Raw genomic sequence first — 137,374 nt, 5'->3', positions numbered from 1 at the left:
GTCTAGGGAGAGCCACACAAGAGGTGGACAGTTCTAAGGGAGCTCAGGGTCTCGTCTGCCAAAGCCTCCAAGGAGGGGCCCAGTGCGCCCGTGCTGGGTTTTCAGGGCTCTTTTTGCTCTCTGCACCTTTGGAGCCCAGCCCTGGAGTTGGCTCCCCCCAGCCTCTCAATTTGGTGCTTTGGGGCAGATTCCAGGTAGAGAAACAGCAACCTGTCCTACCACAGGGTGACAGGGAAAATAGGGAAGGAAGACCTCCATCATCCCATGCCTCTTCCAGTTCAGCTCCCAGGGCTGGCAGAAAGCAGCCTTGGCCAGGGCTGCGCTTCTCCTCTTCCTCCCCTTCCCCCACTCCCAGCGGTGCTTTCCCTTCCATCTCTGCCGCCAGTTCTCAGAGTCCTCTCCTGGCTGGCTTGCTCTTCCATGGCTGCAGGAGTATCTCTCCTTGTCCAGGACGGACCCTCTGCACGCCCCCCCCCCCCATTAAAGGCAGCAGGGCCATGGCCTGTGGGGCAGGCTTCCACAGAAAGAAATGAAGATCACGTGATGATGAGCATGGTGCTCCTTGGGGTGCAAAGGACTGTATGTGTTTTAGAGGCACCTTCCGTTTAGGGGGAAGGAGCCTGGGTCATGGTTGATGGGAGCAACTGTTTGGGGCTCTTCAGGAATTTGTTTCTCGGGTCTTCTAGTCTGCCACCATGACCCCACCCTGATCTTAACAACCACCATGTTCACAGGGGACTTCACACAGCTTTCATTGTGTGAAGCAAGGGTCTACGGCTTTCACCCTCCTCCTGGCATCCCACCTAAGCTTCTGACTCCAGCACCACCAGGCTGCTAGTTCCCTGTTGGCCCAGAATGCCTTTCCTCCCACTGTCAGCCTCTGTGCACTGTATTCCTTCTTCCCCCATAGCTCAGGGGTCTTAAGGGATTCTCCACCCCCACCTGTGTTGACTGTTCCATTCTCAGCATTTCTCTGCAGAGACTATAAACGGGGCTTCTATGAATGCCAAGGGCAGGGAGGATTCAGAGCGGCACCTTTGCAGCGTGCTGCCCACTTAGAGGTACCACTGCTGAGTTCTGTGATCCTCAGCAAGTGATTTAACCTGTCTGCAGCTCCGTTTCCTCATCTGTCAAATGGGAATGATGATAATAGTACCTGCCTCAAAAGGTGGTGAGGAGGGCAAAAGGGATGGATAATCAGGTCAGATGTGCCTGGTGCTTAGTATGAGCCTAATACAGGTCGACTTTGGCCATGTCCAGCTTCGTTGTGTTGTGTTCATTTGGTTGCTCACGTGGGTTGCACACTCAACCTTCTCTATCTTGGGATCAGAGACCTTATCTCTTCGTGTAGCCCTAGCATCCAACGCAGAGCTTCAGCTCACTAGATGCTTACAGAGCTGAGGTGGGAGAGGCTGGATGAAGGTGTGGGGCTGGAGTGGGGCTCAGCCTTCAACTTACCACCAAGATGTTGCCCCCAATACCTCCAGCAGCTCTGGCCCCATGGGGAGCCCGAGTCTTTGCTTCTTCCAGATCTTGGCTTCCTCAGAAAGCTTTCTGCTTTCCTCAGCATGGCTTCAGGCACTCCCAGGGGCTATCTGGGGAGGACTTCGGCTGTTCCCCCTGGCCCCACACCTTCTGTTAGAGCTTGATCTGAACTATCCCCCCTGTGCCCTAGGACAGGAAGGGCTTGGCCACTGGCTGCTCTGCCTTGGTCAGGCACTGGGCAGTTTGGTGCACTTGATGGGCTTTATTTTTTTCAACCAAATCATAATTACGGGTACAGTTCAGATCCTCATTATCTAAATCCCGGAGAGCTGTTCTGGTGTTCCTGTGAGCCTTCACTCCCTCTTCCCCATCCCCATCATATCCATCATACACCTTTCTCTTGCTGCATTGACGATCTCAAGAAACGCACCTTGGCACACATCAAAATTACAGTGTAGGGCACCAAGGATCATGGGAGGACCCAGCTCCAAAAGAGTGTACAGTACAGTTGCTAATAATTTAAAAAGATGGCAAAATGCAGGTCACATTTCAATAAAAATTTCCAATACGGTGTGATAGGACAGACCTTCCACCCCAACCTTATTCAAACTTCTAATCTGTCTCCATTTCTGATCCAGATCCCATCTGGCAGGACCAGCTTCACAGGTGTTGGACCTATGGAGTCGGACAGTGTCCAGCACTTAGAAGGGTTCCCTATGCTTGGTTTAAGGCTCTGCTGTTGCCATCTTGGAATTCTTAATACTTTTTGAACAAAAGACCTATATTTTCATTTTGCACTGGGCTCTGCAAAGTATGTAGGCAATCTTGTGACTATCAGTGATATTCCCAATATCCTTCATCCTATCCCAGGGTCTCAACCACCCTACCACTCTTCTTACTCTTCTCAAGCTTTGCCAGTCCCGATTTCCTCACTCCTCAATGCACCAATTACTCCATCTTCCTCCACATGGCCTCTCCCTAACCCCATTCCTATGCCTCATCGTTTGTCTGAGACAAGTACCATCTTCCAGCCTCATTCGCTCCTGGTACCTCACTCTCTGCCTAACCCTCATTCACCCCAGAGTTGAACCCTTCTATGGCTGTGTTGTTCTCCAAGCCTCACCCCATCCCTGAGCCTAAACAGTAATCTTACCCCATAAGAGCCTCATTTCATCTCTGCATGCTAATTGACCAATTGATAAACTATTATGGCCTGGGTGATGCCCCCCGCCCCATTCATGTGTCCACATTTGTAGATAGGGTCTTTACAGCAGTAATTAAGGTAAAATAAGGTCATTAGTATGGGCCCTATTCCAATCTGACCGGTGTCCTTATAACAAGAGGAGATTAGGACACAGACACACAGAGCGCAGACCATATGAGGACACAGGGAAAAGACAGCCATCTATAGGTCAAGGAGTGAGGCTTCTTAATAAACCAACCTGGATGACACCTTGATCTCAGACTTCTGGCCTCAAAAACTGGGAGAAAATAAATGTCTGTTGTTTAAGTCCCCCAATTTGTGGTGCTTTGTTATGGCAGCCCAAACACAGTAAGACATCAAGTATTTACTCAGTTCTACTATGTGCCAGGCACTTTTCTAGGACCCAGGATTGCAGAAGCCAACAAAATAAACAAAAACTCTTATCCTCGTGGAGATTACACAAAGAAACAAAGAAGTTGTAGATACAGGATGTTGGGTGATGATTGGTGCTATGGAGAAAAATGAAGCAGAAAAGGTCTCGGGGCATGGAGTGTTAGCATACAGTGGTCATGGAAGACCCTACTGAGAAGATGGTATTTGAGCCAAGATGCAAAGGAGATGAGGGGCCATACTGTTCCAGGTGGAGGGATCCACACGTGCAAAAGCCCTGGAATGAGGGGCATGCCTAGCATATCCTTGAGTCAGTCAGGAGGCTGGTGTGCCGACATGGAGAGCGTTAGAGAGGAAGGTAATGGAGGATGAGGCCAGAGAAGCCATAATAGGAGTGGCGTGAGATCATGCAGGGTTTCTCAGGCCATTCTAAGGACTTTGACTATTAGAGTGATGTGGAAAGACACTGAAGGGTCTGAGTTATGGCGTAACATGATCTGATTTCTATTTTCATATATATGAGCAATGTGACTGCTTTATGAGAACGCATTGAAGAGCGGCAAGGGTGGAAGCAGGGAGATTATTTAGGAATTATTGAAATAATTATCCAGGTGAGAGACAATGGTGGCTTACACTAGACGATGCAGTGGAGGTGGTGAGAGGTAGGCAGATTCTGAGTCAACTTTGATGGTGGAGTCATTAAAGTTTGATGACAGATAGGTATTGGGCTATGATAGAAAGACAGGGGTCAAGAACAGCTCTCAGGATTTTAGTCAGAGGATCGGAAAGGATGGAGGTACATTAGCTGAATTGAGGAAGATAGCAATGGAGGATGGAGTAGGTTGGATGAGGAATCTGGAATTCAGGGCAATATCAGGGCTGGAGAACAAGTAGCACCTAATCAGTATTAAAAGTCATGAGACTGGATGGGATCAACTAGGGAGAGAGTATAGAAAAAGAAAAGCAACCCAAGAACCAAGCCCTGGGAAGTCCAACATATAAAGGTTGGGTAAATGAGAAGGAACTAGCAAATGAAACTAGGAAACAGTGATCAGTGGGGATGGGGGTGGGGCAGAAGAATGTGGAGCCAACTGAAGAAAGTGTATCAAGAAGGAGGAAGTGGGGTGGCTGGTTAGCTCAGTTGGTCAGAGCACGGTGCTCTTAACAACAAGGTTGCCGGTTCGATCCCCACATGGGCCACTGTGAGCTGCGCCCTCCGCAACTAGACTGAAACAACTACTTGACTTGGAGCTGATGGGTCCTGGAAAAACACACTTAAAATAAATAAAAGTTAAAGAAAAAAAGAAGGAGGGAGTGATCAATTCTTCAAATCCTATTGACTGGTCAAATAAGAGGAGGACAAATAACTGACCATTGTTTTTACCAACGGGGAGGTCACTGGTGACTTTCAAGAGCGATTTCCAGGGAGACTTGGGAGCACAAAGGCAAATCAGAGTGTTTTCAATCAAGAGTGGAAAAAAAGAAATTTGAAACAGTGAGTACTAACTGAAAATGTCTTTGAAGAGTTCTGCTGCTGTAAAAGAGAGCAGAGAAAGGGGAGAGTGGTGGTTGTGAGGCTACAAAGGGACAAAATGAAAGGTTTTTTTTGTTTTTTTTTAATGGGAGAAATGAAAGCATGGTGACTTGTTTGTGTGCCAATGAGCCAGTAAAGAGGGAAAAACTCCTGATGCAAGAGAGAGGTGCACAGATGCAGGTAGTTGGGAGATGTGATGGTACAGCTTGGACAAGTTCTCTTCTGATAGCTTTTATTTTGTCAGAGAAATAGGAAGCAAGGTCGCCAGCTGGGAGTGAGGATGGAACAGAGGTGTTGGCAGTTTGAGGAGAGAAGGGCTTGAAATAGTCTTCTGGGAAATGGTGAGGCTGAATGCTCCACGGAAATGTAGCATGATTGTTGGTCTGCACTAAGGGCCCACTTTAGATTTAATGGCCATTAATTTAAAGTGAAATTACTCAGCATGTCTGCATGGTTTTCTCCAGCCACGATCAATCTTATGGGTGTAGACCCAGAGTAAGTGAAAAGTTGGATTTTTATCAGGTTAAGCTTTACTAGATGAAGACAAAGAAATGACAGAGAAACACAGGAGTTTCTTGTGGATTTAAGGGAGAAATTATGGTGATTGATTATAAATTTTAGGCTGGGTAAATAGGGAAGGATAGAGTCCGGGTTTGGTGAAGGATAGTGAAATAAACAGTGGGATTGTTGGTTGAAGGGTCCCAGTGGTGGCCAAAGGATGGTTGGAGTTATAGTACTGAAAGGAAAAAGCTGGCTTTCAGAGGGAGGGATATAATGGAGATCATGGAGGGGGTGGTGATAATAGGTCACAGCAAGGTCATAGGATGTGACCGCAAGAGTAAGCAGCTACAGTAGGGAGGAGTGAGAGAGTGCATTGGTGGAGAGTAGGTCAAAGGATTGAAAGACCAGGGAGTTGAATTATCTATGTGGATATTTGAATCACCAAGAATGTACATGTTTAACCAACTCTTATACAAGACCCCTTGAAGCCTTATCTTCTCCCCAACCCCTCACTCCATTCCTTGGATTCATCATGAACCTGAAGGGCACCCCATTCCTGAGCTTCACATCTTCCCATAGCCTCATACCTTCCTCAGCCTCACTTGTTCTGTAGGCCACCCCACCACTGAGCCTGTGTCCTAGCAAGAGTGACACCCCATGTCCCAATCTGCCAGGGATTTCCTAAGTCTTGCCCCTCAGCATGTAATTAAGTACCTACAATGTGCTAAGCACTGTGCCTGATGTTGGTGACATAAAGGTGAATCAAACAGACCAAGTCTCTGCCCTGCTTCTCATCTGGTTAGAGAGAGACAATAAACTAGCAAACACAGAGAATATCTAAGAAAGCAGTTGGCAGAGGTGCGATGGAGGAAACCAAAGCTGGGAAGGGGGGCAGGGAGTGCCAGGTCAGTGACTCTTACCTCATCCTGACTCTAACCCCAGCCTAGTGCCTCCCAGTCCGTGGGACTGTCACCCCAGAGCAGCTCATGGTGACAATATGGAGCTTTAATCACTCCCCCAGAGTGTTCCCACTGCAACCACAGCGCTGATCTTCACCTCCTTCGTGGGCTTCACCCCATACCAGCCCCCAGTGACATTGCTGATTCTCATCTATTTCTCTGCCCTCAACGGATCTTCATCTTCTCACTCAGTTTTACACTGTCTAGAGGCTTACTTCCTTGAAGAAGCTCCCCCACCCTGACCCTTACTTCCAGAAAGCATGCCTCCTGACTTGGTCCCTGAGCCTCACCCCCTCCTTCACCCGGACCCCACCTGGTCCTAGGTGTGTCCCTGAGCCCCACCACAATCCCCCCCGTAATGCTGCTCAGCCTCCTCCCTCACTCCGTCCTAGCTCCTACTCTTGCTCCTGTTCTCCACCACTTCAGTCGCCCTCAGCACCTCTGCCCCTCACTTCAGCTTGCATCTTCTCACCACCCCATCCCTGATGACACACCACCTCCCTACGTTTCCTCCATCTCCTTCTGTAACACCATTCCTGGCTAGGGGCACAAGCTCTGGAATCAGACTGCCCAGGTTCAAAGTCACCCTTTCTACTTGCTCGCTGTGCGCCTTGGGCAAGTGACTCTACCTCTCTAGGCCTCAGTTTTCTCATATGTAGAATGGGAATAATAAGAGATCTCACTTTCAAAAGTCATTGTGAGGACTTTATTGAGATAATGCAAGTGAAGTGTTTAGCGAAGCACCTAGTTCCGTGGGGTCTCAATCAATGCTAGCTACAAAAATATACTAGTCTTGAGCAAATGGTCTGGCACAGCAGGTGCTTCTGGGTTGATTTCTTTCATCCCAAAGGTGAAACTCAGCCTGAAAATCTGCATATCATCACGAGAGAGTTTCTACCCTCACCCTCCACCCCCACCTGGTGCCGTGGGACGCTCTCAGAAAGCTCTGATGTTCTTTAGACAAACTCCGGTAGGGGAGGTTGGACAAATAGTGAGGTAACAGAACGAGGGGTAGCAGAGCAGCTTCTACCTCCCCAGCGGGTGTTGGACTACCTCTCAGCAATCAGCTCCAGGGCTGAGAATCCTTCCCATGTAGCCCAGGGTTTCCCTTGGGGAGTCAAGGTCTGAGGGGCCAGAATCTTGGGAACTTGAAGACAGCTGAGGAACTGCCCAAGATTGGAGGCTGAGCCTTCCCTAAAGAGGAATTCAAAGTCCCCTCAGTGGTTGCAATGTCCCTGGCACCTCTGCCGTGGCAGTGGAATTTCCTCCCTTTCCCTGGGCAATCATAGTCCCTTTGGCCATCTGCCCTGACTAGGAGTAAAGGAACTTCCAGAGTAGTGTTTCTCAAAGACTGTGCTGCACAGGAATCAATTGAGTTGCCTTTTAACCATGGCAGTTCTCATGTCTTGGACGGCATCTCATACAGAAACAGTCGGTCTGAGGGGGAGCTGACCCAATATCCAGCATGCCCATCACTTGATGATGTGGATGCAGCGCCCCAGGTGGGCCAAATATTCAGAAAACACTGCTCTAATCTTGACTTTCTGCACAGGAAGTCTCTCTCTCTCTCTCTCTCTCTCTCTCTCTCTCTCTCTCTCTCTCTCTCCAGCAGAGAGCTCCCAGAAGATGGACTATAAGAGGAAGTAGCCTGACCTCACATTTAAGAGTTCAAGTGAACAAGCACACGAGGTCTTTAGAAACGCCAGGAGTCAGCAAAAGCAACTCAGGGCCCGGGACAGGGCTCCTGAGAGGTCTGAGTAGGGTTACCTGGGCCAGGCTCAGTCTGGGGCTGGGTGGCCATTATATAGCCCATCACAACCACGCATTCCTTTCGTTCCAGCATACACACACACACACACACACACACACACACACACACACGACTTCAGGAAAAGATGCTTAAGCAACCAGCTCCCAACGACCTCAGGCCCTGTACATTTCATTCCTTACTGCCACCTCCTGGACACTGTGGGCACTGTAGCTACCACCAGGACCACTACAATCCCACTCCCTGCCCCCCAACCCCTACCAGCAACAGTGAGGACATTCCTTTCCTATGCCAGGCCCCTCTGAATGCCATTAGCACATAAGTTGCACCAACCATGCTTGAGGGCTCCGGACTTACATTCAAATACATTCCTGGCTCCTGACTCTTCTGATTACGGGTGGGGCTCCAGAATCACACCGGCTTTCAGAAGGCATTGAGCCTCAGGGAGCCAATGCTTTGACTGGAATGTTCACCAAGCATTAGAGGTAACACCACCAGCCACTGTGGCCTCCTTGCTATTCCGGGAGCACCTGAAGCATGTTCCCACGTCAGGATGCGTTGTACTTGCTGTTCACTTTGCCTGGAATTCCCTGTTCAAAGCGTGTAACAAATGTTTATTAAGCAGCCACTGTGCCCAGGTATGTTTTAGAGGCTGAGGGCACAACAGTGAACCAAGTCACCTCAAGGCCTGGCCTTCATGGACATGACAGTGAGGGAAGACAGACAACACAGTAATAAATAAGCACAATATGGATCATAGTCCATCAAATCGAAGATGACATCAATTGCATGACCCAGCAACTAAGCCGTGCTTCCAATTAAGCCATGAAACAATGCTTGCTTAGCACATGCAATTTTTATTTTTTACTTATTGAAAGAGCTCTTTTAGACTTCATAAGACATTGTTTTTTTTATCACAGTTCTCTCCGGTGCTTGCATAAAAAGGAAAATATAAACCAAATAAATTTGTTGAAGTAAACTTGCCTACATTCCGAGGCCAACTCACCTGAATCACTTTTTGACTCAGACTTGTTGCTGGCCTGTTTTTCAACCCAGCATCATCCTCTGTGCCGTCAGGACTGTTGGGGAGGCTGCCTGCAGGCCCTAAAGCAGGCTTTGCGATTCCCAGATGCTGACCCACTTTGCACTCCTGCTTGGGGAATGTACCTAATTTAGCAGATCACATTTTATTCACCACCTGGGCACCACCTCCCCACCCTGTGCCCATAGCCATTGGTTCCTAGAGTAGAGTTTAAAGGAGGGATTTCCTATTGTCTCAAGATTTATTCTCCAACACCGACACTCACCCTGCAGGTTTTGATATTGGTCCTTTTGATGTTTGTATGTGTGTTGTGATTGGTGTCCAGCTGGCAGTGTTGTAAAATGAGAGTCATCCTTATTTCAGAGACTGAAATATGAATCAAATGCGAAAGTAAAAATGTATTATACTTCTTAGCATGTCAGATGGCGATAAGGCCTCCGAAAAAAAAGAAAAACAGAAAGGGGGGATGGTAAGTTCTGGGGGGGGGGTAAGGGATTGGGAACCACTCATTGAGGGGTAGTATTTGAGCAGCATTTAAAGCAGGTAATGGAGATAGCTGTGCAGACAAATGGGAGAAGAGTATTTTAGAAAACAGGAACACGTGCAAAGGCCCTGAGGCAAGAGTGTGTTTTGCATATTTGAGGTACAAGGAGTGCAAGGGAAGGTCTCTGCCATGGCACTCTAGCGACTTTGCATGTCTTCAAATAGGCCACGTACACAAGGCTCAACCACAGGTTGACTCGTCTTGATGGAATGGCCCATGATCCTCCCGGGAGCACCGGAAGATGGGCAATCTTGTGAGGAGCTGTCGTAAGAGCCTTTCTCATGTGCCTTTCCATCTCATGCAAGACTGCCACGCGGTAGCTTCTCATCTACTTCCCTGGTTCCAGTGTGGGATGGAGCTCTCCACCATGCCCTCTCCCCACCTAAGGGTGCAGCTGCATGCTATACAACTGTTTTGCTGCTGTCTGTCACCTGACCCTTGTGGAATGAGGGACATGAGGAGGTGACAGGAGCTCAGTGTGGAAGAGTGGTAAAAGAGGAGCTCAGATGAGGCCACTTCTCCCTGTCAGTGTTACTTCCCAGATGCTGCTGCCTTTCCTTTACAGTATCTACCACTCCGCTGTTTTTCTGGTTCATTTCCGGTTTCCTCGCCAGATTGTCAGCTCCTCTCTGTAGCCTCAGCTCCTTCCTGCCTTTCCAATCTCTTTTCCCACCACATAGCCCAGGAATTGTATCTATTTGTTTGAGTTCTAATCCTAAAAATAACATCCTATCATTGTGGCAATTTTAGAAATAACCACGCACAATCCCACCAGTCAGACAAAGCCATGATTAAAATTTGAATATATAGTCTTCCTGTGTTTCACTACACAAATCCAATTTTCTATCATTTAGTTCATAAACGTAAAGGTTTTTGATTTCCTTTGTTTCTATCTGATTATAAAAACCATAACATTCACATTATAAAAATATTAAGGCAAAATATGCATACATAAAATAGAAAGTTAAAAATCACCCATAATCTCACCACCTGGTGAGAATCACTTTGGTATTTGAGATTGATCCCACCATATGTTTTCTTCCGTGTACATATTTTTCTCACAAACAGGAACTGTGAACTGTTTTTTTTCTCCTAACAAGATCTGGCAATGTCATGGGTGTCTCTGCTTGTCAAGGCAATAAAGGGTGTATCTGAACCAACTCTCTCATATTTCCTACTCTTGTTCTCATTTCTTTCTTTCCCTTTATAAGCAACGCTGTTATGACCCTGCTTTGACACATATCTTTGGTACTTGACTATGTTTTCCCTTTGCTTTCATGTTTGCAAAGGCCTTCTCCACCTCTGACATTTTTAAAAAATGTACTATTTCTACCATGCATTTTTATGTTTTCATTAGTTAACATGTACATATTTTTTAAGTTACGTGAGGGACGTTAGTTAGTTTCAGGTGTACAAAACAACATAGTGATTAGACATTCACATCCCTCACAAAGTGATAACTCCTATAAGTCTATTACCCACCTGACACTGTACATGGGTATTACAATATTATTGACTACATTCCCTTTGCTGTACTTTACATCCCCATGACTATTTTTAAATTGTAATTGATAGTCAATATTATTTTATATTAATTTCAGGTGTACAGCATAGTGGTTAGACATTTATATAGTTTATGAAATGATCCCCCCGATAAGTCTAGCACCATTATTTCTCCACCAGTGTTGGAGAGAAGGGGTGGCTTAGGTGACTTGATCCTGTCACGTGGGGTGTCATGCAGGGTCTCTGGTCCCGCTCCCCACATAAGAACGCAGGATATGGTGAGGCCAAAAAGGAACACCCACAGAGACATAGATAAGGGAGTCATACCACTATATTCTCACTGGTGGCTGGGTTGGACACACAGGAAGCAGGAGCCACACGATCTGCAACCTGCCGTCCACTTCTCTGCCAACCAACCTCACTTGCCAACTGTAATCCGCCATGCTAACTACAATCCCTGCTTGCCGGCCACCATCCGCTGCTAGCGTAGCCATGGCAGTTATATTAGTGGCCAATGGCTCACTGGTTACAGCTGATGGCCAACTAGCCACAGCTGATGGCCATCCAATCCCAGTTGATGGCCATTTACTACCTGAGCATGAGGCCGAGAGCCTGGAAACTGCATTCCTGGCTCTGTCCCCACAATCCCCTGTAATATCCATTACCGACCCATCCCCCGGCATTTCTTTGATGTGAACAATTAATACTTCCTCAGCCTTCAAGAATCCCCTCCCCTCCGTGCTGACCAGAGAACCACCCTGAAGATTCATCTTGAAAGGAACTCTGGAGCCCCAGCTATGCCACATTGATGGAAGCGCCAGTCCTACCACGTCTTTCTTACATAGCGGTTGCTCTGTTTCCAGTCTAGTCCATCTCTTCCTATGCCAGTCATACCATTAGGACCAGTGCAGGTTTAACACACCTATTAATATATAGTGGATCCAGCACCCTCAAACCCCTTGCCCCAAAATATTTCTACTTCTTTCCCTCCAAAATTTTATCATTGCTTATTTATGCTTCTATTTAAACTCTAAAATAGTTTCATAAAGCTACAAAAGAAAAGGAACACTATCGCCTTCTTGTTTGTAATTGCATTACATTTATGGAATAAATCTGGGGAAATTGGTATCTTTACAATATAAATTGTTTCAATCAACCTTTTGAAATTCCTGTTTATTTTCCTAAATCTTGTGTGATGTTTCTCAGTAAGGTTTTCTAGTTTTCTTCTTATATGTTCTGCATATTCGAATGTGCTATGTATAGTTTATATATATATAATATATAACATATTATATATGTTAGCATATATAATATTATGCAGTATAAACTATTATACGTTATGTAGTATATAACGTTATATTATACATAACATATATTACATGATTTTATATATATATATATATACATACATATATATAGTGCCAAAAAATGTATACACATTCTAAGAAAAAAAAACTATTAAATTTTTAATACTCAATATATACCAAAAACAAAAGATGAATACAAGTCACGTTTGACTTCTGCAATTATAAGAGGTGCTCAAAGTGGTTACCATCAGCGTCCAGACACTTCTGATTACAGCGAACTACTGCTTGAGCAACGCTGACCAAAGTGTCCTCTTGTATACATTTTTTGGCACCCCTGGTGTGTGTGTGTGTGTGTGTATGTTTGTTGCAATTAACCAAAGTTTCGGTGAACTTCACAGTGCGTAGGAGGTAGCTAACACAGACAGAGTAGTCTCATTATGTTGTTTTAGAATTCTATTCAGTTTTTAGCCTAATTCAGCTCAATAAATAACCACTGACTGCTTCTGCTTCTTTTTTTAAAAATGCTTCTTGTAAATCAGGGATGATGTGGATTAAAGACAGAGTCTACCCAGCCTCTGCCTTTGAGGATCTTTTGGTCAGCACGTCCTCATGTGAGAATATGCATGTACTTCTTCAAAGCAGAATTATGGGTCCCTAGCAGTAAAATTCCTGGTTAAAGAACATGTACCTTTAAAGCAGGGGTGTCCAAACTGTGGCCTGTGGGCCAACTGCGGCCCGCAATCCATTGTTAATTGGCCTGCAGCAAATTCCAAAACTATATTTAGTTTGCTTAAATAAACCAGGTGAGGCAATACGCACTTCACCTCGAGTGAGTGGCCCGGCTGTTTGTGTATTTTACCGCATATGGCCCTTGGTGAAAAACGTTGAAAAAAGTTTTCCTGCTTTAAAGGGTCTGACCCTGAAGAGCTGAGTGGTTATACAACAAAGTTGTAACAAATTCCAGTGTGCAGTCAGTATTTTTTTCACCTCACGCTTGTAAGCAAGCAATATTGTAATTCAATTTTCTTTGTAAAATTTATAAAGTATTTCATTGTTTTAGTTTATGCTTTTCTCATGCTTAATTGTTCACATGTTTACTCACCATTTTCCTTTTCTGTGAATTAGCTGTGTGTTTTCATTTTTTTTTTTTTGCTGCAATCTTAGTGCTTTTCTTATTGATTCACATATGCTCTTTGCACATTAGGTACACTGATAAATAGCACATACTTACTTTCTTGTTTGTCTTTTATTGTTGCTTGTCTTCTTGGCATACAGAAGTTTATTGTTTTAATGTAGATCAATCTATTATTTTTTTCTTCCTTTGTGATTTTTTCCATTTCTTTTAAACATAGAAAGCCCCATCCATCCAGGATCGGAAAGATATTTCATAGATCCTCTTGTTAGTTTTCTTATAGCTTTATAGTTGGAGCAAAGAATAAATCCAGAGGCCCAGAAAGGGTGGAAGCTCACAGAGTGAGATGAGGTTTACAACACTTTCGTAGCTCCCAGGCCTTTCCTGTGGCTGTTTCCTCACCCCCGCCCCTTCTCTGACTGGCGAAATCCATTTGGAGCTGAGATCCAGTAGAAGCCTGCGCTGACACACCCCCTCTAGCGAGAAATGGTCTCTCTGTCATTTTTACCTTCACTCAACAAGCCACTACATGCTTCCATTAGAACATCTCCATTTCTTTCATTTTTCTTTCAATATACATCTAATGATTGTCCACCCTGTTTCCTGGACTCTGGAGAGAGTGGGGAATCAGAGGTAGGAGCAGAAGCCAAATAGTTATTTATTCAATATATTTAAGTCCATTTATACTCATGTATTCAACAAAAAGTACAAAATGAGATGATTTGTGTTGTTATGAGGGTATATGACAAGGGAGGGGATTTTAGTTAAAATTATGTAGTAAAACTAGACCAAGAAACAAGAGGCATATCTATTGGAAATGATATGTTGCAAAAATGTATCAGTGTTTGCAAATTCTGTGATTGCCTGCTTAGAAAGGTAAAGATCATTAACTAAAAAACGTTTTTAGCAAGGCAGATAACTATAAGACAATTTACAAAAACATCAACACCTTTCTTATAAATCAGCAATAACCTGCTGGAAAATATAATGGGAAAAATATCCCACTCACAACTGCACTATGCCACTAGGGAAGTGACATTTAAACTGAGACCTAAAGGCACACAGTTATGTAAAGCTGGCGTGAGGGGGTAGGGATAAGCATTTCAGGCAGAAGGAATAGTAAGTGCAAAACCCCAAGACATAAAAGTGATTGATGTGCTAGGGCCATAAAGGAGGCCAGTGTGGCTGGGGCATGACTAACAAGAGGAGATGAGCTCAGAGAAAGGGCAGGGGCCAATCACTGCAGGGCCTTAGAGCACTTTGAAAAGGGTTCACAGTCTTTCTAAGTGCAATGACGTGCATTTGAGGATTTTAAGCAAGCAAGTGATGTGCTCAGTTTTATATTCTCTAAAGATCACCCTGAATGCTGCATAGGGAATGAACTGTAAGGAGCAAGAATGGAAGTAAGGGGACTAGTTAAAAAGTTATAGCAGTAAGACATGTGAGAGGTGATGGCTTTGGGGATGAAAAGCCGTAGATGGCTTCTAGATAGATTTTGGAGTTAGAGCCAATAAGATGTGGATATGGAGAGTTCAGGGAAAGGAAGTAATTAAGGATGATAGCAAGTGCATTCGTTTGCAAGAGTAACACAAACTGGGTGACTGTCTTAGCTTGAGCTGCCATGACAGACTGGGCAGCTTAACCAGACATTTATGTTCTCACAGTTCTGGAGGCTAAAAGTCCAAGACCAAGATGCTGCCAAATTCAGTTATTGGTGAGGGCTCTCTTCCTGGCTTGCAGACGGCTGCCTTTTCGCTGTGTCCTCACATGGCCTTTCCTCTGTGTGCTCACAGTGAGAGAAGAATCTCTGGTGTTTCTTCCTCTTCTTATAAGGACACCAGTCCTATTGGATTAGGTCCCCACCCTTCTGACTTCACTGAACTTTAATTACTTCCCTAAAGGCCCTATCTCCAAATGCAGTCACATTGGGGGTTAGGGTTTCAATATATAAATAGGGGGGCACAATTAAGTCCGCAACGGTGGCTTATATAAAAGAAGTTTATTTTCTCACAGTTCTAGAAGTTAGATGTCCAAGATCAAATGTTAGCAGGGTTGTTCCTTCTGAGGGCTCTGACAGAGAATCTTTGTTCGGCCTCTCCCCCAGCTTCTGGTGGTTCACTGAAAATCTTAGGCATTCCTTAAAATATAGAAGCATTCCTGCCCATCAATTTCTGCTCCATGTTCACATGGCATTATCTCCGGGTGTGTGCCTGTGTCCAAATTTTACCTTTCATAAGGATACCAGTCTTATTCAACTGGGACCCCACTCCGATATGAACTCATTTTAACTAATCACATGTACAATGTTTCCTTATTTTCAAATAAGGTCACATTCTGAAGTATTTAGGGGTTAAGGCTTTAAAATATTAATGTTTGGGGGACACAATTCGACCCGTAACACCAGATTCTGGCTTAGAGAACTAGGTGAATGACGGTTTCATCTATTGAAGAGGGGAGACTATGGGACAAGCAAGCTTGTGGGGGTATCAGGTTTATGTTGGGCATATTAGGCTTGAAATACCAATTAAGTATCTGAGTTGGGGGTATAAAGTGAGCAGTTGCATATATGAGTCTGGTTCAGTAAAGAAATGTGTGTGTGTGTGTGTGTGTGTGTGTGTGTGTGTGTGAGAGAGAGAGAGAGAGAGAGAGAGAGAGAGAGAGATTTAAAGCTATGGGACTGGATGTATGTGATCACAGAGGGTGTGAAAGGAGGTAGAAAGCAATCCAAGATCCAAGTTCTGGGCCCTGCAATGTTTAGAAGTCAAGGGGAAGAACCAGCAAAGGAGAATGAGAAGGAGCATCCAGTGAAGTGGGAGATGGCAGAAACAGAAGTGAGGTGTCATAGAATCTTAACAGAGAGAAAGGGTTGTCCAGTGAATCAACACTGCTGAAAGCCAGAGTAACACTAGAGCAGAGAAGTCAAGAGTGAACTTGACAACATGGAGTTCATAGGTGACCCTGAAAAGAGGTATTTTAGTAGAGTGGTAGGAGCTGAGACTGGATTCGAGTGTGTTGATGACTGCCCTTGGAAGAGAGAGGGAGTAAAGACAGTACCTGCCGACAATTGCTTTGAAAAGGAGCAGAAAAATGTGGCAATTGCTGGGGGAAGATGTGGGAGTCAAGGGCTGATTGTTTTTAAAGACGGGAAATACTACAGCATGTTTGCATGGTGATGGAACTAGTCAAATAGAGAAGGGAAATTCAGTGATGCTGAAGAGAGAGGTATGTGGGAAGGGATGGGATCCAAGATGCAGAGAAAGTATGAGTCTTAATAGTTTAGTGGTTACCAGAGGGTAAGGGGGGTGGGGGGTGGGAGATGAGGGTAAGGGGATCAAATATATGGTGATGGAAGGAGGACTGACTCTGGGTGGTGAACACACAATGGGATTTATAGATGATGTAATACAGAATTGTACACCTGAAATCTATATAATTTTACTAACCATTGTCACCCCAATAAAAAAAAAGAAAGTATGAGTCTTAGGAGAAGAGATCGTTCCACTATTTTAGCTTGAGCAAAGAAAGAAAGGTTGAGTACAGAGGAAGGCAGATTAATAGGCTTGGTGATAAGATTATGAGGGAATTTCCATTCAATATCTTCTAATTTCTAAATTGAATATGGACAAGGCAAGCAGGAGCAAAGTGGGAAGGCATGGGCACTTTGAAGAGAGAGCAAATTACTGTTCTAAGAATCTGACTGGAAAAACACAAAACATGAAGTCCTTCTGAGCAGTGAGGTGTGCCTGGGTGGGGTTGGAGACGCTAATTCTATAGGGGTGCAAAGTCTGTCAGCTTGTGTGATTCCTTCTAGCAACACTGAGACACTTAAGTGCAGACACAAAAAGCACAAATAGTTGGGTTCATCCAAAGCTGGGGATTCGCCGGTCGATTGTGACAGAGGGAAAGAGGGGACAGAGAGTGATTGTATGATGGATCATGACTCTGAGGGCACTTGGACAGTAGAGAAGGGACATATACCAGGGAGCTGACTACGGGCTGGACTGAGATCTTGAGAATAGAATTCTGTCTGGCATAGGGTCTGGCCCAGATTAGGTGCTCAGGAAATATTAACTAGATTGGTCACAAGGGAGGCCACCGGAGAGCTGCAGTACTGCAATCACACGCCAGGGGGCAAGAGACGACAAGAAATGAGTCCGACCAAGCCCCACCTGAAGTTTGGGGGTCATGTACCCAGAGCACCGGTAGCCCTTCTGCCGGACCTAAGCTGCCCTATGGCCTGGAGGTGAATGATGCTGTCTACTCAAGCTGGAGCCTACTGTGGGTACCACCACGTGGCTGGTGGTGGGGTAGGTGGGGCAGGAACAAAAGAAACCATGAGCCCTGAGACAGGTTAGGGAACCTCCTTCATTCTACTGGTCCTGTGTTCCTGGCCCATGTCTGAGCTCTGGGCAACGCCCCAGCCCTGAGCAACCACAGGAACAGATTCTGAGTGTTCTTGGGCAACCTTAAGTATGGGAAGCTGGTACCAAGAGCCCAACTTATGGGCTGGCCCTGAGGACTGAACCATCAACCTTGGCTGGTACCATGGTAACCTCACAGGCTGTCCCAACCTAGAGCTAAGTGCCAGAGCCTGGAAAGGCATTTGGCTTAAGTAGATGCCTAGAAAGTCTCTGGTGGAGAGGAGAGAGCCCATTGTTCAACAGATCTTCCCTGATGCCTCCTGTATGCCCAGCCCATGCTGGGAACACAAGACAATGAAGACTATACAGTTATCTGTTCACTCATTTATTCCCTCAGTTATTCGCACTTCCCCTCCCCCCTACTATGTGTCCATGGAAGAAACAGACAATTATGCCCAAGAGGTTAGACTGGGGAAAGGGGGGAGTCAAGGCCAATCCAACGTCTATTAGCTTGGGTTACTGAAATGATGAAAGTACCTGTCCCTGAGAGGGGAGCTGCTTTCAGGAGATACTGAAGAGCCTGGTTTGGGCTGTGTTGATGTTGATATGTCTGGAGGACACCCCTGGGAAGTGTCCGGTATGCAATGGGATCTAAGGGTCGGGAAGCCAGTGGAGAGTGCAGGGATGGGGTACTGAGGTTTGGAAGTCGTGGATCACTTACCAGGTGGGGGCTGGGAGCTGAAGAGGGAGAAAGTGAAGCAGTCAGAGGAGGTGAGTCTGAAGGGCGGCTTCCGGGGGACTACTATGCTGAGCATGCACGTCAGAGCAGAACAGACCAGGGCAGGAGAGGAATGGGAGGTGAATGCAACAAGGAGGCGGGTGGTCTCTGTAGTATGTCGATCTCCTCAGGGACCAGACACCCCCTCTGTGTCTCCATTAAAGCTGTGGGGGTGGGGGTGGGGCAGGCAAAGGGGCCAGACTGGCAGGGTACAGACTGACATTTATTCGCTCATTTCTTCATTTGTTCCTTCATCTAGAGCAGACCTCTTATCTTTGCCTCTCTGTTCCAGAGAATCAGAAGAGACACGGAGAGGTCAAGTGATTTGCCCAAGGTTTCAGCCCAAGTAGGTAGCGGGTAGAAATCGAGAATAGAAGTTCAATGTCTTGCCCTCCTTGGCACCACATCACGTATGGTAACCGGTGGGCATTGTCTGCAAGCCGGTGAGGGGAAAAGGATAAAGGAGCAGCACTAAACTGGGTGGCCTCACCTCCTGCCCAGGTCCCCTGCTGTCCACAGAAACCCCTCTTGGCAAGCAGCCAACTTTCCTAGCAAGACGCGTGCTCCAAGATTCTGGGCGGAAATCTGTCCGTGAGCCGAGCTCTTACCCAGAGACCCGAGCCCAGTTCTCGGCTGAAGTCACGCCCATTGCACTGAACTTTCAGCCCCTCTCTCCCCTACCTTCTCCACCGGCTGAGGGTAGAGCTCTAAACAAATTACATAAACACTTGTGTGTGTGATTCTAAGGACTGCAATTTGTCTGTCCTGTCTGTTGACCTTTGCCTCCATGCCTTTGACATGTTTTGATTCTGCAGGGTTGTGGGTTTTGTTTCATCAACAATGTGACCATGTGGTTAATTACCCTTTGACCTTCAGGGTCAGGGCCTGCATCTGGGCAGGAAACATCCATGGTTCCCAGAGTTTGAGGACTCTTGGCATTTAGTTGTCATTGCCAATTCCCTGCCCTCGTTCCCAGTCTCCCTGCAGTGTTCCCACCTTTGGGATTTGCAGATGTTCAGTGGAGCTACCACCAGGGCCCCTGCCCGCTCACACGGGGTGCTTTGAGCTCCCTGACTTATACCCTCCTGCTCTCTTATCCACCAAGCGCCCTCCTACCCACAGTCCCATAGGAAAGTGGCAGTGCGGGGGCCAGGCCTGTACCCCCACTGCAGGGCACTTCAGCAGGCTGTGCACACCCTCATCTCTGAGTCCCTTCCTGAGGAAGAAGCCTGAAGAGGGGCCGAGTTACTGGCTAATGTCGAGAAGCTTAAGAACACATATACCTGAGCTAAATAGAGGGTGAGTGGAGGAGCAAGGCTTTCCTGGGGTCCAGGGCTGGGGGTATGGGCTACTTTTTGGCCCCAGGGCCTGCCTGGCCCATCCAAGCTGCTGGGAAGTTACCCAGTAAGACTCGAGGGCCTTGACTTCCCTCAGGATGATCCTGTCTGAAGCAGCTATTTTTCTTTTTTAATTTATTGGGGTGACAATTGTTAGTAAAGTTACATAGATTTCAGGTGTATAATTCTGTATTACGTCATCTATAAATCCCATTGTGTGTTCACCACCCAGAGTCAGTTCTCCTTCCATCACCATATGTTTGACCCCGTTTACCCTCATCTCCCACCCCCTCCCCCCTTACCCTCTGGTAACCACTAAACTATTGTCTGTGTCTATGAGTTTTTGTTTCTCATTTGTTTGTCTTGTTCTTTTGTTGTTTTTGGTTTATATACCACATATCAGTGAAATCATATGGTTCTCTGCTTTTTCTGTCTGACTTATTTCACTTAGCATCATACTCTCAAGATCCATCCATGTTATCACAAATGATCCTATATCATCTTTTCTTACCACTGAATAGTATTCCATTGTGTACATATACCACAACTTCTTTATCCATTCATCTATCGAAGGACATTTTGGTTCTTTCCATGTCTTGGCCACCGTAAACAAAGCTGCAATGAACATTGGAGCACACGTGTCTTTATGGATAAATGTCTTCAGATTTTTTGGGTAGATACCCAAGAGAGGGATTGCTGGGTCATATGTTAATTCTCTTCGTAATTTTTTGAGGAACCTCCAGACCGCCTTCCATAATGGCTGCACCAGTCTGCATTCCCACCAACAGTATATGAGAGTTCCTTTTTCTCCACAGCCTCTCCAACACTTGTTACTATTTGTCTTGTTGATGATAGCCGTTCTGACTGGGGTGAGGTGATATCTCATTGTGGTTTTGATTTGCATTTCTCTGATGATTAGTGATGTTGAGCATTTTTTCATATGTCTATTTGCCATTTGTATGTCCTCTTTGGAGAAGTGTCTCTTCAGGTCCTCTGCCCATTTTTCAATTGGGTTGTTTGTTTTTTCGTTGTTGAGTTGCATGAGTTCCTTGTATATTTTGGATATTAGCCCCTTATTGGAGGTACTGTGCAAAAATCTTCTCCCATTCAGTTGGTGGCCTCTTTATTTTGTCGATGGTTTCTTTTGCTGTGCAGAAGCTTTTAAGTTTCATATAGTCCCATTTGTTTATTTCAGCTTTTACTTCCATTGCCTTTGGAGTCAAATTCAGAAAATGCTCTTTGAACCCAAGGTCCATAAGTTTAGTACCTATGTTTTTTTCTATGCAGTTTATTTTGTCAGGTCCTATGCTTAAGTCTTTGATCCATTTTGAATTAATTTTGGTATATGGTGACAAATAGCAGTCCAGTTTCATTCTTTTGCACGTGGTTATCCAATTCTCCCAGCACCATTTATTGAAGAGGCTGTCTTTCCTCCATTGTATGTTTTTAGCTTCTTTGTCAAAAATTATCTGTCCATATTTATGTGGTTTTATTTCTGGGTTCTCAATTCTATTCTATTGGTCTATGTGTCTGTTTTTCTGCCAATACCATGCTGTTTTGATTATTGTAGAAGCAGTTATTTTTCTTTGTGAAAACTTTTCCAGGTGACTTCTAAGGACTTCAGTCACAAAAATGTTCACAGAACATCTGTAGAGGGAAAGCTCTGTCTACAAGGCATTGTGGTATGGGGGCCTCCAAGACCTTCCCCAGGCTTTGCCCTCGAAAATGGTGATGCCACAAGTACGGTAGGAGCTGAACAGACACATGGGTGCTCTGAGTAGGGCACGGAGAGGCGGTGTGGTGGAGAGAGGCATGGAGAAGGGGGAGCCTCCCCACGAGGCTTTGCATCATAGGCAAGGGTTGGAACTGCAGATAGAAGGACATTCCGGGTATACAGAAGTGACAAATCCAAGAGGGCAGAAAGGCCAGGGCTTGTGTCAAACCCAAAAGTCCAGTGAGGGAGAGGGCAGAGTGGATGAAAGGAAGAGGGACATGCAGCCGTGGAGGAAGGGGGAGGTCAGAGCAAGCCAGGCTAAGAACTTGGATTTTATCTGATAACCAATGGAGAACCATTCAACATCATGTTGCTTGCCCGTGAAAACAGAAACGCATCCCAATTATTTAATATCCCCTGTGGAACATTTCATTGGGTCTTAGCTATAAACCAGAGAGTTTCTTTTTTTTTTTTTTTTAATTTTATTTTATTAAATTTATTGGGGTGACCAGAGAGTTTCCATTGAGGTTGCTGAAGTCCATTTTGAGAGGTGGTGATGGCATCTGCTGTGGTCTCTCCTGAGGCTTGGGGACCGAATCCATCCTCTCACCTTAGTTAGAGAAGCTGCAGTCTTGAGCTCCCGAGCCCACCTTATCCCCTTCACCTTTTCTCCCTCAACCTCTCCTTCCCAGTGATTACGGCAGGGGTGAACAACATTCACACCCCAGAACATTGCAGGTCTACCTTCACTTTCAGCGTCTCCAAAATCTTTGGAACAGTTAAGATACCGCAGAGGGCATTAGCTGTGCTGTCTGCTGCGAATGGAATCGAGGAGGGACATGGGCGGGGGCTGGCAATTTTAACAACACTCCTCTTTCTTTATTATCACAGGCATCTGGGAAGAGTAACATTTATAAAATGTTGATGCCATAGAAAACACATGAATATTCAGCTGTTAAGCCTATGCATGGAATATTCTATTACATCCAAACTGAGAATTGCTCAGTGAGGAGACTGTGCTGCCTATGGGGGAATAAGCTGATGGGAGGTCACGGTGGCTGTGTCTGGAAGCTCTGCCAGCTGGCAGCCAGGACACCTCTGTTGTGTTCTTCCAACTTCCTCCGCCCACCAACCCAAAGAGAAATGCAACTCCATGCTTTTCCAGACATGCTAGAGGGGTAAACAAATCCACACCAAGCCACCATCGTCTTGCGGGGTAATGGTAAGGGGATGATGGTCTGGGCAAGGGGCACATTGCTGACAGCATTGCTGGGGGCTGCCCGCTTTGAATCTTGGGGCTGCTGGTGGCTGTGCCAAGGAAAAAAGGCCCGGACCTGCGGCTTCTGGATCTACTGTGTCTGGGCCCGTTCTTGCTGCAGGAACCCTCTGTCTACAAGACCTCCAGCCCCTGTGCCTATACCTCCCGCTCAAGGGGGAAGCTGCTGTGGGCCAGGCAGCTGGGTGAGGGGGAAGGCCACAGCTATCCCAGCAGAGGCACACAGCAAGGTCCAGAAACTCTGGCAACAGGCAGCCCTTGTGTCCCAAGCCACATGCCCCACCACTGAGTAGTGTGTGGGCCACTATGCCCAAGGACTGGGGTGGAACATGGCTACCTCTCAGGGGCTGCCCAGGAAGGAGAGCCAGGTGCCAAGGCTGGGGCACTGGGCGTGGTGTCCCGGGAGCAAGGCCAGCTCTGCCTTTGGATTCTCCCTCCCAACCTCTTCCCTGAGATCAGCTCATCTCCCTCTGTTGTATTTCCCACCCCTGAGAAGAGCCCCAAAGTAAAGAAGAGATGGCTTGCGTGTGGGGCCAGGAGGAGGGTGATGGACAGAAAACACTTATCCTGAGTAGTTCCAGGTGCGGCGTGCATTTGAAGAGCTCCCTGGTGAAACGTGCTATGGGCTGCAGTGTCCCCAGAGCCTCCTGGCAATTTTGCACAGACCACAGGGCCAGCCATAGCTATTTCCAGGTTGACCTGTGGACTTCAAATTTTGTCTTGTGCCCAGTCTTCTCAGAGCAGGGACTGGGGCCGGAACTGCCTGAGAGGCTGCAGAGAACGCGCTCACCGTGGTTTGACTTCAGTAATATACAAAGCAAACTCATAACTGGATGATCCTGTGTGTGAGCACTGCTTCTGGCCTTTGGCCCCCGTATTCCCAAATGCCCCCCATGCTAAGATGGGGTGTCCTTGCAGTTACCCCTGAGGGGATCCCTGGGAAGAAGCAGGCCTGGACAGCTGGCCCCCCTGACCCTGTGGCAACCTGGCTCTAGGGCTGAGCTGGCTGCTGAGCGGCGCATTGAGGCAGCGCCTGAGGTGACCACAGACTTCCCAGTGCAGGATCCTTGTTTGAAACCCAGGCGGTGCTGAAGCCAGCATCACTTGGACCAGATCAGACAAATTTCGGCCCAGGCTCACCCTGAATTCAAACAATAATCACAATGGAATGGCTCCAGCCTAGTCCGCTTTTATAGCACCTTTGCCAAAAGCTTTTTCGGTGCTACCAATCCAGTTAGCCTTATCTCTGAGAGCTAAGTAGAAAAGGCATTGTGTCCTCCTCCCTCCTTTATTTCCAATGGAGAAAAAGAAGCCCAGAGACCTTAAATGACCTGCCCAAAACAGAACGGGGCCTCCCTGACCATCTCTCCCTTGCCATGTAAAGAGAGAAACAGGGCAGGCTCAAATCCTTTTCCTGCTCCAACATCAGGTCCAGCTATAGGAACTACTGATGCCATCCAGTAAGCCTCTGAGCTGAGCTGCCCCCACGGTCGGAATAGCCAGAAGGAGTCTGCATGCCTTAATGCCCTGTCTCCAAGCAGCCTTTGACCCCTGAGCCTGGGCCAGGGGTCATGCCAATGGAGCAGTGCCTCTCACTCCTCTGCAATCTCTCACCACTTTCACACATATGCAGTCCTTCCTATACTGTCTGGCAGGAGGGGGTACAGTGGCCCCATGACCTCCCAAGAGGAGGTGGCAAACACCTTCCAGCTTGGTCTCTCAAGAGAGGCTGCTGCTAGTGCAGGAGGCAACAAATTCCCTGCCCACACCCCAGAAGCCAGTCACTTCTAACTCTGCCTATCGAAAATCAGAGGGTATCAGGAATGCCCCTGATCTCTGCTCCCATCTCTGCTGGGCAGCCCCAGAGACCGGGTTGTTGGCCACATCCTACATCTGCTGAACTCAATGGGAGATGCACCTTTGAGTGCCAAGTAGTGACTCAGAAAAGTGGAGGGGCCTTCGGCTGCTCCTTCAATGGCTATGAAGAGATATGCCCGAAAGCAAACAGCCCTGTGTCTTGGTCAGCTCCAGCTGCCATAAAAAAATACCATAGATGGGGGGGGCTTCAGCAACAGACCTCTATTTCTCACAGCTCTGCAGGCTGGAAGTTGGAGATCAAGGTGCCAGCAAGGTAGGTTTAATTCTGAGACCTCTTCTTTCAGCTTGTAGGTGGCCACCATCTTGCAGTGTGCTACCATGACCTCTTCTTTGTGCACACAAGGTGAGAGAGGGAGCAAGTTCTGTGTGTCTCTTCTAATAAGGGCACGAATCCCATCATGAGAATCCCATCCTCACGACCTCATCTAAACCTAGCACCTCCCAAAGGCCCCACCTCCAGATTCCATCACACTGTGGGTAGTGCTTCGACGGACATATCAATTTGGGGGGAACACATTCAGTCCATGGCACCCTGCTAGAGAGCAGGCTGGCTGAGGAATGTCAAGCTCCTCTGGTGGGTGTGAGAACTCATGTAACCCCTTTCTTTTCACTTGCTACTGGAGACTGGAAGTTTCCTTTGCCTTCTCCCAGCAATGGTTCATTACCTAAAGACTGACATTAAAAGTACACAATGACTTCTGGTAAAGTTATCCTAGCGCTCCCCACCCCCCGTGTGGAGAGCTGGGAAGATGCTCTCCTTGGTGCTTGACCAGAGAGCACATCGTTTAATCACTTTCCCTTCAGGGAGTACACCTGCCCCCCAGAAGGCCATGGCAGGAGAGAAGGAACCTGCGTGCAAAGTGGATGGGCACCTCGTTCTTTAGCATCCATGCTCACCTCTGAGGGGAGGTACGAGGCATGAGCACCGTCTACAGACTGGCTAGCGCCTAGGCCCACTGTTGTGGGCCTGGTGGGTCTGTGGCTGCCCTCTCTGCCGATGACTGAGCTTCAGCTACACCAAGGGCCTGGGCACACAGCCACCTGGGAAGGCAGGAGCCCATGGCCTCTGTAAGTGTGGCAGGGAGCTGAGGTGGGAATGAGAGGCTGAGGGGAGCAGATCACGCGCAAGGGGCACAACACCAGGAAACGAAGCCTTCACTCAGGACCCTGGCACCAGTCAGCTGGGTCAGTGCCATTTCTAGATTGCAAAAGTCAGTCATAAGTTTACAATTTTTATTTAACAGTAAAACTGGTACCTTGTAGTACCTCTATTGACCTTATTTAAGTTTCTCAGAGTTGGAATGTTGTTTCTTATGGGTTTCCCCTACAAGACTATGGGGGGGAACGCAGGGCCTAATGGTCAAGGCCAAGACCTAGGAATTCTTAAGACAGGCAGCTTCTCACTAGATTACAAACCATGCTGGAAATATTTCTTGGCAGAAAAAGGGTATCTGAACTCGAGCAGACTCTGCAGCCTGCCTGCCCATGGTAGAACAGGTGTGTATGACACTAGGCAGTGGATATGGTGACAGTGGTCTTCTGCCGTGGCTTGGCTGCTGTCACATGTTAGCACACTAGGGATCACAGGCTGCCTGTGCAGCACAATTTCTGAGAAACAGGTTGCACTCAAGTAACAATTACAAACAAGAACTTCACAAGAAAGAAAAATAAGTAAGGGCCCCTAACCCTTATACCAGGGGACGCTCTGAACCTTGGTCCCCTGGCCATACAGGCTTCATTGGCCTGTTTCCACCTCTTCTCTCAAGGCTTGGTGTGAATGAACTGCTCGTGCAGGTCAGGCTGCTCGCCAGACAAGGAATAGCTGACATTTTCTGATGAATATTCAGCGGGGTCCTGGACAGCTTGTGCACCTGATGGTTCCTCGGCTCCTGGCTCCGGAACTAGCACCTGCTAGGAAAAGGGGGAACAAGGTGGAGTCCTTCGCTAGAGTTCCTGGGCCTGTTTTACAACAGTGGGAGGACCCCTTAGTTCAAGTCAGCAAGGTATTGAAAAGCTCCTGTTTGGAACCCAAGTCTGCAAGGTGCTTGTAGAAGGTGGAGCTGGGGGAAGTGGGTTCCTCCCCACTTCTCTCTCCCAACAGCATCTTGGCTTAAAGACCAGCAGAAGCAGGCCTGGGCTCCCCCAAACTTGTCTGAATACTTAAAGCTACTAGTTTCCATGTCAGGCCCTCTCCAGCCCAGCTTGTCTGCCAGGCATGGCTAGCCAAGGCCCTGGAAGGTCCGTCCCCACCCCTACCCTTGGACCTTGCCATTACTCTGCTGGGATTAAGGGACTTGAATGCTGTACCTGATTGGCGGCTACCTGGCCTACTTGAACCATGTGACAGGAGAGGTAACAACTCACTCTGGGCTGTGGAGGGGAAGGAGGGGCAAACATAAAGGCGGGGTTACAAAGAAAGTGCTGTGGGAGTCTTTTCTGTTGGAGAAAGGGGGACCCCTTTGGGTTGGATTTTGAAGGTGATGCAAGATTTCAACAAGTGGAACTCAAAAGGGTAGAGAAAGAGACAGAGGAAACAGAAGGAGCAGGGCTGGGCTATGGGCAGAGAGATGGAGGTGTCTGGGGACCTGGGGAGAGGCAGGGCCAAGAGAGCAGTGGAGATGAGCGAGGGCAGGATGTTGGGAGCTCCTGAAGCCTAGTAGATAGGGAAGCTCTCACACCATCCTGCCCATGGCTGATCCACTGTGTCCTCCCATCTGCACACCCTTCCAGCGTTCTCCCTTCTCCACTTCCCTGGCATATGTGCTCAGCTTTGTCTCAGCTCTGCCTCTCTGAGCCCATCCAGAGGGTAAGTGCCTTGAGAGCAAGCATGAGGAAGGGTCTCACCAGAGTCTGGTGTGGAAACCCAACCACAGGGTCCACTGACCATCTGATCTCTTTGAGTGGGCAGTCCGTTTAACGGATCAACTTTCTAGAGGGCTGGTGGCCCGGTTGGTCAAGATGTGCATGTGAAATAAATCACATCCTTAGCCATTTCAAATATCCAAACTCCTTCATTTTGCCTTAGCTTAGTGTTTTTTCCTTGCTGTTGTTTTTTTATTTTTATTTTTTAAAGAGGTTAGGCTCTATTAAGATTTCTAAAGCTAGAAGCAAAACACCCTTTGTAACTGGTGTTTGTCAAATTGAGAATCTGTGGTCCCCAAGGGGCTTCTGGGGCTGTACCTGGGAGCAAAGCCTGCTATGTAACTGCCATCTGGACCAGCTCCCACCACTTCCCTGGAAATATGGCCACTGCAGATGGTCCCCGAGGTGGGGTATGTCTTGCCAAATACAGGGCACCCCATGGATGTATACCAAGCATACTCAACAGAAGGACCCTTGGCTTGTTTTCAGTATGAGGGAACATACCCACACTAGGCCCTGGATTATCTAGCAGAACTAAAGATCCACAAGTTCATAAGGGGTCTGGGCTGGAGCAACGGGCTCAGCATATAGCATGACTCACTTTTCCCAAGTGATATATTTTTTAGAAGTTTCTAAGTCAGGTTGCATTTAATAGCCATGAGGATTGCTCACTCTTTCATGGAAGGCTAAAGAGAATGTTTTTACTCAGCAGTGAGTGCTACCACCATGTGAGTAACTGCCGTCAATTTTTTTGAGCTTTGAAGTCTGGATTTCATACACAGAGCATATACTTATGGTGTGCACCTTACGGGGAAGGGTCCCAGCCTCTGTGAATAACCCCTGAGCTGGGCTGGAGGGCAGAGGAGAAGGGGCTGCTATACCTGTGGCCAGGTGGCTTCGTCCTGCTCACTGCATGTGCGATTACTCACTTTAAGATAGAGGCAATTCGGTGAAGTCGATGACTGTTCCCAGATTTGGATATAATCCCGCGGGGTCTCCAGCTTGACTCCATTTGACTCAGAAGCAATAGGAGGGGGAGACAAGCTGGCAGAAGTTGTCTCCGCGTTTGGGTCATTTGCTAGTGGCAGTGGATTCATGGAGAACCCCTGCTGGTCCTCAGGACAAAAACTGGAAGAGAAGATACATGTTACAGTGCCATGGATCTAGAAACAACGGCCCAGGAAACATTGTCTGGCTCATCAGTAGGTGCTTAAGGCACATTTGTTTTTGGTGGTTAAGTCAGGATTTACTTTTTTAAACTCTCACTTTGGCCTGAATAAGACTTGATTTGCCAAAGTAAAGCGGATATAAAAATTGAGGTAAATTACAGTCATTTGTTTCAAGTGGTTTTATTCATGTTACTTGGACTGTCCTGGTTGTGCCACGATGGTGATCTGTATGGTCTGTGCAAGTCACTTCACCTACCCCAGCCAGTAACTTGCCATTTGTCACTAAAGAAGTTAGCAGCTAACAGGGGCTGCAAGGTCGATCTTCTTACTCCAAGTCCAGTGTTCTCTCTACAACCCTAAGCCTGGGGGTTGCTCATGCGATAAATTGAGACTTCTGAGCCGCATTGCAGACTCTGTACCTTCGCTTTCAACAATGTCCTCAGGTTGTTGATTAGGCCACAGGGAAACATGGCACTGACACACCTCTGATCTTACAGGAAGGCCCAGATGGAAATTCAGGGAGCTTTGTCAGGCCTGCTCAGAGAGCTGGCCTTCATTCAAAAATATTTATCAGGAAAAAATATATATATATTTATCAGGCACCAACTATGTGCTACGCAGCCCCTTCATTGCTGAGCAGAACCTTCTCTTTCTGGCATTTGGGACCAAAGACTTTATCACTGAGCCAAAACTGTGTTCATGTCCTGGGCTATGGGCAGAAAGCTGCCTCACAGGACTTAGCCCTTCTGTGTTCTTGGCTCTTTAGGCATCCAGTGGCAACCTAGCAACTGTTTCACGCCCACTTCCTTCATATAGATCAGTAAAGCCAGGCAGACCGTTTACCTGGTCTACTGTGATCATCAGATCCCAGCGAAGTGGCAGAAGGAAACTGAGAGGCCGGGAGTTACTTGGCTGTGGGCACTTAAGACTTCTCGTAGATACCCTGTGCCATGAGACTGAGCTTGGATGGATGAAGCCAAGCGGATTTGAGATGTGCATGTGAATTCCCTAGACGGGAGGCTTCCTTATCTAGTCCTCCTGTGTCATGGAGACTCCTCGGTCCCATCAATGTATGCTTGGCCATGCACTGTGCATGCAGAGGTGGGGGGGCCTGTGACCATAGAGCAAGATGCATGGTAGCATGCTGCTTTTGATGAGGGCACTTTGAGTGCCCTGTGGGCAAGTCGCCCATCGTTCTCAGGCATGGTGTCCAGCCACAAGGGGATAGCAGTGACCTTAGCCCTTATCACCATTCCATGCACTTCTTACCTTTCATCTTTCTGGTCATCAAGGTTTTCATCTTTACAGCAGACAGAGGGCTTGTTCTCAACGAGTAATTCGAGAGGAACGAGAGGCTGGGTCTGCGTGAAAGTAACAGAGTCATTATAGAGGGGCCCAGAGAAGCCAGCTTGGTTTGGCAAGTGTATTTGCAGTGCCTGGTTTTCCCCCAATGATGCTACACTGCAGATGCTGCTGCATCAAAAGGAAAGAGATCCAAGTACATCAGTGTTGACAAGAGCCTGCCGGAAATTGATTGAACACTCCCCATTCTCGCAAAGCAGAAGGCAGCAGTAGTCCTGCCTCTCTGGGCACAGGTGTCTGGGTGACTGTCTCCTTGTTTGGCGGAGGACTAACTACAGTCATGCTCCTGCCTGTGAGAAGCTGCAATCCAGCACGTGTGTACATGTATGTGTGCATATGTGACCACGTCTAGTTAGCCAAGATGTTTTTTATCTCCTCAGGCAAATGAATTGCATCCAACTGAGTAGTCATTCCCCCCTCAGCAGAACCAGACAAGCCCAGATTTTCATGAACATGAAATCTCCTTTCAATGACACAGTGAAAACAGACTTTCCATACCTGGGTGGAGACACTGCAAGCCTTCCCAAGCTCCTCAGGAAATTTCAAAGGTGTACATGAACATGAACTATGGAAATATCTGGTCACAGTAAGATCCGGGAGGAGCGCCTTCATTGTCATCTCCTCAGTGCGTTGTTTCTTGAACAGTGGCTCCGAAGGCCGGGACTCAAGATTGTCAGGATGGCTGACTGGGGCTACCAGCATCTGTAAAGACAAAGTATCGCAAAGGTCTTATTCCAGGGCCACACCTTTTCTTAGGGCACAAGACATGCTGCATGGAGGGAGACTGCCTACAGGCAAGCCCACGGGAAGCTCTGGCTATATATATATAAGCCTCACCTGCCACTGCCAGAGCCCTGCTGGGCCCTTCTCAGCTCCTGCAGCCTAGGGAAAAGGGGCAAAGCCTTCAGTCCCTGCTGAAGATTTCTCCAGAGGTCCTTGCTGCCCTGGGGCAGCAGTTGTCACTACTATCAGGCTCAATTGACTTAACTCCTTGAAGAGTGTCCCTTTCTCCCACTTACATGGAACTGGTCTCTAACCTGTAACTTGGAATCCTGCAGCTTCTTAAGCTGCTCCTTCATCATGTTCATGTTCTCTTGCTGGATTCTGAGACCAGCCTGCAGCATTTGAGTCTTCTTTTCCAGTTGCTTCTTAAACTTCTTTGTAAGTTGTAGCTCACGTTCCTTGATGTATGATCTAAATGGCAATGGTAGCTGTGGGGAGGAATCACTTATAGTTCATATATAGGGTTACCAGGTTCCCCAAACCCTACCATATTGTTTTATTTCTAAGTTTTGAAAGACTGAGAATGAGAACAATGCCACGCCAATCCTGATTCTACTCATTACTAGAAAGTTTAAAGAAATGTTTCGAGAATCCAGGAACTCTAGATCAGAAGTGAATCATGGGGATCATTCAGTCTGATTTTTTCCCCTCAACACAAAGCTGTAGAATTGGCCCAGAGACATGAAGCAATCTGCCCAAAGTCCTTAGTGGAAGAGTCAGAGTGTAGTGGGTCAGGTCACAAAGGAGGCATGTGGGAAACACCCATCAGATGCCCCTTAGCAACGCAGTAAGAAAAAGAATGCTCAACTGGCACTTCCTTGTTCCAGGTACTCTTTTAAGCACTGTACAGAAATTCACAGATCTGACCTTCACAACCCCCTGCAAAATAGCTACTTTATAGACATACAGTTACAGTACTTAGAGCAATACTCTCCTCTTAGCCCTGGGAATCTAATTTTAACTTGAGTTAACAGCCTCAGATCTGGGAATAAACAAATGGACAGGTTTATAAAAGTAGAGAGGGTGTTCGGTGACAAAGCAATGCTTCAGGTTGGCTGGCATAGAGGGAATGAGGCAAACCTCAGGTAGAAGGGAAAGTGGAAAAAGCTTTGTGCACACCATACAAGTGTAGGAGGCCAAGGAACTTGGATTTTATTCATCAGCCATCTTGTGCTGCTTCCAAAAGGAGCGTTTTAAAACACAGATCTGACTAGAGAAGTGGCATGCTCAGATCTATGTTGTAGAACAAGCCTTCTGAACTGACCAGAGAGAGCAAGCTCGGAGTTAGAGAGAAGCCAATTAGAGGGCTGTGTGGGTCATTTCTAGAGAGACATAAGAGGGGCCTGAAACAGACCAGAGGCAGGACACATAGAAAGGAAGGGACACATTTAAGAGAAATTAACAAAGTGGATAGCACTTCTCAACTGATTGGCTGAGGGGAGAGAAAAGAGGTGGGATTCTTGGAAAACAACTGTCAGAGCTATAAGTAGGACCTGGAAACAACTGTTGTTTGCTGTGATCGATGCTAGACACTGGTGTACGAACAAGATTAGCGAGCCACAGTCCCAATCCACAATCTCAATATTAATGATGAGAAAAAAGTACCATATAAATGCAACTGCTGGAGAACAAATATAAGGCAGTCTATTATATCACACAGGGGTCCTTCAAACCTTATGACTAATGGAAGCACATTGCTGAGTAATCAAAGAGAGAGAGAAAAACCATACAAGTTGCTTTTCCTCATGTGGAGTAAAATAAAATTATATATATATTTATAATTAATCATTAATCCATTGACAATTGTCCTCTTTCACTATAGTGTGTGTGTGTGTGTGTGTGTGTGTGTGTGTGTGTGTGTCTTCATATAAGAAAGCAGGCATTCATTCGACTAAACAAAATCTCTACATTCAGGACTGGAATAGACAAACCTTATAGGTCATCACATCTACCCGCTCTTTTCCAGGCAGGAATTTTTTTTCTCTGCTGTCCCTGGTAGATGAGCGACCAAGCTTTTGCTCAAACCATTCCATTAAAGGGGAGGGGCGCATCCCCTGGGGAGGCAACCTAACTCATCCCAGAAGGGTTTCCTTGAAGGGAGCAGAAAGCAGCCTGCCCTGAGCTGTTCTCTCTCTGCCCTAGTTTGATCCATTGGAAACACATCTTCCACTTCAGGAGCAGGACAGCCCTACGGCTATGTGGATCAAGCTGTCCTGTCCCTCTCCAGTCTCCTTTCTCCAGTGCCTTCCATTACTGACCATATGACTTTTTCTAGTGCCTCTCCATCCTGGTCTCCATCTTTTAGATGCACTCTAGTCTATCAATCCATGGCACACTCAAATAAGCCTAATAGGCTACCACACGCAGAGACACACCACACACACTCATTGCTGGTTATTATGACTATTTTAAACAAAAATTATATTTAAACTTCAGTTATAAATTAGTTCAAAAGAGAAACCTGTTACAGTAAAAGGGGAACCACAACTAGACTGAAAACAACTTGACTTAGAGCTGAACTGTGCCCTCCACAACTAGATTGGAAAAAAAAAAAAAAATGATGACTTGACTTGGTGTTGATGAGTCCTGGAAAAACACACTGTTCCACAATATTCCCCAATAAAAAAAAATTAGAGAAAAGTCACCTTCCCTTGAGATAGTCAGGATCCTGTTACATGTGATAGGGAACATGGCTCTTAAAATCCTGCCTTTTCTTAGTGTTAAGCTCCCTATTCAGCTCAAACTTTCTCTCAAACACAGTGTCTTTGCATATTTCACATTAAGAGGAGAATGGGGATTTGGTCTTAGAGAACCTCCAACCTCCCTGTTTGCTAGGACCCCTTATAATCTCAGCTGCATCTAAAAATCCAGTACAACAGTGATGCACTTAAAAAAAAAAAGCATGCTTTCTTCAAAGTGAGACTCGGCATAAGAGTGGAAACTTGGAGCTTTGCAGGGTTAGTGGTCCAGACAAATATGTGGGGTAAGACTCCAGAGGTACCTCAGCACTGCTGTCAGCAGGCATAGTGGAGGATGAGGGGGTCTCCTGCAGGGCCTCTTCCACCTGGTCCTCCTCTTCCTCTTCATCGTTTTCTTCCACTTCGTCCTCTTCCACCTCATCCACCTCTTCCATCTGGTCCTCCTCGTCCTCCTCTTCCTCTTCATATTCTATCACTTGGATCACCTCTTCCACCTCGACCTCCTCTTTCACTTTAACCACCCCATCTGCATCATCCATCTCAAAACGAAATTCAAAACTCTGAGAAGATGATGAGCCTAAGGAGAGAAGCACACTGAAATTCATGACCGAAAAAGCAAAAGTACCAATGCTATCAAAGAGATTCTATAGGTTTCTATTTGATTATTTCCTTTTATAAGCCATAAAAACAAGAGAGTCCAGTTTTATTCCATGTTAAGGACTAGACATGCCAGGTACCAAGAGTAATTCAGAAATTACTTAAAAATCTGTTCATATCTGAAAATGAAGAAAGAGGAGGCAGTGTCTGACTTTACCTCTTATGCTCACTCAAGCATAAGCGGTGCCCAAACACATTAGTGTTAAGTGTCTTTTCATTATACAATTCTTTTGGTACCTTCCAACTGATACAAAAAAACATTCAACCTAGTCATAAATCACTTCTGAAAAACTAAGTTCCCCAGGATGTGGGATCTCAGGAATTCGTGAAGTGCTCTTGGAGGTGTTGCAACAGGATGCTCTTTCAACAGCCCCAAAAAGCAAAGTGGAGAACGTTATTTAAATAATGCCAAATGGTAGAGTCATTTTTTGAAAATAGTTTGGCAGGTTTTTTTTTTCATACACGCTTCCCATATGACCCAGTAGTCCCACTCTCAGTAATTTCTCCAAGTGCTTTAAAAATTTATATTCACACACAAAAATCTCCATGCTGATGTTTATAGTAGCTCTATTTATAATCACTGAAAACTTGGAAACAACCCAGGTGTCCTTCTACAGACAAACGAATTTTTAAAAACTACTGTGGTACACTCATATGATCCATTACTACTCAGCAAAGAAAAAGAAATGAAACATTGATTCATGCAACATAAATGAATCTTATATGCATTTTGTTAACAAAGTCAGACCAAAAAGGCTAGATGTTGTATGATTCTATTTACATGACGTTCTGGAAAAAGATAAACAGAGATGGAATACAGATCAATGGTTGCCAGAGAATGGGGGACAGAGTTTGAGTTCAAAGAGGCAGCACAAAGGAATCTGGGGGTAATAGAAACTTTCTGCTTGGCACTGTGGTGGTAGATACATGACTCTTTGCCTTTGTCAAACCCAGAGAACTATACACTTCTCAAAGAGTGAATTCTACTGTGTGCAAATTTAAAACTAAATTGCTCTTATACATTTTAGAAATGACAATTGTGGGTCCATGGACTTTGCCTTCTCCCCTCCAAAATCAATTATTTTGAAAAGACTTTTTTAAACAAAGTTTTGAGATTGACAGCAATAATGGAAAGGTTGTTAACTAGAGTATTTAAAAAATTGAGGTATCACGTCTATATACAGAGATTCCACAATATAAGTTATCTATAATAAGCTCAGCTAATTAGAGGACATACTCTCCATTATGCATCTACCACTGCTTTAAGTTTTGTATTTTAGTACAATTATGTTTATGAAATATCTTTAATATTAAAACTTACATAATAGATATCACTTGTTTTGAGACTATCCTTTTTGCTCTGTACTAGCCATTCTTCTTATAGTACAATTTTACAAACAAGAGATTTCTTTGGAATGCAACTACTATGCCATAGCAGAAAAGGCTACATGAGTATGAAAAGATAAGATGCTTTTCTTTCAAGAACTACGATCTAGCACCAATCTTTAGAAGATTAAAATTAAATGGGAGGGACTAATACCATTCCCCAAGCACTTCAACCATTGATGCGATATTCATTTTCATTGCTCTCAAATAATCATTCTCAAAAAATTTAAAGATGAAGCCGTCTGAGTTTATTTTACTGCACCCATATAAGCAGTTTGAGTACGTGCAACTTAGCAACGAAAGTATGTATTAACATAACAAATGTAAATTCTTTAACTTTCACATAGTCCGCGATCGCCATCATCAAAAAAAAAAAAAAATTTAAAGATGAAGAAAGTTAGAATTCACTCCTTTGATTTCACACCATTATAAATGGAACATTATCTTCACTTGAAAAACTGTAACTACTATGTAAGGCCACTACTTTTCTTTCTCAATAGACCCTATCCAAATGTCCAAATGTACCTACTTGATGATCCAAGCATCTTTAGCAGGGTAGGTGTGCTGGTTTCAGAAGATGTACCAGAATGCACGTCCATTACAGGAGTAAATTCTTGTGATCCATACTGCTCAAGCTTTATAAGGGCAACTTCATCCTAGGAATTTCCAAAAGAGAAAAAGATGCCATGTTAATTTGGAGTCAAAGAGGTATATAAATAAGAGGAAACACAGGCAGAACAAACTTTGGTGCATTTCACATAACAATTTCTGACATTGCTTCAATAATTGAATACATTGACACCAAACCATCACAAAACATGTCCATGAAAAATATTGCCAGAACAACAAGCAGTGATTATGGGTGCCCCATTCTATACATTATAAAAACTGAGAAGAGAAACATAGTATAGATGTGCTAAAAGCACAAGTATAATAAAAATATGTGCCAATCAAAGACCATGGAACGAAAGAAAATACACCTTCCAGAGTGTTAGTAGGATGCTGACTGGCTGGTTCAGAGCAGTGGGAAGGCTGTGGGAGAACAGTACCACCAACAGGGCCATTTTTCCAGAGGTCCTGCACATGCAGCCTAGGTTTAGAGCAAGGAAGGGCCAATTGGGGAGCTGTTGCTCCATGTTTTTAGCAACTACTCCATGTTTTGTTTTTTTTTATTCCATGTTTTTAAAACACAGATTAAAGTTGAAAGTGTTATTAGCAGAAGTACCTTTACTATAGTAGCAAAGAGACAGAAATAGCCCTGGAGAGCTTCTACTGCCACCTCCCCCATTTCACAGTGTCAAAGAGAAGGTTACAGCAAGTTAGGAGCAGAGCAAGGGATAGAATCCAGTGACTTCAAACCCAGTGCTCATTCCCTTAACCCTGGCTACCTCAATTTAAGCCATGTACTGCTTTAAACCATATACATTGTATTCCTATTTAGTGATCCACTTCCACATCCTTAACAACTGGATCTTTTCTGAATAGTCTGGGGCTCACTGCTTATATAAAATTGAAGTACAACACCTGATTTATCAATGAAATCTTTTACATCTCTGCCAAAAGACTGTTAGTTTGCTTGCTTGTATGTTTTGGACTAAATTAAGACATAGACCCAAGCTTATTTTTCTACAAGGAACCTGTTTTTTGGAGCACACTCATTCAGATCAAATCCCAACATTTGAACTTCAAGAAATTGTGCAACCTCACTGTTCAAATACACTGTGTTTTGTACTTCTTAAAATAAGCAGAATGTGGCAATGTTTTCATTATTTAAAAAGATATTCTGGTGGGGTGGTATTCATTGAGGTGGGATATGACCTCTCTCTGCCCTCATTCTTCTGCTCTTTATCATAGCCTCATATCGATTTATATCACTAGCTCCTTACTTCCTGGATGATTTTCAATAGAAATGTATATACTCAGACGTTGATTAAGATATCCATTTTGTGCTTTCATATGTTTTAGCCTATCAATATAAATGCAGTGAGCTTAAATAAACTTAAATGACAGAATCATGTGTAGTAATGGTAATTGGTCTGAGAAAAAACAAAGAGAAAAAAAATGACTTTGGAAGCAAAAAGATACTAGTCTAAAACACAATTAGGACTAAGGCCTGAAGACAGTCTTTCAAGAGAGGCAGCTTGACTCTGGGTGATGAACACACAATGGGATTTATAGATGATGTAATACAGAATTGTATACCTGAAATCTATGTAATGTTACTAACAATTGTCACCCCAATAAATTTAATAAAATTTAAAAAAAAAAAAGAAAGATGAAATGAAAATGCATACATGGGGACAGAAAGGCAATCAGTATGCTTTCACAAGTTGAAGAGGAGTTTTGGGTTTACTTTTATTCCACAATCATCCCCATGAACAGGATGCTAAAGGATTTGGAAAGAGAAGCATTGCCTTTGAGGTTACACAGAGTAGGCTTCAAATGCAGGCTCCAATACCTGATGATTATGTGATCTAGAAGTGGGTATACGTTGTGGGGGTGGCAATCTAGAAGTATGTCTTCCAATCTTCACAGTTTCTCTATTGTTAGCTTAATGCCAAAAGTGCTCTGCCTAATTTTAAGAGATCCTAGCATTTTCCTTTTTGGAAAAAAAAAGTGCTATAAGTTGTCCAGTGAAGATGACACATTGAATAGACATGGGGAAAATGCTAGATAAAATAGAGTAGAATATAGTAAATAATATTGTAATGACTATGTATAGTGCTAGGTGGGTACTAGACTTATCAAGGGGATCATTTCATAAATTACATAAATGTGTAACCAATACGCTGTATATATGAAACTAATATAAAATATTGAATGCCAACTATAATTGAAAAATTTAATAACTGAAAAAAAATTGAGTAGAATTTAAAATATATACATACCCCATTAAAAGTCCTCTCTGGATCCCTCCTCTCCTCCACCTACAATCTGGTTTATGTGATTCCCTTGAGAGCAAAACTTCTCAAAAGGGAAAGTACTCAAATGTCTCCAATTCCACCAGCCTCTCTTAAATCTACTCAATCAGATGTTATCTGCCCGCCCCTGTCCATACTCCACCAAAACTTTTCTCAAGTTCAGCAGTGGCTTCCAGGTCCTAAATCTAATGGTCACTTCTGAGTTGTGAACCTACCTAATCCATCAGCAGTGTTTGACACTGTTCATCATTCCCTCCTCCCGAAAATACTTTCTTCTCTCAACTGAAAAATAATATTGACTTGGTGTTTTGTCACTAAAAATGATTTATTTGGGAAAAAAAGAAAAAGATTGCAAACCAGTGCATGTAGATACGGTGATCCACATGAAAACACTGCACTGTGTGCCAAGATGGAGAAGTGTAAAGAGAAGGGGAAAGAAAGTTAAGGGGAGGGACAGTTACAACCATAGAGCTTTATTGTAAGCATAGAGTTCTTCCTGTAGGGTTCTTGTGATTATGCAGAGTGTGAGAACTCCTCCCATAAGCCCTAGCTCCTCCCACAGACCCATGTTTGCTTAAAGTCTCAAGTCATAATCATTATCACTTCACTTGGCTTACCTCTTACCTAACTGGTCACTTCCTCTCAGTCTCCATTGCTGATTCCTTCTCTTCTCCCTAATCTCTTAACTCTGGGGGTACTCTAGGATTAGTCCTTGGTCTTTGCCTCTATCTGTTCTTACTCCCTTGGTGACCTCATCCAAGCTTATAGCTTTAAAACCATCCATGTTGATGATTTCCATATTCTCATCTCCAATCTTGCTCTACATTTCCAACTGGCTGCCTAATAGGCATGTCAAATGCAAACATCTTCAAAACTGAGACTCTGTTATTACAACCCCCAACAAACACCCCTAAGCTTGCAAGTTCTTCCCACAGTTTTGTCCATCTCAGTTAATGTAATACTACCCTTCCAGTTGCTCAGGTCAAGTAGCTTAAAGTCATGCCTAACTCCCCTGTTTTTCTCACACATTTCATCTAATGTCAGCAAATCCATGGGCTCTTCCTTCAAAATATATCTAGAACCCAACCACTTCTCACAATTTCCACTGTTAAGACCTTGGTCCAAGCCATCATCATCTCTCAGTTGGATTGCTGATAACCTCCTAACTGGGCTCCTAGCTTCCACTCTTGCACCTCCTCCCCACAGTCTATTAACTCCCATTGCATCTCTGACTTCATACCTACTCTCCCCTTTGTTCACTCTGCTCAAGCCCGTCTGGCCTCCCTGCTATTCTCTGTGGACAAAAAAAAGGGGGTTCTATGGAAAGTAACCTCACAGGGTGATCTGATCATAAATTCCTAAGTAGGCAGGTCATGGTGGGTAGTCATGCCCGAGGGCTATAACTTCTTTACTAAAAGGCTCATCTTTGCCTTAAGCAAGGCCTGTCCATTGGTTCTGTGCATCTAGGTTAACACTCCTTTGAAATGCCCCCTTTCAGACCTCTCCTTCTTTTTTTTAAATTAAATTTATTGGGGTGACAACTGTTAGTAAAATTACATAGATTTCAGGTGTACAATTCTGTATTACATCATCTATAAATCCCATTGTGTGTTCATCACCCAGAGTCAGTCCTCCTTCCATCACCATATGTTTGATCCCCTTTACCTTCATCTCCCACCCCCCACCCCCCTTACCCTCTGGTAACCACTAAACTATTGTCTGTGTCTATGAGTTTCTGTTTCTCATTTGTTTGTCTTGTTCTTTTGTTGTTTTTGGTCAGACCTCTCCTTCTAATACCTGATCACCCTTTCAGACCCCTTCTTCTGAAGTGTCAGAGCACATAATCTTAACTAGTTTGTAATCCAATCCTGGCCTTCCTTTCTCCTACCTCCATGTAATCTTCCTTATGTTTCCTTCCTTAATTTCAAATGCATAAAAAAAGCTGCAAAAACTTTTATTCTCTGGAGCATTTGAGATCTTGCTCCCCGGCATACGTCATCAGTTTGGCTCAAATAAACTCTTTTAAAAATTCTCTACAGCTTTGGACAGTTCTTATGTCAACATTTACTGGGCATAGTCAGCAGAATTCCAAAGAAGCCCACAAAGGACCACCCTGCAGGCCGAGACCTGGTGCCAGCTACAAGCAAGGGTCCATTGTGTCCCACCGGCTCCCTGCTTCGCATCGGGTAAACTTGGGTGAGACTTCTCTCAGAAGCGCAGGCCTCCTTGCTTTAAAGCAGCAGGCCATGACTTTATCTGAGCTGTTCTTAAAAAATCCTCGAAGTGGATAGGGTTGAGATAACCCAGGGAAAGGAAGGGAAAAAATGGGGTGCTGCTTTTAATTTTGTCTTTTTAATTGGATTGCTTACTGAGAGTCTGAACAAAATCTTTGCTGGTTAAATGAGAGGCTGAACTCTCTTTAGCTTGGAAAAATGACACTTGCTTCTCCAACCCAAATAGCCAAAGGGGTGAGGATAGTTGTTTAAATCCCTGAAGCCAGAGTGGCAGAGATGGGAACCAAGAGTTCTCCAGTGTAGTAGCACAGCCAATCCTGGAGAAGCCAGCAGGAGACCTGGGGAGAAGGGCAGGGCAGGGTGCCATGGAATGGGTTCACCCCCAGAGAGGGGCCCATGCCTTGGTAAGCATCATGTTTCCAGTGGTGTCCTGTAAGCTCTCGCTGGCCCTTGCGTGGGTATTCTTAAGAATCTTTGTGGGGTTGCCTGAGGAAAATTTCCTTTATGGTGTAAAACAGTCTTGTAGGGATATTTACCACATTTGGCTTGTCTGGAGACATGCGCAAAAAGGCTGGATTGCCCCAGAAGTTTGTTCAGACTCTACAGATCTCAAAATTAAGATGGAAAATCATGCCTCTGAAGCAACAACCCCACAACAGTCAGCCACCCATTAATAGTAAGATGGCTGAGATGAGGATCTTTTGATACTTCTAAATGAATTTTTGCACAAGCAATTAGAAAAAGCTGGCTATAAAATTAGGTAAAGTGAATGGAAAGAAAACTATTAGAGAATGTCTCAAAACTAAAAAGGCCTTGTCCTCTCAGCTAAAAGGAAGCTACGTAAAAGGATTTAGATAAATATTTCATTTAGGTGTCAACCCAATTCTTTGAGGTATTAAAATTGGCTGTCCTGCCTCTTCAATAAATGGTGCTGGGAGAATTGGATAACCACATGCAAAAGAATGAAACTGGACTGCTGTCTGTCACCACGTACCAAAGTTAATTCAAAATGGATCAAAGACTTAAGCATAAGACCTGACACAATAAACTGCATAGAAGAAAACATAGGTACTAAACTTATGGACCTTGGGTTCAAAGAGCATTTTATGAATTTGACTCCAAAGGCAATGGAAGCAAAAGCTAAAATAAACGAATGGGACTATATGAAACTTAAAAGCTTCTGCACAGCAAAAGAAAACATCGACAAAATAAAGAGGCCACCAACTGAATGGGAGAAGATTTTTGCAAACAGTGCATCCGATAAGGGGCTAATATCCAGAATATACAAGGAACTCATGCAACTCAACAACAACAAAACAAACAACCCAATTGAAAAATGGGCAGAGGACTTGAAGAGACATTTCTCCAAAGAGGACATACAAATGGCAAATAGACATATGAAAAAATGCTCAACATCACTAATCATCAGAGAAATGCAAATCAAAACCACAATGAGATATCACCTCACCCCAGTCAGAATGGCGATCATCAACAAGACAAATAGTAACAAATGTTGGAGAGGCAGTGGAGAAAAAGGAACCCTCATACACTGTTGGTGGGAATGCAGACTGGTGCAGCCGTTATGGAAGGCAGTGTGGAGGTTCCTCAAAAAATTACGAATAGAATTGCCATATGACCCAGCAATCCCTCTCCTGGGTATCTACCCCAAAAATCTGAAAACATTTAGAGATAAAGACACGTGTGCTCCAATGTTCATTGCAGCTTTGTTTACGGTGGCCAAGACATGGAAACAACCAAAATGTCCTTCGATAGATGAATGGATAAAGAAGTTGTGGTATATATACACAATGGAATACTATTCGGCAGTAAGAAAAGATGATATAGGAACATTTGTGACAACATGGATGGATCTTGAGAGTGTAATGCTGAGCAAAATAAGTCAGACAGAAAAAGCAGAGAACCATGTGATTTCACTGATATGTGGTATATAAACCAAAAACAACAAAAGAACAAGACAAACAAATGAGAAACAGAAACTCATAGACACAGACAATAGTTTAGTGGTTACCAGAGGGTAAGGGGGGTAGAGGGTGGGGGGTGGGAGATGAGGGTAAGGGGGATCAAATATATGGTGATGAAAGGAGAACTGACTCTGGGTGATGAACACACAATGGGATTTATAGATGATGTAATACAGAATTGTACACCTGAAATCTATGTAATTTTACTAACAATTGTCACCCCAATAAATTTAATAAAATAACAGTAAAAAAAATTGGCTGTCCTTATTTTATAAAGGAGAAGGTCATTTGGAACTTGAGTGGTCAAGGACAGATATAAGTTGAAAATACCTGCAAAACACAATTTAGATCCAACCATTCTTTTATAAACTGGTGAGTTGTTCTCCTGGCTAAAAGGTCTCTGTGTCTGTGTGTGTCTATAGACGTATGTTGTAAATGTGAGATAATTTTCTCCCTTTGGATAGTATTATTAAAATTAATCTAAAGACAAGCACGCGTAAGGACTGGGTATTCTAAAATTTTCAGAAATACAGAAACTAACAAATACTTTTCAAGTTCATGTGATCCAACGTTAATCTTTAGTAAATACAAGCTAGCTTAAGTTTGTCAATTTAAGTAAAACAGACATGTCTTGATTTTACCTTGGTTTTATAAAAATAATCCCATATTAATAATTGACTTTGATGTCTATGAAATATATTTCTAGAGGTTATAAATATCTTCATTAATCTGCCAAGCTAAAGAATGCTAATTGCTTATTTCTTGGTTTTCATTAGAAATTAAAGTTTTAAGGGTCAAAAATCTCAATAGATGTAGGAATAACTTGGTGGTGTTCCAGAATAACATCTCAAAATATTTGTCTTTCATGATAAACTGCATGGTAAACATTTTAAAAATAAGTGACTGAAAAAAACTTCCAAGATATATTGTATGGGTAAACAATGGTTGTAAATTAAATGAGTAAGTCAGAGCTATGGGAAACCCAAAATGGGCGCTTAGTTCTTCCCTGTTCCCTACCATACCCAGTTTTTCAGTTGTTACATTCCTTCATGCATCATAATGGATCTAAACTGGACTTAAATTAGATGAAGGAATTTTATCAGCTGACATTATTGAAAGGAGACATCTTACACTATTGCCGAGGTTTGATAGAGTCACTTCAAGAAAATGCCAAATAGGTAACCACTTCATTTCACAGCGAGTTCCCAGGAGACAAAGATTAGATTTTGCTTATTGGAAAGGACATCATATAAAAGGCACCCTCCAACCTCGTTAGAAGGGACCTTATTAGGCACCTATCCACAAATGGACATCTACCCTTGTCTCTGACACTCGCCTCCACCTACAACAGGACATCAAAGACTAATTGAGATTGAGAAGCTGCTGACATCAGAGGTAGACAGCTATTCCAAGACATCGAAAATGCTTGTATAGCTATGAATTGATGCTGAACTCAGAATCCATTCTGCTTGATTGTCTTTACCTGTCAATGATATTAGTCATAATGATACTTATACTTGTTCTTTGGGTTTTTCTATATAGCCCAACTGTTTACAGTTATAACTGTTAATAATCTTTTCATGGCTCATGTAAACATTACACTAGATGCCAAATACAAAAACAATGAGACAGAAGGCAAAACTCAGATCATGAGAGTTCATAGGATAGAAATCCAGAGTATTTTTTGTGCAATGAAAGCACGACGACCTGGTTGCTTTCCATTTACCTCCCTTCCCTTTTGGGAAAAACAGCCTCAGCTCACATTCCATAGTTAACGGTATTGCCCCATCCCCAATGGTCGACAAGACGACGTCAATACTGAGATTTCCCACGAATGAGCCATGCTAGTGCTGTGAGACCACACTATCTGACCAAAAGGTTGTTCATCAATGCATCATTCAGATTGATTTGTGACCAAAACAGGGAACTATGGATGAAAAAATAAGGGGTCCTATGGAAAGTAACCTCACCGGGTGATCTGATCACAAATTCCTAACTGGGCAGGTCATGATTGGTAGTCCGGCCCCAGGCCTATAAATTCTTTTCAGAAAGGCTTATCTTTGCCTGAAGTAGCCCTGTCCATTGGTTCTGTGCATCTAAGTTAGGACACCTTTGAAATGCCCCCTTTTAGACCCCTCCTTTTAAAAGATAAGAACACATCATCTTAACTAGCCTGTAATCTAATCCTGCCCTTGCTTTCTCCCACTCTCATGTAATCTTCCCTATTCCCTTCCTTAATTTCAAATGCATAAAAGAAGCTGCAAAACTATTATTCTTTGGAGCATTTAAGATCTTGCTCCCCAGCGTATGTCAGTTTGGCTCAAATGAACGCTTATAAAAATTCTCTACAGGTCTGCTCATTTCTTGGGTCAACATCTTGTTAAAAAAAAAAGAAATAACAGGCCCAACATGGAGTCATTTGCCCCCCATGTAATTGCAACTTCAACCTCTCCCAGCAATGTGACCTTTAAACAGTCAATCTGAAAATTCCTGATTAGCACTAGTGAGGTCATCTGCATGATGAAACCCCTGCCATTCCCTTCCCCCAGAAAGATGATGACCTGGCCTGAAACAATCCTTTCTTCTCTTTGGCTAATGACTTCCTTGCTCCACCCTCCTTCTGCCTATAAAACCCTTGCATTTTGTACAACTCTTCAGGAGCATCTCTCTACATGCCAGATGGGATACCGCCTGATTCACGAATCGCTCAATAAAACCAATTAGATCATCAAATTTCCCCAATTGAATTTCTGCTAACACTCTCAACACTAGGCACACTTTCACTTCTTGAATCTTCCCCCAGATGGCTTCATGGCTACCTTTCTCACTTCCTTCAATCTTTTCTCATATTTAATACTGTACTCCCTCTACCTGCTGTATTCCCAATCCTTCTCATCCTTCTCTACTTCTTTTCAATAGCTCTTCTCACCTTCTACTGTGTGATTTATTTGTTTAATGTACTTATCTGGTTTATCATCTATCTTCTCCTGCTAGAATGTAAGCTCCTCTAGAGCAGGAAATTTTCAGTTTTTTTTTTTTTTTTTTTTTTTTTTAACTGATGTATCCACTTCCTACACCTAAAACGGTATCTGGTATAAAGTAGGTGTTAAGTAAATATTTGTTCAATGAATCAATAAATTAATGAATCTGAAATGGCCTTTAAAATAAATACATTCAAAATGTTCAAAAATATAAAGAAACAGAAGTCATAACAGAATAGGACAATGTGAAAAAATAGAGCTTTGAAAGTAGATGCCTCCTTGTGTGGTAAGAGACAGCTATTGCGACCAGACAGGCCTGGGTTTGAATCCTGACTCTGCCGCTCTGTGTGACTTTGGACAAGTTATTAAATAGCAAGAACCCAAGATTTACTATCTGTAAAACTAGAATGATAATGCCTCATAGACTTGTTGTGAAGGTCAAGCACTTAGCCCAATCCTTGATACATAAGTCCTCAATAAATTTTAGTTATTAGTATTATTATCACTTTATCATGAGTACCATCTCACTCCCCACCCCTAGTCTGTGTTAGGGCTGACCTTCTTAGACCACTTTTTAGATACTTCCTAAGTACCTGTTGATTAAGTGCCTACCACATAGTAGTTGTAAAACCAACAGTAGATATCTTTGTGATCATTCCCTAAGTTAGATTTGTCCTGTCCTCCCTATTAACACATCATCAGCTTGGGCAGAGTGCTTCTGAGTCTGAGGGGTACTATGGCTCTGCTACCCCACCCAGCTCCCTGGTACATGCTCAAAGTCAACTACTTCTGAAGACTTGCCTGTGACCTCCAGACACCATGGATTTTGGTGAAAAAGCAACCTGAAAATATGCAAGTTCCAGTTCTACCAAAATGCCTGTTCAGTGCAACACGGTTCAGGAGAAACAGATCTCTAGGCTTGGATGGCAGAATGTCAGTAGCTGGTAACACGAGTCACCTACATTCATCATGAAAGTATTCGGGACAGTCAATTCGGAAAAAATTGGTTTGGATTGGCATTGATGTCCAAATGGCGAGGTGGTGGTTTTGTGGAAGGAACTTTGTCCTGAATACATCACCTTATTTTCAATTCCTTGCTAATTAACAGTTGTTTTGAATAGAACATGCTTCTTTGACTACAGGCTTGTCTGTAGTAACAGATGACAGATCAAAATATGATGACCCCTGGCAGGGGGCCAGTGCGTGCATTGTGTGGTTTTCATCATGTTTCTTTTGCTTAGGTTTAGTTGAGATCCTTGGATCTTGGTATTACAGCATTCACCAAATGCGGAAAACTTCTGGCCATTATTCAGGTAATTATTTTGTGTACACCTGTCTACCCTTTGGAGATTTCATTTATACGTATACTGGGAGTGCCAAAAATGTGTACACATTTTAAGTGATGTTATCTATGCTAAAACAGTAGTTCACCGTAATCAGAAGTGTCTGGACACTGAGCACCTCAGTGTCTTTGAGCACCTCTTGTAACTGCAGAAGTCAAACATGAATTGTATTCATCTTTTGTTATAGGTACATATTGAGTATTACAATTAATACAGTTTTTTTCCTTTCTTAAAATGTGTATACATTTTTTGACACCCTCGGTATTTGGCTGCTTAAAGTTTCTAACAGCTAATTGATGTTCTTTTCATTTTTCTTTTTTTTTTTCTTTTTTTTTTCTTTTTTCTCATTCCTTTTAAAGTTTTTTCTCCTTGTGTTTAATTTCGGAGAATTTCTATTGCTTTGTGTTTAAATCTACTAATCTACTAAGTCTACAGTGTTTAATCTGCCATTGATCCCAGCCATTGTTGTCTTCATTACTCAAATTCTGACTTGAGAGTTTTTTCCCCATCTTCCATGTTTCTATTTAAGTTTTTTTAACATATGTAATACATTTGTTTTTAATATCCTTGTCCACTAATTCTAAAATCTGTGTTTGTTCTGAGTGGGTTTCTACTGATTGATTTTTCTCTTAAATAAGGATCATATATCACTGCTTGGAATGCCTGGTAATCTTTGGCTGAATGCCAAATATTGTTCATTTTTACCTTGTAGGGTAGTGGATATTTTTGCATTCCTGTAAACATGCTTCATCTTTGTTCTAGAATGTAGTGAAACGGCTTGGAAACGTTTGATCCTTTTTGGTTTTGCCTTAATGATTTGATAGAACCAGAGCACTGGTTCCCCTAGGGCTAACTTTTCTCCACAACTAAGGCAAGACCTTTCTGTGTACCCTTACACTTCATGTCCTGTGTATTATGAGTATTTTCAGTGTGACTGATAGAAACAGGAACTATTGCCAGCCTTGGATGAATGCTGGCACTGTAGCCTCTAATCCTTCTGGATGGTTCTTTCCTCTCACTGATCCTTGGCATTCTCTCTCCATCCAGCCTTCTCTTCTCTGATGCTCTGCTAACAACCTTAGACCCCCTATACTCTCACCTCAATCTCAACTCAGAGAGTCCACTGGGATCCCTGTGTGTTGTCTCTCTTGGCCATGTGGCCTGGAAACTCATTAGGGAGCAAGCTGTGGCAATTGTAGGGCTCACCTCATTCATTTCCCATCTATTAAGAGTCCCTGTCCTTTGTTGCCTGCTGCCCATTATTTTGAAAACTATTATTTCACTTATTTTGTGTTTTATTTTTGGCTACTTTGGGCAGGAAAGTTAATATTCATTTGCACATCTAAATTTATGAGCACCTATTGCGTGTAGCAAGCCTAGTTCAAGATATTTGGGGATATGCTGATGAGCAAGACAGTCCCTGCTCTCACAAAAGCTTCATTTTATTGCAGGAATATAGACAATGTACTAATAAATAAGGTTTCTTTTGAGCATTATTACATCCATATGAGGTAGCCTAGCAGAGATTATTATTACTTCCATTTTACAGATTAAGAAACGGAGTCTCTCTGTGGTAAAATAACTATCTCCAGATCACAAAATTGGCAGAATCAGGAATCAAACCCTTATCTTCTTATGTCTAGTCCATCTTTTCCCTCTGCAGTACTGTCACCACTGCAGTGATCCAGCCTAGCCGCTGCCTTACATGCCGCTGTCTTACATACCCATGGAGTGGCGGGTAAGGTGAAAGACCATCCACCCATTGGGAAGGCTTTCTGGGACGTTTTTTCTGTTCTTCCATATCTTTTTTCTTGCAGTTTGATCTCATCTCTCAGACTAGATTCAGATCATTGAGGAGAAACCCGGGGTTCATTTTTCTATTAATGTGTATCCCTATAGCATTCTCTCTAGTAATGTCTGGTGAATGGATAAATGAATTATACATTCAATGGCTTAGGAAGAGGAAGGGGGACAATCTAGGTTAATTAGGGACTGGGCTCTGCTCATGATGGCATAATGCAGTCTCATGAGTCTATTCACAAAGCCTAATACAGCAGGAAGGTCAGTAAACTTTATCTTGAAATGCACTCACAAGTCAAAAAGATCTTGAACAATGTCTGGCATAGAATTTAGCTTAATTGTCTTTAAAGCTAGTATAGGGACCATTCCAAGCATGGCTGTTACTGGCTCCCAATAAGAAATGGCTACAAAATGGCAATTGTGTAACAATTGTGCCATGCCCATATGGGATATTTTTTGAAATTACAACCTTTCTATGTTGGTGAAGAGAAGCAGAATTTGTCAACCCAAAATATGTTTCTTTGGCATATTGATTATTTCAAGTTGGTTATTTTTAAGCAACAGTAGACACAGGTGAAACTCTGAAAACTGAGTAGAAGTTACCATTTGGTAAGAAACGTTTATATTTATAAGGGAAACCTCTATTGGTAAGGGCGTCTCCTGCTCTGTACCAGGAAGAGGAGGATGACCACATCTCTAGAGACTTATCAATGCCGAAGGCAAGGAATGAAATATTTGTAACCACCTTACCCTTGTTCACTGTATTTTCCCTGGTAACCTCCCATAGCTGGCCTCCTCCCAGTCCCCCTCCGCTCAACATCTTTTGTCTTTAGCTGAAGATGATATTTAATGTGGTGGCTTGGGCCATTTCAAGGAATTTCTCAGATTTCCTGGGTCTCTCCCATGTATACAGGAGGCATCCATGTTATTAAACTCTTGTGCATTTTTAAGCCTGTGAATCTTTTTAGTATAGGGGCACCTCAGCCAAGAACCTAGAAGTGTAGAGGAAAAATTATTTTCCTCCCCCACATTGGCAACACACATTAACTAAAGAATCAACATTATGGGGATAAAAGCTTTTAGTTTTTGGTTGTCAATGTACATACGTTTGCGACAGCAGCAGGACATTCAACAAACAGGGGTTGAGTCCTAGAATTCCTTTGGCCTTGAGCACTTCTGTAAATTGGTAAAAAGAGAGATGGTAAGCACATTTCACTTGCCATTTAAATCAAAATTTTCTATAATTACAGTAAAATAAGGTTCAAATTAGAAAAATATTTTATTTTTCTTAATACATAACATCATCAATTTTGGGGTGTTGTGTTTCCTACAGAGAAAGTTGTTCTGTACCATATCTATAAAATAAACCATCTGGACCTTCATTTGAATGAAGTTTGCTGCGGTCTCAATGTCTCTTTTGACAGTGATGAGCAAAGCAAACTTTAAAAAAAACACAAGGTGTATCAGTGAACGTTCTTAAGTTTTAAACCAACTGCAATTACAAAAAAAATGCCTTCAGGCCAAATTTAATTTTGTTTCCTGTAATTAGAGAAACTCTCCATTCTCTGGCTCATTAACAATTTATTTCTATCAAAATTAGAATTTTGATGCCCAAGGTGAGAATGCAGCTTCATGACATAAATACTAGCTTACTTTTCACCAAATAGAGAGAAAGCAAAAGAGAGAGAATATGAATGAGAACCTTGTTTTTAATACTGAAATTACTTTTCAAACCTTAAAATTTCATAACTGAGAATTATGACAATGTATTTTGTGTTCAGTTTTTTCTTTTGCAGGCCAAAGAGTGAAAAACCCCTAAAGGGGAGCAGAGTCTGCCACCTAAAACTATGCCTCTTTGGGATATTATTTTAAGCTGGCTGTTTTTTAGGAAAGAAAAGATTCAGGAAGAACCTTTGACCTTCCCTCTAATTGCCCAAAAGAATTTAGATAGAAGACCTGCTCCAGGAAGGGAGCTATTATCATAGATAACTATAGTTTTATATGGACTAGGTGTGACAGACAGAGAGGAACCTAGCAAGCCTATTTGATCAAAGTCCTCTCTGTGCCCCATTGTTAAAGACAGCCCAGTAAACATTTGTTTACCAAACATTTGCCTTTTCATCTCCGTGTGAATTGCCTTCCTCCCCTTTGAAATCCCAAACCACTACCCCCTTTCTCCTTAGCTCAAGAAGGCTTGTAAGCCTCAACTGCATGATATGTCCTCAGGCCCCGTTCTTATGAAACACCCCCATACATTTTCTCCTGTTAACTTGTCTTATGTCTTTTAAATTACTTGACTAGCCAGAATAACTAAGATGGAAAAGGGGAAATTTTCTCCTCTCCCACATCTCTATCACTCCACAAAGTGAGAAACTGGAGTCTCATAACAGATATGATAAAAAGTAAGGCATCACTGTAGCAACAGTGACAAAGTGATATTTGTGAAACCCAATTCATTCAGAAGATACAAAAATAACAATAACTGGATTCTTCTGCATGGTTTCCAAAAAGGAATACAGATCCAATGAAGAGAAATTTTCCATTCTGTATTTCACAGGACCCACTGAAAAAAAATCCATTTTACTTATATCATCTTTATAATGGTAGAAAATTAAGAAGAGTTTCAAAAACTATGTTTTGAATACCGAAATATACATTTAGGAAGTATTAATTTAAATAGCGTAAAACAACTAAGTAATGAGTTAATTTAATCATTTGTGTGTGTAATGGTGCTATAAAATGGCTAATATATATTTCTTACTGGTTTGACTTTCAACACCAAGTAACTTAGACATAAGCAGTTACTTATAAATTTGCCCCATCATCATTTAAAAATAAAATTCCTAAAAGATTATCATCTATATTTTATTTTTTTCAGTCTTTGACTAAATTTATAAGCCAGTTTAGTCTAAGAGAATATTTTCTTACTTAGTGTTGATACTTCTTCAAGGTTGTTCTTCACTTTTTGTTCTTTCTTTACATTATGTCTCTTGTAGACCATTGTGAACGAAAAGGGGGTGCTGCAATAAGTCTGACAGGAACCTCACAGGGTGATCTGATCATCAATTCCTAACTGGGCAGGTCATGGTGGACAGTCACATCCCAGGCCTACAACTTCTTTACTAAAAGACTTATCTTTGCCTTAAGCAAGTCCTGTCTATTGTTTTTGTGAATCTAAGTTAACACACCTTTGAAATGCATCTTTTTCAGACCCCCTCAGAAGCCATAACCACCCTTGAGAGAGCACATAGTCTTGTTAACTATCCTATAACCCAATCCCCACCTTTCTCCCACCTTCATACATCTCTAGCTCCAAATCTCTCCCTGAGCCAGACTCATATACCCAACTGCCTATAGGACATGTTGTCTGGATGTCTAACAGATACCTCAATTCAACATGGTCCAATTAACTCCTCCTCCTCTTGTTCTTCCTCTTCCTCCTCCAGTGTCTCATATATTGATGGATAGTGCCACCTTCCTCTCAGTCACTCAGGACTGAAACCTGCATGTCATCTCTGACTCTTCCCTCATTCAAGTCTCTTCTGTTCTGTATGCAAGTCTGTTACTACATTTTGTCCACCTTTTCTACCTGGTGAATTTCTTGAAGGCAGTGCACATGCTTTGAACCTCTTGGATCCCCAGCACCTCACACAATGAACACTTACTAGGTGCTTCATGAATATCTGCTGAGTGACTAAAGGAATAAACAAACTTACCAGTCAATTCAATTAAACTATTTGCACACCCCTTACCTCAGTTCTTGACTTGATACAACTGTTTTCAACGATAAGCTGAGGCTTCTATCTGTTCTTTAAAAGCCATTAAATGACCTCATGTGGGCTTCTAAATAGTAAATATCTATACCTGTGCAGCACGTGAATGAATGTCCAGTACAGTAGCCACTAACCACATGTAGCTAAATTAAAATTTAAAATTTAGTTCTTCAATTACAGCAGCCACATTTCAAGTGTTCAGTAGTTACATGTGGCTAGTGACTACTGTATTAGAGTAAATTAAAGGGCATTTATCATGTCATAGAAGTTTCTATTTGGCAGTGCTGTATCAAGAGACACAGTGAGTTGTACTGGACAAGACACAGACTGACAACAGAACACTGTGAAACAACTATGTTATGCTTTAAGTCCACTGGCTTGGTTATCAAGAATGTAAAATAAAAAGAGAAAAAAGTTTTCCAAAATCTTCTGTAAATTTGTATTTGATGCTCCTCTATATAAGTCAATATAGATGGGAGATATTTGACTTATAATCAGAATGTACAAGTAACAAATAAGTACATACATTGTTAATCAAAAGCTTAAGGAGTATTTCATACGTAACTCGTCTATGCATGTAAATAATAAATTCAGGCTCAAGATATGACGCGTAACAAAGGGTTTACAGTCGCATTCATTGCTGGCCTTTTGTCAAGAACAGATACAAACAGAACTTTCTTTTTCCAAATAGCTTCAGTTAATTTTCAAGAAAGAACATGATCAAAGAACTTTTTGCTAGTTATATTTACATGAAAAGAACACCTTCTAATTTTACAAAGAAAAGTACTTCAGTCTCTTTATGTAAAATTTCAAAGTGTTACTCTTTAATTAGGCCCTTCATGTTTCGTACTCTCTCTCCATTTTAAATCCTTCCCCAAGATTTGATATTCATTGGTAAAATACTCAACACAGCTGAATTAATTTAATGGAAGGTTGTTCTTGGACGAAAAAAACCCATGTACTTCTACTTGCTGTATAAATGAAACTGTAACTATGAAAAAGATATCCGACTAATGCTGTCCTTTCATATGCCAATGCAGTACAAATTAAGTTGTTTTCTGAAGTTGTGGCAGAGGGTCAGGAAACTGATGACAGTACAAATATAATCTTAAATGTCTCTCCTTGTTTAATTTACAGCTGGGATGATCTAATCTAAAGTGATGGAAGAAAGGAAAACCAGATTTCCCTTCTTGGTTGCAGGTTGTGACCAAAGTTTAAGGAGCTAATTTTTACGATTACACTAGCCAAAGCCAGTCTGCAGGTTCACAGAGGAAACCCACTACCACCCTGTCTGAAACATAAAATCTTGGGTCAAGTTGCAGGCATCCTCTTTTCCTGCAGGACCAACTGCATCTCAGCCATCCCTGACAACTGGATTAGTACTAGCATCTCCAGAACCTACCTCCCCCCAAGACTCACTATGTTCTTAAGTGGTCCCCTAGGGATCACGCTTAAAACAGCCTATTCTGCCCAGCCTCCACCACTGTGTCCAGCGTTACAGAGCTGCCATGAAAGGTGGACAGAATTTGGGGCCATGCAGCTTTGGGCTCAAACCTCAACTCTGACACTTCCTAGAGCAAGTCTCTTAGCTTCCCTGAGTCCCAATTTCCCAGTGTTTAAAGTGAGACTCATAATACATACCTTGTAGGTTCTTGTCAAGAGAAAATAATGTTTGGAAAAAGTGCTTTGTAATCTGTACAGTCCAGTGTGATCATCTCAAGTGCCTTCATTAACCATTCTCCCTTTGATGGCTCCATTCCTCTAAGTATCTGCTCCACTTAAATGTATGATACTGTGATTTGCTTTTAAACGGTTCTTTTGTGATTTTAATTCCCTCTCCTATAAAATGTGTTCCTCCAAGATGAGTTCTGCATGCACTATCATTTCTCTGTTCCTTCAGAGCCAAGCAGCAGACTCTCCACTGTTAAAATAGGCAGTGTTAAAATGTGGGAGGGGTGTTGTATGGCTACAGGGTTCAGTATACAGTGCACACTTGTAAATACCTCCTGAATCTACAAACTGATCCTTCTGGTTAAAGAAAAAACACAGGCCCAAAATGGTGTCACTCATGCTAAAAGCCCATGATACAAAACCTAGATTTAATACCTGATGTAATTGCAGTTTCAACCTCTCCCAGAAACATAATCTTCATCAACCAGTATGGAAGTTTCTGTTCAAATCCCAGTAGGGTAATCTGTCACAGGCTCCTCTCCATCTCCCATAGAAAAAAGAGGCAACCTGCATAATAAAAACACTACCCATTCTCTTCCCTCAAAGAAAAGGTGTCCAGGGCCCAAAAATATTCCTTTTCTTTTGTTAATAGTTCCCTTGCTCCACCCTTTTCCTATAAAAATCCTTCCATTTTGTACAACCTCTCCCAGTACCCCTCTAGTTGCTAAATGAGATGCCGCCTGATTCATGAATTACTTAATTAAAGCCAATTAGATCTTCAAATTTACTGGGTTGAAGTTTGTTTTCTAACATGTTAAAATCAGTTTCACTCCTTTATAGTCATACCACAAGCTAACCTATGAACAGCCTACACAGAATGAACTGCAAATGAGTATGACCTATTGCCAACTCTATCAAATAGTTCGTACATATTACTATGCTCTCCATTACTGACAGAGAGAATGGAAACTTGTCCCTTTACTGACTCCTTCTTAGCTTCATTTTTGGAAAGATTCTGCTTTTTAGGATGGAAGCAGGCCAATTCACCAATTCAATTTATTAACATCAAACTTACCAAAAGCCAACTTGCCAGTAGATTATTTGACTGAATGGCCAATGAATGGACTGTAGATGAAAAACTGGTTCTATGCAAAGTAACCTCACAGTGTGATCTGATCAATAAATAAATAATGAATAAGGAAAAGCGGAGGAGAGAAGGAGGGGAGAGGAGAGGAGAAAAGAAGTGGGATGGAGGAGAGAATAATGATAAAGCAAATGGGGGGAACTGTAAACAGTTGTGAGTTTGAGAAATGAAGGCTACATGTTTTAGTTCCTGCCAATATTCAAATAAAAAGTTAAACAGTTAAAAAAAAATAATGGAGCTGTAGCAAAAGAATATCCTGGGATAAAAATGGGTAAAGCAAAAGCATTAAGTCAAAAGAGCGCTGGATCCTGTCCTACTTCTTTGGATGCCTAATACAAAGCCCGGCATTTTCATTACAGGATGACAAATGAAAACCATGAGGAAAAAAAATATTTCACTGTTAATTGTCTGAGTAGAACAAGCAGCTGCCAGCATATTTATCCAAAACTACTTTTCATAAATAGACTAATCTTCAGCTAATTCGTCCCAGATGTTTCCAAACTTTGATATTTATTAGACTTCTTTTCATTAGCGTCTAAACCCTCAGTGATTTCAGGGTTGCTTCAATGAGTTTTGAGTACAAACTCTTACTTAGAATTTTTCAAAAAATATGAACAATGAAATTGCTCTTATCAATTGTAAATCTAATAAGACAGTCTAATGATTTTATGCTTTTAGATGATCAAAATAATTTGTAATGTAACTGAAGATGGAATATGGGTTGGCTAGAGGTCATATAAACACAATGAAATATAAAACCCAAAGCGCTGAGAGTGCTATCCCTTCTTCTGTCTTCGTTTTCCTACGTCTGTCCTTTTCAAGGACCAGGCCCTGTACATACCAACAGGACCAGATAATGGAAACCAAGAGGCTGGATCCAAATCTAACAAGCACAGCTGCATGGGAATTGGCTCATGGGCTTGTTTTCTTTGATGCCAGGCTGCTGAAAAGTCCCAGTTCCTTTCCTTATCTGTTAGTGCCAGGTGTTAGCATGTAAGTCTCTCTCAGATGGGTGTGAGAGCACTGAATCATCCACTAGATTTGGCTTCCAAGATGGGAATTCCTTTTTATTCAGATTTGACCACACCTCCTCTGCTCAGCAAGGAGACACAGACGTTTCCTGGAACAATCTGGGTATTAATGGATATAGAACCATCTCACAAGGATGGAGGTTTAAAATGTGCTGGTTTTAAACAAAAAAAGAGAAATACTAAGAAATAATAAAAGGGGGTGGCCGGTTAGCTCAGTCGGTTAGAGCGTGGTGCTAATAACACCAAGGTTGCCGGTCGGATCCCCACATGGGCCACTGTGAGCTGTGCCCTCCTTAAAGAAAAAGAAAAAAAGAATAAGAGTACTGAAGAACTCACCAGACATCACCAGACACAGACTTCAGATCATGTGCATAAGCCACATTCACACGTAGCCCTTTGTACTCAGTATGTCTTTATAACTCAGTAAGGATTTAGTGTAGTGCTAAATTGTAATTGCTCTATATTTGGAAGTATTTCCTAATGGATAATAACTTGACTTTGTACAGTATTTTACAAAGCACATAGATCTCATTTATTTATCAAAGCAGATAGATTTCATTCCCTTATTTGATTGTCATACACATTCTGCAGTAATTATTCTCACTAGAGATAAAAAAACATGAGACTTAATGAGGATTCTCCAAGATCACACAACCTGTCAATGGCCAAGCTGAGAAATAAAACCCAAATATTGTATTATAGTTTAAAATATCCCAATCTTATGTGGGTTTTTTGCTTTGTGGATTTTTTGTTTTTTGTTGTTTTGCCATAACTATACCACAAGACCTCCACAGTATCTGCAAAAGTGACAGGAGGCAATGTGGAGTGAAAATCAGCCCAGTTATCTGCAGAAGGAGAGCAGAGAGCCTTGCCTGGGGCTTCATGTGGCAGTGGGAAGCAGGAAGAAATAATGGTGAGTGCTTCTAGCATGGCTATGTCCTGCCTATTCCACAGGGGCAGGGGCAGGCTGACATGGTCCCACAGCTGCTCACATCTTCTTGGTTGTAGTCCTCTCCAAGTTCTGTGTGTTCTGCTCCTCGGTTCCTTTCTGCCCTCCTTTCCTACTAGGTGTTCCCTGCTGACTCTGCTCCAACCATACTGGCTTCTCAAGCACACCTAATGTGTTCCTACCTCAGGGACTTTGCATCTGCTCTTCCTTTTGTCTGGAATCCTTCCTCCCAAATCCACATGGCTTGCTCCTCCACTCCTCCACTTCCTTAACTAAAAAGTCACCTTCTTTTTGAGGCCTCAGCTGGCCACTCTATCTATTACCATAAACCAATGGGAATTGCCCATATTGCACCATCTTCTAACCTATAAAAATGTCAACTGTATATGGCAAAACCTAATAAAATGTAACCTGCCCCACAACACCCCCTTGCCCTCTCCATTGCTCAATGTTTGCCCTTGGCCCTCTTCACCATCTAACCTACTCTGGTCTATTGATTTATTATCTTTCTCCTCCATTAGAAGATAAACTCCAGGAAGATAAAGAGTTTTGTTCATTGCTGTCTCCTCAGAGCCTAGAACAGAACCTCCCACAGAGTAGGTGCTAAATATCTGCTGTAGGAATAAGTTTCACTGGGATGTGGGTGGGGGTGGGGGGGTTGGTGATGAGGCTGGGAAAGTTAGATACCTAGCGGTAGAGAAACCCAACCACGTGGCATGTGATCCAATGATGTATAAGGGTCCTTCGCCTGCTCAAGATGGGGTGGACATAAGGAATTAAGTCATTGCAGTATAGGACAAAGCCTCCATACAACAAAACCTCACTAATTAGGACCATTGCACATCTTTGCAAAATTCTCCTTACACCTTTGCACAAGGTCACTCTTCACTGAAATGCATTGAAAGGGGAAGTAGGCAGCAGGCCTGTTCCTTTTGGCGCAGTTGCTTACAGGTAGAGTCTCCCCAGGACCAATTCCAGCATTGCAGGAGAGTTTTCAAAGACTGCAAGTAAAGGTAAGAGCTACTAGAACCCTTGGAAATACTTGTCATTTGATTTTCCAGTGTTCTCTTCTTTACCGTTGAAAAGATACTATCGTCATAAAAACTATTAGAGCAAATAGGTATAGGCTCCTCCCCTACTAATTCGTCTCTCCTGCTAAATTTAAGGTGAAATTAAAGAAAAAAATTTGTTTCAGTAACGTCCCCAAGCAAATACTTCCCAAAGACTTCTTGAATTTTCTTCTTGGAAGAAAATTCCATGCCATCCATAGCTCCTGAAACTGCTGTCCTGACAGGAACAAGCCCAGGAGAATGTGGGTCTCAATTCCAGCTCTACTGCTTAACCACTGTGTGAGTTTGGGCAAATCATACATCCTCTGCAACTGCACTTTCTCATCTGTAAATCTACTTTATAGATTTGTGGGGAGTAACTAGGTTAACAAGCATGAAATCACATCATGAAGGATAAAACGCAGATGGATCTATATTAAGATGGTACTACTACAGGAATGTGGGCCTCTACATACAACTAGCCAAACTAAAAGGGTAGCTAGGTGCTTCCTTCTGACTCTAGCAGTAGTAAGATAGGAGTGGGCTTTGCCTCCCCTTGCCGACTCTCAAATATCCCTTACTTCTTTCTATCTTCAATGGTCCAAGCAAGCAAGACCTTCTACCCCAGTGCATCAGTAACTTTGATGGAAAATAACCCAGTCATTGAGTCCCTTTCCTGAAATGAAAGGCTCTTTAGCTTCAAATCTGAAACATCCTACGTGGAAACAGACCCTTTCTTCTAAACATTTCAAATTCCCCTCTTTGTGTTTCTTTCATGAGCATACACAAAACTTTCAAGCCTCTTAGCAGGATGCTTCTTAGCTTTCAAAGAATATGTAGAATTACCAAGAAAAGTTCCACGAGCATTTTAGGAGCTCTAGGTCCCTATGACCCTTGTGCCTGATTAATTTTCTAACTATCCCTTGAACTATAAAATGGAAGCCAGGTTATCAATGAGTGCTCATGGTGCCTGCAAACTACCACCCTGACATGCCACAATCTCTTTTCCTTCTTTTTACTTGAAAAATATCCTGAGGACAAGGAAGAAATCTATGAAAAAATAAGGAAATACATGTTTATACTTATTTTCAACAATGCTGCATTATGTTTGAGAGGTCTCATGGCATGGAATGGATTACCATTTTAATAGGATCAATCAGTCAAATGTTTGTTTCTACCTATTCAAAGTCAGGTTCTGTGCTGGACAGAGATGAGACTGACAGGTCCTCCCTTATAGACCTCAGGCTAGTGGATGAACCATATCCACCAACAATCCATCATGTGAGAGCTGAAGTGGTTGGAGCCAGAGCAGTGGCTGTGGTGTTAGAAGAGAGGGGAGAGATATGGAGGACGGGGGCTGGAATGAACAGAATCGTCTCCATCAAATTCATCAGTTCTTTCCTAAGTGCCATTTTTCCATCTTACTGCCTATATGATAAACAAGCCATTGCCTAATTTTTGAAAGAACTTTAGTAATATTTTATGAAAGTATAGAATGTGTAAAACTATACTGCATTCATCTACACTGGAGTGGTAACTTCTTACAATATATGAAAGAATACGAATTTAAGCCTCAAGAAAACACTTTTTTATATTCTGTGAAAATCAGTGGCATAAATGTAGTAGTTGGCTCATTTCTGCATCAAAATATTTTTCATCTAATTAAGCGCTACTTAAAAATAAAACACAGATCTCCTCACTCTCAGAACTCTCATGATCTGAACATCTGCTATAATTATCTGCTAATATACACAAAATTCACTACCCAAACCTACTAAATAAATCTGTTTAGGTTGCATTCAAGAATATGTTTAAGTCAGAGAGAGAGAGAGAGAGAGAGAGAGAGAGAGAGAGAGAGAGAGAGAGAGACTGTTTAAGTCATGGGCTACTAGCCAATAGGATGTGGTTTGCTGCTATTATATCTCAGATATTCTCCTAATAGAGTTTACATCATTTAAACATGGTATGCTTGATATTTTCTTCCCCACATAATCAGGAAAAGGTCTTCTAATAAAGCAGAGAAATGAATGATGGAAATGAGCAAGCCTAAAGCCTAAAGAGGCCTAAATAAGCACATGCTCTACAAGAAAAGTTGGGAGTGATGAAGCACATTTAGAGAGTTGAATGGCTGTTAGTCTTAAGCCAGGCCATGCACGTGTCCCCAACTCCTATGAACCACAAATACAATGCTGAATATTTACAAGAAATTTGAGATTCTTGTAAAAAAAAAAAAAAAAAAAAAAACCTTGCTGGTGCGAGTGAGTGTGATCATGGCATGAGCAGACCTGTCACACTGAAGCCATAAATGCAGTCTTCTGTTAGTGAGCGTTGTAGAACACCAAGCAAAGGGAATGCAAACAGACTGCCACTATGAGCTCTGCTTTTCATCCCATTACCCTGTGTGTAGCTTCAGACCATGGTTCACAGCCAAATACCTCTGAACTCTCCTGCCAGGAAGGGAAGATTCTCCTCTGTTCCTTAGATACATGGATGTATCTCAGACATTTCCTGTTTAACTCATTTCTTCACTAGCTCTTTCTTCCTTACCTCTTCCTGCCACCAAATAGTAACAGTGACCACAGCCTCCAGCTCCCTCTTCTCACCACCAGACCTCACACAAACACGTCTTCAATCATAAGAAACCTCTTGAGAAACTATCTCGTTTATTTTATGTTGCTCAGTATTACTGGCATGTAATTCACATCTTTAATGTATTATTTTATTACTTATTTAAATGTACCTGTACACTGTGATGTGAAAAGAAAATGTAACTCATTCTCAGTGCTATACACTGAGCAGTGGATAGTATTAAGGCTTACTACATACAAACAGACCCCTACTAATCAGTTCATCGAGTATTAAATAAGTAGATAGGATTACAAGTAATTTCTATTTTACTGAAATCCTTAGTGGCTTGTTAAACGGGTGTATAAATGGGTTTTAGTGATATTTGACAAATTGGCCTTTTCCTGTGGGTTAGGAACGCATTTTTATTTTTCCCACTTAAAATAATGGAATACTGGCTGCTGTTCCGTGAAAATTTGTGAACAAACAAATGTTAAAGAACAGATTAGATTCACAAAAGAGGGGCATCTGTATAATAGCAGTTACCACAATGCATATTTTTTCTTCTACCATTTAAAAGTGTTTCAAAAAAAAAGAAGTAATCAAGTACTGTTTTTAAATGTACTGTCTTAATTTGAAAGTCATTAAGCTTTATTTACTGCTTTTCTTTTTTAAATAAAAAGCCAAAAACTTGTATTTATATTCAGTCAGACAAATATGAATTATAGTAGCTGGGAAAGCGAATCCAGACTAGTAGATTGCTCTTCTGGATTCCATGGCTTGTTTGTTTTCATTTTGATGGAAAATATTTGAAGATGTTATTTCTCTTGTTTTAGTTTTACTTAATAAAAGTGTGTTCAAGGTCTTCATTACTTACGTCAACCCTAGCCTCTTACCTATTGTCCATAGATGGACATTCTTCATCTGAATCTTGTATCACCACAATATTTTCTTCATTGGTTTCCTTTATACCGGAAAGTTCCTGCAGAAAAACCAACATTTTAAGTACTTAAAATGTACTTACAAAGTAAAAATACCTGACACATTTGTATAGCATGTAATAAACTCAGAAGCAACCACATATCCAATGTCACAATTAATCTGCATAGCAATGTCAGAAAGGCACTGGATTTTACATATGGGAAACGGAGGGTTACAGAGAAATAATGATTTGGCCCATGACACACAGCTAGTAGTTCAGGGTCAAAGTAGATCCATTTCCAAGTTGAACTCTGAGTTCACTGCTCTTTCCACTGTGCTACTAACGGTATGAAAAAAATATTCATCCAAAAAAGCCCTCTGTACTCACAAGATCTGTTTTCTGAAATGAACATTAATCTGGGACAAAGATCCTAGATAAACTGGAATAGATCACAAATAGAGATCCTTGTGCCATGAGGAGGACTAGGGTGAGGGTGCTCTTTCATAGAGAAGGAATTAGATGTGGGGGGTGACCCCCAAGATGGGATGTGTGCCTTCAGATGTGAGAGCTCAGATCCCAGAGAGCTGCCAGAGAGGGATAATGAATGGGGCAATCAGACCAAGCAACTTCCTTTATTTGCTTTTCCCTCTACTACTTTTCTCACCATCTTAAATTTGGACAAATACGAAAAAAAATTTCAAAAGAATTTCAAAAAAATCTATCACTGCTCTAAAATTGAATACAAACCGGTCCCTCACCATTTCTGAATTGTGGGCAGTTGAAGCTTGCATTTTAAAGCAGAGAGGAAAACTAAAGCAGGTCTTTTGCCCTCTCTGGATCCTAATGATAACAATAATTAAGATAATGATAATAATAATGATGATGATGATGACTATAATAGCTCACATTTACTGAGTGCTTACCATATATGAAGGGCTGGCTTCATTTCTCTTCACAACAACCTTAAAATGAGGTACTATCATCACCATTTATAGAAAAAGAAACTGAGGCTAAATGATGTAAGTGACTTAAAGAAGGTCCTACAGCTAGTAGGGAATGGATTTGAACAGAGCTGGTAGGGAAAAAGATTTGAAGTCGGCTGCTAGGGAAGTGATTTGAACCCAGGTAGGTGGTCTGGCAGAGGCCTCTTATAAGGTGGTTGGATGGGTTGTATGTTACAATGTCATCACAATGTTAACATGACCCAAACAGAGCTCTTGATTTAGTCCTCCCCTTACACACACACACACACACACACACACACACACACACACACTGCCCAACTCACACTGTCCCAGTCTTGCTCAAGTCATTAGTGGTACTTCCATTTACTGAGCTGCTCAGGTATAAAAAATAACAGATATCCTTGAGTACCTCTCTCTTCTCCCACCCATTCAGCAAGGAATTTGGGTTTTATCTCTAAAATATAATCCAAATCTGTGTACTTCTGTTACTATAATCCAAGTCCAAGCCTTAGCATCTCTCACATGACTCCTCTGGCTTCCATTCTTGTTTCACTATACTCCATTTCCCACCAAGCAGTCAGCCTCACCTTTAAAAATAGAATCAGATCATGTCAAAGACTTCTGGTCAAGATGGTGGGGTAGGTAAACACTGTGCTTGCTTCCTCCCACAACCACATCAAAATTACAACTAAATTATACAACTACCCTTGAGAACCACCTGAAGACTAGCTGAACAGAACTCCTCTAACTAAGGATATAAAGAATAAACCTTGCAGAGACTAGGAGGGGTGGAGAAATGGGCTGGTCCCACATCCAGGTGTGGTGGTTAAGAATCGGAAGGGATAGCTCAACTGCAGAGGTGCCCACTGAGGAGTGAGGATTCCCAGCCCCACACCCAGCCCAGAGCACCAGTGCCGGGAAAAGGATTCCCCAGGGACTCAGTCCTGGTGAAGTGGAAGGCTGCTATAGACCCACATGTCCTCTTAAAGGGCCTGAACACAGACTCACTCACTCAAAAACACTCGCCCTAAGCTTCAGAGAAGAGACAGCAGCTTGAGAAGTGCCAGGGACATATGAGCAGGAACTAAATTGTCTGGCCTCAGGGAGAGGGCTGGAAGGACAGCTCTCTCAGGGACTAAAATGCCAGCAAGTAGCATTGTTCCTTTGGCGAGCCCTCCCCCCTCCCAGCTGGCAGGCACCATTATTCTTTTGTTGAGCTCTTTCCACACCCCCATAGCCTGTAAGCACCAGCAGGTGTCAAATCTGAGTCTCCATTAACCTGGCTAACACTGCTCTCCTCCCACCTTGGTTATTCTCTGAGACCCCATTCTACCCAATTCATGGCCCCGGCCCAAACCTCTTTCAGAGTTTAATCCACACAAGGGGTCAACCTGTGCCCACTCTGTAGACTTTTCTACAATCTCTCAAAGGTCCACAAAACCCACACAAGCAGTGGCTGGCCTCACTGTGCCCTGAACCCCTTGCTAAGAAGTCCCAAGCCTGGCACTAGTGGCAGCCAGCCTCAGTTCACAGTATAGCCTTTCTCAGGCTCCTGCAAACCCGGCACAGGCAGATATCAATGACAGGTCACTTTGTATCTCCTTTGAGGTGGCCCTGGACCATGTAACAGGCAGTGGCTTACCTGGGCCTGCACCAGAGCACCTCCCAAGAAGCCCAAGAACGAACATACCTGGTGGCCAGCCTCAGACCACACCAGAGAACCACCCCATTGGTGTGCACAAATGATACATCCAAAGAGTGGACTCTGCAGGCACCAGAGCCCCAGTAAAGAAATTCTACTCCACGGGGTCAGCCAACACAACAGCTTGCCAACCGTAGTCATGGACAGTCCTCAAAGCCAGTCACAGTGAGGGTCAATACCACTCACTGAATGTCAACAGCAATCAAGGCTTAACTACAACAAGAGAGAACACACACAACCTATACAAAGGATGCTCCTGGAGCACCCAACTCAGGGGATCAGGCAGACTACACCACTCGGCCCCACAGGACACCTACTACATAAGGCCACTCTGCAGACTGGAAAATGTAGCAGACCTAATACATAGAAACAAACATGGGGAGGCAGCCAAATGAGGAGACAAAGAAACATGTCCCAAATAAAAGAACAGGACAAAATTCCAGAAAAAGAACGAAGCAGAATGGAGGCAAGCAATATCCAGCAGATGAAGAGTTCAAAATACTCATTCTAAGGATGTTCACTGAACTTAGGAGAATAGATGATCTCAGTGAGAACTTCAACAAAGAGATAGAAAACATAAAAAAAAAAAAGGAGACAGAAAACATGAAAAAGAACTAGTCAGAAATGAAGAATATACCAAGGGAGCCAAAAAAAAAAAAAAATGTGTATATACATGACTTGTATTCATCTTTTGTTGTCTGTATATACCGAGTATTACAATTTTAATACAGCTTTTTTCCTTTCTTAAAATGCATATACATTGTTTTGGCACCCTCTGTATCAGATGGACTCAACAGATTAGATGAAGCAGATTAGAATCAGCAATTTGGAAGACAAGGTAGCAGAAAACACCCAATCAGAAGAGAAAAAAAATTATTAAAACAAGAATTGAGGATTGTTTAAGGGGCCTCTGGGCAACCTCAAGTTTAACAACATTCACATTATAGGGGTACCAGAAGGAAGAGAGAGCAAGGAATTGAAAACCTACCAGAAGACATAGTGACTAAAAACTTCCCTAACCTGGCAAAGGAAATAGACACACAAGCCCAGGAAGCACAGAGTCCCACACAAGATGAACCCAGGGAAGCCGACACCAAGACACATCATAATTAAAATGCCAAAGGTTAAAGACAAAGAGAGAATCTTAAAAGCAGCAAGAGAAAAGCAGTTAGTTAACTACAAGGGAATCCTCATCATATTGTCAGCTGATGTCTCAACAGAAACTTTGCAGGCCAGAAGGGAGTGGCAGGAAATGTTCAAAGTGATGAAAAGCAAGCACCTACAACCAGCAAGGCTATCATTTAGAATCGAAAGAGCAATAAAGAACTTCTGAGACAAGAAAAAGCTGAAGAAGTTCATCGCCACCAACCACTAATACCAGAAATGTTGAAGGGACTTATTTAAAAAGATGAAGAAAAATATCAAAAATATGAGTAAGAAAATACTGCAAAGAAAAAAATTCTCACTGGCAAAGGCAAACATAATAAAAGCAATGGATCAACCCACACTAAAGCTAGCATAAAGGTCAAAAGGCAAAAGTAGGATGATCACGTGTAATTACAACAGCAAAGTAAGGGATACGATACACACAAGCACACATACAAAAGAAGTTAAAACACAATGACAAAACATAAACTTGGAGTGTGTGAATAAAAATGGTAGTGATTTTAGAATGTGTTTGAACTTAAGCGACCATGAACTTAAAATAGACTGCTATAAACACAGCTTGGTATATACCAAGCACATAGTAACCACACACCAAAAATCTACAAGAAATATACAAGAAATAAAGAGAAAGGAATCCAGATACACCACTAGAGGAAATCATCAACATACAAGAGAAGAGAGCAAGAGAATAAGAAAGGAACACAGTAGAGCTACAAAAACAATCAGAAAACAATTAATAGCATGACAATAACCATATATTTATCAATTTAAGTACTTTAAATGAAAATTGATTACATGCTCCAATCAAAAGACAAATGGATAAAAAAGAGGTGGTACATATATACAATGGAATATTATTCGACCATAAGAAAGAATGAAATCTTACCATTTGAGACATGGATGGACCTAGAAGGTTTTGTGCTAAGTGAAACAAGCCTGACAGAGAACGACAAATACCGTATGATTTCACTTACATGTGGAATCTAAGAAACAAAATACATGAACAAACAAACCAGAAACAAACTCATAGTACAGAGAACAAACTGATGGTTGTCAGATGGGAGGGGGGCTGGCTGGAAAAGGTGAAGGGATGAAGAAATACAAATTGGCAGTTACAAAATAGTCATGGGGATGTAAAGTACAGCTTTTGGAATACAGTCAATAATATTGCAATAACTGTATATGGTGCTAGATGGGTACTAGACTTATCGGGGGATCACTTCATAAGTTGTACAAATGTCTAGACTGTACACCTGAAACTAATATAATATTGAACATCAACTCTCATTGAAATTCAAAAAAGAAATTTTTTTTAAATCAAATCATGCACTTGGAGTAAAACCCAAACTCATTACCTTGGTTCTCAAATGTCTATATAATCTGGCCCTTGCCTACATCTTATACCCTATTTTCTACTACTCCTTCCCTCTTTCACCTTACTGTAGTCACAGAACAGCCTTTGTTCCCTGGAACTCTCCAACTAGTTTCTACTTCAGGACTTTCACAGCTGCTGAACCCTGTACCTGGATTGCTTTCCTTTCTTCACTGGGTTGGCACCTTATCATCATTGAAGTTGGGGGGTGTTCTATTCAAAAGACAGGTTATCAGAGAGACCTTCCCTGACCACTGTGAACTTCCTACCCTCACCAGTCATTAGCATAGATTCTGTTTGATCGTCTCCATGACACTTGTCTATTGTCTAGTGCGCCTAATGTTTCTCTAGCTCCTAGCACAGTGCCTGGAACACAGTAGGTGGTTACTAAATACGTTACTTAGTGAATAAATTCATTGAACCTGAATCTATGAGATGAATTCTAAAGACTGATTTTTCTTTTTAGAGACAGAATCTGTGAGTTTTATATTAGGAGAATACTAAGTGATCAGTGTGGCGGGGGGGCTGCCTCAAAACTCACCATGTGACAGGAGCCCTCCTTTATCCACCTGCAAAAATGGTCCCTTCTCTTACTATAGCCCAGCAACCAGCCCCTGTATATCTCTTTTATATTATATCAAAACCACTTGTAAATGACTGTCCATCTCTTTCAGGTGTGTTCAGGTCTCCACTCAGGTGCTCACCTTCTGAAATACAAGAGCTGATCTTCCCTCACTCACACATCCCAGCACAACCCTCCACACACATCGGGTGCTTTAGCAATGCTGTCCAGTGGCTGAAGGACCAAAGAGGACGTGGCCCTTCAAAGGAAGCCCACATTGCCACAATGGCTGGGAGGCACACACACAATAAACTCACCCGTAGGACCTGAGATCTGAGGATACAAACGGTCCCCACCATGTAAAAGCGATCCTCCAAAGGAAGGTATGTGGGGAATGACATGTTGTAGGATTGTCTGGGGAAGAAACTTTTCAAAAGCGCCAAAGACCCTAAGGGAGAGAGAGACAAACATGTAACAATCTAATAGAAAAGCAGGCCAGTTACACAAGAAGATAGAAAAGTTACACAACTTTCAAACTTCTGAGCCACAGATTTTTCCTGTCTTCTGTTCCAGCCACCCTCCCCATTCTGGTGTCCACTGAAATATAAAGTCATTACTGAAAAATAACTGTTGTGAGTTCAGGGTGATTTTCAGTCCTGTGTCCTAACCCTGTCGATGATGTTTTAGTCTCCAAAGGAAATTCAGTCCCCTCTCTTATACATTCCACATGTGTATCAAATGTGTGTGTGTACGGAGTCAGGTAAGATTTTTTTTTTAAAGTACCTGACTTTTAGTTTCCAAGACACATGACAAACATATCGGCAATTATTGTATGAGCTACTTTTTATTGTTTATTTACTTATTCATTCATTCATTCATTTGTTTATGTTTTTAGAAATAAAAGAGTTAATTACACTTTTTAGTTCATTGCATATTATGAATACAGAGAAAGTCTCTGCTCTTTTTATTTTCTTCCTCTCTGTTCCTTCCCCACCCACAGATACTGTCATCTGACATCTTTTACATTCCTGTAAACTATGTAATCTGATTTTATGTATATGTGTTTACAATTTACAAAAGTGGCATTGTCCTATAGATCTCATTCTGTGCCTTACTTTTTGCAATTAACAATATGGTTTCAAGATTTAACTGTTATAGTATGTATATCTAGAGTTAATTGCTTTTAACTATTACAAAGCTTTCCATGTTGTGTATTTCCCAAATTTTACTTGTCCATTTCCCTAATGATGCACTCCAAGCCTAGTTCCAAGCCCCTCCTACCACAAACAACACTATGGCATGTAGAGTACATGTCCCCTTAGACACAGATCTCTCTGCATATTTGTCTCTGGGATATTTACACCCAATGATGGGATTGCTGAGCCACAGGATAATCAACCTAACTTAAATTCACTGGCTTATGAGTTAACATTTCTCTCAACAATGTTAGTTTTTTCATTTCTCAGATCCTCATCAATATTTGGTATTATTCACACTTCTAATTGTTGCCATTCTGATGGGTGTACAATGCTTTCTCATTGGTTTTAAAATTTTTCATTCTTTGCTTACTAGTGAGTCTGAGTATCTTTTCACATATTTGTTGGGCTATTTACCTCTGAGTGAAGCCCTACATGTTTCAATGGACTCAAATCAGTGTTTATGTTAATTTCTCATCTTGCAGTTCCTGAAACCTTAAAAACTGTAAAGTTGGACCCATATTCACAGGACACAGATTCAGGTTTTGATTTCCTGTAAATGACACATTTTTTTCCATTCAAATTTCAAGAGAGATGGCAACCTTATTCTTCCACTAGGCCAGTGGAATGAATTTAACTGATCATTTTAAGTCTCTAGGTTTTATGTGTTGGCCTTGAATGAGTGTTAGAACTCCTGACTCCAGCCAATGGAACCTATGTATGATTTAAAACCCACCCAGGCCACCAAAAAAACAGTTTCCTCTTATCAGTGTGGTTCTCTACTTTGTCCTTTAATTTCTGGCACCCATGAACTTCCCTTTCTTTTAAGCTTAGCTGGGCATTAAACTTCCTTTGTTATGTTTTTTGTTAAGTGTTTTTTTCCAGGACCCATCAGCTCCAAGTCAAGTAGTTGTCTCAATCTAGTTGTGGAGGGCGCTGCTCACGGTGGCCTATGTGGGGATAGAACCAGCAACCTTGTTGTTAAGAGCACCGTTCTCTAAGCAACTGAGCTAATCAGCAGCCCCTCCTTTGCTATGTCTTAACAATCATTTCCTTGTTTTTATAGAAGAACCATCCTTAACAGCTCAGTCCACCATGTTATCATATGACCCCACATTAAAAATTTCACTGTTAATGTTTTTTTTAAATTTTATTTTATTAAATTTATTGGGGTGACAATTGTTAGTAAAATTACATAGATTTTGTTAATGTTTTTAAAGTCTAATTAATGTCTATAACCAAACCCTGTGGTCATAAGAATATCAGAGAGTTTGAGAGTACCGAAAATGGAAGGACATTTATATTAGCAGCGAAGGGCTGCATAACTCATCAACTTTATCTAGATCAAATTAAAAACGGAATTGCTTACCATCATTAAAATCTTTTATACTCATGATAAATTTTGCATATTCATAAGTAGGGCTGTCACCATGTTTAAGACAACCTCTTCTTAAATGACAGCAAAACTCATTTTGCTTCCCCACTAAAAGAAAACAGATACAAAACAAGTTTACATTTGTACCTTACCATATTCTTTGGGATTATTTCATAATTATTGTCTTAGTTAGACTAGATTTTCCAAAAATATTATTTTCTTTCCATGAACATTAGTATTTGCATAGCTATGTTTATCTGTAGAGTGGGTTACCAGCTAAAACATTATTTATATAACACTAATGCAATTATACAAAAGCTGAAGCAATCAGTGCTCATAATAAAGAAAAAGATTTAATGGAGATTTTTAACACTAGAAATGTAATTTGTGAAATTGTACTAAGTCAAATTAATATATAATCAGCAGCTATATTGGTTCTAATGTCTTTATTTTTACTACTCCTCTGAGTGATTTTTACTGTCTCTTAAAATCTAAGAACTTACTATTTGAAAAAAAAAATCTATACCTAAGCTTGACACAGGAAGTACGAGAGTAATCTTTCTGTAGATTTCTCTTTTCTCTTCTTCAGGCAGGAGGGTTAGTAATTTTTTACCCACGATCTCATCCTTGAGAAGGAAAGAGAGAGAGAATAAATTTTGTTATATGTGCTATTACTGTTCACTTTTTCTATCTCCTTACCTCCATCCAATAAGCTTATTATCTGCCTGTTTCAGTCATCTTTTGATGATACCTGTTGTACCTCTTAAAGTCCCAATTCATATTACCCCATTCTATAACTATCACCTCCTACCTATCTAGTGCACTCAAGTACTGCACCTCTCCAATATTTGTGTGACCCAGTGAGACCTCCAGTCCATTCCTATCGCATTTTCACTGGGCATCATCTCCTTCAAATTGTCTTACCCTCCTTACCCAGCTCAGGTTCCAAAGTCAATCATTATAATCACTCCCATGTGTTTTTTTTCTTTCTGACATAGTTGCCTGGAAAAACCCCAACTCTGTTAATTCCAACTCTTCATCTACCCTCTATCTTCACCCAAGCCACTGAATGTGTATGGAGAAATACCCACAACCATGCTGTGCATTATTTAAAATGGGCATTCAGCTCTGCCTAGAAATCATTCTATATTTACCTAGACAATTCACTCTTCTACTCTTCAATGTAACTATTTCTTGCTATTTCATTTTTCTTCAAACCTCCAATGCTCCGTTCCTCTTAAGCCCATGGCCTTGCCCCATTCTGCAGCCTTTCATAAAATCTCTCAAAGGCTCACAAACCCTAAACAAGCAGCAGCTGGCCTCGGCATGCCCTGTACCTCTTGCTAGGCCCCTGGCACTGGTGGTACTCATCCTAGGTTCACAGCATAGTTTCTCCCAGGCACCTTCGAGTCCAGCAAGGCAGCAGCTACCAATTTCAGATCATTTTGTGGCTCCTACCAAGTGGCCCTGGGCCAAGCACAGGCAGGGGTGACCTAGGCCTGCACCAGAGTCGCTGCCAAGAGGCCCCAGAACCAACACAACTGGTGGCCAGCATCAGACCACACCAGAGCTCCACCTAATTAGCTCCACAAATGATACACCCAAAGGGTGGTCTCAGAAGGCACCAGAACCTCGCTACAGGGAATCTTACTCTGTGGGGTCAGCTCCTGAACTATAGTTCATCTGTTATAGTCATGGCCAGTCCTTACAGTCATTTAGCTTGAGGGTCAATACCACCCATTGACATATCAACAACAATCAAGGCTCAACTACAACAGGAGAGCACACACAACCCACACAAGGGACACCCCTGGAGCATGGCCTCAGGTGACCAGGGAGTCTACACCACTGGGCCCCACAGGACACCTATTATATAAGGACACTGCCAAGACTGGAAGACAGAGCAGATTTACCCAATACATAGAAACAGAGTGTGGCGGCCAAAATGAGACAAATAAACATGTCCCAAATGGAATATCAGAACGCAGCTCCAGAAAAAGAACTAAACAAAATGAAGGCAAGCCATCTACCAGATACAGAGTTAAAAACACTGGTTATAAGGATGTTCAATGAACTTAGGGGAAGAGTAGATGAAATTAGTAAGATCTTACACAAAGAGATAGAAACTATAAACAATAACCAGTCAGAAATGAAGATTACAATAACTACAAAACACTACAAAAAGGTGAAGAGATTTAAAAGTACAAAGTATATTAGAGGGACTCAACAGTATATTAAATGAAGCAGAAAACTGAATCAATGATTTGGAAGACAAGGTAGCAGAAAATACCCAATCAAAACAGCAAAAAGAATCATAAAAATGCAGATAGTTTAAGGGGCCTGTAGGACAACTTCAAATGTAACAACATTCACATCATAGGGGTACCAGAAGGAGAAGAGAGAGAGCAAAGGATTAAAAATCTATCTGAAGCAATAATGACAGAAAACTTCCCTAACCTGATGAAGGAAACAGATATACAAGTCCAAGAAGCACAGAGGGTTCCAAGCAAGATGAACTCAAAGCGCCCACACCAAGTCACATCATAATTAAAATGCCTAAGTTTCAAGACAAAAAGAGAATCTTAAAAGCAGCAAGAGAAAAACAGTTAACTAGAAGGGAACCCCCATAAGACTGTCAGCTGATTTCTCAACAGAAACTTCGCAGGCCAGAAGGGATTGGTACGAAATACTCAAAGTGATAAAAAGCAAGAACCTGCAACAAGATTACCTACCCAACAAGGCTATCATTTAGAATCGAAGGAGAAATAAAGAGTTTTCCAGACAAGAAAAAGCTAACGGAGTTCATCACCACCAAACCAGTATTACTGGAAATGTTAAAGGGACTTCTTCAAGAAGAAAAAAAAGATAAAAATATGACTAATAAAATGGCAATAACTATATACCTATCAATAATTAATTTAAATGTAAATGGGTTAAATGCTCCAATCAAAAGACATAGGGTGGCTGAATGGATAAGAAAATAAGACCCTTACGTATGCTGCTTACAAGAGACCTACTTTAGATGGAAAGACATACACAAACGGAAAGTAAAGGGATGGAAAAAGATATTGCATGCAAATGAAAAAAGAAAAAAAAAAGCTGGGATAGCAATAGTTATATCAGACCAAATAGACTTTAAAACAAAGGCTATAACAACAGACAAAGAAGGACATTTCATATACAACATCAAAGATATGGACGCAACCTAAGTGTCCATTGATAAGATGACTGGATAAAGAAGATGTGGTACATATTCTTATATGCAATGGAATATTACTCGGCCACAAAAAGGAATGAAATGTTACCATTTGTAACAACACAGCTGGAGCTAGAGAGTATTATGTTAAGTGAAATAAGTCAGACAGAGAAAGACAAATACTATATGATTTTCCTTACATGTGGAATCTAAAAAACAAACAATCAGAACAGAAACAAAGTCATAGATATAGAGAACAAACTGATGGTTGCCCGATGGGAGGAGGGTTGAGGGGCTGGGTGAAAAAGGTGAAGTGATTAAAAAGTACAAATTGGTAGTTACAAAACAGTCATGGAGATACAATGTACAACATAGGGAATATAGTCAATAATACTGCAATAACTGAATGGTGCAAGGGGGGTACTAGACTTATTGGGGGATTATTTTGTAAGTTACAATATAAATGTCTAACCATTATACTGTACACCTGAAACTAATATAATATTGAATGTCAACCATAATTGAGAAATTTAAATAAATAAATAAAAAATGAAACATGTCAGATGAAGTTATTCCTCTGCTCAACATTTTCCACTGGCTACTGAACTCATTCAGAATAAAAGCCAAAGTACTTACAATGGCCATTACAGCTGTATGTTGTGGTTCCTTGCTGCCTATTGACCTTAGCCCCGCCCACTCTCCCTCTTGCTCACTGCATTCCAGGTACACTGAACCCCTTGCTCATATCCAAATACACCAAGCAGACAGTCATCTTGGAGCCCCTGAATTTGCTCTTTATTCAACATGCAGTACTCTTTCCCAGATGTTTGCAATGACTTTATCCCTTAATTCATCGACGTCTCTACTCAAAAGTATTTTAAATAGCACCAATTCCCTCACATTCTCTCTGCCTTTTTTTCATAGCACTAATCACTACCTGACATTATAGTCACATGTACAGTATATGTTTATCTGTTTATTACCTGTCTCCCTCAGTAAAATGTAAATTGCATTAGAACAGAGACCTTGGCTGTCTTGTTCACTACTACATCCTCAACACCTAGAACACAGCTTGGCACAAGTGAGCACCCAATAAATATTAGTTGAATGAATTAATAATGCTGTATTATGTAGCTAAAATATGGTGACACATGGATAAATAGAATATCAGACATTAAGTTATGAGTTTTTAATGTGACAGGAACAAAGCAATAAACAAAGTATTCTTTGTAGCCGAATAATGGCCTTGGGTGATGAACCACAAATTCTAATGATTTTTAACTGATTAATATTAATAATCTACAGTCAAAATTCAAAAAATATATTTTTATGGTTCATTTGTAGAAGCCACCCTATGAGTTGGCCAATGTTCAAATTAGCAGATGGATCCTGTCTCAATTTTTTTTAAAAAAAGCTTGGCTTGATTCAGGGAGGAAATATTACCTTAATTTAGCAAACAGAACATTATGAAATTAACAGGCAATAAATTTTAACAACGAAAGTCACACAGTAAGAAATTGACTTTCCAAAAGAAATATAGATATTTTTCATTAAACAATTTCTTCAATAAAAATGCTTTTATTGGTTTAGTTATAAAATAAACTTTAGGTACCAAACTAAGTTATCTCTGATCAGCAGAGACCACTCATTCATCCATCTAACACACGATTAACAACTGTTCCATGCCAGACATGTGCTAGGTACGTTCACACAAACTAGCTCACTTAATACCTTGTGAGAGGAACAATTATCCCCTATTTCATTCACAAGGAAATTAAGACTTGTCCAATTGTTGAGAGGTCACAAGCTCAGAGATGAGATTCACACCCAGCTTCATCCAACTTCATGTCCATGATGTTCCTTTCACCACACCATAGCTGCTTTGAGTCCAATTTGCACCAGGAGCAGCCAATTTGCTACTGGGCCAGTTTCTGCATTTGGACATTCTACTTACAGTAATTCATTAATTTCTTTTACTGAGTATTTATGAAGGTTCAAAAAGATGAATCTGATATGAATTTGAATTTCAATGAACACATAGTTTGGTACGGCAGGTGAGATATACACCAACAGTTATGTGATGCAAAGTATAAAATAATACCATAATAAGAGGCACAAAGTGCTGTGGCTCACCAGTTCTCTCAGTAGAAGAATGTGATAGCATTGTCACTTAAAATTTAAAGTGAGCAGTTTTCTGCTAGCGTACATTCCCTTAGATGGAAATAGTGGCAATTGGTTTCTCATTAATTAACTACATTTTTTAAAAAATTTATTTTTAAAGGAAAGTAACAGTGACAATGAATGACTTATAATTGACCACCAACTAAAAACAGTGGACGTAAGGATCACTCCAGTGACCCTGCTCCATAGTTAGATAAAGGGTAGAGACCTAAAGGCATTATCATTCTGGTCTTCACTATAACAAAATTTAATCTGTAACATAGCATATTCATACACTCTTTCTTTAATATAAATTTAATAAGACCATTCCCTTTCCATGATATGACTACTCTAAAGTCCAATTCAACGAATATCTCTATTATTTGTATTTTATTCAGCTGTTTTGGTACCCTACAAATATAAGTTGAATTTGACAAATGTAAACTGTTTTCTAAAAGAAAGGAAGAGAATGAGAAATAAAGAGATGGATCACAGTATCTGTAAATAAAGAGAAAAGAGTGGGAAAGCTCTCTGAGTTCCTAAATGGGCCATGCAACATGCCGGCCAGAACAGCGTGACTAGTGGAATAAGCTTCTAATCCTCTTCTAACTTAACTAAAGGATAATTTAACAAAACTTTTATTAATGTACGTCTTCCAGACTTGAGTGCTATCGGTCTCTAGGTCAGGGCTTGACAAGTTCTTGAAACAACTTTGTGCAGTGAGGAATATAGAAGGCAACAATCCAGGTATGACAGAGATTTCAGTAGTGATTGCAGTGGTAGATGTATTCTACACAGCCCCTCCACACACATGCATGAGTGGAATATGAAGGTATGTAGTACTTTTATATTTAGGTGATAAAGTTGTTAGGTGTGCAGCCTAAAGATCCAGAAAATCTTTTAGGAAATCATATATTCTAAGTGAATGATGCCATAAAGATAGAGAAAGCTTTTGTGAGAAAGGCACAGTAACACCAAAGGGCTCGGGATGTGTGACCATTTTGGACACCAGAGACCCTGACTACCACTCACTCACGTGTAAGTGACTCCAGCAGTACTTACAATCTGCTAAACAAACTGCTAAGCTATGCAATCATTTCTGTATGCTTTCCTAGACGATATCATAATTTGTTCTTCAATATAAAGAAACAAAAAGCAAATCAGACCTGGAAATGGATGCCATGAGTCAGCATAAACAAATCATGACATTTATTATTTAATCAGTATGTGATGGACTCTAAAGAAATGGACAAAGTCAAATCCAGTGAAAGCTGCCTTGAAAAGCAGTCACCTTGGGGACCCACCCACTGATTCTGAGGAGACTGCCATTTCAAAAAGCACATTTTTATTTGGAGATTGCCTCAGGGGCAGTTTACAAACCACACACACACACACACACACACACACACACACACACACACACACACACAGTGTTTCATTATCTCGCATCAGAGTTTGTTTTTATAGATTTAAAACTGAAATCAATGAAGATGATAAGAGAACAGGTGCACATTGTGACAACACCGAGAGTGTCTTGATGTGTTATATGTTCCTGAAAACAAATAACGAACCCTTAAACAACAAACTGAATGATACTTTCCCAAAAATCTGGAAGAACTTACAGGTGAATAGCCAAGAAGAGATGTGATGTTTTCAGCCACAAAAATTATCACTCCATCTGTGCTCAGTATTATCATAAAGCCGTCTAATGACTAATGAAGAAAGAACAATAATGTAATTAAATAGTGAAATAATAATAAAATGATAACTTTATTTCTAAATGTATAAATAATTATAATAGCACACTGAAAATGTATTGTGGTCCTTAAATATCAAAAAAGCAGGTACAGACTTAATTAAAATTCCATTATTCTGCCTCCTACACAGAATCTACTTAACCTTAAGCATGAGATGTTTATCAAATGATGTGCCACTTAGACAAACAAATTTCAATGTACACCCAATTAACAAACTCTCCAACACAAGCTAGGGAGATTCATTTCCATATCTAGGTTGTTTCACATTTCATTCAAAGTTAATTTCAAAACATTAAGAATATTTTGGAGGGCATTTTCATTTATGCTTAGTTTAGTCATCTACTTATAAATATAAGAAAAAGTGATATTGCCATCCCTTTCCTGCTATATAATGGACAAATTGCCAGACAAATGCCTCCTGGTAGAAAACACCTAACATGATGACTAAAATATATAAAAACTTCTATTTCAAAACAGGCCTGAGCTTATGGCAAAGTAAGGGAAGCAATTTGATGTCAGAAATGACTAGAACATGGGAATGAAGAGGTAAGAGGATGCCGGAGCCTGCATTTGCCTTGGGAATACTGCACCATACTGACAGCAGACAGCTTGTGGGATAGAAAGCAAAGCCAGGGTCTGCACAAGGTGGGAGGTGAAATCAGAGACTCCTGCATAAAGCCAGGCCTCCCAAAGGGTAACACTCCCAGCAGGCAAAAAAGAAAGATCTTATCCAGCAAAGGGAGACCGGGAATGTGCATGACTGCCTCAGGCTCCACTCTGGCTAAAGGAGGAAAAGAAAAACTAGTCTCATCTGGTAATCGCTAAAAAGAAGCCCACACTCACACAGATTTGGAGCTGGAATCGACAAACTACCTGTGTAGCCCTGAACACCTCAAGCCTATTATTTTGTTTCAAGTGACCCTGACTGCAGATATCTAGTCAAAAGAAATTGAAATCAGCTCTACAGAATGACTTTAAAACCAAGGCTGAAAGAACTCATGCAGATCAAGTTCCAAAAACATGACCTTAGAATCAAATAGTAATAAACAGAAAAAAATGAAACTGTGAGCGAGAGGCAGTGTAAGTACTAAAATGCAGAATCAGACTTTTAAAAAGCAGATACTGGAATTATCCAAGATAAAATATAAAATAAGTGTGCTTAATATGCTTAAATAAATAACAAAGGGTATTGAAAATATGATGAAGGAACAAGACTCAAACTAACAAGGCATATGTAAATATAATCAAACAAAATCTAGAAATGATAACATCAAAAATAAAAACTCAAGGTACAGGTTAAGTAAATAGCTTGTCAGAATTTAGCTGGAAAGACAATTTCTGAACTGGAAGATAGAACTCAAGACATGCTCAGACTGCAACACAAAGAGACATAGGAATGGAAAATAAGAGAAATTAAGTGACATGGAGAAGAGAGTGAGAAAGTGCACTAGATATTTTATACCTGTTCACTTTATTTATTCTTCCAATGAGTTAGTGAAATAAAGATTTTTTTACCCACTTTACAGAGAAAGAAATCAAGGCTCAGAGAAAGGTAACTCTCTCAAAGACACATAGCAAGTAAATGACAAAGGCACAATTCATATCTTTATCTCTCTGGCTCAAAAGACCATGGTCATTCAGGCTTTAGTTTGTGGCCTTTGAACTTAGTGAAACTAACCAGCTCCCTTGGAGAGAGAAATCATAAACATCTCATGTCCTTAAGGGAAAAAATAAGACGTGAAGGTTTATTCTTTAGAGTCTAACAGCCTATGTTGAATGACTCGACCAGATAATTACTTAACTTGCTACCAACGTATGTACAGATTTGTTCATATTTGTTGTCAGTCAAGATCAGTAGTTTTCAAAACTCAATTAGCATAAGAAACATCTGGGAAGCCTAGTAGAAATGAAGGCTCCAGGCCCTACCAGGATTAGGAGCCTGATTCAGTTTAAGGTGGGTCTCAGGAATCTATTTCTACCAAGCTCCCTAGGTAATTCTGATATGCACGGTCTCCTAGCCACACTTTGAAAAACACTATTCTTTATCTTCTACTGCACATATTCTACATATGAAGTAATCAAAGAACAAATCCACTCTTACTTGCAGTGCTGCACGCTGGAAGTCTTCATAGCTTTGAAATGATGCAATCAAACCAGATTTCTCTCTAGGCATTTCTTGATTGACTGCGTTTTTAGAAAAAGGAAGAAAGGATAGAAAACTGTCACATTAAAATGATTAGCTATAGGTATTAGATTTTTCAAGTTTTTTTTCAAAGTTTTAATTAATTTTATAGAAAAGACTCTCATGAGAAAATGCTGAGTACTAATGAAGGGTCTGCTGTAGACTAACTGTTTAGAAATTACCATCAACAGAGGTGTTTGGAATTGAAAAAGACCTTGAAGATCATCCAACTCAATTTCTACTATACACAGTATGACCTCTCCAACAATATATTGATTTTTTAACCCACAATTCATTCCTTTTCTTTACTTCTTTAAGTCTTCTAAATTCTATCAAATGCAGTACTCATAATATTCTAGATAAGATACAGACTGTGTCAAGGGCTCTAGGTGTATCCAGATACCTAAAATCTCCTCTACCACTGCTAACAATAGGAATCCCATGATTTAGTTTCATCTAATAGTTAAGCTTTTAGCAAGGGCCCTTCACTAGAAAATCTCTAAGCCTCATCTTGTATCTCTTCAAAGCTGTTGACACTGTTCTGTCTCCCCTTCATCCTTCTCCGTTCTTCAAGGTTTTCTGGTTTTCCCAATGAGCAGTGTTTCTGCTCCTGTGCTTACTCAGAGCCTTTGCTATCAATGTCCGGCCCCTCTCCCATCGTACTTACTCCATTAACCTCACTAACTCAGGGACTTCATTAAAACAGCCCTCTACTCTCCAGTTATTATAATACATGTCAATAAACGCTCGTTTCTTCTCACAGAAAAGTTAGAGACCCGTGGCATACAATTTTGATCCCTATTAAAAATGTTAAATCGCCAGACAAGGGTAATTCTGATAGCAGCACTTGCTTCCTTAGTAGGTATGAGTCTCAGATCCTTTCCTATGAGTACATTTGGATAAGAAGGAGGCCAAGCATGAGCAGAAGAGTCCCAGAACCCTCGCAAAAGAGGGAATGAAAAGACGATATGTAACTGCATGAGAAGTAGGAATAATATGAAAAATAATCCTCGCCAATTGCACAACTGCCTCAAGATCAGTGTTCCTGACCACTATCCCAGCCTGGAAATTCAGTTCTGGTCATAGTTCCTCAAATGCAGGAAACAACCCATGACACTCTCGCATAGCTGATTTCTGGAGTTATTTCCCCACTGACTTTCAGCTCTATCCAGTGACTTTCATCTCCTGTACTCCTTCTTAATAAAAAAGACAGAAGAGAGTCCACATATTTAGAAGGAAAGAAAACCAATGTATTTTATCAATCGATCATAAAGGGCTTTTCTACCTTACTATTACCCAAGAACTTGTTTTGTTTCTAGGATGGGTATCATAGCCAATTCTTCACTAAAACTCCAGTGTCCAGCATAGTACTTAATTCACAATAGAGACCCAATGAGTCCTGTTAAACTGAATCTTATTTGTTCATTTATTTAACTAATATTTACTGAGCTCCTACTATGTATCTTACTCTCTTAGAGGCTCAGGATACAGTGTGAACAAGATAAATAAGGTGACTGTCTTTTGTATCTTATAGACTGGTCAGGGGGCGGGGAAGACAGATAATCAACACATAGGCGATGGAACCGATAATTTCACACATCTTTAAGTGCAATAATGACTGAGTCATCCGGAAAGCCTTACTGAGAAGGTAACATCTGAGCCAGGGTCTGAATGACAGGAAGACAGCCATGTGAAGGCCTGGAATCAAAGCATTTCAGGCAGAGGAAACAGTAAGTACAAAGTGAACCAGGAAAGAATTTGGCCTATTTAAATAACAGACAAGAGGTCAAAAGGGCTACAGTAAGGTGAGCAAGGAATAGAGTGTAGGAAATGAAGTCTGAGAGATAGGCAGGGCCAGATCACATAGGGTATATGATAAGGAGAATTCTTTTAAGCAGGAAAGTGACAATATGCTTTTAAAACCTCACTATGGCTGTTTGTGGAAAATACATCAAATTGAAGAGCAAGGGTGGAAGCAGAGAGTCTAGCTAGTAAGCGTCCTCAAAAGTTAACAGGTGATGGTGGACTGGATTAGGTCGGTACATCAAGGCTATGGAAATGGAGAGAAGTGAATGGATTTGAGATATAGTTTAGAGGTAAAGCCAAAATGATTTGCTGATGCCCCTGGCCAGTTAGCTCAGTTGGTTAGAGTGCAGTACTCTTAACAACAAGGTCACCGGTTCAATAACTACATGGGCCACTGTGAGCTGCGCCCTCCACAACTAGATTGGAACCACTATGTGACTTGGAGCTGATGGGTCCTGGAGAAACACACTTAAATAAATAAAAGGTTTCTAAAAAATTTAAAAAGGAATTGCTGATGGATTGGGTGATGGGGTGAGAGAAATGGAGGACACAAGAATGACTTCTAGATTTTTAGCTCCAAGCAGATAGAAGAATGATTAGTAGTACCAGTTACAGAAATAGGGAGACTGGGGTAGGGGTGTGAGAGCCAATGGCATGCAGAGGAATCAAGGGTTCCTTTTGGCCATGTTAACTTTCCTATTAGATATCCAAGTGAAGAAGTTACATAAGAAATTATCTCACTAGATGAATCATGAGTATGATTCTCAACTATGGAACTCAGGTAGAAGGCCAGGGCTAGAGATAGATTTAGAAAGAGAGGGTCACTGACATCCAGGTAGCACTTCAAATTAAGGGACTGGATGAGATTGCCTGGGAAATTAGGTTAGATACAGAAGACAAAAGGTCCAAGGACTGAGCCCTGGGGCACACCCATGTTTAGAAACTGAAAGGGAAAGTAGGGGATGCAGAGAGAGAATGGGAAAGAGAGAGAAATGAGCTAGGAGGGAAACCAGGTGAGTGTGCTATTCTGGAGGCCAAAGAGAAAAGTGCTTCAAAAAGCAGGGAGTGGTCACCTGTCCAATATTTTTCAAAAGTCAAGAAAGATGAGGACGTGTAAGGGACCAACGAATTCAGCAACGTGGAGGTCACTGTTATTCCTGATGAGAGTAGTTGTACTGGAGTGGTAGTTTGTTCCAGCCTCAGGGAAGTGGGTTGAGGAATGAATGGGGCATGAGACAGTGGAGACATGGTCTATATAATCATTGCAAAAACATTTGCTGTAAAGGGGATACAGAAATAGGGCACAGAAGTATCATGGGGTCAAGGAAATAATTTTTTAAGATAAGAGATTTTTGCAGCATGATCATAGGCTTATGGGCATAACCTACTCAGGTGTTTTGAGTTAAACATACTTAAATATTGTAAGTACTATTTTACACCCTCGGCACCATGTTTCCCTTAGCAACATTCACCATACGCCTTCAAGTGCCTAAGATATAGAAATTTGCATTATTATTGCCCAGTATACTTCTATTAATTTTCATTTCTTTGTCCCACTTTTGCATGAACCTCAATAATATTTTCAGCATCAACCATAAACTTATGGATGGAGAGAAACTAAATATATGTGTGTATTAGAAGGTGCTTCAGGAGATCCTTTAGTCATTAATCCCTCCCAAAAATGTCTGAAGTAAAGGGAGAGACCCAGCTGTCCCATCGACAGCTAATTTTCAATATGGCTAATCAAAACACTGTAAGGGTAAGTTGCGATGGTCAGATCAAACCTTTCTCCTCCTGTGCAAGAGCATAAGTGCTCTGCAATTTGTCAGCTTTCTCTTCTGTTAGAGCATAACCATGAGCTTGCAGCAAAGCATGCAGTTCAGTGAAGAAGACGTCAACTGAGTCTTCCTTTTTAGTTTCATTCATGTAAGGTACATTCCTAATTGACAAAAATAAACAAGGTTATTAATGGTAAGGGTAGGGCTGGAAATTCAGATAGTAGAACAATGGCTAGGGATACATAAGGAAAGAGAGAGGGAGATGTTAAAGTCAACATTTGAACAAAAGTCCTGTCCCTTGATCACTCATAGGATAACAATAACTGTCAATATTAAAACAAGGAAATGAAAGCCAATCTCATCTACCTTGAGGGTAGAGACTAGATCTATCTTTATGTCTCCCACTGCAAAGCCCAGCACAGTGGCTAGCACACTGGCCTAAGAATTATACAAAATAAATTAAGTCTAGATTAATTTCCATTTAATAGTGGGTCTTTGTTCTACCATATGGTCTTACCTGCTTTTACAAGAGTACTTCTGATTAAAGAAAATTCTTTCTAAATGATCTATAATTACTCAAGAGGTTCTCACAAAGTCATTGCTCTTCAGAGAGAAGGCTGAGCAATAAAATGCTAATTGAGATCTTTTTCTTTTACCTTTGAAAAAACATAGATCATAGAAAAGAATAAAGGGGTCAAATATATGGTGATGGAAGGAGAACTGACTGGGTGGAGAGCACACAATGCAATATACAGATGACATATTATAGAACTGTACACTTGAAACATGTCATTTACCAATGTCACCCCAATAAATTTAATAAAATTTTTAAAAACATAGATCATATTGAAAATGTTTGACAAAAACATTTTGATTAGTGCACTGGGATTTACTTCTGATACTTGAACTGAAAAAATAAGGTAATTTATCTTCTCAAACATAAATGAATTTAAGCCCAAGGCAAGCCAAAGCCTCAAAACAGGCCATTGTGCAAGGCATGGAGGACACAATTTGATGAGGGAGATTTCAGGTACATAAGTAATGCACTGAGTATTATAATAGAGTTAGGGCTAGGGGTTATGGAAAACCCACTGGAGAAACCCAATTTCCCTGAGTGAGTCAGGCCTCCCCAAGGAAGCAGGATTTTGCTAGGTGTGAAATGGGAACAGAGGACGGGGCAAGAGGGCTTTGACAGAAATATCAGTCAGTTATGAATTCATACCTCTCGTCCTTTTCTTTGTTATCTTCGTCCATTTTTCAGTGAGGTAACAAAGATTTCTGAAATCAAAGTAGAGCAACATTTTACTAAGAAATCAGTCTATGATGTATCACAGTAAAGCAATAAGACTAACCAAAATTTGCAATTGCATAGCACCTTTCCCTCAAGGATTGTCTATTTCTTTTAGAGAGAGAATTTCATTAAGTACCAATAACCCTCTCAGACGTTATGTAGATGTTGAAGACTTATTTATTGTGTGATTCCCAAATGAATATCTGTCATAACACTGCAAATGAATTTATTTGAAAAAGGCACAACATTCTGTGAAGTTACAAAACTTAATCCAAAAGTCAAGTATTATGTTAGTGCAAAAGTAATTGCGGTTTTTGCAATTATTCTTAACCTCTTAAACCGCAATTACTGATGCACCAACCTAATATTTGTAGGTTTAATACCATACTTTTAAATTCTTTTAACTTCCACTAACTTCAAGAGCACTTAATGAAACACAGATGTGGGTTGAAAGCTTCATATATACCACGACACAATACACAAAGTCTGCATTTATTGTCAATATCATAGAAATCCTGGGCATACAAAAAATGGCCCTGAAATCACCAGAGTCCCCGGCTTTGAACTGTATAATTAGACTCACATATCACCTCAAGGTAGAAATCAATGACATTCAAATACATATGTGTTAAACAAGAAAAAACAGTTAAAATATAGCAAACGTCCTTTAAATGCTCTCAAGAAAGTAAAGGGGAAGCTCAGAGGTCAAACACAGGGAAGACATTGGGAACCAAAGCCAGTTAGTATACCAGCCCGTGCAGTTGTGGGGAACGGGATGCATAGCTATGGAACAAAGGAGCTTGGGGATTAAGGCCTTCTTGAGTGAAGGAGGATCCAAGCAAGGAAATGAAACTGAAATCTCCTCCCTATGTATAGCCAAGACTTTCAGAGGCTACAATTTCATTTAAAAATCATCCCACCAACAAAGAAATAAAAAGAAGTTTCTGTGTCTCAGCATACGGGAAAAAAAGGACGCTATTAGACTGAATCAACCTTAGGGTTCCAGGAAAAACAAAGAAAAATCCATTCTGGAGACATTCTCTCTCAAGCCAGGTTCCACAGAATTTCCACAGAGAAGGCACCACTGAAGACGAGTCCACATCCAAAATTAGAAAGAAACAATCCACCATATGCCAGAATTGGGACACACACACACACACACACACACACACACACACACACACACAGCAGTATGAGACCCCCAAGAACGTCCAATAACTAAAATATCTGAGAACCATTATAAAACAATTGAGTTTAAAAATAATAAAGACAAAATAGATGAAACTGAAAACAAGAGAAATTGTGTAAATAAAGACATAGTCAATGAATTTAATTTGAGGGCTTAATTAATCCCTCAAAAAGAGGGAATAAGCATTGTATTAAGACACACCAGATAAGAAAATTAGTAAATGGAATACAATATGAGAAAATTTACCATATTACTTTTACAGAGAGATAATGAAATGAAAAATATGAAATAAGAGGTTATGAAACATGAAGAATGAGAAGACCTAATATGTACCTAATAGGAGTTTCAGATGAAGAGAATACCAAGAACAGAAGACAAGCAGTAAAGAGCTAATAACTGAAATTTGTTTTCCATTGGGTCACATGGAAAATGTGACCCAATCTGAATAAATGAAAATACAACCACATCTAGAAATATCAGAGTGAAATTTCAGAACACGAAAAACAGCGAGGCCATTGTAGGCAGTAAAACAGATCAACACATACCAAATAATAGCATCATACAGACCGTATGCTCTGGCCCTAATACAATTGAACTAGAAATCAAGAGCAAAAAGATCATATAAAACCCTTTAGACTTTTGAGTTGCTAATTAATATCAGACAAGGTAGACTCCAGGTAAGGAACAGTACCAGGAAAAAAGAGGAAGCTTTCATAATGATAAAGGAGTCAATCAAGAAGACACAACAAACCTAAACAGGTATACATCTAATTATAAAGCTTCAAAATGAAGTTAAGAACTGAAAGAAGAAATCCACAAACCCACGATTATAGTTGGTGAGTTCAACACTCCTCTATCAGTAATCAATAGAGCAAGTAAGCAAGAAAATACCTAAGCAGACTGAGGACTTACTACACCGCCAACACAAATAGTCTCGTTCGTTTACAGTGTACTGTGCCCAGCAACCCTACGATACACACGGCTCATTCTATATGATGTCATTCTGAATATAACTGCCATAAGGATTCAAAATTGCTGGGCCATAAAACCAGTTTCAGTGAATTTAAACAATTAAAATCATACAGATTATGTTCTCTAATCAAAACAGCATTAAATTATAAATCAATAACAAATAAATAAATAGCTGGAAAAATCCCCAAATGTTTGGAAATTCAATAACATACTTCTAAATATTCTGGGGGTCAAAGAATCAACCTTTGAAAAAGGTTTAAATAAAGGAAACGACAATATTTCTAACTGAATGATTATGAAAAATAAATTTTAATTCTAAAAACTTCAATAATATAATACAATTTATTCAAATTGCATTATATATTTATGGCGTTATATATTTCCATCAAGAAAAGTTATATCAAATTATTTAAATCACCTGTTATATTCTTAAATAACATTTATAGGCTTCTTCATAGAGAAAAGCAAATATACAGTGCTTACTAGTTAATTTAACAAAAATGTACCAAAAACATTACACAAAATAATGTCTTTCTTGAAGCATATAAAAGGAAAGACTGTGTTTCCCCCAAAATAAGACCTAGCCAGACCATCAGCTCTAATGCATCTTTGGGAGCAAAAATTAATGTAAGACCCAGTCTTATTTTACTATAAGACCTGGTCTTTATGATATGATATATGCTATGCTGTGCTGTGCTGTGCTGTGCTGTGCTGTGCTGTGCTGTGCTGTGCTGTGCTGTGCTATGCTATGCTACCGTGTCTTATACTAATTTTTGCTCCTAAAGACACATTAAAGCTGACTGTCTGGCTAGGTCTTATTTTCGAGGAAACATGATGTAGGTTGTGTTTATCCCAAAACATAGGTATATTGGAACAGAGGAAACCCACTAAGGAACAGATCCTGTGGCAGCCAGCGAGTGACAGCCAGCCCCAGTGCTCTAGAGATCCCACCAGAAAAGGGTCGCTGTGAGCCTTCAGTTCAGCAGGGGATGCTATCTCCACTCGGCCTTTAGCTCAGGTTTCCTGGGTGGGTGCTTGCGCTCAGTGCTGAGATTGTCTAAAGCCACAGGGAAAATAGTGGAAAATTCACCATCACCATTGCCAGAAAGAGCAATTTATGGCTTTGTTCTTTTCTTAAGCTCTCAATTTAGCTTCATACTGTATCTTGTGTGGGCTTTTATTCCTGAGTCTTGGCGAAACTCCTTAGGCTTAAGCTCCTATCGGCCTCAAAAGTGTTGGGCCGCTGCATTGCTTACCTCCTCATTACTGTAGTAATTGGTTATGTACTCTTATTTGGAATAAACATGATGAGTACCTCTGCACTCAACTCTGTTAATACAATCACAGATAACTATGCTAAAAGTCAATATCAGAAAAAATACCAAGAAGAGGCCATCCCAGCATTAAGAGATATTTCTATTAGTGAAGTAAACCAAATGTTCTTTCTTACAGCCAAAGAACTTTACACCAAAAACTGAATTGTATGTAGACTAACATGAAACATTTATTATAAGTTTTTGACATAATAATTTTGATCATAATTATCTCTCATTATGAATACCTGGTATTAAAACACTTTTAAAAATGTAAGCTGAACTTCTTTTAGATTAAGTTCCATTAGTACTGTAAATGCTCTCAGATATTAGTTGTTAATGGACAGAATAAATAAAATACTGCATTAAAAAGGAACAGATCTGCGCATAAGTTGAAATTTGATTTATGACAAAAGCCGCATTATAATTTTGAAGTTTCTACCAGAAAGAGAGAGAGGGGGAGAGAGAGATGTTGGTGTTTTTTAATAATATAGCCCTTTCTGTGTATTGAGGCAACACAGCTGGTTTGCAAGCTCTTTAATTACAGGAGCCATGCTTTATATGTCTTTGATATTTCTAACAACATCTATGGTAGCTCTGCTATATATCTGACCACTCTCCTTAGACAAGAAATGCACAGACATATAACTGTTAATACACTTTGAGTCTTTTCCATTCAATAATCCATTCTAAATCAAAGACTTGTAAACTTATACCAGTGAAAGAACATGCAAAGACTAAAAACAAAATAAGGCTAATTAAAAGTTCTCAGGCTGGGGCAGCCAGTTAGCTCAGTTGGTTAGAGCGTGGTGCTGTTAACAACAAGGTTGCCGGTTCAATCCCCACATGGGCCCCTGCAAGCTGCGCCCTCCACAACTAGATTGAAACAACTACTTGACTTGGAGCTGATGGGTCCTGGAAAAACACACTTAAAGTAAATAAAAAGCTTTTTTTTTTTCCAAAAGCAAGATTTATTTTAAAAATAAGTTCTCAGGCCAAGAGTGGCCAGCCTTCCTATTCAAAGTAATAATTAATCTGTTCAGAAGAGCACAGTTATGCACTGAGTGCCTTTTACCCAAATCGATGGGAAAAATCTTAGATCTCATCAAATTTTATTACTGAAATATAACATGAAGCTCAAGAAGGTCATGCTTGCAAAGCTTTCTTCTTTGGGGGAGGCAAAGGGGGGTTGTTGTTCCCATTCACTTTCAATTTTCTGGTGTGTGGACATGTATATGTATATATTTAGTTCACAAGATAGATTATGAGACTATAACATGAACTGATTTGTGTAATTAATCACTGTCTCTCTGCTTGAGAGTCGCTCATGCAGATACTTTCTAGTGTGGTAATTACGACAACATAAGTCATCAGTGTTCAGTTGAGATTAGATCCACAGTTAAAGGAAACTTCACTCTGAATCTCTCAGTCTCAAAACTACCAGAACCAAATTAGTTTTCTGTTCAGGCTCCATGGAGATATCAATCTTCTATGAAGACAAGTGACTTGCAGATCAAATCTGGGTTTCTGCTGCTAATGTTCTTAAAACATTTTCAGGAGCCATATCTGGGGCCTACATGACACACATAACATGTGCCATCAGCTCCCAGTACAAATAGTTCAGAACTAAATTATACTAAAGGTTTAATCCTGATTTAGAATCAAGTGAACACTGTTGAGGACTATTCCTGAGGACTACTCCAGGACTCAGGCCCCAGTTGTTCAATCTGCCATCATCCCTCGACTGCATTAAATAATCTGAGTCATTACACTCTGCAGCTAGGGAAGAGGAGAATATAGGCAGAGCAGGAACAGAGAAGAAAGATTATGACTTTCTCTGGTTGCAGACCTGGGGTTGTAGAAGTCTTAGAATAAAGACTACCACATTGTAATTTAAGGAATTCACTTATATATCTGGGGGCGGATGACCTTTCTAACAAATTCTCTACAAATTCAGATAAATACTTGGACTTATCAACTTCTGCCTTTTCTGCATGAGGATTTACAAAGTTGAAGTTCCATGTGAAATGTCTATACTTACTGCATTCTTCAGTTTGAAAAAGAGTACCATTTGGCCAGGACTAGGGGTCCAAGCTTCCCTTATCCTCTCTCTGGAGATTACATTTCTTATTTCATGGAAAGTCTCAGGGTTTGTAACACTCCCCAGTGGATCTTTCACGTTTTTTTGTGTGGTTATTTTTTTGGTCTGTTTTGTTTTTTAATCAATAGAGGCCTCTGAAAAGCATGTCTGTAAAGGATCTGTATTATAAAGAAATACTTGTTATAATATTAGCTTAAAAAGAAGATTACAATATTGTATATGCTGTTTCAGCCCAATCATGTAAAACATGATACACAAATGAATAAATAAAATACTATGTAGAAAACAGGACTAGGGGAAAAAAACACATTCAGATATGTCTTTGGGTGATAGGACTATGGGTGATTAAAAATATTGTTTTGCATTTTTAAAGTTTACTATAATCAGTATGTGTGACAGAATGTCACCTCTCAAAAGTAATATAGGAGCCAGTGTCGAACAGTGAAGAATCTGGGCTTCGGAATCAACTGGACCTGGGTTCAAATTCCAACTCTACCTCTTTATAATTGCGTGACCTTTGGTGAGTTCCTTCGCCTTTATGAGTCTCAAGGGTCCCAACTGTAAAATCTGGGTTTTAATACTCACATGTCGAGGTTTTTGTGAGACTTAAGTTACTGTACACAAAGTGGATAGCATGGTGTCTGGCGCAGAGTAGCCACAGAATAAATTGTAGCTTTAATTAGAGACATTAATATTAACTGCAGCACAAAATGTAAAGGACTGGAGGAAGATGGATTCTTCTCAGAGAGAAAAGCAATGGCCAAAAAATGGCACTACAGAGTGGTTTCTTTTTTTCTTTTCATTAGTTTCAGGTGTACAAAACAATGTAATAGTTAGTCTTGATGCCACTTGTCGTGGCAAGAATGAGAGAACCCTGAGGAGATCAGTCTCCATGCAGTGGGCCAGCTGGGTAAACCTAACATGTCATGAGAAAGGAGTATCTCAGGTCTGCATCCAGACATCTAATGCATGTCCCTTGTCATCGGCAACATGCGGTAGAACAGCCTGACCCTGCAGCAGTACTGAGCTGCACAGAAGCGACATTTATCGCCAGCAGCACTCAGCAGCCCACGTGTAGGAATGGAGGAGGGAGGAGATCAGACTGCCCTTGCACAAAGCAGGGCAAGACGCACTAAGGATATTGGCCAGAAAAAGTAGTTGAAGTTTTGAACTATCATGTAAAGATGAACTAAGTCAAGAAGTTGTGGGCAGGGATGGGAGAGGTTCACTAAGAAAAAAAGTACAGCAGTCAAGGGGCTGGAATACATTTGAGGAGGGGAAAGAGCAAGGGTATTAAAAGGACCACAGGAAGAGCCACGGAAGAAGAGGAGGGCCTGCCATAACTGGAGACAATTCAGTTGCAAATGTCACTGGTAGTTTCTGGTGATACCAAATGCAGTCATGAAAAATACTCTGGTTCAGAGAGAGTAAGAAAGAGCACATCTTCACCCTTCCACATCTGAAGATGCTGAAGTAAACTAGTTAGTGCTTTGCAACCAGGAACAACTGCCCTCTCTGTGGGGCTGCCTGAATTCCAGGAAGTCACTGGGAGGCCTAATGAGCTATTGGGCAGATTTAGTGCTATTTCAGCAGCAGCCAGAAAGGTGTTCTGCAGATCAGAGTGTCCTCCCTATTCAGCCAGACTGACAGAGAAGGAAAGCCCTGTGGCCTCCACAGTGCAATAATGTCCAGAAAGTGTTTGGCTCATGTAAGCAACATTTAAAATGTTTATATAGAATTTTAAAGAAAACCAGAAAGGGTCTGAAAAAAAAAGCAGAATGTAGAGGTGAATACATCTTTGGCTATTACTCTGGTTATGATATTTGTTTACGTTAAAGCAAAACCTCAAAGTATTTTAAATGCCATTGTGGAAGATAGTCATGCCATATATTTGTAGTTACAAAAGTTGCTGTGCATTATCAGGGATCAACACGTTTTTTATACAGACACACACACACACACACACACACACAATTTTTGATAAACAAGTGATCCAGGAAAGTGGTCTTTCAAATCTCAATATGACTCTGGAAATTTTTTTTAGGTTTATAGGGGGAAATGCATGACAGCATGCTTCATCAATTTGAATGAAGCCACCTTCTCTTACTCATATCAGGTTTATTAAAGATATTTCATCAGTGAGAAATAATGAAATACTTAAAGTTCTTATCTAAACAATAAAATAATGTTAAATGTGCATGGCACAAATATATCAACCAAGTCAGTAGAATTTTCCAATTTATTTTCCATCAAAACTTTCTTCAAAAAAGTATAACTCATAAGACTGTATTTCATCTGTTACTCATCCATCTTAAGGAAACATAAGTTCCCAAGGGATAAAATCAAGAATAGAAATTAACCTCAGCTGGACTCTGTAACATGTATACCATGTATCATACCAAATGAGCCAGGAAGGGCAAGTGGCAAAGTCATGCTCCAAAAGAGATTCAGAAGCAGGACCAGGCTTCCTGATTCCTTTGAGGTATCCCTAGTGAGTGGCCTTTCTTTTCTCAAACTTGAGTTCTTTGAGCAAGCTCTCACTTCACAGGCATAGGCCCTGGCCTGGGTGAGGTAGTGGGGAATCCAGGCAACGAAGGAAATGAGCCCATTTGCACAGGAGTACACACGCCTACACAGGTACATGTCCACTCTTTCCTAGACCAAAGCTGAGGCTCATTCTGTGCCCATTCTGTGGTCCCTTCTGAAGACAGAGTCAGGTCACTTGTGTCCATTGTTGTATTGCCAGCACCCAAAACTATTCCTGGCAGAAAATGCATGCTGAATAAATGTTTGGTGAGTGGATAAATGAAGAAGCACTGAATTCTACCTGGAAAAATGCTGATGAGCAGGCAAAGGTTGCTGAACACTTCTCACCCACCTAATCCTGTTCTGAAAAAGACAGACAGGCCATAAAAGGGAGGGGGGGGCAAAAGGCAAACCCAGATCTGCAGAAAAACAAAGTCAGATCTAAAAGTGTTATCTCTTATTGGTTTCACATTTTGGGGAATTCTGCATGGCATGTTCTCTTAGCCTGAGGCAATAAGGAATACTAAGAAGCAAAAGTTTTCTTACAACCTTCAACATTATGGCCAAATATTTCCAGTTTCTACAGGGCACAGTAAAAAGTGAATCTGGCCCTGAAAGAGATCAGCAATCCATTAATCCATTAGGATTAAATTAAACCCTAATCCTAGTCTTATTCCAATTAAGTCTCTCGATCTTCTATAAAACCCTTCCATAGTCTTGCCAGTTCTGAAATTTCAGCAGTTTATTCAATGCCTGTCCCCTCTACACCTTGGCGGCACACAGGCTCCCTGGGGACAATGACACTTACATAAATCCACTGATTCAAGGCAAGGGATCGTCACTACTAGACTAGAAACTTCACAGCAGGTGGCATCTCAGATAACCGCGTAATGGATTCAGAAGTCCTCAACTGGTGAGTGGAGGCAAGGACATAGCAGGCAGAAAACAGCCTGAGCAAGTGGAACATAACGGTATGGTGACATCAAACTGTCCTGACTTCTTCCTAGTGTGTGAACTCAGGCAAGTTGTTTGACCTTTCTGGGCCCCAGTTTCCTCATCTATAAAAGGAGAATATTCAGAGCACCATTACAGAGGGCTGTTAGGAAGATTCACTGAAATAATAAATAGCCAAGTGCCCAGCCTACTGTCAGATATGAAGTAAGGCCTCAATAAATATTTTTAAACCATGTATGATAACAGACAGAAAGAGAAATAGTAACCAGGGGCATGAGGGAGGGGGAATTGGGGAGATGTTATTTAACGGAGACAGTTTCAGTTTGGGATGATGAAAAAGTTTGGAGATGGAGAGGGGTGATGGTTGCACAGCACTGTGACACTTACCGCCGCTCAATTGTATGTTTAAAAATGGTCAAAATTACATGGTTCTCTGCTTTTTCTGTCTGACTTATTTCGCTCAGCATTACTCTCTCAAGATCCATCCATGTTGTCACAAATGTTCCTATATCATCTTTTCTTACCGCCGAATAGTATTCCATGGTGTATATATACCACAACTTCTTTATCGGTGGGAGATGAGGGTAAGGGGGATTGAATATATGGTGATGGAAGGAGAACTGACTCTGGGTGGTGAACACACAATGGGATTTATAGATGATGTAATACAGAATTGTACACCTGAAATCTATGTAATTTTACTAACCATTGTCACCCCAATAAATTTAATAAAATAAAAATAAAAAATGGCCAAAATTGTAAATTTTATGTCATGTATACTTTACCATGACAATTAAAAAATGCAAAACAAAAACAAAAACAAAGTGGATGGCCTGCCCAGCAAGCAGCACAGTGTGCCTGAAACCAAGAACACGTAGGAAGGTAGGTTGGGGTTAGAAGCAAAGAGCTTCGAATGTCAGGTTGAGGAGAAGTGAGAACTTGATCTCCCCTAGTGCCCCACGGGGACACTTGGAAGTGCTATGACCTGAATTGGTATTTTACAAAGATATCATTGATAGTGCTTTTTATAAAGATCACCTTGGGGTGGATTACATGGTTAGAAAGAAGTTGAGGCTGTAAGAAGGGATATCAATTAGACTTCTGCTATTTAAAGTGTGGTCCCCAGCCCAGCAGGATTGGTCTTACCCAGAAGCAAATTCTCGGCCTGCCCAGACCTGCTGAATCACAACTGTCACAGTACAAGAGCCCTAGGGAATACCTATGCACACAAACCTTTGAGAAGCACTGGGTTCGAAGACCCGAGGAGTCCAGCTGGGAGAGGTTGAGGAGAGATAGAGCCATAATCATCCACATGTATGGAACTTACTACATACAAGCGAGGTCCTGTGTATTTCAAATACCACCATTTAATTCTCACAACAGCCCTGTGTGACAGGTGCTGTTTACTCCCATTTCCCGCCCGCATGGAATGCTATTCAGCCATGAAAAAGAAGAAAATCCTGTCACTGGAAATCACATGGATGGACCTGGAGGGCATTGTGCTAGGTGAAATAAGTCAGACGGAGAAAGGCAAGTATTGTCTGTGTGTAAGTCAAATCCATTTGACATTTGAGAGTCATTTTCTAAATGTGGACTCACGGGGATAAAGACACGGAGTTAATATGGACTGCCCTTTGAGAGTTCAGACTTGTAAAGAGGTTGGTGCAAAAGTAATTGCAGTTTAAAAGGTTAAAAACAATTGCAAAAACTGTGATTACTTTTGCACCAACCGTATAGATAACTAACTAGAATACAAGATCAAAATTGGTAAAACTTAATTCACATAAAGTGCTCTGAAAGCTGAGAGGAAAGAATAGAGGAGCACAGAGGGAACACACGAACAAAGGCACAGAAGCCGGAATCTCATGTTATACGTTGCAGGCAAGAACCCAGGCTAAGGAAATCATATTTTTTCTTAAATGCAACCCCCTGAACTCTGCCACAGTGAAGTTCAGTGTTCCCTGGCTAGTGGAAAGCTCAGGCTGTCATTCTTAGGACCACAGAAAAATTAGACCTGAAACTGCTACAGAGGAGAGGAGGGGAGAGGAGACAAAACCATTATCAAAGAAAAACTTTTTTTTTTTTTTAATTAAATTTATTGGGGTGACAATTGTTAGTAAAATTACATAGATTTCAGGTGTACAATTCTGTATTACATCATCTATAAATCCCATTGTGTGTTCATCACCCAGAGTCAGTTCTCCTTCCATCACCATATATTCGATCCCCCTTACCCTCATCTCCCACCCCCCACCCCCCGCCCCCCTTACCCTCTGGCAACCACTAAACTATTGTCTGTGTCTATGAGTTTCTGAGAAAAACTTTTTTGATCTATTATATTTCAACAGAACTTCGATTTCAATGTACTGAGGTAATGAGGTAAACCAAAATGTGTAATCTTGTCTACCAATAAAACTAATGTAAAGCACTAAAGTATAGCCTCCAAAATTCCAGAAGAGAAGATCTTTCTTTCTTTCTTTTTTTCTTTCTTCCCTTTTTTCTGTGCAAGGAACCACCAGCCCGAGGAAAATGTCCTGCTGGTGGTGGGTAGCCCCTGTCCACACAGGCCTAGATGCCCTGGATGCACTTGCAAACTGCGCATGAACAGGCTGTGACAGTGGAGTATAAGGATAGGCCAAGGACACAGGTGGGGACTTGCGGGGGACACTCCAGGCTGCCAGATCCATCCTGCTTTTAAACTGAGTGGCTAATCAAGAACCTCTTTCTTGCCTGCACATCTTCCCTGGACCTCCCATCGTCACTTTTGCCCCCAAATTGCTACTCAACGAGTAAGTGAATAAATGAAGTAGCCATGCTTTCATATTGGTTAAAACATTGGAATTTGCAAATGGTTACGTAAAAAATTCGAGGTGAATCAAGATTATCCCCATGCTACTCTCCTGTCTATTTCAGTATGCCCCTCCCTAAAACACCTATGGCTTTTAGGCTCCTTACAGAGTTATTCCTTCACTCCTTAGTAATAACTTATCCTCGACAGGGATGCTACAGAACTGCATAAATTTTACAAACTCCTCCATTATTACTCATGTGGTGGTAAAACTTTATTGCACAGTATATTAAAATTTATAGAAACTAAAGGTTATTCTAGTCACTCACCCAATTCAAACATTTTATAAAAATGACCAAGATATACCACAACTAAGAGGCTTATTTTAAACTTGGAAGCTCTTTACTCGTGAGCCTTTACTGGCTCATAAGATAAACAGTTGGTATGACACTGTCCACATTAGATCGACCTCATACGCAATATAAACAGATGCTGACTTTTAAAAATTATTTTGTATGGATATGGAAGCAACCTAGATGTCCATTGATAGATGAATAGATAAAGAACATCATATATATATATATATATATATATACACACACACACACACACACACACACACACACATGCACACACACAATGGAACATTGTGCAAAAATAAAAAAAGAAGGCAACCTTGCGATTTTTGACAACATGGATGGATCTACAAGGTAGAGTGCTATATTTAGAGTGACCAAACAGAATCTCTTAAGGTAAAATATAATTTACATTTTGAATCTGTAACTGGTGAAAATCAAGGAAATCTGTAAACAGATATTTTTATTATTTGTGCTACACAATTCCACATGTATTTAATTCACAAGTGTTAAGAGTAGAGTGTGACTATTTGAATGATGTTACATCTTGACCCATGCTTTAAACCTGAGTATGTCTTGATTATATGAACTGTTGACTAAATCAGGTGTTATTATTATTATTTTAAAATGCAGCTTATTACTTAGATTTCCCCCAATAACGTACAACTTACCGATCAGTTTCAAAACCCAGTGGATTCTTACCTCCATTAGATTACAAATACACAGTAAAATATAAATGTATAAAAGAAAAGTCTAAAAGATAAAAAATGTTCTTACCCAAGAAGGAAAATGAAGAAAATGATGAGTGTTGTCCGTGGACAATGTAATAGTAAGTATATCCAGATGACCTATAAAGAAACAGATGTTTCTAGATCACACTAGCCCTTCTAGAAACATAAGTTAATGATCATGTAACTGCACATTTAAAATGAAGATAAGAGAACCCTTTATAACTACCAAGACTTTGCAGGTTAGAACTGACTTTTCCATATAGCGCTGATTCTCATAGCAATGCTAGGAGGCGGAGAAACTAGGATTGCTCCTCACTCGAGAATGTTCTCAAAGTGCTTCTAGCTTCTGCATGAGGTCAAATTTCCATAAACTCCTAATTCTAGCCCCTTTCAATCACCGAGGCAGCCTACTTGACCAAAGGGGCTGAGCTTTCTGATGCTGTCTTGTCCAGCGGCCTTGATACAAGTCCTAGAGATGATATTAAGGTCTGCCTCTACACGAACTCTCCTTTTTGTGCAATTAAAACAAAGAACAACAACAACAAACCTTTCACGTGTAATCCTTAATTTGATTTATAGATAGAGAAGTGAATCTTGATGTTCATGAATTTCTTCTAACAGGTGCTATGAACTTGCTTCGCATTAGGCAGGGAGTGTTCGGACTTTCTCTGAGTGGCACACAATCCTCGTACAATATATCTGGGTGGTACCAAGGCTGAAGCCAAATAGCATGGTCCCCAAATAGAAATCTGTTTCTGATGCTTGACAAACATTTGTCATAGTATCTATGAGACCTGAAAGTATCTGGGGATCTGGATATATGGGTTTGGTCCCCCCAAAATATCATTTTTCCAAGATTTTCCAGAATCATGTAGAAGGCTCTCTCGTGCATGTTTCCTCAGATTCCTCCTCCATGAGCCCTCTAGAGCTCATTGTCTACCACTCTCTCAGGGCACTTGTCAATTTCTAGGATGCCTGATCACTATCAAGCCCTTGTCTGTCTCCCCGACTGGAGCATGAGCACAAGGCCTAAATCTGGTCTCATTATTCCCTGTCCCCAGCACCTGGCACAGTGTAAAAGCTCAAAAGCATCCACTGAGGGAATCAGGGCCATTCCTCAACAGATGACCTCAGTTCACTTTAGCCCAAGAGCATCTGAAAGAACCCAGCTGGGTGCCTGTGGTGGCATTCATGCGTGATGCTTATTCCGCCGGTGACCGGCATCCAGAACTACTTTTTTGGTACAGTTCTAACCTCAAGAAAGATCCTTTGACAGGATTTGTCACTTGTTACCGTTAGGAAGCAAGCAAGAGTGGTGATGTGGACTTTGGAGTCCATCTATTTAGATAAGTTTGGGTTTCATTTAGTTTACCAAGCTGATTCTATCTCACCTCATTGCAGATAAGATCATGTTAGTAAAGAGAGAATATAGAGGTTCAATTTGTAATTACTCAACAAATATTTATTGACTGTGTTCTCATATCATGGTCACATGTTCTCCTCTTTGCAGCTTTTAAGCATCACTCATACTAAAACTGTTTCAGTCTGTCAGCCAAGGCCCTCTACAGTATGACACAACTCACCTTTTCAGCTGCACCACTGCCCCTGTCTTCTGAATTCCAGGAAGCACTCACCATTACCCAGACACACATTCTTCATTCCCCCTATCCAGCCTTTGCTTGTGATAGGCTTCCTGCCTAGAATGCCATTCCCCATATCTTTACTGATTGAAGCCATATCTATCATTCAAGGCAAATTTCCCAAAGCACCTTCTCCATGAAGCCTTTTCTGATCCTTTTTCTTATACCCTTGATGGCACCTGCCCTACTTGGCATTATATGAAAGTCATATGTTATCAGTCTTTCCCCTAAGTTCATGGAACAGGGTTAATTCCTTTCTACAACACATGGCTGTATGAATTTAGCCTGTAAAAGTGTAAGGAATAAATCACATTCATCTGGTTGAGGACTGTGACAAGGCTTGCTCTTTATCCAGAGACCTTAGGATTTATTTAAAAAAAAAAAAAAAGATCTAAGACATAGAAAAAGATGTAAAAAAAATGTAGATGACTTAATATGTAGATAGCCATCTCTTTTTACATAAAGGTATATTTTAAGTGAGCCATTTAAAGAGATCTTAGTGAATCATTTATTCAAGAATCTGATAGGTAAGTTTTCTGTCTTCAGTTCATTTTCAGTTTAAAATATTGAGAACCACTTTGTGAAACAAATCAAAGAAAATAATACTGGATGATTCACATCGATAAACAGAAAAATACTGAATTTGAGTAAAGAACCTGAACATATTACAGATTATATTGGAGTATTTTTAGGCCTTTCTTAGTCTACATTTATTAAGGTTTACTCTACAGCAGGTCCTCGAATAACATCATTTTGTTCAACGTCGTTTCATAGGAACTTAACTCTTGTTTTACCAATAGTCTATGGCAAAATTGGTTTTGTTATACATCGTTTCACTTCAAGTTACACAACCTATCGATAACATTAACTGAGGAATTACTGTACTTGACTCCATAGGAAGTTACCAAAGAAACAAGAATTCTGTTTTCGGGATATCAAGTCCTACACTTCTGGTTGCTGGGCAAATTAAGGTGTCTACAGTGATTTCAAGTGTTTCCATTTATTTATTCAGTTATTCACGTCCCAAGTAGTTATCTACTATGGGCTGGGGAGTGTGCCAGCTGTTGAATGGCTGCTGTGGTTGCTGTTGTCACCATCATTAGGCCTTAAAGTTAAAGGACCTACAGAGAAATAATCTTTATTATTATTTCAAAGAAGAGTTACATAACTGTCATAAGAATTATCTAAAAATTGAGTAGCTGGAATGTTGAGAAGTATAAGAATCAAATGGGAAAATCAATGTGGTCAGGCAGGCTGGGTTCTCTAACTGAAGCTATTAACATTTTTATTTCATTCGTAAGATAGCTGGGCACTATTGAGAATTTCTGACAAGGGACTAATAAGATCAGACCAACTATGAGAAAGATGACGCAGGAAGCTCAAGCAGACAGGCTAAGGCTTGAGCTTCGAATGTAGTTGTTGCAGAAGGAAGAAAAGAAAGTTGCAAGAGAAGATGGATTTCGAGATGCTATGAAGGAAGCCAACTGATATGAGAAGGGACAACTAGTAAGTTAAGAAACAGATGTGATACTACCACTATGGGCCTAGGGGCAGCAGTGGCTGAAATGGCTGAAGGTCAACAGGCCAGAGGTGTTCTTTACTAAAGGGAAACCCGGTTATGGAGGAGTCTGAAGAGAAAGTTCACCAGCTTTGGGTTCTCTTGCATGTTCATACATCAGTGAAACATGCAGGAAAGCCCACCCTGTACAGTAGTACCTCGGTTTCGAACGTCTCTGTTGACGAACATTTCGGTTTACGAATGCCATAAGCCCGGAAGCAAATGCTTTGGTTTTCAAACACACCTCGGAAGTTGAACATGTCACATGGCTTCCACTGAGTGCAAGATCCTGAGGCCTAGCTGTCGGCTGTTTTCAAACATTTCAGAACTCAAACGGTCTTCCAGAATGGATTACGTTAGAAAACTGAGGTACCACTGTATTTGACAAGAATTGCCAACTTGACCACATAGACATGACAGAGTTGGACAAATGACTTAGAGATCTCTTCCAGCTTGGAGAGCCGATGATTCTATCAGACATGTGCACAAAGAATATATAAAATTCAACTAATACCTAGAGTGCCCTATGGGAGTGACTGAGGAGGAGGAGAAGATAAAACCTTGGAAATATTTAATTAGAAGGTTGGAGGGAGTAAACCACAGCAAGGAGATAGAAGAGAGCCAAAGCAAGTGAGGAAGTGAGCTCGGACGGAGCAGCTTCTCCACTCCGGACAAAAACAAAGAGGCCCAACATCAGAAAGGAAACTGGGAGCTATGGGGAAACAACAGATAAAGATGTAATATATTTTGCATATGTCAAGGAACAACAATGTCAGCACTCCTGAACTCCGTCACTTCAATTTATTCCATTTGAGGAATAATTTGTTCTTCTTCAATAATACCATAAGCTCAAGAAGGTTTTGCCCATGTTCAATTTATTAGCAATGGCATTAACAAAACCATTTTAATTTGCTTTTCCTCCTAGAAACACCTAACCTGGGCGATCTCCCTCCCAGCCCTGTACAAAGCCTATCTGCCCAGAAAGGCTTAGCTGGCTTCTGTCACAGAGGGGTCCTCTGGACAAAGAGGAGGGATTTGCATAAAGGTGGTCGGCTGAGTACAGGCCCTATTTGAGGCTGTACAGCGTTGAAAGGGCCATTCTCCAACCTGGCAGTGTAATCCTAATGGAGAGCTTTTGTCCCCCAGGCTGTGGTGGGCTGCTTTATTCAGCTGACAATCCACAGTAAAAGAATGAATGAACCGCCTCCTTTTGGTAAAGCTAAGGCAGCTGGCAGCCCACAGGCCTGACAGCTTACCGAATTAGAGTCAGGACAATTGTCAGCCTCAGACCCAAAAGGTGTTCCGTAAGGAAGTGCCCACTGCTAGTGCTGCTGGCTGCATGCTGGGCGTTCACCACTCAAGACAAAGGTCCTGGAGCCCAACCTCCACACAGGAAAGGGGCTGTGGGAGCTGGGAGCTCCCACAAAGGCTTTCCCTACAATACTTCCCAAAGAGATCAAAAACCTTTCATCACTATGTAGTCCCTTCAACAGTTCTGCAGAACTCTACAATCATTTCCCATTAGAATGCTGGAAAAGAGCCAGGTTTCATGTTTCTTTTGCAATTTCATTTTTTAAAAACAAATTTATTTTACTTTTCCTGTTTCTGAAAGTGTTAAATTTACAAAATAGAATGAAAAATAATTCTACCACTTAGAGGCAAATATTACCATTTGAGATTAATTCTTTCCAGTCTTTTTAATGTAACTGTGAAAACTGTAAACACAGTTTGTTCACAGGGCAAGTCTAACTGATCCCTATTTTTCTACTAAGAACAAGCCCTTTAGAAATGAGGTGGTTTCTCCTAACGTATTTTAGCTCCCTTGCCTTCAGGTAATTCCCCAGCCTATCTCCCAGTTCTCCTGAATCCTATTCCACTCTTCTGTGTACCCTCATCTGCCTTATCCAAAAAAGCAGGGAAATTCTCTCCCAGAATCTGTTGAATATTTGTTTAAAAAGGGGCCATGTCCATTAATAAAAACCCACATGCAACAAAAACAATTTAAGATTGATACATGAATTATGTGCCAAAAAATGTACTTTGGTTCAATAAAAAGATTCTCAATTTATTAGCCACATAGTTCTCAAATTAGAAATAGGGGCCAAAGAAACCTTTCATTTCCTCAATGAAGGACTGTGGACCTCCTCACTTAAAACGATCTCCTTAATTGTTGCTGACTCTTGGCCATGCCAGACCTGCTCCTCCCGACCCCATCCCAGGCCCCATTCCCACACAATTCTTTTTCCCAATGCTTATGGCTAAGATACAGCCACATTAAGGTGAGACTGCAAATGCTCTCGCTGACAGTTACAACATCCTCTCTGCTAAGTACACTTCAGATACCTTCTGTGATCACATATGTTGGCATTTTACACAAAAGATTCCAACTTGTTCCTTGTGCAATGCATAGAAAAATGGAACAGCTTTCACTGAAAGTTTCCAGATTCTTCATGGTGATTGACTTTGTGAATTTCACCTCAAAGTACAATTATTTTGTGCAGATAGGCCTTTCAATTTCCTGGTCAAATTCCTCGCTGATACTTTATTTTTTATGTTTGTGTATTTTTTTTAAAGGAAGGCGCAGCTCACAGCGGCCCATGCGGGGATCGAACCGGCAACCTTGGTGCCATCAGCACCATGCTCCAACCAACTGAGCTAACAGGCCACCCAACTAAGCTTTATCATTTCAAAATGCTGTGTGGTCTGAGCCACACAGCACAGCTCACACTTACATTTCTTGAGAAGGTCAGCAAACAGAGCTGATACTAGAGAAGGCAAAGAGTAAACAGCCTTTACTAAGTCCTGTCTGCAGAGTACCCCAAAATATTTTAAATTTGGCTTGACCCAGCTGGGAGAAGAGAGTGAAGCTCCCACAACTTATTGCCTACACTATGGGGGTATACTTACTGTTTTCTATGAGGAAACAACTGACTTAAAAGTTCATTCTCCCAAATAGGAGACCTGAAATTAGAGGCTAGCAAACACACACACACACACACACACACACACACACACACACACACACGGGGGGGGGGGTTGCCAAAAAAATGTATACAACTGAACACTTTGGTCAGCGTTGCTCAAGCAGTAGTTCACGGTAATCAGAAGTGTCTGGACACTGATGGTAACCACTTTGAGCACCTCTTGTAATCGCAGAAGTCAAACGTGACTCATAGTCATCTTTTGTTATTGGTATATATTGAGTATTATAACTTTAATACAGTTTTCCTTTCTTAAAATGTGTACACATTTTTGGCTCTCTCTCTCTCTCTCTCTCTCTCATGTGCACGTGCATGCGTGCGTGCGCACCAAAAAAATGTGAAGTTTCTTTGCAGAGTGTAAAACTGGGAGGCTTACTTTAAGGCACTTTATGTGCTCTATTAAAAAAAAACTGACAATTGTTTGGCTCTTGTCTTTCAAGAGACTAATGTTCTAGGATAATCACCTTAAAAACCCAGTGGGGGCCTTTGTCACATACATCTTGCACCTATCAACATTCAGACATAGCATAAGTAACATGGGTATGACAAGAGATAGAGAAGCTTTTTATGACTGCAGCAGGTAGGCATGACTCAGTTTCCCCACAGCAGAGCCGTAAAGAGGTACCAAGAGTCCACAGAAGCGTCTGCCACAGGGAACTCCACAACTCTGGGTCTTTATTTCCAGCGCAGACAGCTCCCTTGAGCTCTGGTCCTGGCTACATAGCCAGTGGTTTCTTTCCTAGATGTCCCACAAGCACCTCATACTCAAGTTCAAAATGACACTGGCCCAATCTGCTTGTGCTTCGTTTGGTGCCCCCCATCTCAGTGAGTGGAACTAGTCATACAAGTCAGAAAACTGCGGGGCATTCTTAACAGCTCCGTCTCCTTCATCGTCCCCCAAATCCAATCTATCCCAGCAAGTCCTGATGAGTCCACCTCCCATCAGATGTGGGATCTGGAGTCACGCTCTTTCTTAAAACCCTGCCATTGCTCCCCATTGTCCAAAAAATGAAAGGCAACTCCTCAGACTGCCCCACCCACCAAATGCTGGCTCCCCAGCCCTCCTCCTCCAATGGCTTCAGGACTAGCCACCCTCACGGGATCACCTCCTGCTTTGGAAAACACCATGCTTCTTCACGCCTCCTTGCTTTTGTTCATCTATGTCCTTTCCTCTGCCTTCTTCTAGGGATACGGAAGTCATCCTTCAAAGCCCAATCTAAATTCTCCTCTTTGAGGGAGATGTGCTGAGGCCCACCCCCTCACGGTAAGTCAGTCTCTCACTCCTCCGCACTACCAAGGATACTGAGTCACATATTCAAGCACAATGTAAGCCTGTGTGCTCCCTGAAAGCAGTACCAGTCTTATTTCTACTTGGCTTCTCCCCAACCCCTAGCTCCCAGAGTGCTGTAACAATGGGAATGTGTGTTGAATGAAATTTGAGTAAAGGCTAAACCCAGAAGAATTAAACTATACTTTTATCATAATTTTTTTGTTTTACCACCATTAACTAGCTGCTTTACCCACAACCATAATTACAACATCGACCAAAACAGCTTTCAGTTAATTTAAAAGGAGTGGGAGGATTTTAGACCCTCTCATCCTTATCACTTAAGAATCTGGGTACCTGTGAATTGCTTTTGAAGCCAATTTGTACACCACGGTCCTAGTTTGGTGGGGATGGACAGTCCCTACACCTGCTCTTGGCAGATGGAAAAAGGGTCCAGTTTCTTTCTCTCCCCCCAAGTGCCAGGTCTGTCAGAGCTGGCCATGCTCAGAGGCAGAAATCTCCCCGTGTAATGACTAATGGAGGTTGGGGTTTCTCGTCACTAAGCCTGAAGGCCTCTCCAAGTACTTGGCCCAAGTGCTTTCAAAGTCATGAGTCAGATACTTTCCACCCATTCCCTGGAGTTTAATAGAAATGATCCTCTTCTGCTGCCTTGGTGTGGCCACACCTCAATGTTCCCTTTTCTTCTCGAACAGGCAGAAAAATAAGCATAGCAAAACTATGTACTTTGGACACAACTGGACTATTTTCTAGAGCAAGCACTTCGTTTGGTAGTATTTATTTCTGAATGTGATCATTGTTAAAGCCTTCTGGGGTAATTAAAATAAACTGGCTACCTATTTGATGGAAGAATTGCTTCATTTTACAAAAGTAGGAGGAATTTATGACTACTGTGGAAGTTACATTTTCTCCTTTGTACAGCTGTAGCCCTGGGTGAAAGAAGGACCCAGCTAAGAGGTTCCTGCCATTATCTGGGATGGACTTTCAGCCTGAAAATCTCGCTCTGCCATGATGTTCAGAGTCAAGCGACTAACTTCAAAACAAGGGAGAATAAGTGGATCAAAGTGCGAGTTCATTCCATTACGAGCAACAAGGAGAAATGTATTACCATGCTATTTTATTTATCTATGAAGATATACCATACATGCAAACCTTTCTCAGAACTGTTTAAAAATGGATTTTCCTATTAGAAATAGCAACATTCACAAGGCAAGGACCCAAAAGAGAATCATTTAGTAGTAAAATAATCAGCCAAGATGAGAAAAGCCAAGTGTCCCTCCCTGAGTCATCACAACCCTAGTGGCCTCATCCACCATCAAAGGTCGCCTGTCAGAGTGAACCACACCTCCAGTTACCGAGCTCTACTAGCAAAGGGCCATCCTCATTGCAATTCAGTTATACACGTAATAACCCAGTTGCCTAAACCAGAATCTTGGATGATTCACCAGCCTGCTTGCTCACACCGCTCTCCCACTGTCAAGCCATTAGAATTGTAGGTCTCCTCATCTTCCATCTTAAATTAAAAAAAAAATAAAAAATGTACTCTTTTGAAGGGTGAATCACTCTATAAAAAGTCGATCTTCTTATTTTTGGTTTGTTTAAAGAAATAAGTTGAAAAATAATAATGTACAATTTCCTTAATTAGCATAATGAAAAGTATTCTTGCTTTCAGATTCCTTCTTCACATGGGGGGTCAGAGAAATGAGTGATCTGCTGCTGAATAAGCCCAGAAAAAATGGCAGAGAAACTACCCAGGCCTTGCCCTCTCCTTTTTCTCTCTCCTCTTTTTCTCTCTAGGCCTTGCCAGGTTTCAGAGCTATCTATTCTCTTCTCTTTCAGGTTTTGCTTCCAATGGAGAAAGAGCAAAATTCCTTTAAATCTTAAAAACCTCCTAGTTGGCTCACAAGCTTCGAGTCACTTGGTGCATTTAATTGTGCTCCCCTAGTTTGCTAGCCACTAAGCTCACCACCACCACAGGCCACAGTGACATCTAGGCATTAGTGTCCTCAAACATTTAAGAAGTGACCACATCTCATGGCCACGTTTTTATTTGTTTTTCTTTTGGCCATTTCCACTTTCAAATCCCTGGCACGTGGCTTCATGATAGTTTGATATTCAGTTACAAACTAGGTTACTATTTTCAGGCAAAAATTGAATTTATAGAATGAAGCCAGTTCATGTTTGCCAGTAACAAAGTTAAATTAGGAACTACTGGCTAACTAATTCATTACGTTTCTCTAGCTATACATTGAGTTTATCTGGTCCAATTATTAAATAAAAACTCAACTTCATAGGACAGTTAGAAGCCCCCGCTGCTGTGCCCCAACCAGGTCCAGAAAATGTCATTCTTTCTTTTATTGACAGAACAAGAATTTAAAATGTGAGTTCCTTCCCTCTCTCACCCAACTTGGCTATAGTCCTCAAAGAATGAACAGTTTCAGAAATACCAATTTAAACACAATAAAACCATTTAACATAAATTGTTCTACAAATCATAAAAGTTTTTCCTCAAACTCTCAGACACATACCACCAATGCCTTATCATTGGAAAAGCAAAAAAACAACAACCCCCCCCAGCAACCCCCCAAAAAAAAAACACACACCTCTTTTTGAATGATAAGGCATTGGTGATATATAGCTGAGAGTTTGAGGAAAAACATTTATGATTTGTAGAACAATTTATGTTAAATGGTTTCATTGTGTTTAAATTGGTATTTCTGAAACTATTCATTCTTTGAGGACTATAGCCAAGTTGGGTGAGAGAGGGAAGGAACTCACGACATTTTAAATTCTTGTTCTGTCAATAATAGAAAGAATGACAAATTCTGGACCTCGTTGGGGCACAGCAGTGGGGGCTTTTAACTGTCTGATGAAGTTAAGTTGAGTTTTTATTTAATAATTGGACAGGAATATCTATGGGCGGCTGGTTAGCTCAGTTGGTTAGAGCGCGGTGCTCTTGACAACAATGTTGCTGGTTGATCCCCACAGGGGCCACTGTGAGTGGCGCCCTCGACAGTTACATTAAAATAACTACTTGACTTGGAGCTGATGGGTTCTGGAAAAACACACTTCAAATAAAATTAAACAAAAAAAACTGGGAAATCGGTGATTTCATAGTGCCAACTGCTCGGTCTACTAACGCCAGGTAAATCTCTGCTTTTCCATCCCTCCTCAACTGTCCTAACGGCTGCCCAACCGCCCGCGCTGCGTAGCCTCCGCCTCTGCTCCTCACTCACTTCCCTCAAAAATCTGTTTCTGAGGGTTAGGCTGACGCTGAGAACTTTCTCAAAATTTCAGAAGAGCCAAAGGGTGCCTCCCAGAGCGCCACCCGCAAAGGCAGTGCCGCGGAGGCCTCGAAACACCAGGCTTCTAGCCGGAGCACCTCACCGTCCTCCCAAACATGTCTCCCTCTGAGGCGCTTGGGAAGATAAAAGTCCCCGGAGACAACTCTCCCTCAGAGACAACTCCCCCGGGAACATCTCTCTGAGGGGGTACCACTGGCACCTCACCTTCAGTAAGCGGCAAAATGGCTCCGCACCACCCGAAGAGCCGAAGGGTGCCTTCCGGAGCGCCACCCGCAAAGGCAGTGCCGTGGAGGCCTCAAAAAGCCAGACTTCTAGCCGGAGCACCTCGCGATCCTCCCAAACATGTCTCCCTCTGAAGCGCTCAGGAAGATGAAAGTCCCCGGAGACAACTCTCCCTCAGAGACAACTCCCCCGGGGACATCTGGCTCCGCACCACCCACCACATTTTACCTCAGAACAACCGTCATCTGCCATAACCAGCCCAAGTGCACTCACCTTCTCCGGAGGTCCAACGAACGCAGGGGCCCAACGGCCGAGCGCGTCGAGGGGCTCGTGCGGCAGCGGGGTGAGGGCCTAGAAGCTCTTCCTTGGCCCTCAGTCCTCGCGGAAAGCCCTGAGCCTTCCGACGAGGACTTGCTTCTGACAGACTCCTCACACAATGAAACAAACCCCTGGGGGCGGGAGACCCCTAGCAGGCGCAAGGAGTACTTCCCATAAGCCCTCAGGTGTTAGGGTCCTCCAGGACTACTTCCGGTACTGGAGTGGGGGGAAGCTCCTTCCTCCCAGCTGTTACTAGCCACGTCACAACGTTCCACTTCATTGCTCCTAGAACCTCCAAGCACTAGCTGAGCAGCATCTGGTAAGGAGTGTGCAACCAGAAGGTGATGGTCTTTTGAATCCCATCTGGGCTCCATTGTGGAACTAAAGAAGCTCAGATCTCATCCTATTCAAAAGGGTCACCACAGCCTGAAAGGAACCAAAATTTTCTCTGTGTATCAAGCTGAGTACCAAGTCCTGCCAGATGGGCTCAGCAAGGCAGACTCAGTGGTGCCTGGAACCCCAGAGATCAAAGAGAAGGCAACTACAAGGTGTTCCCTTTGACCCGCCATTACATTAAGCATGGCGAGCCAAAGTGCGAGGCCAGCTTTCTTTTACACTTTCCAATCTGTCCTCCCTCCTGCCTTTTCCTGGAGAGACATCCACTAGAGCTTTGTAGGGTTGCCCTATATTAAACCATTTGACTTCTCTAGTCTGTTCCTAAACACTCTTTAGGGGAAAATAGTTCCACAACCTCCCTCAGCCACTTACTTCAGAATTGAATAATCCTTACTGCAGAATAGATTTAACCCTACATGTTGTTTTCTCAAGCCAATTTTGTAACAAGTTAAAAAGACCTTCAATGAGCTGAAAGATATAAAATCAGCTTTAATGCTGATCCAACACTCAGTGAGGGATGAATAAAGTAAATATTAATTTAACAACATCATTAATATTAAACTTTATTCATAATAGTGACAACCCTTGCCCCTCAGACAAGGAGGACATATACATAAAGGGTTCCAGAAATTTCTATCTCCTACACAGTCCTGATTTCAAAACTAGACCACTCAGTCATTTCACAACATATACATACATCAAAATAGTACATTGTACACCTTAAATATATATACTTTTTATTTGTCAATCATACCGCAATAAAGCTGGGGGGGGGCAAGTGGACCACTCTGAGGGGTAGTCATTGGATCTATTCTTTTCTCCATACTAAAATTAAAGGTACAATTGTAAACTTTTATGGAGTTTAGAAAGAAGCTAAACTCAGCTTCAGGAGGGACTTATTTTAAAACACCATGATTCTTCCCAAAGTACATTTTAAATAGTCCATTCGGATTTGTAGCTGTATTACAGCCTTCAGGCACCACAAACTCTAATTATTATGTTTAAAAGCTTCAGAATGGCATGACATCTAAAATAACCAGGAAATGATAAAGCAAAAAATTGTTTAGTGAGGCAGGGACTTATGCAACATATTCAAAATCCTAAAGCACAATGTTACATAAGGGGCAGAAAAGGTCCCATCTTCCACGTTCTTCTTGTCCTTAAACAAATCGGTTCTTTCAGTGCCAGATTACCTGTATGGGGGTAGTGATGGCACGCATATACCAGGGGTACCCAAAAAATGTATACAAGTGAACACTTGGTCAGCATTGCTCAAACAGCAGTTCGCCATAATCAGAAGTGTGTGCACGCTGATTGAGCACTCCTTGTAATTGCAGAAGTCAAATGTAACTTGTATTCATCTTTTGTTATTGGTATATATTGTTACAATTTTAATACAGTTTTCCTTTCTTAAAATGTATATACATTTTTTTGGCACCCTCTGCATGTAATGCTTGTCATTTGTAGAGCATATCATCAGCATTAATTAACTTTAATTATGTAATTAGCACTGAGCTGTCAGAGACAACATTCAAGAGAGAGGGATTATTAAATGCATTAATCCTAATAACGATCAGCCAAGCTTCTTCAGAAAAAGACATGACTCACCCCTGAAAGCAGAGAGACTAGGAGCAGCGAAGCAAGGCAGAAAGAGCTTGGACTTAAGTATAAATCCTGGCTGGTCTTGGAGAATGTAATCAACATCTTGGAAGCCATGCTGTCGTAGGGACAATGGACCCAGTAATAAACAGTACCTGCCTCCTAGGGTTGGGAAGGTTCAATGGGATGATGCCTGCAAAGTGCATAGGACCTGGCAGGAAGGAAGCCCTGGTCAGTGAGGCTGTAATTACCATCAGGATCCACAATGGAAAAGTCACCAAAGGCAGAAAGGGTTTCCAGATGTCCATCCTTCCTGACCATAGCATGCAGGTGTCAAGCGATTTCCACCTGAGACTCTTCTGGCCTTGCTTGGAGGTACCACCTTACTTCTGGTCTTTCTCACCGGGGACCAGCCAATATCAGACACTAGGGCACTCCTCAGTGAAGAAAGGATAGTCACAAGTAACCTTCTCAGCAAACTCCCAAATTCCATGGAAATCTCCAAAGGAATTCCCTGCAAGGCAAAAAGTCAAGTGATGTACGGTTTTACCTGTTTGTGGTCATCAAACTTCCAGTTATTTGATTAGACCCCAAAGAAGATTAGTATCTCCTTTTCACATTTCTTGAGGGAAAAGGCAACACACTTGTACAAAATCAACATCAAGTCACTAATGGCTTGTAAAGAAACCCATACACTTGTCTACCTCCAGTCCATTCAGTAGCCAATCTGAGGAGCTATAGTATTTCTACAACAATTGAAATATCAATGTGTGATTTTTGTTTCCATTAAAAGTTCCTCATTTATTATTAATTCTTATTAAATTTATTGGGTGACATTGGTTAGTAAAATTACATAGGTTTCAAGTGTACACTTCTATAATACATCATCTATATATCACATTGTGTGTTCACCACCCAGGGTCAATTCTTCCATCACCATATATTTGACCCCCTTTTCCCTCTTCTACCACACCCCAACTCCCTTACCCTCTGGTAATCATTAAACTGATTTTGTTTGTTTGTTTGTCTTGTTACTTTGTTGCTTTCAGTTTTATATCCCACATATGAGTGAAGTCATGTAGTTCTCACCTTTTCCTGTCTAACTTATTTCGCTCAGCATGATAATCTCAAGATCTGTCCATGTTGTTGCAAATCTTTCTTACAGCCGAGTAATATTCCATTGTATATATGTACCACATCTTCTTCATCTAATCACCTATTGAAGGACACTTTGATTGTTTCCATGTCTTGGCCACCATAAATAAAGCTGCAGTGAACATTGGAGCACATATATCTTTATGGATACATTTTTTCCAATTTTTTGGGTAGATACCCAAGAGAAGGATTGCTGAGTCATATGGTAATTCTATTCTGAATTTTTTGAGGAACCTCCACACTGCCTTCCATAACGGCTGCACCAGTCTGCATTCCCACCAACAGTGTATGAGGGGGGTTCCTTTTTCTTCACAGCCTTTCCAATACTTGGTATTATTTGTCTTATTGATGATAGCCATTCTGACTGGGGTGAGGTGATATCTCATTGTAGTTTTTATTTGCATTTCTTGGATGATTAGTAATGTTGAGCATTTTTTCATGTCTATTTGCCATTTGTGTGTCCTCTTTGAAGAAATGTCTCTTCAGGTCCTCTGCCCATTTTTTTAAATTTGATTGTTTTTGTTGTTGTTGAGTTGTACAAATTCCTTATATATTTTGGATATTAGCCCCTTATCGGAGGCATTGTTTGCAAAAACTTCTCCCACTTGGTTGGTTGTCTCTTTATTTTGTTGATGGTTTCTTTTGCTATGCAGCAGCTTTTTAGTTTGATATAGTCCCATTCATTTATTTTAGCTTTTACTTCCCTTGCCTTTGAGGTCAAATTCATAAAATCCTCTTTGAACCCAAGGCCCTTAAGTTTAGTACCTATGCTTTCTTCTATGAAATTTATTTTTTCAGGTCATCTGTTTAGGTCTTTGGTCCATTTTGAGTTAATTTTGGTACATGGTGACAAATGGCAGTCTAGTTTCATTCTTTTCACATAACTTTCCAATTTTCCCAGCACCATTTATTGAAGAAGCTTTTTTTTCTCCATTGTATGTGTTTGGCTCCTTTGCCAAAAATTATCTGTCCATATTTATGTGGGTTTATTTCTGGGTTCTCAATTCTATTCCATTGGTCTATGTGTCTGTTTTTCTGCCAATACCATGCTGTTTTGATTATTGTTGCTCTGTAGTACAAGCTGAAGTCAGGGAGTGTGATACGTCCAGTCTTATTCTTTTTTCTTAGAAGTGCTTTGGCGATTCAGGATCTTTTGTGATTCCACACAAATCTGATGATTTTTTTGTTCTAGTTCTTTTAAAAATGCCATTGGGATTTTGATGGGGATTGCATTAAATTTATATATTGCTTTGGGTAATATGGCCATTTAACTATGTTGATTCTCCCAATCCATGAACACGGAATGTCTTTGTATCTTCTTTAATTTCTTTTAATAATGTTTTATAGTTTTCAGTGTATAGGTCTTTCACATCCTTTGTTAAGTTTAGTCCTAGGTATTTTATTCTTTTTGTTGCTATTGCAAAAGGAATTGGTTTTTCCCCCCATTTCTTTTCCTGAAATTTTATTGTTAGTATACAGGAATGCAATGGATTTTTGTACAGTGAATCCTGCAACTTTATTGCATTTGTTTATTGTTTCTAATAGTTTTTTGGTGGAGTCCTTTGGGTTTTCTATATAATCATGTCATCTGCAAAAAAGTGACAATTTAACTTTTTCATTCTCAATTTGGGTGCCTTTTATTTCTTTCTCTTGCCTGATTGGTCTGGCTAGGACACCCAATACTACCATGTTTCCCCAAAAATAAGACCTAGCCAGATCATCAGCTCTAACACATCTTTTGGAGCAAAAATTAATATAAGACCTGGTATTGTATTGTATTATATTATATTATATTATATTATATTATATTATATTATATTACCTGATATTATATTACCTGATATTATATTATGTTATATTATATTATATTATATTATATTATATTATATTATATTATATTCCCGGTCTTATATTATTTTAAAATAACACCAGTTCTTATATTAATTTTTGCTCCAAAAGACGCATTAGAGCTGATGGTCCAGTTAGGTCTTATTTTCGGGGAAACACGGTATATTGAATAACAGTGGTGAGAGGGAGCATCACTGTCTTGTTCCTGATCGTAGAGGAAAAGCCTTCAGTTTTTCACCATTAATCATGATATTAGCTGAGGGTTTGTCATATGTGGACTTTCTTATGTTGAGGTACTTTCTTTCTATACCCATTTTATTAAGTGTTTTAATCATAAATGGATGTTGTATCTTGTCAAATGCCTTCTTTGCATCTATTGATATGATAAAATTATTTTTATCCTTTATTTTGTGTATGTGGTGTATCACATTGATGGATTTGCATATATTGAACCATCCTTGTGCCCCTGAGATGAACCCCTCTTGGTCATGATGTATAATCTTTTTAATGCATTGTTGCATTCGATTTGCTAGTGTTTTGTTTAGGATTTTTGCATCTGTATTCATCAGAGATATTGGTCTGTAATTTTCTTTTTTTTGTGGTATCCTTACCAGGTTTTGGTATCAGGGTAATGTTGGCCTCATAAAATGAATTAGGAAGTATTGTCTCTTCTTCAATTTTTTAGAAGAGTTTGAGGAAGAGAGGTGTTAGATTCTCTTTGCATGTTTGGTAGAATTCACTAGTGAAGCCATGTGGTCCTGTACTTTTGCTTTTCGGAAGGTTTCAGATGACTGATTCAATTTTCTTACTGTTGATTGGTCTATTTAGATTTTCCAGTTCTTCGTGATTCAGTCTAGGAAGGCTATATGTTTCTAAGAACATGTCCATTTCTTGTAGGTTATTGAGTTTGGTGGCATATAGTTCTTCTTGTATTCTTGTATGATCCTTTGTATTTCTGTGGCATCCGTTGTAACTTCTTCTCTTTCATGTCTGATTTTGTTTGTGTCTTTTCTCTTTTTATCTTAGTGAGTCTAGTCAAGAGTTTGTCAATTTTATTAACCTTTTCAAAGAACCAGCTCTTTATTGCATTAATTTTTTCTATTGTCTTCTTGTTCTCTATTTCATTTAGTTCTACTCTGATTTTTATTATTTCCTTCCTTCTGCTGACTTTGGCTTTCACTTGTTTTTCTTTTTCTAGTTCTTTAAGGTGTATTGTTATGTTGTTTATCTGGGATTTTTCTTCTTTCTTGAGGTAGGCCTGTAATGATATAAATTTCCCTCCTATTACTGCTTTTACTGCATCCCGATAATTTTGATAGGATGTATTTTCATTCTCATTTGTTTCTATGTATCTTTTGGTCTCTCCTTTTATTTCTTCTTTGACCCAGTCGATCTTCAAAAGCATGTTGTTTAATCTCCACATATTTGTGGTTATTCCTGCTTTCCTTTTGCAGTTGATATCCAATTTCAAAGCCTTGTGATCAGAGAATATGCTTGGTATGATTTCAATCTTCTTAAACTCGCTGAGGCTAGTTTTATGTCCCAACATATGGTCTATCCTTGAGAATGTTCCATGCATGCTAGAAAAGAATGTATAGTCTGATCTTCTAGGATGAAGTGCTTCTATAAATGTCAATTATGTCCATTTGGTCTAATGTATCATTTAGGGCTGATATTTCCCTATTTATTTTCTGCTTGGATGAACTGTCTATAGCTGTCAATGATGTATTTAGGTCCCCTACTATAATTGTGTTTTGGTCAGTTTCTCCCTTTAGGTCTGTTAGTAGTTGCTTTGTATATTTTGGTGCTCTCTGACTGGGGGAATATACATTGATAAGTGTTATGTCTTCTTGTTGTATTGTCCCCTTTATCATTATGAAATGTCCGTTTTGTCCCTTGTTATGTATTTTACTCTGAAGTCTGTTTCGTCAGATATAAGTATGGATACACACTTTTATCAGGATGCCATTTGCTTGGAGTATTGTTTTCCACCAATTCACTTTGAGTCTATATTTGTCCTTATAGCTGAGATGTGTCTCTTGGAGGCATTATATGGTTGGTTTTGGTTTTTTATCCAATCTGCTACTCTGTGCCTTTTTATTGGTGAGTTCAGTCATTGTATTCTTTATTTCTGACTGGTTCTTTTTTATGTTTCCTATCTCCATTTGTATGTTTTCTATCTTTCTTGAAGTTCTCCCTGAGATCATTGAGCATCCTTATAACCAGTGGTTTGACTCTGCATCTGGTAGATTGCTTGTCTCCATTTTGTTTAGTTCTTTTTCTGGAGTTGCATCCTGTTCTTTCATTTGGGACATGTTTTCTTGGCTCCCCATTTTGGCTGCCTCCCTGTGTTTGCATCTGTGCATTAAGTAGAATTGCTACATCTCCCAGTCTTGGTAGAATAGCCTTATATAGTAGGTGTCCTGTGGGCCACAGTGGTGCAATCTCCCTCTTCACCTGAGCCGGGTGTTCCAGGGGCATCCCTTGTATAGGTTGTGTGTGTTCTCTCTTATTGTAGTTGAGCCTTGGTTGCTGTTGACACTGAGTGGTATTGACCCTCACTGTGAGTGGCTGTGAGGACTGGCCATGACTACAACAGACAAGCCGTTGTGTGGGGACTGACCTTAGGATTTTCTTTAGTGGGGCTCTTGTGGCTGCAGAGTCCACCCTTTGGGTGTGTCATTTTTGGCACTAATTGGGTGGTACTCTGGTGTGGTCTGAAGCCAGCCACCAGGTGTGTTGGTTGTGGGGCTTCTTGGTAGGGGCTCTGGTACGAGCCAAGGTCAGCTGCTACCTGTGCATGGCTCAGAACCACCTGGTAGGAGCTACGAAGTGATCTGCAGTTGGTAGCTATCTGTGCTGGGCTTGGAGGTGCCTGGGAGTGGCTATGCTGTGAACAGATGCTGCTTGCCACTAGTGCTGGGCTTGAGGCCAGCCTTATCAAGAAGAACAGGGCACACTGAGGCAAGTTACTGCTTATTTGGGGTTTGTGGACCTTAGGAAATTCTGCACTGCAGGCCCAGGTTGGCCACTCGTATGGATTAGCCTCTGAAAGAGGTTGGGGCTGCGCACGTGAATTTGGTGGGACAGGGTCTCAGAGAATCACCAGTGATGTGAGGGCAGTGTTAGCCAGGTTTACATAACCCTTCACTTTCTAACTGAGAACACTGATGCTCATTCAATCCGATGGGAAGGATTGTCCAGGATCTGAGGGCTAGCACACTGTTGTGTTCAAGTGAGAAGCTCTGGCTGCTCCCACTTTATCATGTCCACATGCATTTTGCCCCCAGAAAAAGGTTGCTTTGAAAGAGACAATGAACATGTTCCTAAAGCTCTTCCTAAATCTCCACCATTTGAAAAATAGACTTAAACTGAAGCATACTAATAATTACATTAAATGAAAATAGTCTAAAAGCCTCAATTAAAAGATAAGAATTGTCAGACTGAAGAAACAAAGCAAGGCTGAACTCTACTCTTGTCTACAGGAAATACATTTAAATATAAAGATGAAAAGAGGTTAAAAGTAAAAGGATGAAAAACTAGATATCATGCAGATTCTAATTATAGGAAAGAGGAGTGGCTATTTTAATATTAGACAAAGTAGATAGCCGAGTTAGGAATATTACCAAAGATAAGGAATAACATTTCATGGAGACAACCAAGATGACGCAGTAGGTAAACACTGGGTTTACCTTCTCTCACAACCACATCAAAATTACAACTAATCTACAAAACAACCATTATTGAGAATCGCCTAAAATCAAGCTTAACTGAAGCCTTTCAACTAAAGACGTGCAGAAGAAGCCACCTCCAGACTGGTAGGAAGGTCAGAGATGCTGGATGGGCTGGTCCCACACCTGCATGTGACCATTAAAGATCAGGAGGGCTATTTCAGTGGTGGGGGTCCCCCCATCCCCTAAAGGAGTGAGAGATCCCAGCCCCACCCCAGCACAGGGTTCAAGTGCCAGGGAGAGAAGTCCCCATAATTTTTGGTTGTGAAAACCAGCGGAGATTGTGACTGAGTAAGACAATGCAGCTGCACTCACAGGTGCTCCTCTTAAAGGGACTGTGCGCGGACTTACCCACCAGTGGAATCACTCGCTCTGAGCTCCAGCACTGGGGCAGCAGCTGGAAAGGCGGCAGGGACATATGGTGGGGAACTGAGTTGTCTGGCTTGGGGCAGGACAGGAGAAAAAGCTTTTTCCTGGACGGGGAAGCTGGCGGAGGCCATTGTTTCTTTGTTGAGCCCTCCCCTTTCCAAGCGTGTGAACACAGGAAACCGCCATTTCTGAGTTTCCGCCGTTCGTTTGTCCCGCCCAACTTTCGGGCACACCCAGTCCACTTCCGGCAGATTTTTCATGCAGACCACCTGTCTTGGCTCAAGCTGCATTTTCCTAGGGTCTTTAAAGGTTTGCAGAACCCAGACAAGCAGCATCTGGCTTGAACATGTCCTGTACCTCTGGCTGAACAGCCCTAAGCCGGCATTAGTGGCAGCCGACCTTGGATTTCTGACTTGTCCTCTCAAGGTGCTTCCAAGCACAACACAAGCGGCAGACATCTGTGGATTTCTTTCTGGTTCCTGCTAGGTGGCCCCGGGGGCGGGGTGGGGAGTGGGCTTGGGCTGTGGCTGAAGTAGACCTACAGCAGATCCCCTCCAAGGTTGTCCTGGGGCTGGCACCCCCAGCGGCCATCTACAAAATGAGCTGTAGCATCACCAAGCCACCTCCAAGTACAACACACTCAGGGCAGGCACCAGAGTCCTGCTGAGGCAGATCCTGCTCCATAGGATCAGCCCCTGCACAACTTTTCCACTGTACTCAAAGCCAGTCCTCACAACCAGTGAGCCCAAAGGTCAGTCCCTCACATTGATGTGCAATTATCAAAGAAGGCTTACCTATAAGAGGATGGCACACACAATCTACACAAAGGACACACCTGGAGCACCTGGCTCAGGTGACCAGAAAGACTGCGCCACTGAACCCCACAGCACACCTACTACATAAGGCCACTCTACTAAGACCGGAAGACATAGCAGCCCTACCTAATACGTAGAAAAAAAAACACAGGGAGGCAGCCCAAATGGGGAGACAAAGAAACAGGTCCCAAATGAAAGAACAGAACAAAGCTCCAGAAAAAGAACTAAGCGAAATGGAGATAAGCAATCTATCAGATTCAGAGTTCCAAACACTGGTTATAAGAATGCTCAATTACATCATAAAAATGGAGATGAAAAAGGACCAGTCAGAAATAAAGGATACCGGGGCTGGCCCAGTTGCTCAGATGGTTGGAGCGCTGTGCTCCTAACACTGAGGTCACTGGTTCAATTCCCACATGGGCCAGTGAGCTGCGCCTTCTACAGCTAAGATTGTGAACAACAGCTCTCCCTGGAGCAGGGCTGCTATGAGCAGCCAGAGGATGGCCTAAGCTGCCGTGGGCTGCCAAATGCTGCTGCGGGCTACCGTGTACCACCATGAGCAGCCAGCAGCCAATGTCAGTGGCCGGTGGCCTGCAGCTGGCGTGAGTGGCCTGCAGCTCGTGAGAGCTACTGTGAGCGGCCGACCGACAACTGGCGACTGACTGCCTCAGCTAGGGGGAGCGCAAGGCTCATAACACCAGCATGGGCCAGGGAGCTGTGACCTACACAACTAGACTGAGAAAAAACGGATTGAACTGGAGTGGGGGGTGGGGAGGCAGAAGAAGGGGAGAAAATAAAGGATACAATAATGGAAACGAAGACTATATTACAGAGGAGGGAGGATGGGGATGAGGGAGAAAGTGAGGGGATTAGAAAGCACAATCGGTAACCACAACATTGCCACAGGGATACAAAAGACAGTTTGGGGAATATAATCAATAATGTAAATATTTTGTAGGTTATCCGATAGACACTCGTCTTATTAAGGAGACCACTTCAGGGACGGTGCAGGGACGGTGTAGATGCCTGATCACTGCACTGTACACCTGAAGCTGAAGCTGAATAATAATGAATGTCAACTATAATTATATATATATATATATATATATATATATATATATATATATATATATATATATGATCAGTCCCTGCATATATATATATAGTCACAAAAAGTGGAGTACAGCATAAGGAATAGAGACAGTGGAAATGTAACGGCTGTGTGTGATGTCAGAGGGGTAATAGATTGGGAGAGGGGGGATATCACTTTGTGAGGGGTATAAATGTCTAACTATTACATTGTTTTGTACACCTGAAACTAATAATAATAATAATAATAATAATAATAATAAAAGAATATATTACAGGGAATCAACAGTAGATTAGCTGAAGCAGAGGATCCAACCAGCGATGTAGAAGATAAAGTAGCAGAAAACACCAAACCAGAACAGCAAAGAGAAAAAAGGAATCCAAAAACTGAGGAGAGTTTAAGGGGCCTCCAGGATAATATCAAATGTACCAACATTCGCATTATAGGGGGACCATAATGGTCCCATAAAGGAGAAGAGAGAGCAAGGAATTGAAAACCTATTTGAAGAAATAATGACAGAAAACTTCCCTAACCTGGTGAAGGAAATGGACATACAAGCCCAGGAAGCACAGAGAGTCCCAAACAAGATAAACCCAAAGAGGCCCACACCAAGACACATCATAATTAAAATGCCAAAGGTTAAATACAAAGAGAGAATCTTAAAAGCAGCAAGAGAAAAGCAGTTAGTTACCTACAAGGGAGCCCCCATAAGACTGTCAGCTGATTTCTCAACAGAAACTTTGCAGGCAAGAAGGGAGTGGCAGGAAACTTTCCAAGTGATGAAAAGCAATGACATACAACCAAGATTGCTCTACCCAGCAAGGCTGTCATTTAGAATTGAAGGACAGATAAGGAGCTCCCCAGGCAAGAAAAGGCTGAAGGATTTCATCACCACCAAACCAGTATTACAAGGACTTAGAGGGACTTCTTTAAGATGGGAGGGGGGTTAAGGACGGGTGAAAGGGGAAGGGATTAAGAAGAACAAATTGGGTGTTATACAGTAGTCATGGGGATGTAGGTTATACATAAGGAATGTAGTGAACAATATTGTAATAACTAGGTAAGGTGCAAGATAGGTCTATCAGGGTAATAGATGGGAATGGGGTTGGGGTCGGGGTGAAAAAGGTGACGGCATTAAGCAATACAAATTGGTAGTTAATACAGTATGGGGAATATTATCAACAATGTTGTAAAGATCATGTAAGGTGCCAGATGGGCACCGGACTTATCAGGGGGATCATGTCATAGACTGTGTAGATGTCTGACCAATATACTATACACCTGAAGCTGAAGTAGAATGACATTGACTGTCAACTATAACTAAATATACAGGTATATACAGTCATAGGATGTGGAATACAACATAGGGAAGATAGTCGATGGTATTATAATAGCTATATAAGATATCAGAGGGGTAGTAGCTTGGGGGGTGGGTTATCACTTTATGAGGGGTTTAAATGTCTAACTATTATGTTGCTTTGTACATCTGAAACTAATAAAAGAAGAAAAAATATATATAATATCATACACAGAAAAAAATAAATATATTTTTTAAATAGAATAACCTTTCATCATAATAAAATAATTCAAGAAGACATAACAGAAAACAACTCCATTTATAATAGTATCAAAAAGAATAAAATACTTAGATATAAACATAACCAAGGAGGTTCCCTTTCTGCATACTTTGCTCTATACATCTCTTTCATATGGCTGTTTCTGAGTTATATCCTTTTATAATAAACCAATAACTAGTTTAGGAAAGAAGGAAGGAAGGAAGGAAGGAAGGAAGGAAGGAAGGAAGGAAGGAAGGAAGGAAGGAAGGAAGGAAGGAAGGAAGGAAAGAAAGAAAAGGCATGCTCCTTGAGCATCTGCAACAGAGAACACCCTGGTTCAAGTTGCCCATAGACTCCCCAGTCTGTGCCTTTAAAGCCATCTTTTCCTCTTGTTGGGATCTAAACAGTCTCTCCCATGGTACATGGTGTGTGAATGTCCGTGCATAGCCAGATGGTTATGGTTTCTGCCTCCCAAACTATAAGCAGTTTATATGTAAGTTGTTAGGTAAGGAAATAACTATACGAGGCATAAGAATCCTCCCATATGAACAGTGCATTCCAGTCAGTTTCAGGTGGAAATCTCAGTCCTTGACCTGGACCCCTAGTGGAGGCCTCCGGGCTGGACTGTGGCAATTGTTCTTTAACTGTCCTGGTTTTCTCTGGCCTCTTCAGCCATCAAAACTGGTGTCTGTGTGTGTGTGTGTGTGTGTGTGTGTGTGTGTGTGTGTGTGTGTGTGTGTGTAGGGTGGTTTCCCTTTGCTTGGCAAATAGTGGACTTGATAGATGTTAGTTCCTCTTTGCCTCCCCAATCTAACCCAAGGCCTCCTTTCCAGCTTCGTGTCTCCTGCATCCTTCAGTGGTACCATCTCTGTGCTAGCCACGCCACATTTCTGACCTGCCTAAGGTTTCTTGATTCTGACCCTCTTCCATGCCTCTCCTGGCTGGGTGTGTAGTGATACCCACAACTGTCTGGCACATCACAGAGGACAGGGACCATATGGGGTTTTTCAGCATTGGGCCCAATTGCAGTAGGGAATCAGGACAGGGCGGGGTGTGGGAGTCAATTTAATTTTGTGGTTTGATGCTATAGTAGTTCAGATAAATTTCTCCTCTAAGCTGCCTCCGCATCCCACCTTTTATATTTCCAAACAATCCATGTAGTACTGCATAGCCCTGAGAGTGAGGGTGTTCTTAAATTGTGTGCCCTAGGCACCTCACTTGCCTCACCCTAGTTCCAGCCTCGTTTGTCAATTCTCTTTCTATGTGAGATCTCAGGCAAGTTGGGCCATCCCTGATCTTTTCCATCTTTTTAATCTGGTTGGTACAAGACCCTAGAGTTGACTTCACCACTCCAAGGAAAGAGTCCTGGGACTCTACTCCTTTCCATTCTGAAACAGTTACTACTGTCCAAGCAATCCTGGGGTGGCTGAAACCAAAAGCACAGAGAACTTTAAGATGCTTTTATAGGAGAAAACATCTTTACCTAAATACTGTGAGCAAGTCATGTTTTTGCCCTCTGGTCATTATTTTTTCATCATTTGTATAATTTGTGGCTTCAGTTGCTATGGAAAGAAAACACCAGTAACCATGACAACTGTAACAGTTTAAGGTGCTCAGCTGTCTCAGACTGTGAAGTTTCAAAAACACTGAAGTGTGTAGGGCTTTAATATCCCCTCTTTAAAAAAATATCAACCAAATGTTCTTCCCAGAAAAGCCACCTATGTATTCTCCACCTTCTCTGTGTCATCTTTCATAAAAAGTCAGCAGACCTCAATAAGGAATACCTGAGGACTGAAATCAAAGGAAATTTTAGTAACAATTTGATTTTTAAAAAAATGGTTGGTAAGAATCAAAGAACAATAAATGGAAATGCACTGTCTACCTATTCTGCACCGGATGTGTGTAGTTCTTTTATATACATTTCATTTGATTGTGATTATACCTCATTTTATAGACGAGAGAAACAGACCCAGGAAAGTTACATAACTAGTCCAAACAAACAGAAATGGGATTCAAACCCAGGGTGGACTGGATCCACCCAGCCTACCACAACATTGTTTATTCAAGCAGTCCAGTCACCTGATTATTGTAATCAGTCAAAAACTGAGGGTTCAGAATGACCCTTTAAAAAAATAGAAAATTAACAGTTCTTTAAAAAAAAAAAAAGATTCAGTTTTTGGCCTTCTTGTCAGTGTACCTTGAAAATAGCTATAGTTCCCTCTGGTCTGGCTTACTCTGCCCTGGGTCAGATCAGAAATTATGAGGATGGGCAGTGGTAGAGAATCCCTGCTGCAACCCCCTAAGATGACCATCAAAATGACAGATAAGAAGAAGTATTGTCGAGGATGTGGTGTAAATGGAACCTTCATACAATGCTGGTGGGAAATTGAAGTGGTGCAGCCACATTGGAAAACAGTCTGGCAGTCTGGCGGTTCCTCAAAAGGTTAAACATAATTACCATAAGACTCAGCAGTTCCACTCCTAGGTATAGGTCCAAAAGAATTTAAAATATATGTCCACACAAAAGATGGTACAGGAATGCTCATACAGCATTATTCATAAAAGCCAAAAAATGGAAACAACCCAAATGTTAATCAACTGACGAATAAACAAAATATGGCATAGCCATACAATGGAATGTTATTCAGTCATAAAAATGAGCAAAGTACTGATTGATGTGGATTGGATGAAGCTTGAAACATTATGCTAAGTGAAATAAGCTGGTCACAAAAAGATACATATTGTATGGTTCCACTCATACGAGGTACCTAGAGTAGTCAAATTCATATAGGCAGAAAGTAAAATGGTGGGCTAGTTGTCAAGGGCTAAAAGAAATGGAACATTGTCATTTATGGGGACAGAGTTTCAGTTTTGCAAGATGAAAGGAGTTCTGGAGATCAGTTGTACAACAATGTGAATGTACTTAACATGACTGAACTGTACATTTAAAAAGTTAAGACAGTACATTTTATGTTATGTGTATTTAATCTCAAGAAAAAAGATTTTGTTTATAATGAATGTCCAAAATAGGCAAATCCAAAGAGACAAAAAGTAGATTAGTGTTTGCTAGAGGCTGGGGGAAGGGAGAATGGGTAATAATTGCTAATGCGTACAGGGTTTCTTTTGGGGGTGATAAAAGTGTTCTAGAATTACATAATGGTGATGTTTGCACAGCCCTGGGAACAGACTGAAAAAACACTGAATTGTATTCTTCTAAGGCGTAAATGTTATGACATGCAAATTATATAGCAATTAAAATTTTGATACGAGAAAATAAGAGTGGGTGCTGGTGTGTATGGCAGAAATGAAATTAAGAGGAAGGAGAGGAAGTTGGTAATTCTGAGAAATCATGCAAAGGCAGTGCAGTGACCTGCCCAGCCACAAACATCTCCCTGCATTGTAGATGCAGACAATCACGTGCCACATTTGGCTCAAACCAAGGGTAGGCTTCATGGCTGGAGATCAAATACAGAGAGTGCCGAAAAAATGTATACACATTTTAAGAAAGGAAAAAAACTATCAAAATTGTAATACTCAATATATACCAATAACAAAAGATGAATACAAGTCATGTGTACATATTTTTTTGGCACCTGCGGTATTTGAACAAAATATATGTATACATCCTTATGATTATTTTAATGTGACACTAAATTAGTGTAAAAAGCACAGTTGATAACTAGTCATAATGGCTAACTAGAGAATACAGAGAAATAATTATAATAAGAATATATGCTAAAACTCTATTTGAATTCAACTTGAAGGTAATTATGTAGCCTAACCCCATGTCTTTTGAATAACCCACCTCATTCTCACAATCGATGTTGGATAATAGAAATCTCTGTAGAAAATTAATGGGATGCTAGGGTAAATTAACAGTAATCATCAATTAATGAAGCTATTTGAGAAAGTCTGGTTACTACTACATTTATTAGAAGTGCATCAAAGCTCTTGATTTAGAGCAATTTATGGCACAAATTCCTGGCTGCTCATTGCCACAAATCTTTTAGCAAAAAAAATGAGGAAATTCTTAGCACCTGAACTGAGGTGAGCCTTCAACTCTGCAAAGAACCCCTGGTGCCCATGGCCTGCTGAACCTGACGCTCTTCACTGTAGTTTTTTATTACCAAAAAATGCCGCCTACAGTGAGGCCAGCAGGTGAACCACTTCTCAGATTTGTCTTGGCTTTTCCTCTTTGTCTTTTTTTTTAAGGAAAGTTATTATTTTCCTAGCACTGAAGAAAATGACCAAGGTGAATGTATTTACAGCCAAGCTAAAGTCATGTTAGTGATACTATCAGATTTAAGTAGACCATGGAACAGAACAGACAGTTCACAGGGAGACCCAAGCGTATATGGGATCAGAGGATACAATAAAAGTGGCACCACAGGTGATGGGAAAGGATAGATTATTTAGTAGATAGTGTTGGGAAAATTGTCTCATTATGGGCAGAAAAATCAAACTAGGTTCCCATCTAGCAACCTTTATGAAGATAGTTTCCAGATGGTTTCAAGAGTAGTTATGAAAGGAAAAAAATAATAACACTAAAAAAAATTGTAAAAATACTTTCTTGGGTGAGGGGTGGGAGATGAGGGTAAGGGGGATCAAATATATGGTGATGGAAGGCGAACTGACTCTGGGTGGTGAACACACAATGTGATATATAGATGAAGTAATACAGAATTGTACACCTGAAATCTACGTAGTTTTACTAACAATTGTCACCCTAATAATTAAAAAAAAATACTTTCTTGTCTTGGAATAGGGAAGGATTACTTAAATAAGACTCTGAAATCAAAGATATGAGGTGAAAGTTAATTAATTTGATTACATTAAAATGAAGGATTTCTGTTTAATGAAAGACACTATATGGACAGGTGGTAGAATGGGAGGAAATATTTGCAATATCTAAAACCAACAAAGATTAATCTTTTAAAGGCATCACAAAAAAGATAGGAAGTCTAATAGAAAAGTGAGCAAAGGATACCGGAACAGGACATTTATAAAAAATGAATACAAGATCTGACAATTAAGTTCGCGAACTTGTTGCAACAATGTTGCTAACTTTACTGATATCACAGGGACTATTCATTATGAATTTGTACCAACTGGACAGACAGTTAACCAAGTTTACCATTTGGAAGTGCTGAAAAGGCTGCATGAAAAAGTTACACAACCTGAACTTTTCACCAACAATTCATGGCTGTTGCATCACAACAATGCATCAGCTCACACGGCACTGTCTGTGAGGGAGTTTTTAGCCAGTAAACAAATAACTGTATCGGAACACCCTCCCCACTCACCTGATCTGGCCCCCAATGACTTCTTTCTTTACCCAAAGATAAAGGAAATATTGAAAGGAAGACATTTTGATGACATTCAGGACATCAAGGGGAATACGATGACAGCTCTGATGGCCATTCCAGAAAACGAGTTCCAAAATTGCTTTGAAGGGTGGACTAGGCACTGGCATCGGTGCATAGCTTCCCAAGGGGAGTACTTCGAAGGTGACTGTAGTGATATTCAGCAATGAGGCATGTAGCACTTTTTCTAGGATGTGTCCTTGAACTTAATTGTCTGACCTTGTGTAAGAAAGTGCCCCAACTTGTTAATTAATGCAAATTAAAACATCTATGTGGTATCACCTTACACCTGTTGTCCTGGAAAAATTGAAAAGCTAAAGATTACCAAGTGTTGACAGAGCTGAGGTATTATAGGAATCGTCATGCTTTGCTCTGGATCATAGACAGGGACAGTCATTTGGAGAACAGTCAATCACTACATAGTTAAATTAGGTATACACAATGGCCCAGCAAATTTGCTTTTGTATGTATGTGTATGTGTATGTATATATGTGTGTGCATACATATATATAATCTTAACTTGTACACACATGTTCATAGCACCATTATTCATAATAGCCCAAAGGTAGAAACAATCTAAATGTCCATCAACTGATGAATAGATACTAAATAAAATATGGTATACCCATACAATGTATTATAATATTATTTAGCCATAAAAATGAAGTACTGATTTATGCTGCAATATGGATGAACCTTGAAAACATTACACTAAATGAAATAAGCCAGATACCAAAGGGCAAAAATTGTATGATTCTGTTTATATGAGATATCTGGAATAGACCAATCCACAGAAACAGAAGGCAAATTAATTATTGCCAAGTGTTAGTGGTGGGGGGAGATGGAATTTGACTAATAATGGATATAGAATTTCTTTTTTTGGGTGATGAAAATGTTTGGAACTTAGATTGTAGTGATGGTTACACAACTCTGAGTATACTGAAATCATTGAATTGTATATTAAATGGGTGAATTTGTAGCATGTGAATTATATTACAATAAATATGTTATTATATAAGGAATGAATAATGAATGCATGAATACTTGAAATACATACATACATACATACATACATACATACATACATACATACAGCAAGGCTTTGCATGGACTTATGATGAAAATGTGCCCAGAAGAGTGTGATTAATTCAATTCTGCTTTAACGGTAACTGTCAATTTTTTTCTAACTGCTGCTCTTCTTGGACATTGTAGATCTTTTGAACATATTATAATTCTCATTTGACTTTTTCTAGCTCACTCTGTCCCAGCTCCCATTCACATGCTGGGCCTGGGTTTGGCCTTGGTCTGAAACACACTGCAGGGTCTGTAGGCCAATCAGAGCCTCTTTTAGATAGAGGATATGGTAGACAACTCCGATGTGGCTCTCAATGATCCTCACTTCCTGATATTCATGACCTCGTATAATCCTCTCCCCACTAAGTGTGGGCTGGACCTAGTAACTTGCTTCTGTGATGGGATGCACTTCCTTGATTAGATTACCAAAGACTGTGACTGGTGACTTTCATCTCTTTGTCTCTCTCTCTGTCTCTCTGTCTCTGTCTCTCTCTCTTTCTCATTCTTATTACCACTGTCTCTTGCCCTCTCACTTGCTTGCTGCCATGTTGTGAGATGCCCTATGGAAAAGTACACATGACAAGAAACCAAGAAATATCTCCAGTAAACAGGTCATAAGGAACTCAGGCCTCATTCCAACAACCTACATGGAACTGGATTTTGCTACCTACCATGTGAGTGATCTTGGAAGTAGGTGCTTCCTTGGTTGAGCCTTCTGATGAGGCCAAAGACCCAGCTAACATCTTGATTGTAGACCTTTGGCAGAGAATGCATCTAAGCCATGCCTGGACATCTGACCCATGGAAACTGTGAGATAATAAATGTGTTAAGCCACTAAGTTTTCGGGTAATTTGTTATGCCACAGTAGCACAGTTGATAACTAACCCAGAAAATAAGGGATGTTACATATACTCTTTCCTTCTCGCTAGAACTTTGGAATTAAGCCTCCCTTGCAGTTGGGTGGGGTCACGTGTCTGGTCCCATAAAAACTTTTCAATTTAGTGATTTGTTTATAGAGTTCAAAACTCTCCCTTGACTTCCCAGAACCCTCCAGGTAAAATTCAAAATAAGTTGTTACTGTAGCCTACAAGACCCTCCATGATCTAATGGTCCCTCCTGTCCTCCTAGATTCATCCTACTTTCCCTCTCCCCCTCTCTGCTCCAACCACATTGGTGTCCTTACTGGTCACTGACCCAAACATGTTTTCATTCTGGGGGTTTCACGCTTTGCTTTCTACATTTAGAAAGCTTTTCCCCCAAAATATCTGCATGACTCACTACCTCACTTCTTTCAGATCTCTTTCAAATATCACTTCTTTTAAAGGGGCCTTTCCCAACAATCATGAAAATAGGCCTTAATTCTCAATCTGTCTTCCATTCTCCTACTTTATTTTTTGTCATAGAAATTGTCACCACCTCAAATTATATGCATTTACTTGTGTATTTGTTGTTTATCCTCCCTCTAGAAAGTCAGCTCCATTAGGGGAGGGACTTTGTTTTGTTCACTGCTGTCTCTCCATGGCCTAGAACAGTGCCTGGCATTTACAGCCAGGTTGGGAAAGGGGGTATTGGAAGAGATGACAAGTCACTTCACAGAGACTTCTGTAATTTGAAGCAGAAAGGGGAAGTTTTCACCAGTCAGAGAGAAACAGATGGGCATTCAGAGCCCCAAACCTGTCCTGGGTCCCTCAGAATTCCTAGGATGGAGGGGGGGGGGGTTGGGGAGCCAAGGCATGCAGCACAGAGTGTAAGAGTTGTCAGTAAATCTCTCACCTTAACTGCAAAACTAGTTCCTTATAAAGGCATTTCAGATGGCTACTCAATAGGTTCATCTTCCCATGTGGCTAGAAAATATATTCTTCATGAGTGTTACTTTTTTCTAAGTTTTCTCTATTTGCACTTTGTTCTTTCATACCCAATTATCATGTGTAAATTAACTGCATGATTTAATTATTTGCCAAAATGCAAAAGTGCAAACTTTTATGTATAAATAATTAGGGACACAAGAAAACTTGTTACTTTAGAACCAACAGCCAATAACTAATTGTGCTCATAATTACCTAATTGTAAATTTAGCAACTTCTGGACTTGCTTTATATTCAAAATAGATTACATATTTTTTAATTAAAAAATTGTTCTAAATTTAAAAGAGGAATACATATAAGTGAAAGGTTATAATATGATTTTGTAAAACATGCAGAGGAATACTTTGGGGACTAAAATCTAATTAGAACACTAATTAATGTACCATCTAAAGTAGATGAAATGGGGTTTAGGACCGTGTTTATTGTCACAGTTAACAGGTTCTGTAAGACTGACAAAACCCAATGGGAGAAGATATTCATGGAAAGTAAAAAACAAACAAACAAAAGAAAGTGAAGTAAATGAACACATGCCCAATGGGGGCACAAATGAGGAAGGAAAACAAAAACAGGAGACGTCATCAAAATGTCAGCGTGAGGTGAGCCTCTGTAAAGCTCCCCTGGAATTTACAACTAATTGAACAAGAATAACTCCACAAAGGACTTCCTGCACAGCACACAGGCAAGACGAAGAGGCCCACTACTGAATTCACCTAAAGGTGGGGGAATCGCGCGAGCCGGGGAGGAAGGAAGGAAGGGAGAAGTGCGGAGACGGAAACACGCAGGCACAGGACGCAGACCTAGCTCAGTGCTCCGAGCTCGCTGCTTCCCGGAACTACCGCAGCTGCGGGAGAGGGAAGAACTCGGACTGCTAGGGCTCTGCTTATGGCCCATAGGGCTGAGGGGGCAGCATATAACACGGCTGAACCCAACGCTCACGGCAGAGACCTCGGAGAAAAGACTGAGGGAAGAAGGCTGAAAACAGTGGTTTAAGCCCTCACCGCGGAGCAGAGAATGGAAGCCTTAGGCACTGAGACTGGCCTCCCCCTCCCTACCCTCCCAGAGCTCGCCCCGCCCCCACCTGCCCGGTGCTAGAAGCGAAACAGTAGCAGTGTCAGATCAAAAGAACAGAATATTTGCTGTTCTGAGAACTGTGGACTGCAGACACAGATTCACAGCCCAACTAGTTCCGGCAAAGGGGAGGGAGCTGAGGAAGCAGAACTGGCTGTGGTGGTGATCGCCGCCATTGCTCTGGGCCACCTCTCACAACTCACCTGCCCCTGAACCCACCTATCTGGGCGGTTCCTGCAGGAGTAAACAGAACTGCGGAAACAGACAGGCTCTGAATCTGGTGCAGGAAGAGTTTTGGAACTTCAAAAGCTCTCCTCATACCCACACAGACACTGCGCCCTGTGACCCAGGTGAACTATTAACAGAGGAGAAGCGCATCTCCCAGGGAATCCCCCATTGTATGAGAAGTTGGAATAGTGCAGAGAAAACATAGCACTACCATGTGAGAAAGAAAAAAAGGCTGCAGTTGGAGAGAAAATAAAACATTCTACCAACAAGTACTGGAAAACAAAAGAAAGACCTCTTTCTATCAACCTGTTGCAGAAGCCACTCCTGTAGATGTCTAGGAAGAGAAATAATAAATCAGTAATTGCCATCAATAACCAAGGCAACAAGACAGCTCAGAAAGACAGTGAAAAGTCTCCAGAAAAGGAACTTAAAGATATGGAAATATGTGACTTAAATGACAGAGAATTCAAGATTTCAGTTCTGAAAAAACTCAATGAGATGCAAGAACACACAGAAAGGCAGTTTAATGAACTCAGAAACAAAATCAAAGAAAAGCATGAGCATTTTACGAAAGAGATTGAAATTTTAAAAAAGAACCAAATAGAATTTCTGGAGATTAAGAACTCAATAGAAGAAATTAAGAATGAAATAATCAGCTTAGGTAGTAGAGTTGAGCAGATGGAGGAAAGAATCAGTGACATCGAAGATAGAAACCTGGAAATGAAACAGATTGAAGAAGAAAGAGACTTGAGAGTTAAAATAAATGAAAGAACTCTACAAGAACTTTCTGACTCCATCAGAAAGAGCAATATAAGAATAATGGGCATACCAGAAGGAGAAGAAAGAAAGAAGGGAACAGAGAATATATTCAAACAAATTGTCGATGAGAACTTCCCAAACTTGTGGACAGAACTGGATCCTCGAATCCAAGAAGCAAATAGAACACCTAATTACCTCAATGCCAACAGGCCTTGTCCAAGGCACACTTTATTGAAGCTGTCTAAATCAACGACAAAGAAAGAATCCTCAAGGCAGCCAGGGGAAAGAAGACGGTAACCAATAAAGGAAAGCCCATTAGATTATCATCAGATTTTTCATCAGAAACTCTACAAGCCAGGTGGGAGTGGAACCAAATATTCAAACTATTGAAAGAGAGAAATTATGAGCCAAGAATAATATATCCTGCAAAGATATCCTTTAGATATGAAGGAGGAATAAAGACCTTTCCAGGTGGAGGGGAATTAAGGCGGAGACCATAACAAAGCCAGAGGAAGTAACTTTAGTAGCTGAATAATAGATTCAGGATGCTGGACTCCCAAGAATAAACCAGAGTAATCGGCTCAGGTGTGTGGAGGTGGGGGAAGGGAATCAGGCTTGTAACAAAGCCGAGTTTAAAGGCCCGCCCAAAGCCCAGGTGTAGGGGGAAGGGCATCCATCTGGCTTATAATAAAGGCAATCAACTTGCCCAGCCCGTCAAGATTAACTGTCCGGGTATAGAAGACCAATCAGCTTTGACTCAGAGCTATTATAGTTCCCAGCACAGCACAGCCCATGGGGCATTTCGCTGGAATCCCCCTCTCCGCAGATCTCCCCGGAGAGCTGCTTTTCTCCTGTGCTTTTGGTCTTACGCTTTTACAATAAAAACTGCTTCTGCTTAAATCTTACTTGCCTCTCTGGAATCTCCATTTCCATTCTTCAGTAACGGTGGGATCCTGTTCCTGGAAAAATACATCAAGATCCTAACTCATTACAATACCATTGACGATATTCCCTATGCTATACCTTACATCATATATATATATATATATATATATATATATATATATATATATATATATATTTGACATTCAATATTATTGAACTTCAGCTTCAGGTGTATAGCGCAGTGGTCTGGCATCTACACAGTCTATGAAGTGATTCCCCTAATAAGTCCAGTACCCATCTGACAGCCTACATAATCTTTACAACAATATTAATTATATTCCCCATACTGTATTTCATATTCTTGTGACTATACTGTGATTACTAATTTGTACTTTTAAACCCCTTATCCTTCTCCCCCATCCCCACCCACTCCCATCCAGTAACGCTCACTTTGTTCTCTATCTCTGAGTGTTTCTCTTTTGTTTGCTCATTCATTCTGTTCTGCAGATTCCACAAATACGTGAGACCATTGGTATCTCTTTCTCCATGAAGCTTCACAGAGAGTACAATCTTCGACACAGCCATCTCCTTCATAATCTCCAAAGGGGGAAAAATCCTGGCATTAAGCTACTCATTAGAGTTTTACACATTATGTGAATAATTCCAGGAATGAACAAAGCATAGTAAAATGAGTATTGCAAAATACATAGATGAAGTGATGAAGACTTTAATAAAGAAGGAAAAGAAAAAGGCTGCCTCATTCAATGTCATGTTCAGGATGTTTAAAAGTTGATGTCATTTCTCATACTGAATCTTCTACCTACTTTGATGTAAGAGAAACAAGAGTTAATGAACATCTTGGTTGGAGACAAGACATATGTTTGGCAACTTTTTTGTTATGGTGGCTTTATTGTTTATGGTCAGTAATTGTCCTAATCAGCATTAATTCAATGATGCAGTTTCCAATATTTTGAATGAAATTGAACCAAAATACTTGTAAGTGTTTGGTTTTTAAGACTAGTATGCAGATGATTCTTTTAAATCCTGTTATGTTTTAGACAAATCATATATTTGGGCACAACTTACCTGCCAAAGGAGTCCAAATTTAAAAAAAATGTATATATACATTACCTGTATTTATATCTATTAGCAACTGAAAAGCAAAAGCTTTACCCCATCCTACCCTCAGTCATGCTCTCATATCATTTACTGACTAGTTGTAAAGCTAAGTCCCTTTCTTCTCCACTAATTTATTCATCACTATACAAATTAAGCTAGTGGCTTTCTCAATTCAGTTTGATTCTATAAACACATATTGACTTTCTACTATAAACAAAGCAACATATTTCATCAGGAATATTTTAGTAGAAATATTTCAGCAGCAATATTTCAGAGCTATTTCCTCAGAGAAATGCATAGCTTGTTAACATTAGAATTGCTACTTTGCATACAATGATATTTAGGTTACACAAGTTTATCTTTAGATATTTGCATATGAATCCAATGAAACGCACCATTCTTCAACAACTGCCCCCAGTTCTGGTTTCTAGTCAAAAGAAACTTTTTAAATTGGAGGGAGCATCATTTTTCCAGATGCTTGATATAACTGTTCTTTTTGTATCTATATTCTCAACTTCCTTCTAATTCACTCATTTTACCTCCTTAATTAAGCCCTGCATCCATTTTGTCCAGCACTGGTTTTGCTCTTCTCTGACTACTTTTAATATTGACCCTCTGTCATATATATGTTTTTGTACTGAATTATCTATTCATGATTATAAACCTTCTCTAAGGCTTACTTCTCCAGCCACATGGTAGTTTTGCAAGAAAGCGAACCAGGCCTGCTATTTCAATGCATTTTTACTATTGGGCGTGCTGTGAGAACACAAAAAAGTAAATGTGGATTGATTGCTTTATAACCCTGCAGTATCGTCTGCGAATAAACTGTAAGCAACTGGTACACATATTAACACCTTAAAATTCAGGAAAAACTACAATCAGTCATTCAAAAATGCAGTCAAGTCTCAGAAATCCTATCAGAGGCAAGGAGTTGTCCTAAAACATTAAAAAATTGAGCTTAAAGAAGGTTTTAAAAGGCAGGCAGTTTCCTTGTTTCCATGTTTACCAGCAATACACAAGAATGTGGGAAAATTATTATGAGGAGCCTACACCAAGAAAGAGATAGGAATGATATGCAAACAGGACACTACACACTTGGAAATGGATGGCTTTAAGTTGACTTTAGGACTGGTATGCTTTCACTATGTTCACCTATGTCCCTTTCCTATGTCCTCCCTCAAATTCATACATATACATTACTTAGTATAGCTCAGCCCAAGAACTACCAAATATGAAACTTCAGTCCTTCTTGGCCCAATTTATCATAAACTCTGAATGTCTAAATTAGGAATTTGTAATGTTTAACTGTGGAGGAAAGTAACGGCTAGTCAAGTTAAAAAATATATATCCTGGGCAGCTTAACTTAGTATTTCTCCAATGAAGGAAAATGACCAAGCCCTGCCTAATGTCAGCTCCAGGGAAAGACTTCAGAACCAGGAAGAAGGATTTGCAAATTCTTAAAATTGCCTTATGTTTATACTTTAATTTTGGAGACTCAATTCCTTTAAATTCTGCTCAATGCCTTACCCAGAGTGCTTCCATATTGAAAGCATTAAGTGGAATAGCTTCTGGTCGGAAAATACAAACAAGTTTCAGTTATCTCAATCACTAAGAACCAGAGAACAAGGCCCACCCTGCCTGACAAACAAGGAATTAGCTTCTTGGATTTGTGCAGTAGTTGAAAACAGTTAATGAACTTGCTAATATTCACTGCCTGTTGAGGAATTAGCTGATTTCCCAGCCTCACATATACATTATGAGGGGTGGAGACTCTCAGTCAGGTTGTTTCAGGATCCCACAAGTGAAAATAAAATCACTTCATGATCTACCAGACAGAGAGAACATTTAATATTAACAAGCATCTCAAAAGCCATAAGCTGCGCAGCGCATACAAACAATAGGACCCTTCAAAACAGTGTCTTAAAAATGTTCAAATCTCCTTTGGGGGCTGATTTCCTAAAACCCCATGGCTTTACATTCCATGGGATGCAATCAGCTTCACTTCATAGGACACTGAGTTTTGTCCCTCGCTTACATGAATTCACTACCACCTAATACTGCAAAATTGGTTAATCTGCGACATTGGACTGAGGGACTGGATAATGTTTGGTGTCAGGCAAAAGAGTGGAAAACGATTCTCTTTGAATTTTTTCAAATTGTATACTTCCTTACCGACGTGGTAAAATAAGTTCTCATTCTTCTTCTGGATAATGTTTCATGTTAGTTTGTTGTTGAACATCCACATATTTCTTTTCAACTCTAATTATTTGTTTATTTGAATAGTCTCGGCTATGGTCAGTGGTGAAATGTGAAGAGCTAATTTCAGCAGATGTTTGAAGCCAGCTTTGCGGAGAGCTCAGCAGGGAGTCTCTACACAGGACCCCCATGTAGGATGAGGGGAAAGAGGCTGGAGGTCAGGGTCATAGGTAAATTGGCATCAGCTTCCAAGGAGTGAAAGCAGAATCAAACCAGACATGGGCCAGGGTCTGATCCTGGCAATTGAGAAAGAAAGACATCACACAGGGAGTTAGAACACAGACAGAGGAAATGATACAGAGAGGTAAGGACTGAGCAGCTGAGGGCAAGGAACAAGGAAACACTAAAACAACTAAGTGTATGGATGGGCTGAGAAGAGGGTCAGACCAAGCTCGATGGTTAGTTGTTACCTTCTGTGAGAATGAGGTATAGGAAGTAGGATGTGTGTACTATTTCCTTGCTAATTATTGCTACCCAGACACTCTCAACTTACGTTTTGGAAATGCATCTCCTTGATCACAAAAACAAGCTGAGAAGAGAATGGGCAAGGCTGAATGTACCTCCATCTACCCACACAGCTGGACAAACAGCACCTACTGCCAATGAGTCGCAGCACCTTGGTGCATGAAGGGCCCTTAGAGCATTCATTTCCATGCTCATCTCCTATGGAACAGCTCAAAAAGGACCCTTGCCCTTTTGTTCATTTCAAAATAGATGGATCTGCATCTGAGAGATGTATGTATCAAATGGGCAAAGATGATCTGTCAGCTGATTCATGAGCTATTAAAGCAGCTAGGACCACGTAAATTCAAAGAGCATTCAAATGAAGGTAACCTTTCTGTGCAAAAAGGTACCTGCCAATTAAAACTTGTGAATATTGCCTTTGTCCCTCCGTGGAATAGTGTGGTTGTTAAATAAGTGTCAGTCCATTATGTTGAACTTCAAATTGCATTTTCAAAACATTTACATAATACCTCTTCAAATAAATTGAAAATTTCAAATTATATATATATATATATATATATATATATATACACACACACACACACACATAAAATTATACTCTCATTGCATGAAATTAGAGGACATGGACAAAATATTATTTTTGCTGGAGAATAAATGGCCTTCTCGTGTAGTAATTTCAAAGGGTCACTTAATCAACAGAGAGTTCTCTGGGGTTATCATTTGTGCTTTTTATCAGTGTTCCCCTGGCATTATATTGGCAACTGCATGAAGAGTATGCATGGTGGTTTTTGAAAATAGGGACTAGTAGGAATTGTTTTCACTATATGCATTACAAAGTAAACACAGCCCTTTCTTTATTATTTGTCAAGTACTTTCCAACAATTGAACATACTTCATCTTTGTCTCTTTTTATGATTATAAAAGCAATGTGTATCTTTGTAGAAAAATTAAAAGGTAGAAGAACAAGTGTAAAAAAACATAATCTCATC

At 41.1% G+C, this 137,374-nt stretch overlaps 1 protein-coding gene and 1 pseudogene across 1 annotated transcript; one reads left to right on the top strand and one right to left on the bottom strand.

The window, feature by feature from the left end:
- Window positions 1-25,994: 25,994 nt before the first annotated feature.
- Window positions 25,995-111,239, bottom strand: PASD1 (PAS domain containing repressor 1). Its single transcript, XM_074323419.1, has 17 exons — window positions 110,749-111,239; window positions 84,437-84,492; window positions 83,221-83,375; window positions 79,550-79,632; window positions 77,314-77,403; window positions 70,862-70,961; window positions 70,330-70,443; window positions 68,082-68,212; window positions 61,971-62,056; window positions 49,999-50,068; window positions 36,161-36,287; window positions 33,891-34,165; window positions 31,144-31,317; window positions 30,605-30,808; window positions 30,014-30,105; window positions 28,505-28,703; window positions 25,995-26,624 (listed from the first exon to the last, which is right to left on the bottom strand). Exons 2-17 carry the CDS (start codon window positions 84,466-84,468, stop codon window positions 26,475-26,477), a joined length of 2,082 nt encoding a protein of 693 aa, XP_074179520.1. The 5' UTR covers window positions 84,469-84,492; window positions 110,749-111,239; the 3' UTR covers window positions 25,995-26,474.
- LOC109434370 (phosphatidylinositol N-acetylglucosaminyltransferase subunit P) lies at window positions 87,498-88,144 on the top strand (annotated as a pseudogene).
- Window positions 111,240-137,374: the final 26,135 nt, after the last annotated feature.

This window comes from Rhinolophus sinicus, chromosome X, assembly GCF_036562045.2.
Source record: "Rhinolophus sinicus isolate RSC01 chromosome X, ASM3656204v1, whole genome shotgun sequence".
NCBI lineage: Eukaryota > Metazoa > Chordata > Mammalia > Chiroptera > Rhinolophidae > Rhinolophus > Rhinolophus sinicus.
This window is presented reverse-complemented; position numbering and strand designations above follow the sequence as displayed.

What these genes read in the sequence shown, in the direction of transcription:
- PASD1 (XM_074323419.1), bottom strand. Translation starts at nt 84,468, where the DNA reads ATGGACGAAGATAACAAAGAAAAGGACGAGAG. An exon ending in TCTTGCACAGGAGGAGAAAG is followed by an intron (nt 79,633 to 83,220) that starts GTTTGATCTGAC and finishes CTAAAAACGCAG; the next exon opens with TCAATCAAGAAATGCCTAGA. An exon ending in CGAATTGCCTCTATCTTAAA is followed by an intron (nt 26,625 to 28,504) that starts GTGAGTAATCGC and finishes CCCTTTTCCTAG; the next exon opens with CAGGTGCTAGTTCCGGAGCC.